Below are 121,896 nucleotides of genomic sequence, written 5' to 3' on the forward strand. Positions count from 1 at the left end.
CACCTGTTTCCGCAAATCTGGTCTCGCTCAAGGCAGCGATGTAGATGTTATATCGCGACAGTTCGTGGCCAACAATTGCTGTCATGCGTTCTGGTCTCTTGCTGTTCTTGGTGTCCATCAAAGTTCTTACATTCCATGCTGCAAACTGCATAGTTTTTCATGCTTTTCTGCCGGAGTTTTGTTTGTTGTTTTGGTTTCGACCACGTGATTGGATGCCCAGCCAGCTGCGGTATGCTGGCAAGGAGTGAGGAGGCAAGCTTTGTTTGGGTCACCTTTTCTAGACCCCTCTCCCAAGGGGGGAGCAGTGATATCCCTAAATTGGGCTGCTCCGTCACCAAGGTTGCTACCGGACTCCGCCCTTGCCTCAGTGGGAGAAGGACGACCGAATATACGCCTTGGCCACCTGAGTGCAGGTTTGTGGCTATCAGCTCCCAGCACCATCCTGTGCCTGCCACCGTCACCACTTGCCCATCGCCCCAGGGCTTCGTTTCAGTGTATGGGGTGTGGCGTACTGATTCCTGAGCATGTAGTATGGAAGTCCTGCGCTGCCCAAACTCCAAGACTCCCCTCTCAGCCTAGACGATGTAGTCCAAAGGAACACATAGATTTCCGTCATCAATGTAGTCCGGATTTCTGTCAGGTTTACTCCTTAGGCTTTTCTTCTCCCGAAGATGCCCTCAAGGCAGTGGGAACATTTATTCATGGGTGGAGCATGGCTGCTGGATGCTCGGGCGTCCGTTGACCCAGGGTCTTCACGCTCCAAAGAATCCAGCACGCCTGGACACTTCATGGGTTTGAAGCAGGTTTCCTTCTGCTACACTTGGTCGTTGTGTCTCTCCTGTGGATCCTCCTCCCTGGCCGTTGGCTGCCTGTCGCTGCTCGTCCGCCCAGTGGTGCAGTGTAAACACCGCCCCCTCATATGGTGTAGCCCGCCTACTGAGACGGTGTACCGGGGCATGGCGCTTATAGCCACATGTGAGAGATTTAGGGATGAGTGGGGACCAGTGATGCCCGTCCCCCCTACCAGGTAGAGTGCAGCAGCCAGACACCAAAGGTACTACCCCTTGTCAGAGCCCCTATAATGAACAATAAGATTTTTGTTTCTTTTGCTTTGGAGGCTTACTGGAACAAGTACATCGGAATTAATATTTAAATCTTCTTCTGTTATTGTTTTGTTCTTCTTCAAGCTTATGCTCAACTCTTTTTCTTTTGTTTGCGCTTATGTCGATGCTCATGATCTTTGTTAAATCCATTATCTTTGCTTTTGCTTGTGCTTATTTGAGCTATTTTAGTCGTGTGAACGGCAGGCTTTAAGAGCATAAATATTAGCTTGCAGTCAAGTTCGGGCTGGCCTAAGTGCTATGACACATGTACCTTCGAAATCAAAATTTGCCACTTATTACACGAACCTAATATGTAGCAAAAAATAGGATTAAAATCATGGAAATTATTTACTTGACCTTAACTTGTTTATGAAATTTTTTTTACAAATTGTTGTTTATGGTTATGTATATAGGTGCAAAATGCAATTAAACTGAAATTTAACAGAGAAATCAGTAACTTACACCAAAACAACATCATTGAAAAATCTAGTCATTTGTAACTGCGGCCATTGACGTTCCATGCAGCGCACCTGGTTGATGATTTTTTTTGCTCCGGGACATATTATTTACGATGTTTTTTAACCGGATTTAATTTGTATGTTTCTCAGTTAGCTTTCATGAACACAGTCGGGTTTTTTTGTTATCTTCTGACATCTTGAACTCGAGCTCACGATATCTATTCTCGACTTGCAACCATTCTCTTGAGATTTGCCTAACAATGTTGCTCTCGCCCACACCGGCCGGTGCCAACAATAACTCTGATGAAATATTCTTTTTATCAGACAACCAACATGGCTGAATTGCAAGTCAAGAATAGGACTATAAGTTTCTACGTCTGTGGCTCTGCACGAACGCTTCGCACTAGCTGGCAATTTATTTAGTTCGTTTTTGATAAATTAGCACCTTAAACACCAATGAGACTCTATATCTTTGTTTTTCAATTGTAAAAGAGAAGGTATTTACTTGTAAAGTCTCACCAATCATTACAAAGCAATAAAGAGAAATAATCAAAGAAAAAAAAGTTCATGGTTTTTTTTGTTTGATTTATATTTCGATAACAAGCAGAATAATGGTACATAGAATAATGGTCCTGAAAAGTCACAAATTAATCGTTGTTGGCGTTTTTATATCAACAAAAAACATATTTCCTTTACACACACTAGAGATACATACAGATATTATTTGTACTATCAGAATGATTTAAAACTTAAAAATTACATATAATTGAAAGCTATTAGAATTATATAATTAGTGCTGTAATTTGACGCCTAGTTTTCACTTGCGACATAAGCACATACAAGCAAAAAAACAAAGCAAAGCATATATCATATAGGTTATTGTTCGTGCTTGGTAGCTAATGAGTTAGCCTGCGCACCAGCTTATAACGCGCAGACTGCATGGAACTGGACGGGTTCAGTCCAGCGTTTAATTTTTTCGCGCAACTCCCACTTTGGCATAAAATTTAGCTTGCGTAAAACGTCAAAGATCTTCTTTTGGTCGCTCTCAGATACATCTTCCCAAACTACGCCCGCCTAAATAACAAAGCCGAAAAAACCTTAATCGATATTCACGATGACTTCTCTGAAATCTCGCGCGAACGATTGACAATTGGAAAAAATTCCATTGGTTGCATATAAATAAACACCTGATCCTCCCAAGGTTTGTCAATTATTTGACATGATTTTAGAAGAAGCTTCATCTCCTTTCAGCCGAATCGATCCTGTCTTAACTATAACTGAGGTTTTTTCAAGCATGATGCTAACGAAATTTTGTTCTCAAAAATCAAATTTTGTTTTAAGAGTTTTCCACAATCTATATCGGCTCACATTTTCATGCAGTATAACTCTACAATAAATGCTTTGCAAGATTTTAGCTCAATGTTTCATTAGAGATTGTGAATATCTTGTTGAAGTTTATGGTGTAAAATCTTTTACATGTACATACCATGCCATTTAGATCCTTAACTCTTTGCTCATTCAATTTCCATTGCTCTATGAGAATGGCCAAGAGTCGCTCCATTTCGACTTCTTTTTTTCGAAATGCTACGTTATATTTCTTTTCCATTGTCCACATTACGGCCTGCGCACAAAAATCAACTGAAGGTCATTACTTGCGCACATGCTATTTTATTATGCGTGTGTCGTATAAATTTTTTGCTGTCCTTTGATGTAAAAAGTTAAACATCGTGTTCTCCCTCTCCCATTTCACCCAATATAATTATGTAACCAAGAGTACCTTGCAACAATTCTTTTCTTTATACGAACGCCCAAACTTGGAAAGCTACATGTAAATTTAATAGAGGAACATTACACAATAGGATTAGCTAGCTGATATAATGAATAAATAGTACGAGCCTATTAAAAAATATCAAACTAATGACTACAACAATTTCAATAACTTTTGGAAACTAGACTTTGTGTTCCTCGAAGAAGTCCGTGAAATTTTGACATGTTATGTGCTGTCTACTTTACTATACCTGTGCCACATTGTTTGAATCTTCTTCCACTTTTACTTTATTCCACTTTTGGCGTTTCATTTTTTGGCGTTTCATTTCATTCAGATTGCTTGACATCTCCTGTGCATAAATAGAAAAGCACATATAGTTACCTTGAACGCACAAGTCATACACAGCACTCTCGGTTTTCACTGCCTGTGAGTCCTGTCTTAAAACTTTAAAGCTTTCTTTTTCATTCAGAGTGCTTGACATCTTCTGTGCATATAGATAAATAAGCACATACGACTACGATGAATTTGAAAATCACACACAACACTGTCAGTTTATAGCTTTACCATACAAATAATTACACCACCTTTGAGTCCTGCCATGAAACTCTAAAGCTTTCCCCTGTACTGAGATCTTCTGCATCTGTTTTTTCAAAATCTTTTGTAGCCTTTTGAATTATGTAAGAACGATTAATGTATTGCTCATTTTATCCCCGTAGCAATAGAAGAAGGTGGCGAATGACAGCCTTTTTTGGAGTGAAAATATAGAGCATTGACGTTCTTGTACCCCCCTCTCCCCCTAATCCCATTTGCTTGAAATCCTCAGAGAGGTTTTACACTAACTGTGATCTTTTCTGTCGTCATTGCTCTGGCATATACAAGCACACGTCTATCAAATGGGAAAAAGTTTAAGTTGTCTGATTTATCTCTAACTACCTTAACTTTTTCAGTTGAAAGGCTTAAACTTAAATTCAAAGTCTGGAAAAACATTTCTTAGCAATAATTTAAAAAATGGAGTAAACAGGATAACATGAGACAAGAATGTTTTGAATTCACTCATTATTTATGATCCATTACCTTCGACTTGACAGAAAGATTTATGTTTTGAACAGTTGGAAGTTCATCAAAGTCTTTCAACCTCTTTTTGAAAAAAAAGCCATATTTTTAAGACTGCATATTTCTTGTTGGACTCTATATTTTATGTTTTATCATGGATATTTTAAGTGTTACCTTCATGATTGAGTAATTAAGGTCTCTGGATTCACAAGCTCCTAGGGTTTGCATGTTAAAACCATCAACGCACATTTTTTTATCCTTTTCAAATTTAAAAATATTAAGAATAAAAATAGGATAATTATTATAGCTGATTGTTAAACTGGTCTTAAAAGAAACACTGATCATGCAAATAGCTATTTCAAAAATAATAGCTTTATTCAAACTAACGTTTTGTCTTTCTACAAAGCATCATCAGACACGGTAAATAAATCCAGTCTGTATTTATATCAGGGGTGGATGCAAGGGGGGAGGGAGATTAGACAAACGTTTCCGAGGAGATTGGACAAACGTTATATGCCAATGCAAACAAGAAAAACATCTTTTATTTCTTTTATAACATAACATTTGACTAATATCTTATACATGATTGGTTGAGCTTGATTTGTTCGCACAGGCTAATGCAAACACAGCAATGGAGCAATCAATGCAAACGCTTTATTGTGTTTATTTTACAAATATACACAAATATAGATTTCCATCATTTGAGCATAAGTTGCATGTGTAAAATAGTAATGAGTTAAGTGTGATGAAGTGGGCAGCGATTAAATTGTGAGTGAAGATCTAGAGAATGCAGATACACAATGTAGCAGTTATGAACTTAAAAATACTCGAGTGAAATAACATGCATTAAAAAATCAGTGTGGGTGTGGGCTTGGTGTAAGGAGACTTTCATGGATAAATAAATCATGCCACACAATAGGGTCATGAAAAGAGTAACGATGTGTTAACGTTGGACAAGATACTGAATATATGGCAGGACATGATGACTGTTTTCCTCTCAAACTTTGTCGGACATAATTAAAGAAACAGGGTAGCTACTTTCGTTCTATTTAGACTAAAATACTCTGAAGATATGTTTGGACGAATATAGTTTATTCTGAATTCATCGATTAATTACGATCCGTTATCTTTATTTTTACGCAAATTTATACAGTCGAAATTTTGCCAAAGACATTGGTTATATTTTCTTGGAGAAAGCTACATTAAGGTTGGGCCATGGATATTTTTGGTTAAGTGTTACCTTTTCAGTGGGAAAATTAACTTTTCCAGGTCCAATAATGTGTGGTTTTAGCATCTTGGAGCCATCAACAGGCTTTATGTCGTCCTTCTCAAACTAGTAAAAGTAGTCAAAAAGGTGGCAAATTTTAAAAAGCAAAACGTTTATAATGGGGCTTAATTTGCATCATTTTTCAAAAAATATAACTGATACAATATGAAAAACTTTAGCCTATAATCTGGAAGCCGCAAACAATGCCCTACATAGCACAAAAATATACCATAAATTCTTGACCACATAGCAGCCACCTAACTCAGGAAAGCTAAGCGTATGTTGCTCATTCTGTTGGGTTGTCTTACCTGTATAGAATAATAAAAGGAACTTGAGTTAATGACCTACTACATTAAATTATGTGAGCTCGCAAATAAAAATATGATTAAAAGCATTGTACTTATGGTATTAAGTTCCAAAAAAGTCATTGAGCAGTGTAAATTACTATTTTGAATTAGAAACCCATGATTATTGAGAATTTATGTACACATAAAACCAGCAGTTACCTCTTCTGCAGCATCATTTGCACATGCACCAAGCTCCTGTGTTTTGACATCATTCGAATTCCGGCAAGTACGAGAGTCTTGCAAGGAAAGCTACGATAAAAAAGCAATGTATTGAAGCAAATTAGCATGGTTCCCTACGAAGAAAATGCAAAGTGGAATCCGTTCATTTTGCTTTGTTTCATAAAGTGCTACATGACATTAGAGGGTTGGATTAAGAACGCCATGAATGATACAATGAATACTGTAAAATTCCTAATTTGCGAAGTTAAATGATGTAAAATGATTTGGGGTGAACTTAAATTTCATACGACACAAGTCATCGAATAGACGGCTTCTTCTTGGCTGCGTGAAGTCGGGAGTTTATTTTCGTGCATCTCTATAATTTTCTCAAGACAATTTCATCAAACTGACTTAATATCGAACTCTGAGACATCTTTGACAAAGTAATGAATAAATATAATGATGCTTTAATGTATTCTTATATATTCGCATCAGATCTTACTTTTGGTAAGTTATCACATTCTCCGACATCTTGATTAAGATTTTGAGTTGAATTCTGGAAAATGATGAATGTTAAGAAAAACCAATGAAACTAAGTAAAGTGCAGTAGCGTATTTTCAAAGTCAAATTTCTCTTCGACCACTAAATGAAGCATAAACATATCAGATTTGAAAAAAATTTAGGACATTACAACTATTCAACCTTATAGCTAAAAACGTTTCTTAAGAGCAATAGTGTCTGTTCATATTTAGCATACAGGCGAATGTATTGTAAAGTATGAATGGTATTCCATACAGTGTGCCAATTAAATTTCCTACAAGCTGTACAAAAATCACACCTACATACATGCATTTAAGTTAAGATGTCGCTTTCAATTTTACGCAAGCGTGCGTTCAACATATTAATCAACGTGCTCAAATTCCAGCGAAAGCTTGATTTTAATTTGGATTAGAGTTTTTTAAAAAAACCCTATGTATAACTTGTGTAAGTATGGTAGAACTATATTATTCATGCATAGCTTTCTTCGCAAATTGTTCTACTATAATATGTTGGCATTGCTATTATCATAAAATTGAAAATAAGAAATTAAACATTCTTAGTGTTCACTGTTATAGGTATAAAACTTACCGAACTATTAGTCTACCTTAACTAGCAATCACATGGTTGCAAGGAATAAAAATATCTCTCATTCACAACAATATAACAAACGTTTTTGCGGCAATTGTGATAGTATTTATAAAGGCTAGTTTATATTGATCAGTTTTTGCAGTTTTTGCTATGTTTGTACTGATCAGTTTTTGCAGTAAAGATTTTTAATATGCAGCTATATAGTCAATAGTAACAGACGAATTTAAAGGATTCTTGGTGCGAGCTGTGATGTAAACATGCATTTACATATCCTGTGAAGCGTGTTGGGAATAGAAAGAATACATACCGGACAACTCAGATCGAGTTGTATTTCTTCATCCTTGTCGGGATCACAACATTTGTTAAAAATGTTGAGAATGTCAACTGAATTGATGCTTTCGCGCTTATGACAGGCTTTTATAAGCGAGAAAAAAAATACGTCCCGATCAGATCTTTCAACTCTACTTTCTGAAATGAGAACAGTAAAGAAGTGTAGTATTGAAGTAGCAAACGATATAATACAGAATTACAGACTGAATTACAGATAATTTATAGAACGTTTATAGCTAATATCCACTCTTCAAAAAAAATTTGAAAGCTTCATTTCAATTTTCTATTTCATTGTTTTTCTGGACTTTCGTGCATAATCAACTGATGCAAGGCCAAGGCAACACTTTTTAATGATATTGATATTCACAGATTAGACATAGCAAAACGAAGCCAACAAAACTTATCAAAGCAGGACATATGCAAAAGGTCTGAGATTTGAAAACAAGCATTTTTTGTGGCAAAATCAGTGAGATCACCTGATCATAAGATTTTATACTCATTGTCGCATATCTATTGAACAACCGAAAGCGATAGTATTTCTATAATAAACCCTTACAAGACGCGCATATTTCTTGGAAGATGGTTGACCACCTGGGGATTTGAACAAAAATTACAGTGGAAAATTGTTTTATAGGTACAAAAGAAGTCGAATATTTGTAATTTTCCCTGGAAAACGTTTGGGGTTCCTTAAAGAACACGAACGGGGAAAGAAAGCGATTTTGTTTGTGCTACAATACAGCCAATTTTCTTCACGAATTATTGAAGATGAAGGTATTTTACACTCGACCACAAAATAAAGCATGTCAGCAAAATGAAATTTGAGTACAAAGTGAAACCTAACAGCCAGGAATGGTGTTATTGAAAGAGGATCAAAGAAGTTTGAAGTGCTGGGATTTTATTTAATTACAATCATTTATAAAATCGTAATGCGCATTGAATAAATACGACATTTTTTTAAAAAAATAAATATGTTTCAATATCTCACGATGCCGTCTTCAGTATAATAAAAAGTGTTATGTATGTGATAAATGTATATGATACAGTGATTGTTTATACAATTATGAGTACATATAAATAAACTGAATATAGTGTTGAAACGAAAAACTTGAACGTTGAGATTAGGGTTATAGTTTTGTTAATGGGAAGGGCTTCTTTGATTTTTAGTGATTTTAAAGCAAGACAGCGAATAGTTTTCCATTAAGGTGATTTTAAATGGTGTCGATAGATATGCGAGTACTTGTCAGTTGTGGTGTGTTCATGGATTCTTGTGTGTTCCCTGATTCTGGTGACATAATGCCATTCATCTATACAATGAACGCAGCACAGAATGATTGGACTTTAAAACTTACTGCGGTAGTTTCTTATTTTACAAAACCAAAATTGGCAAATATTCTGCGTGTTTTTTGTAAACGGCCTGTCCACAAACAAATAGCGAACAAATACTTTCGGACAAAAAGTGAAACTACAAACTACAAATGTTACTTACTGACATTATATTACGACATAATTATTCACTTCTCATATTTACCGAAAAATGCTGAATGCGATCAATACTTGTAACCCAACTGTCACGTAAGCATTTGTAAAAAGACGCTTCATTTTTCTTGCTATTATATTCTGATTTTTCATCATCCGAATAGTTTACATCGTTTCTCTGTGGAGTTGAACTCATCTTTCATTAATTTTCTTTATACCTGGGATCCTATGATAATTCTTTCTTGAACTTTTGGGACTGTAGTTATCCTTCAGGGATGACTTTAGAGAAGTAACACTTTTAGCACACCGAACGAAATAAAAATAGCTTACTTGACGACTGTCTTAAAAATTAAATTATTGCTGCGTTTTCCCTTTGTACTCTGATATTTACATACGCCCATTTGCGGGTTTACGTACGCCCCCTTTAGATTACCTAAGGGCGTTATGTGGCTAGTTAATGCAACTATTAACCATCATTGGATGAATATAGACAGAACTCACAGATAAACTATGATGTTCGAGAATAACATATAGTCACATTTTATGAGATTAGGATGTAAGAAGAATGTATTCTAGAGGCGGGAAGTTATGCCCTACGAAGGGGAGAATGAATTTCTGCCAAAAGACAGAAAACATGCATGTGTAAATGAGAGCAAGTGTGTAGTTGGGAGGGCACAAGGAGTAGAGATAAAAATCGTGTGGATTTTAATTACTCTCAATTAATAGTTCTGAGCAATGGAGAATGTGAAAAAGGGAGAGGAAGAGTGGATGAGATGAAAAGAAATTTCAATGTCAAAAAAAATTATTAGCAAGAATGAAAGGTAATATTTACGAGACATCAGCAGCACTATCGATGTTGAATGTTTACAGACGGTGTCACTGTGGAAAAGACATTGGAAGTAGAACTTGAGGTTACAATAATGAAGATGACGAATTTATGTTTAAGAGTGACACAATTACACAGAATCAATATCGATAACGAGCAAGAACGCGATGAGTTTATAAGCAACATGCTTATACTGCTTTTCTAAAAAATTAAGGCATCTGCTTTGTGTAATGTATATCTTATGTCATTGAATGAAGGAGGTTTTGTCACTATGTAGCTAATGCATTGCACTCGTGAAATTTTCAAAATGTCCCTCGTTCTCAGTGAAAAAAACCATAACTTTTCAGTTTAGGTGGTTTAACAAGCTTACATGAACCCTTTGTAGGATATCACAAACAAATTTTTCGTATCTATGTATATATATTTATACTATATATTTAAAACTTTCCAAAACAAATCTCCATATAACTGAAACAGCCCGAAACATTTTAAAATTATTTCAAATTGTCACGAAACAACTCAGCATGATAAAGTCTTTGTTTCAGTTGAATCGAATATTGCTCATCTATTCATCTCAAAGTTAAATCTTTCATGTATAAGAGCATGCAGCTTGTAAATAAAAAATAGACATGCGTTCCAGTCTCTTTACTTGACCTCTAATTTCTCTTAATGTCCTGATCGCAACCATGCTGTTTGATCAACAGTTACTGCTGTGATCCTTTACTTGCATGGAAAGCAAAAAATGCAAATTTTCCTGGCGATTATACAGTATGTAAGCTATATCTATTTCGCAATGATCACGACTTATGATCGATTTCATCTTTATGCCAGATCATAAAACGCACTTGCGTCTTAAGCGGCTTTTACTTGGTTGGAAAACAACCTTGTAAAACTATAAAATGCCTTTCCAAGATATTCAAACCTAGATAAATTTTCCCTCTTAATTTATGTCTCTTCCCTTGTCGCCATATAATTTCGCATATTACGATAGCAACTCACCGAATTGCCTCCATGCTTCTTATTCTTGCCGTCTGCGAAATTAATTTCTTTCGACAATAGCTGAGATTGAATGCCCCCGAGTTAATTGCATGGAAAACGAATGAATCGTTTAATTTTTGATGCTCCAGGAAATGGCAACGAAAATCTTTATCAGGTATTCCAAATTGAATAATAATTAGACCATTGATGAGCTGTTTTAGTTTATTTTACTGACCTTCAATAGATCTGCCACTTTATGTAGCTAGCTATGTACTCTCGGGAAACTGGTTCTATACTTAGAAGTTCAGTTGTTGCTTTTTTAATCTCAATTGGCCCTGGTCTATTATCTTGGAAAAATGGAGGCGAATGTTTTCGTGACGTGATTTACAAGCAGTGCATGTTTACTCTAGTTACTACACATCGAATTTTTTAATTTTTGATTCCAAGTACATAATTATGAATTTCTGAAGTATATCTTCGATTTTACAAGAACCTGTTAGATCATAAATTTATCACTCTAATTTCACTTATAACCTATATCTGACGTTATTGAAGCCTTTAAAGGAGTTATAGTCGTTTCTCAATTGCAGAAAAATGAGCTAGTGAGCTAAGAGAATTAGCTTATATGTTTAATCTTTTGAAATATATAGCTAGCTTACATAAAAAAAACATAAAAGTTAGTTTTGCTGTAGATTGGTTAAATTATCATTTTACCAATATTTCATGACCGAGTGTATTTCGTTAATGATTTGCCAGGTTGTGTGAACATTTTTACTTTATAAAAGTATATGTAAAATATATTCACTCGAATTTTATCTCCTTATTATTTATTCATTCTATAGGTGTTCCAGCCCATCCACGAGACAGCTGGGAGATAGTGCCAAGCCCAACTGGTGCATGGGATGTTAGCAAATACTAATTGCGATCATTATCGAGATGAGAAAAATCATGTTTTCACAGCAAATTGTTGAATGTCTTCCTGAACCAACAACGCTACCTTCTTCTGTTGCATTTCCTAATACTTAAAAAAATCGAAAAAAATACTAAAAAAGATTGAGCTCATAAAATTTCTACAATTTTATTTAAACAGGTAGTATTAAAAACTGGAACTCTTTGAAATCACCAATGTTCAGAGCTTACATGATTCGGCAATAATTGATCCCCTATAGGAAGCGTAATTTCATATATGGAATCAATTTGTATGTTCTGTAAAATGAAAGGTTTCTCACTTTGGTAGCTAATACCCTACTTTGCTATTGTACGTAATTTAGCACAATAAATACTCATTGTTCTGTGTTTTGTTGAGCCATTTACAATCAAACTGCATGGTTATTACCATACGGTATAACAAGATTTGCACCGAATTATTCTAAATTACTCAGCGCACGAAATTACAATGATTTTAAAATTCCAAACTGTAAAAATGTCACATGTTTGCAGTGGTATGCTACTGGCGGTGCATGGTTGTTATGCAAATTATTAGCAAGATTGCAGTTTCTTGATACACATGCACTGTCACTTTTCATGGGGACATCATTTGCAAAAATAAGATACCATACAATGTATTAAATCTCGGTAAATGGCATGGTGATTTTTCTCGAACACACACGAGTGATTAATAAATTGCTTGATCGCGTCTAGTTACCTAAAGACTTAACTTACAATATCTTTCGGAGCAAGATTTGTGAAGAACATTGACGTCGCTTCTGGCACACACTTTGACATAATGTACCTTCGATGGTAACTTAAGTACAGCGGTTTGCTCGAGTGTGAACATTGTCTTTATTGTGGCACCTGCTTCGTTCTGCACTTCAACAATGTACAGCAAGTTTCCTTACCAAGCTTTCGAGGTTGTGTCCAGGATACTTTTATGTCTTCAGTTTTATTATGGAACTCGATTTTGATTTCCATTGGCTGTGTCGGAAGAACTGCGCGGAGAATAAAAATGCTTTGTTACAAGGTTGATCGACGCACTATGCAAGTGTTAAATTTTTTAGCCACATTCATGTAATTTTATTAAATCATTCAAAATTAAATTTTTTGCTATAGCGCATCACATAGAGACATTCATTCACGCTAAATCCTATTCTATGTCGAAGCCAGAAGATATCAATATTGTAAGAACAAAGAAAAATATTTTGTACGAATGGACAGACATGCATACAAGTTTTTTTAACAGCTTTATAAAGATAATAAACAGCACAACATCAGGCCTAGATTTTTTACAAAAAGGCCAAATAGCACAGTTACCTAAAGAAAGGCTAACTTTCTCGGAGCATGATTCTTCAAAGAGGCAAAGGGAACGACGAATGCACACCCTAAAGATGGCATTTTCCATGTCTTTCACATTCGTAATGACATATTCGTTCTTTCTGGCTTCTCGTACAGATATTTTAATGTCATACTTTTGCTGCTGTAATCTGAGCCGTGGAAAATTTGCACTACATAGCCAAGTATGTCTTTCTTGTTATAATCACTCCGAGACCATGTTAGTATCGCTTCGTTACCATGGTACGTCAAATGTATTGCTGACGGAGGTGATACATCTATTAGAATTACGAGCAGAATTACATGAATTCATCCTTCGGCAATAAAATACAGTAACTGTGCTGTGTCTTTATGCTAGCTAAATACGTGTGAAAGGTTGCTCTTGGTATTCAAAATAAAACTCGGATTGCATGAAGATAGCAGTTTGTGATCATAGACAGTACATGATAATATGTCAGAAGATTGTTAAATTTCAAGGGGAGGGGTATCCTCCAATAAATTTCATGTTTACATAAAAATCTGAATGCAGGCATATACGCAAAGAGACTGAAAACGGATTTACTTTAGTCGGCGAATAGAAAATTTTATTGCTAAAATAATAAAATCATCTGTCTCTGTGATAGTTGGAGTTCTCTCGAAAACCAGATGGTACTTTATAATATTGGTCGTTACAAAGCTGTTAGGAAATCTAAAGGAAAGTCGACAAAGAGCTAAAAAACTTTGTCGTCAACTGCATTTTGAGCCAAGGTATAAAAGATCCGTACACGAAAACAGTTGCATTTTATTGCAAAATACACGGCACTTACTTCAGCCCATGAAAACAATAACATGACGTCAAAAAAACCCCATTTCTTAAATTTCCTTTTTCTTTTAATCGTCAAAGTTATAGTTGACGATTTTAACATTTTGTCGCGTATATTCTTCGACAGTAAGACTTTGTTTTATTAAGGTTTCTCTAAGAATGACGAGCTATACTATAATACGAACCTATGACAATTATTTTATTTGGGGAAATACTTTTAGTCCACCCACCCCCTGTATGAACAAGAGGTATGTTTATTATTCATTGTATTTTAAATTTTAAGAAAAGTTCTACCCAGTTCTACCCTGGCCATGAAGCTACATGATGTTGACAAAGATTTTTACAGCCAAAGCTTTATATAATAGTGTGGAGACCTTTTTTCAGCAATCTGGCTTCACCTAAAGTGCCCGTATCATTCGAAGGGAAATTATCTATTCAGATGGAGTTGACTATTTTAAGAACATTTGAAATATATTTTATAAGACGTAGATTATTTCCTCTGAGGGTGACATAGGCACTGTCATGTAAGAAATGAAAGATATTTGCTGCATTTGTTTGCCCAGGCTTATTAAGAAACCGAGTGGAGATATGTGAGAGGACTCAAGAGCAGATCAGTACACAAATTCGAGACCTAAGATTGATAGCTTGCACATACTCGGGAGTTTTTCACAAACACCTCCGACGTCAAATATATTTTCGTCATCGTTTGAGGTGCACAAACCTGGAGAGTCTTCAACCATTTTGCCCGGAGAACAAATCTTGTTTTGCAACGTTGTTGTGACGTTGATGCATATGCGCACGCAACAGAAGTGGACGCCGTGTGGTAGAAACTTTGACAGAGATTTCGAGTGAACAGTCTTTTCCAAAGTCCGACCAACTTCCATCCAATTTTTCTTTTGTTTGTTTATTAGATACTGCACGGAAAACACCGACTTCCATCGCATTGGTGCAAGCCACGATAGTTTTTTGCGGGAGAAGACGATTTCGGTCGGATACCCGGGGTATTCTCATAAAACAGAAATATTCCAGTTTAAATACCGCACGTTCTCCATTAACGATAAGCAATGTCACGTGTTTACATACACAAACAAATGATAGGTGTACAAAAGTTAAATGATACCTGTGGCATATGCAGTTATGAAAAAAGTATATCGAACTTTACCCAGTTATCGTGCATTTGATATTTTGTTTTACGCATATATTTACATATCGATGAAAAAGAAGCTCTTCAGGCTTTAGCTTTCCAATGATGTGTTTTTCATTGTATAACAATAACAAATGATCAAGTACTCCTCAAATAGCAATTTCAATTCAGAATTCCACATTTTGGAATTGAATACAAGTGTTGTAGGTAATCAAGGACAGATACGAGACACAGAATCGACAGTAAAACTTGTTGTTTCATAGCTTTTGTTTAAAATGGTATAGGAAAACCCTCATCGACTGCACTCAATTCTATTAGCTATTTCAGATTGTTATGAATTGAAAAAATATATTATTTGAAAGGTGAAGAGCTAATCTCTTTTTCTATACAAAAATACAAGCGTAAAATACCACTTTAAAAATGCAAGATCACACTGTATCCTGCAGTCACTTAATCATCGGGGGCTTGGGATATCATTGGTGTCCGAGTATACGTATCAAGACATTCATAATTTTTCGTTTGTGTGTCCCTTTTGGAAAAAACACCTTCAAATTCATCTTCTTACTTGAACGTTTATCTTATGAATGCCAGACTTTTTAAAGTCAAAACAAATTCTCAAATTGATGGTTAGGTAAGTCATGCACCAAGACATCACGCGGTCATAAGAAGAAAAGTGGTTAGAAATAATTAATATCAGGCAGTTTCATTGTTATATAAGTTTGTTAGTTGATCATAAAGTAACCAATAAACCCTTACAACGGTTAGCCAGTTTAAAGCTTGGGTCTAAAAACCAAGAACTTTGGAGGAAAAATTTTACTGGTTTTGTTGTTTGGTTAGTCTAAAGACGGTTTCGTAAATTCAGGGCATGGGTTGTATCTTCCTTATTTAGCCACTTGGGACGCGAATTGTATCCTTATTTTGTATTTCATTTCTCGTTACAAACTTGAAAGCATAATTAAAGGCTCATAAAAGCAGGTTTTATTGTGAAATGATCAGATCGTGCTGCCTTTGTTGTAAACTTACCGATTCTTTTCAGAGTCATATTGTGTTTTATCTTTGTGTGTACCGTCTTAATCTGGCATTTGTAACTTCCAAAATCATTTACATCTCGAGCATTCACCTTTAGCACACTTCTATCTCTTTCCTTGAAAACGTTTTTTGTCACAGTTCCATTTTTACTGTGTTTCCATTTGAACGTTGGAGCATCTGCATTATCTTTGAGATTCACGGCGCAAACCAGCTCGGCCGGTTCATTTATCCACGTCTTTTCGACAAATGATGATTTTTCCTCGTCAAGTAGCATGTCTATACGGAAAGATGGTCAATTTTAAGTTTTTGAGCACAAAACACAAAGATTTACGCTCGTACATGATATGAGATGCGCAAAAAGATACTACCAGATACAGTCAGTGTAGATTGCTCATACTCGCACTCAGTGGATGCGAGTGTGAGTAATCTACACTGATACAGAATGCATTCTTCCAAACATAATATATAGTTTTATCTTGATGAAATACAGTCTACTTCCAACCGAATGCAACGAAAACTGTATAGGAGCGTGCCTACAGTCTGTTCTTCAAGTTAATCCTATAAGGGATGATTATTAAAAAATTTCTGCAAAGCCTTTCTTAAAAGCTATAGTAACTTAACACAGACGCAACTTGTAAAATGAGGAAAATTTTTACTTTCAATTTCTAAAATAGTAATCTTAATTCTTAAAGAGATCAGGCTTGCATACAATTGCGTCTTTTGTAATTAGATGCTGTAGTTCGTTGAATATCAAAATGGGTGAAAGGTTAGTTTTCAGTTTTCATATAATAAAGCTGTGTTGAAACAATTAACCACTCGATTCATTTTCAAGTTCTTCCTTATGCAAGTAATTTCCACGAAACATGTTGCTCGCGGAAAACAATTTATCATCAAAAACAATTTATCTAATTCATAATTGGGTGCCTGAAATCAGGCTTTTACATCTGATTCGTATTTTTATCTGCATTTTTGCCCATTAAATATCATAGTAAATCACGACTTAGATTATTAATGTAACTAGCTAAGTGCTAAGTAATGGAAACGCTTAGCAAACAAACGCTTGCATATATACGTGCAGTATAAATATATACTGCACGTGTATATAAGTGTTTAACTGTATATATATATGACATTGAAATACAGGTAAAGCAGAAATTTTAAGGGTGAATGGAATCAAATCACGTACAATTGTTCACTTTTTAATTGTTTGTGACATTTGCAAAGGATCGTGATGATATTCATTTTGTTAATGAAAAATCTCACGCTGGCAAACGGATGAGTTAACTCTCGAAACTGTCAAAAAACGTAATTATCAATAAATAAATAATGACGTATTCATTGCTTGGAGAAAAATTGAGACTCCTTCACACGATACGCCATCATAAAATAAACTGTTTTGATGTTTTCTATATACTGAATGCCTTATCAATGCCGCAGTTGCTAATTTCTTTGATTTTCTCATTTGAAGTCAAAATTTTGCGAAACTGTGTTAAAGATATACCTCTTTCGAACTATTACGCTCAGTAGCTGTTACCGAACTATTACGGTTTCAAACTCTTTGTAAAAAAACAGGATCCCAAACCCTAATAGCAACTGTTTTCCATTGTGTCTGAAACTTGACTCAGTTCACAACGATTGATCAAACTGCCATCAAATAACCTAAAACTTTGAAAGTTCTTCTTTTCAAAATTATAGATCAAAATCATCAAGCGAAATTCAGATTTCCATCCGAAGTATTCAAAAAGAAACAAGCAATTGAAAATCTAACACAACCTTATTCAGCTGCGTACAAATATGTATTTGTGTTCTGTTCGTTCACTTGAACAACTATGAAGGAAAATAACTGCAGAATGAAGCGAACTTAGCAAGAGTAATTTTGCTACAAAGCTTACGCAACTGTAAAAATTTGAGCTCACTTCTTCTGTTGCAAAAGGCTTTTTAAGAATTATCCATTGAAGATTGACGTGTAGGCGCTTCTTCGACAATATATAGCTAATTATGACCATGCAAGTGTTAAACAAGAGCTCTGGACGTGCGTTTTTGCAAAGCTGATTGCGATTAATCAATAATTAAAAACGTAATGAAGTCTTAATTTAAAGTTACAAAGAGTCAGTTGAAACTAAACTTTGCGTAGATAAAAAAATATCCATTTTATTAAAAATACACAACAAAATTCTTCTGCTAAATAATTCCGCATTCCTTTAAAAAATTAATTCCGTTTGTCGTTTTCCCAGTGAATAAATACAAAAACATTCGAAAAGTAAAAAAATTTTCTTCGTATTAAACGGGATGGCTTCTATACCGAGAACGTGTAATAAATTATTGAAAACGTAATAAGACCTTCTTTTTTGTTTATTTTCAAATTTATAAAATTTTAATAAGTTTAATCGTATGTTTAACTTAATGACGTAATTCAGTCTTTGTTGCTTTTTAATTATTCTACAGGGTGCCCAAAACTGTCCCCTCTCATATAAAAATCATTCTCGAGCATTATTGTACCTATGGAAATTGATTTGAATTATACATAAACGGTGTGAGTAATTTATTCGACAAATTAATTATAATCAAACAATTTGATAGAAGCAAGCAAAACGGTTTTTCTAATGAAAGCTTTTCTGTCCAAGAAGTATAATAACAAGCATTCAACAAAAGATGAATATTTGTGTAGGGGGAAGGGACATTGTTTGAGACATCTTAAACAATGTAGAGAAAAATATGCGTCTACCAACTCGGGCAAATAAATAATTTTAGTTGTCATTAATTCTTGATTTTTCAACTAGTTCTCGTTTGCTCGTTCGTACTTTTCATATATGTTAGTCCCATATCTTTAGCTATGGACAAGCCTTGCACTCACGCTTCAAGAGCAACCTCTGCATGTAGTTCACGACCATGCTCACGACACTGACTGATCTTGACTATATTTGATCAATGAACATCGCCAAAAACCAATGCTGAGCTATAGCATACCATTCAAAGGCGTATAGTTTTGCCGTACTTACCAACAATGGTCACTACCGTGTACTTCGTTAAAATGTCAGTCTTGCTTTTATTCAACGGGACGAACATAATTCCGTAGTCTCCCGTATGGTTAAACGTCGTTTTTAAAACGGTGATCTTTGCACTAGTGTACGACAAATCCATCTTATCTGCCCAACTATTGCTGCCTGGTCTTAATTCTGTATGACCACGATGTAATTCTATTAACTTCCTTCTCTTGCTGTCGCTTTTGTGGACGTACAAATTTATTTTCCAAGAATCTCGAAAGGAAACGTTCATCTCGTAGTGCCATTTCAACTCTAACTTGCTACCGACCATGAGCCGAAGAATGTCCGGTGGGCAATCGAGATTCTTAACGTATTGGGCCGCGTTCAAAAGAACGATTCCTACAATTATGAAAAACGTCGAAATGTTTGCCATTCTGAATTCATTATCAAAATACGAGATCAAACCGAAACAAACAGACGGCTTTGCTTTCGTTGCGATAATTACCTGCGAAAAGAACAAAGCTGCGTAGAACCGCTTTAGCGATCTTACAATCTCCCATTTCAAAATATGCGTGTCATCAAGATAGACTATCGATAAATTGCAGTACACGAGATAACTCATGAAAATATTCATCGCTTTTCCATTTTATGTTGAGAATCGAAAGATCAACTGATAAAAAGCAACATGATGTCCTTCGAGTAAAATAAACGGCTGGCAGTTAATTTTTAGATTTCCGCACTGGGAAATCACTCAAGCAGCATTTCCCAATCTGTCGAAATCGAGTGCTCGAAAACATCACAAGCTCTAGTCAAAACGCATTATATTCCATTTCAAGTGGAACAATTTAAGAAATCGGTACAGGTGTCGATGAAAGTTAATTGAAGTTTGAGGTTGAGCTTCGCGGGAATCGTCGTATAAGTGGTTTGGTTGAGTTAATAACTTCATCTAACTATAAAACGTAAGATTAAAATTCCAAAGGACCTGGAAAACTCGAAAGGGAAAATCACTCAAGATCATTAAACGGCGAAGAAATCCGACAAATAGATTCAAATCACTGAACAAAATCAGCTGTATGTTTGTTAAAATATGCTATGTGTATTATTTATGCAACACAGCAGCCGACTATTTTCAGTTAGAATTTTATCGTGCAAGACATGCATCTTGTTTCATTCTATATCTGCGATCTGCTTCACATTCGCATTTTATTTCGATAACCTTTTATAGAGTATTTGTTTCTCCTATGATTAATCATTGAATCATTTACACCTTCTTGATTCAACAATTTATTTTTTATTTCATAAATGTCATGCATATATAAGTGCCCGATGGCGTGAATGATAAAATTCCATTCAGTAGCAAAACCAGCCCGTTTTCTACTCCTAAAATGCAAATATTGTTGTGTTCAATCAGTGGAAGTACATGAAATGAATGGAATACATTTTCTAGAGAAATGAATAAAAATTTTTGCTGTAAAATTCGCACTGTAGGACTAAAAGATCGTGGTGATTCGCTACAAAAAATTTCTTTTGCCGATTTAGTTAATATAATATGACACACACCCCTCCCCCCCACACACAAAAAGGCGAGGTTTTTATACATGGATTTGTAGCATTTGTCTGGATTTCCTTTGGACGGAAAGGAATGAAGCAACTGTAAATGAAAGACACGTAGCCAGAACGATGATTGGGGGGCCCATATTCATATAACCATTTTATAATCAGTAAAAAACAATGGATTTCAAAAGAAACTAATACGGCATGTCATTTATATATCCTTGAATATGCCTCCCCTCCCCCCAATCATTGTTCTGGCTACATGGTTGGAAAATGTGTGTTTCAGTCCTGCTATGTAAATTTCAAAGTTTTATCGTAACATTCTTATTTATTTCTCTAGTAATTCATTGTTCTCTCAGTAAGTGAACGGAGAAAATTTGAGCAGCAAGACTGAATAAGCGAGCCAGGTGAACTACTGATTACAATGAAACCTTCTTTTCTATGATTTACAAACTTGCACTCGAAACCATCGTAATGATACTCCCCGACACAAAATCTGTAGAACTTCTATTATTATAAACATATTGCCATACTTCCCCGACGATCTAATATTCCTATCAGTAAAAACAGTGTACATTCCTTTGTTTGAGTGCTTTTGTTTGAAAATCCTGCAAGAAAATTTTATTAACTATACATTTACAAAATGATGGACAGTGCAACTTTTCTACTTCTAAAGTGAAGAGATGGCTGAAGTTGAGGTGACATAGGGATTTTTACTTCCTTGATAATGTTATATAGGGGCTTCATAGAGATTGTTATCTCCTTGATGAGGTTCAATTGGCGTAACATAGGGAATGTTACCCTCTTGACGAGGTTCAATTGCATTGACATAGGGATTGTTACTTTCTTGAGGAGATTCAGTTGGGGTAACATAAGGATTGTTATCTTCTTGATGAGGTTCAATTGGCGTAACATAGGGATTGTTACCCTCTGGATGAGGTTCAACTGGGTTAACATAGGGATCATTGCCTTCTTGATGAGATTGCATTGTGCTTGGAAACTTATCCTTCTTCAAACTTTCATACTTCGGATCATTTTCTCTGAAAGTACTTAAACTGGCGTACTCAGAATTTTCAGGAGCATTAACACTATTGTTGCTTTCAATGGAAGAAACTGGATTGTCGAAACTTTTAGATAATCCAAACTCCTCTGTTCCGGCAGCGTGGTCAGCTGACATTCTCGTTTTTTTCATCTTTGTCCAGACCACTAAGGCAATCGACAAGAGAAGCAACACGACAAATAAAACTAACATGATTACAAACGGAATGAGGTACTTGTCGTCGTCTGAGCTTCTAGTGATCTTTCTCATCTGCATCCTTAACCCTTTACCGGGGTCATTTCGAATTTCGCACAAATATTCTCCGAAGTCGTTTTCTTCAAGAGACGTAATGACAAGAGCATTTCCCATGATTTTTATTCTTTCGTTGTTGGTGATGATTTTCCCGCCTCTTTTCCACTGTGTTGTAGTGTTCAAAGCACAAAAAAGAGCCGCTGTATCGCCCAGCATAGTAAACACATTTATGGTAGAAAATTTTGGTAGAATCTCTGCAGTAAAGATAGATAAAGTCGTTAAGTTGAGAGACGACTCACAACAATTTAACATGTGATCGTGTTAAGAGGCGTAAGAAGCAAGTGAAAGTTAGGAAGGCACAAGATTTTTGAGGCAGTTATTCATTGAAAAAGAACACTTTTTTGTAAAAAAAGAGTGCTTTTCTTCTTAGAAAGGGCGTCTATGTATTGGTGATGTAAACATGAAACAGTATTCAGAGCCTTGGGCCAGAGGTCTTTCCACCTGCCCTTTGGACGGGGATACTGAAACGGGCAAAAATATTCTAAAACAGTCAATTTGCAAATATTATTCGTTTTCAGCTTTTCATATTTTTGAAAAATGCAAATTGAAAAAAGGAAAAGGCATTCAAACAATATTTCGAACATGCTGCGAACAAAACCTATATCCTTGCAATACATGCAGCATTACAGAGATTTGAGTGGCTACTTATTAGTTATTACATACTTGCAAATTGTTACATGCAAAATAAAAAAGAATTGCATCAAAATTAAATAATTTTCTCATCAAGTCTGAAAATTCAAAGTTTGTAGATAAATGCTAGTTCAAGGCAACAAGCGACAATTGACTGAATTTCTGAGCTTTTAGAGGAATACGTTTAAAAATATACTTCAACATTCGTTCCTTAGTGAATGGGAAAAGTTCGAATCCTGGCTAACGCCCTGAATGTATTTACGATACTGAAAACTGAAGTACTAAAAATAATGACACAATTAACACGTTTAGCAAGTCAAAAAGAACTGTTCGCGAGCACAGACAAAAATGGTTTTATGGGGGTAACATTGAACAAGCTCCGTCCTCCGCGGAGGCCTCGAATTTCATGTGTAATATAAATGCACTAGATGTACAACAATAAGCGCTGCATGATGGCAGTGATAACACCACAATCTCATAGTCTTCAACATCATTTCCCCTGCGTTCCTATGTATCAGCGGCAGCAACATCAAGTGGTCATGCACGAAACTCGAAGTCTCTGTGGAGGAAAGAGTTGGGAAGAGTGCCATAACATTGCACATAGGTTACAAAACATAAATAAATAGAATTTCTATGAACAAGTGGATCTTTCTCTAGCTTTGCTTACAGCTTTGCATTAGTTAAACGAAATTACACTAAGTAAATCAATCTTTGTCGTGGATGAGAATCATACTGTCCAACATTTACAGTGTATAATGCTGAATGCTACTTGATGAGTGTGAACATTCCAAAAATATAAATCGAGTTATTGTTACTGTGAAACTTCTATTTGCAAAGTCCTTATCGAGCAAACTTCATCTTTTGTATATTGCATTTGTTCATGCCTTTTTACATTAAAGTTATAATGCACAAATCCACAGAAAATTTACTTGGATAGCAAGACAAGTCGTTACAGATGGGCAGATGAAGATTGCAAACGGTAAACTAGCCAGTTTTCAAACAAATTCATTCTCTCATTCATCTTTGCTGCGTCACAAGCAAACAAAATAGTCATTTTGGTGTGACGTTTGCACTTGTTGTGAGAATACAGTTACATGGGAATAAATTTGATGTTTTATTTCATGGTTCTTTCAAAAACTTGAAAAATATTTCAATAATTTGTTTCCTTCGTTTTTAAAAGTATCAACGAATTTTACTATTCAGTGTGTTAAATCAAAATTCAACACCTATACATTGTTTCTTTCTTGTAAAGTGAACTTACCCACGCACGTCTTTCCGTCCCCAAAAAAAGTTTGATCACAGGGTACGCATGTGAAACTGCCAATCGTATTATTGCATGAAGCATTAGCTGGACAAGCAGATTGCTGGCATTCATTGATATCTGAAACGTACATAACATGGATTCGTTACGTTCTGTGTTTAAGCATATATTTCGACAATCAACTGACCCACAGAGCTTGTTCCAGTGGCGCAACCAGACATGAACTACTAGGTGGCCTACTGTCGAACGCCGAAAGCGTGAGCCTTTCTTGGGGCGAGGTCAAGGGAAATGCTCCCCCTGCGAAATTTCTAAATTCAAAGTACCTCGATAGCGATTTTCCGTGTTTCTGGGGAGTGATTTTGCAAAATTCTGCAAGTTATTTGCCATAGAAAACAATGGCGTGATGGTAGTGGTGCCAATGGGCCGTGACCCCCCACCCAGCTTGGGGGTGCTGAATTGACTAAAAGGCATTAAATTTTGAAGTTACGTTGGATAAATGCATTTGAAAAAAATGGCATTTTAGACCTTCTTGATTTAAAGTGCATATGAAACGAAAATTTTGCAAGTTAAAATATGTTTGAAATGCTTAGAACTTTTGAACTGACAGTTCACTTTGTAAAACAATTAATGCATATCTCTTTATATTCTCGTGACTTTAACGTTTCTTTTATTGCTAACATTGTTAAGAACATAAATAGGTATTTCATAAGCACGTATCGCCATCCCCCCTCCTCAATCAATGAATTTCGTTCCTGATCACCAATACTTCGACTTGTGAGAACAAAAACAGCTTTGAGAGAGAGTGCAAGTTAATTCGACTGAAACACTAACCTACGCAGGTTTTTCCGTCTCCTGTAAATCCATCTTTACAACCTCCAGAGCCACTGAAACTTCCTTCGGTCATGTTCATTTGCTCGCTAGTTGTTTCACGACGTTCACGAAGGGCAACAAACTCCTCTTGACGGGATTCCCCTTCAATGACTTTCCGATCTACATGAATATGAAACCGTTAGTTTTAAGGTCCTAATTTTTTGTGTTTAGTCAATTTTTTTGTTTTCATCGGACAACTAAGCTCTCCTTCCATACATCTTTTGAGACTCAAGTTCCGCCCGCGACACTTTGGTACATGTTTTGAACGCATTGCTTCCAAAAATCTATAATGCGCTTGTCCTTGAACTTGGAAGAGATGGTGGGCAAGTTCGCCGACAGTCATAAAAACGTCAATGTTGTGCATGATTACTTTTCAAAAAGTTCAAGCTGCAGAGCGATCTATCACTAGAGTTTTTTATTTTCCACCGATGAAAGAAAATTTTTGGTGTGAACATCGCAAAAATTATCTTATAGCTTGTGCCTCTCTACCCGAAAACGGCAAACGCTACCTCTGTCTAGATTCTGTAAATATATTCTTTTTTATTTATGATAACCCAGTTGCTAGATTCGGTTACTCTTAGGTGGCACTGTCCACGAGCAGGGCGATAAATCATTAACGCCATACCGCTTAAATTCGGAAAAGACCACTTGTTAAACAGATTAACAGCAGAAGAGAGCAACGTTCAGAGGTGGCGTAACTAGAACGTTAATTGGGGAGTGCATATTCATATGTTCAGTTTTGAAATTCAATTCACTTTCAAAAGAAATCAGTAGGGTACAACGGAATACATTAATAATGCACCACCACACACTCCCCCTAACTAACGTTCTAGTTACGCCTCTGGCCACGTTACATTAACACTAGGCACGACTACGACGGGTTAAGAGATTTTTTAAAGCGATGGAGCAACGGTACCACCCTTTTCCGGAAACCGCTGTCCTTACACATGATAATCTATAGCTATATATATACTTGTGAAACTTTGAACAACCCACGACTGATCCATTGATGCTGTATCTATGACTTCATTGTTCTCTCGTACTTCTTCCTGCATGCTGTTCATTCCTTGAATGAAATTAAAATCGATCAAAGTCGATAACTTATAATAACTGTTCAGTTAAGAAACAGTTAATGGAAAATTCATTGAAGCTAAAGTGCGCATTAACAGTTGTGAACTACTCATTTTGCAGTCAAACAGAATTACTTCTCTAAGTTCTCTTACCGAAATACTTTTTTTGTTCGCAAATAAACTAGATATATGGGCTTTCCCACAAGGCACGAGGCATATTCTTTCGCCGTAAAGAAATTTATTCGCTTTTGTTGGAACTGGACTTCATGTTAAGGGAACAAAGCAAATTACCGCCAAAGGTAATATAGCGTTCATCCATGTCAGTTATGCTTTAGGGTATATTTATTATAAATTGAACAGTTCTATACCATATATATATATAGCAGTCCCAGCAGCTATACCACGCAGGCAGTCCAGAAGTCCAACAACTTACCCGATACAAGGAAGACAAGATGAACGAATGACACCACTTTCAAATTCATCATTTTCCTTCCGAGAACTACCAAAGCCAAATCTGTCGATTACAATGAATGAAATTTTACGATACAATATACGATAGAATTTAGTATAAAACTGACTGTAAAATAACGTATACGATTCTACGCACATACGAGTCCACAGAGGGTGGAAAGTTTTTCGTATAAAAATCAGGAACTGACAGCGAACGTTGCTATGTCCATCTGAAGAAACAAATTGATTCCTTGTTCGCATCGAGGCGTCGTCTAGAACAAAAGACGCAGCGGGCGAACATTCCACTTCACATGCCTGCATTCAAATAAAGGTACACACAATCACGCTTCAAGCATAAACATCATCAGACATAACATACTTTGGATTTCGCCTCTGTTCGTTGACTACCCTGCCCACAAAGGCAGGAATTTATGTCAGTGTGAATTTATGTCATTGTATATGAAATCGTCATAAAAGCTTGGGCACCTCCTGAATTTAGAGATGACAAATTTCAGAATAAGATGTACACTATTTGTCTCCGCGAGCAAGCCCAAGATATACTATTTGTCTAAATTTCAACGAGTAATAATTTTCGAGCTCATCGAGGAAAATTCTGTTGAAGTATTGCCGTTCGCTCTACATTATCGTATGAATGTTAACAGGATAATTTAAACATTCCAGAATGAAATTCGGTATTGCAATCAATGACACATTTTGTAAAGTCAATTAAATAGCGAAAGCAAGCCTCAAAGTTTAGGTTCTGTCACGTAAATTTCGGATTATATATTACCATTATTCCTTAATTGAGAAATCACAATAAGAAACGAATAGCAAGACAAACTAATTAGGCTGGCTCCGCCACTTTTACAATATAGTACAATAACTTTAATTAGAGAATATTTCAACAGCAACAAGCGTTTTACTACCTTTATTAACACTAAATCTTAGTATCTATTATCTTATTATCTATACACTACCTATTGCTAAAAGTTCACAACAAGATTTTTTTATGAACATACAATTTGCACACGTACGCTAAACCCAATGGTTGACACATTGTCACTCGTCGTGCATACACCCGAACCAAGAGAAAGCCATTTGTGTGATTGAAAGATATCTTTATCATTTTGTCTTATTGCCTCGCAATCTTTGACTGATGACTTTCGGTTTTTATCTTTACGATGGCCGATAAATTGATTTTTTTACTTTTGAAGCTATCTTCAACAATAATGCAAAAGTGATTTGACGAATATCACCGCGATAGAATTGAGTGAAGGGATCTCGAGATTGGAAGTAATTATGAAATCCCCTGCGACGAAACCATGCAACTATCCACATGCTAGACCCGAACACGAACCATTTTTCGAATCATAATCTAGCCCGATAGTTGTTGGCAGTCCTTGTGGCAGTGTATTCTATATTCGCACAAGAAATTTATGCACTGAAATAATTGGATCAGATTATTTCGATCTTGCAGCCGAATTAAAATCGTGGCTTTGTGGAAGCTCCGCCAGGTTGTGTGCATTGATGATTCTGAAATATCTCGACGAGATCTTTTCTCGAGATGGCTTTAAGAGCATCGATCAACAATGATTTGGTAGCATCACTTCCTAGCTTCGACCTCCACCTGTGCAAAAACTTGAAACCGTGTTCCTCTTGACCACGATTATCGTGAACGATATTTTCAATCTCCGCTTCGCTGATTTTCAATTCTCGTGCCAACTTTTTCGAATCATCACCCAAATCTCTTGCAATCGAGATTATGCAACATTCGTTAACCCGATCTAGAAAACACATAAAGTCACATTCATGTCTTTCACACAACGATTTAGAGCCCAATCCCCTAGATGTCTGAAAACCGTGTCAAGATGAAGCAAGCACCTATCACGTAGGGAGGCGAAAAGCAAAATTCTCAATGAAAAATAAGCTAAGAGAAAGTATGTTTTTTTTATTTTCGGCGGGGTCAGGCATCTGTTAGATTGGGTTTTATAGGTCATTGCTTCCACAGCCTATAGTAACAACCTAATGGACAAGAAAGTCCATTGCTCATTTGCGTGTAACATATTTGCAAAGTTTATAAACAGAGGCATTTGACGTAACAGCCTATCTGTTAATATTATTCCTACTATGAAAAATTTTTTTATTTTCACTACTCGCTACGAAATCATCTAACTTTGAAAAAAAATCAGGCTAATGCTACTGTTCTGAAGGTTACATAGCAAAACCTAAAATTTGCGGGCAACTGGTTAATTGCAAAAACAAACGATGGGATGCAAGAATGACCATTGCAGAACGTTGGTTCGCATAATTACTAAAAGGAAACGAAGAAAAACGTCACCTTTCCATATGCGCCGACTATCTACGACATCTTCATCCTAAATATACAAAGTTTTGAGTTAATCCTCAAACTTTACGCGTGATGTAATAATTATGATACTAATCAAAAGAATAATTCGTCATGTAATTATGCGGAGCAAAAAATGAAATTTAGAAAACACTAGAGCAGTAGAAGCGTCGACATTGTGTCATGATCACGTGAATATTGAGCAATTCAATATTCATCGACGTTATAAAAAATAATTTTAGTGTTCACACAAGACAAACCTGGATACCAAACGATGGCTGCCAGTCTATAAGAAGGGAAGTAACCTCTTTAGCTTTACACCAATATGGCGGATCGAATGTCGCAGGATCCATGGCTATAACATGGGTTCGCAGATTAGGTTGGCACACTGCATGGTTCTTGGGCGCACGCACATCTTGTGCACAGGCGTCACAATTGGATAATTCATTCACATCATCATCGTCAGAGTCGGAGTCTTTCTCGCCTTCTGACGAACTCGCGTCATACGGACGTTGAATTTCTTCTTCGTTAAATTCGGCACCAGGGCAGGCCTCGTGTGGGCACGGCGGACCGCAGGAAAATCGTAAAAACTTGAAATATTGTCGACAAATGTCGCTAACTTTTTCATTCAGAGTTCTAGCCAGATGACGAAACTTTTCCCCTTTGTTGCATCTAATGGAAGATGAGAAATAGTTATTTTGGAACACCAATCAACAAGTTGTTCTTGCGCGATAAGCTTTGTAAAATGATACACAATGACTTGGAAAAAAATCCCGACAATTAAAACCACAATCCTTTCCTAGCTCTACACTTTTATATCTTCTTCTGGCAAAAATCTAATACGCCTTCAACGAGTTCAATCAAACGCAATTCAAATTAAGAAGTCTACAAAGTGACCTTTACTTAATATAATACATGTCTTCTAAGTGGTCTTGGTTCGCATGCTCGCTAACGCGAAGCAAATGACCAACAACTTTACCTGGCGAGGACCCAAATTTGACAATCTTTCAGTACAAGTTTCAGACAAAAGAGAAACCGATTGGAGAAGGAGAATATTCCAGCGCGTCTCCGCAAGATAGGCGACATTCCTTTGGTCCTATGGCTTTCTTGGTAAACATGCAACAGTAGAAAGTCGAAAAGCGGAGGCGGCAAGAATCGGCCGAAATCAAATACAAAACGATGCTCCTTTTCCTCGGCATTTGTCCAATCCGCGCAGGCCTTAGACCAAGTATTTTGGAAACTTTCTTCGGTCTTTTTTTTAAGCATGCAGGGAATGACAAACTCGTTGGATGAATGAATACCAGAAGCGCTCGCTTCCGACGATTCTTGAAGTTGAGAATCACTGATGGGATTTTTATGAAAAGGATAAATCAGCTTAAAACAAATGAGAAGCTCTATGAGGACTTCCATATCCTCTGACTTGTCTTTCCAGACTTGTTCCAGCAGCCCACGATCGACGCGCGCCTCCTTTTTCAACTTGTGAAACTCGTTGGAAAATCGTCGTTTCAGTTCGTTATCCTCCGGAACCTCGTGAATATTACACATTATGTCGACCAAATACTGAGGGGACATAATCACAAGATCTTTGGCGATCGATTCTTCTTGTTCTTCATACATGACACCTGAATTTGAAGAGAAGACAAGGTCTGTTTTAAGATTGCTTTCTCAAATCACCATTGGAGATGACCTGCTTATTGTTTGGATACGAGCTACTGCAATGGGCTAGTTTTCCAACTTACGACTTTGCCTTCGCTAACAAAAGAGCACCGCAAAACACACAGGAGTGAAAATACTTTATTACAAACAAGGCGGAAAATACGTTTGCTTGCTGAAGGCTGGTCATGCAACTGATAACATATAAGTATCTTCGCACAATCTACGAAAGATTAATCATGTTGAATGAACTTAAGTCAATCAATTGTTTTGGTAGAGATTTTTGTCTCAATAACAGGCAGCGCCGAGCAGAAAATCTGAGAGCAATAGGCCCCAGCCCAATAATTTTGCAGCAAATTTAAATTGGTCCCCAAATTACTTTCATACACCCAGCTTTGGCGTTCGACACCACCACCCCTCCCCACACACACACACACACAACCAACAAACAACACACACAATATTAAATCAAAATCATAATTAAGTTAATGCAAACACGGCAAGTCGTATTTCGCATTGTTTAAAACAAACGCACTTGATTTTACAAAATTATCCAGAACTTGACGTTTTAGACAACAGCACGTGACAAGGATAGCAACTCTGAGTGGTAGAGTGAGAGCAAGTCAAAATAAATTGCAATAGTCCGTTCTAGGACACACTCACATTTTTTAAAATGTTGTACCGACAAATCGATTCGATAGTCAAGACATTATTCTTCGGAAAATTAGGATCGATAGTCATTTTAATCAAAGTATTTTGAAATTGAACATGACCTGCACCAATCAATTTTGGCTAAATATTTACCATGTACTTTTTAATAAGGGATCATTTGCCAAACTTCCTAATAAGTAATCACGCGTTATTTTCTACCCACCTGGATAAAGAATGAGGCCGCCATCGTGAAAAAACGTGAGCATGGACTTGAATTCCGACTCTTTGAAGCTCGTTTTACATTTTTCTTCGAGAAAATTCCTCACTTCGTCGATATGCATACATTTCTTGCTACTTGCCTCGTTCTGGTGTTGCACGATTTCCTCTTCGCATTGTAGCCATTTCAATGGCAGCTCCTGTTTAACAAAATGAAAATTTTTGGCATCGCGACCGATGGTTTCCCTCAGTTCAATAATGCCGTCATCCTCGGAACCTTTCGGGTTTTCCACGGCAAACATGATGTGGTTTCGACTGCTGCGTACGAGCCGTTCACAGAACATCTTATCGAACTTTCGTTCGCAGTGCGCTCTAGTCTCCTCGATGAAATCAATATCGACCTAATTGAAAAACAATATAATCATGTCAGAGCACGATTAGTATCCCCAACACTTAGCATTTTTGAGAAGCACATATTATTAATTAAACAGCAATCGCACGTTCGTGAATGTAGATCGTCCAGATTAGTGCAATCCTGAAGACTGTCGGTGTTGCATTGACTCTGAAGGTAATTAACTCATAAGGATGTGGAAACATCAGTCAACACCAACCGTCCTTTTCAGGATTCACACAAACCTGGACGACTATAACATCCACAAACATTTGACGATATTCCTGCGTTTAAACAATATATCTTACAAACTATAACACCAAAAACAATAATTTGCCATTGTCTGTTCAGTCGTAGATAACCAGCATTAAGAGGCCATTTTCCTACAATGTGTAGGTTGTTATAACTTCAGGTTACTAGCAAAGTGATATCGCTTTGTTTGTACTTGAATAATAACTACTTTAAACTACCTGTATATTCATCTATTCATTTGGGACCGACTGATTATTTTTTGAAAGTCAATTGACTTTAAGAAGAAATTAGTCGGGCACAGGTGAATATATGAACACCAACCCGTGCAAATAACGTTCTAACGCCACGCCTGAGTACCAAAAAAGATCCATTGTTTAGTACAGTTAGCCTAAACAATGGATCTTTAACAAGTGAAATTCGAAATGCCTTAAAACTATTAAAAATAACACAGACGTTGTATCAGGGAATAGCAGAAATGGAAATCCCTCTCAAAAAATTTCTGACCCTAAATAATAAAACACGAGCGAAAACAATTTCACGTATAACAATTTCCCAAACAATTTGTAATGTCAAAAGCAAACCACCTTCTCCATTACTTTTCTCCACTCTCTCCCTCCCTTTAAGAGGAGCCCAAGCAGGATCTACACTGTGCACTAAAAATCGCGAATCATCACAAGCGTGCGGGAGCAATCAATTCTTGGGGGCAGTAAATATATTCCCCAACTCACAATGAAGGTTCCACAGTATTTTCGCCCGACTAATCTTGAAAATTTTCCTAACTTTTCACTTTATCTTGGAAGGGAAGATGCCTCCCATCCCATCCGCCCATGCGAATTATGCAACTAGCACTCTAACAGTACCTGGTCTTTGTGTGTCCCAACTAAGATAACAGGAGTCGATGACGATGTGTGAGTGGCGATGGAGTTTAGCCAATAATGTATCTCGGCGAGGCCCTTGTCCAGCGATTTGCGCATCTTCGCCAAATTAAATACGACAAGGTACAGACTTGTGTTGTTCATGAAAATATGATGCATCGGCTCGTATAAATCATGTCCGGCAAAATCCCAAATAACTTTCTTGATACTCGTCTTCTCCTGGGATTTGAGTGATAACTGCCTCGCAACCAAAGTGGCAGGATAACGACGTGGACTATCTTTCACCTCGATGGAATAGTCAGCAACAAACACATCCTTGTCATCTGGAGATACGCCTTCTGGAGACTGAAAGCCTGGAAGATCTCCAACGACTTCGTCGACCACCACTTTCAGTTCTCGATGGTCGGAGGACAAATTTGTCAAGCCGAGGACATTTCCTTTGGAGTGTTTCTCCTTCAACCTCGAGCAAATATCTCTCGCCAGTAATTCATCGTAATGCGACGAACACGGGTCTGCATGCATCCACGTCTCGTCCAGTTTTGTGCTTGTCACAATTGGCTCGACAGATGACGCCATTTGGATGCCACGCGTTTTCACGCGTGTTCCTGTAAAGGGTTCTCCGCAAAGAGAGCGTATGAGGCTAGTCTTTCCGGCCTTCACGCTGCCAACGACAATGATCTTCAAACGAGACGCCTGAGCTTTCCCTTCGGCAACAGCTGTTTTAAACGCTTTGACGCCCTCCTCCCCCCTGGCCAAAATTTCATAAGGCAACATCTTCGAGGGCACTGAAAGAGTTCAAAATACGTTAATTCCGAATAAACAGGACATGGTGAGATGACAAAATACGTATCAAAACAGGACGCAATAAACTGTGAAAAATACGAAATACTTCGCACAACCAAATCTAACAGCTACCACATCCTTGCTTTTCTAGAAGCACTTCTCATTAAACATAACAAACCATCTCTTAACAAAGGACTAAAAACTAGTAAAGAATTACATTTTTCACTTAAAACAACACACGCTCACTCCATTAGTTCGGTCTACATTTTTACACCAGTTTTTGAAAATATCACACTTCTTCATATTCTGTATTTGTACAGATCAGACTGTACAGTACAATTTCATTTGTTCGACCTCCGTACTTCCGCTTCTTAATACACAATTGGTGTAATATCATTTTGTCTTAGGATGGCTTTGAAATAAAGTCGAAAAGTCACAGCTATATTTGCGTTAAGCGAGGATTGTATTATATTTTTCGATCGAGCTTTCAGCAAAACGTTTTACAACGTGCAAAAGTGAACAATGCAATACTTCCAGTTTCTGAACAACTTCCTGATTCGAAAACACCAGCGATGTATTTCACTTATATATTTCTTTATTTATAGCGTCGTTGAATAATATATTATTAATATTATTAATATATATACCAACAGAATAATTTCCAACTCCTCGACGCTCAACAATGGCATTTTCCAAGTTAGCATCGCGCCTACTGATGACACTGCTTGACTTGGGCAATATTTCAGTTCCTATTTTAAATTGATAAAAAAATTTCACAAAACTCGACTGGAGTTGAAGGATATATTTGTGAACAATCTATCACGCGGGGTTTATAGCCGCGTACATTGATTGGGGGATAAAAAATGCACCAATAAAGACTGTTGAACATAAAAAGACATAAATAGATGGACTTATAGGAAAAAACAACGAAAAGGTTGATTGCCTATGCAGTATATGTACGTAGGGTTGGGAGTGGTGTGGACAAAAATGGTAGCCTATAAGTACCCGATAAAGGATTCGTGTTTGCTCGAAAACGTCAACAAATGATTGGAATCGCAAATAAAATTATTCGCAGACTAAGCTAAATGAAACAGGTTCTTCATCGTCGGCAGCCCAGATCATGCGACATTTGTTTATGATGGCGACTGGGATGTCAAGAGTTCAACGTGCGAGGAGACAAATTTCAAAAAAGTTGAACAGAGCCAATCTTTAGAACATCTCACCAGCAACATGCAAAAGTGCCAAGGGCGCAAATATGTGTTGAAAAGTGGGGTAAGGTGGGCTGGATTGGATACCTGACTGAATAGAAGTTTTCTAATATGAAATTATTGATTTTTGGAAAAGTGGGGGGACATGTTCCTTCCGTAAACTCACCAGGATTTACGCCTTAAAAGGGTGCATGCCTGGAACAGTTGCCAGTTTTAAAGACATCCGAAGAAATTCACTTTCATCTTTCTATTTATGGCGTACGTAATATGCTATTGCATACCTATAGAATAATTTCCAACTACTGGACGCTCAACAATGGCATTCTCAACAACGGCATTTTGGTTAGTATCGCGCCAACAGATGACACTGCTTGACTCGTGCAAGATTCCAGTTCCTATTTTAAAAAATAAAAAAATAAAACGCGTGTGCTGATTATTCTATAGCCGTGTTTCCATCAACCATAGAGAATTAGCAAATCGATCATGAATACATGTTAGAGGAAAGATTAAAACGTTTGCTATAAATTTGACTGTTTCGCATCATTGTTATTTTATAAAAGACATAAAAGATGTTTTTCGTGTTTGCACTGGCTTATGCAAACCTCGGAGACGTTTGTGAGAACTCTAGACTCTAGAGTGGGTGCAATGCAACCCTCTTTTTTGGTTTCGGGCTTGTTGTTTCAAAATATTTCACAAACAAAAGGTTCGTGCCAATGCTAAATCGAATACCAGATTTTAACTCTTAGAAAAACATAGGCAGAACATAAGCGAAAATGTCTTGCCGAAAAAATTCGAAAACAACAAATGATGATGAAGATTTTACAATGCTGAGAAATACATGATGCGAAGAATAGTCATTGAAACTATTTGAAAACAAAATTAGTCTTGCAGAAGAATGACCTCCTCATTATTCCTGATGTTTTTAATATTTATTCTTCGTTCAATTGCTCGATTAAAGTTACTGTTGTCGATCGTTAACGGTACATTTTGTTTCATTTATTCTTCAACGGTAATTTTTTTTTAAATTTTATACATTTCTACAAATCAGACGGGCTACTGACCAATAACGAAAATTTTCTATGGGGGCTACTTTTTTGTTCACCACCTAGCTGCAACGTATAAAAACATCGTGCATAAATCGAAAAAGAAAAAGTAAAAAAAAAGGCAAGAGATGGTGATCCCCAGATCAAACCTTTTTGACTAATAGTTGTGCTTTGCGTTCCAGAAACAATGTTTTTGGCTTCATGGAAATCACCTACATCCTCTCGTCGTGTTTCACCATGAGCACACAGTTCATCTACTGTTTGACTATCTAACAATTTAAATAATATGGCTGCATAGATCGAACTATAATAAATGTAGCTATACAAGTGTACTGCCGTAAGAAGAATGTTAATTTGCGAAGGGGGTTATTCACATATTCAGTTGGTCCTGGATGGTTTTGTTTAAAAAGAAAGTCGCTTTCGAAAAAAATTGGTCGAGCATAACAGAATAAATGAACAACCCCCCTCTCAAATGAACGTTCTACTAACAGCCCCGGATGAAGCGCGCGACATTTGTATTTGACTGTTAGTGTGATGTCGACTTTCAAAATTTGAATTTTGCTTTTGGCTAACGTGGACACAGGCACGGGCGAAATTTCAGAGAGCCTGGAAAAGATCTCAGGACAAATTGTGGACACAGAGTACAAACCTGGTAGATGTTCATGTTGATCGTCACTCAGTTCAATTATGTTTTTGTTACCAGTTTGTTCGGCTCTCTCTTCAACGCAGTTCTCGGCAAGTACGGACAACAGCAGGTCTGAAAGGCGTTTCGATAAACTAACATAAAGCAGCATACATTAATATCGCAGGCATTCACCACTACTCTGTAAATTTGGACGTTGCAATCTTATCAAATTATTATACTTTCGAAGCGAGTTCCCCCTCCTTTATAACTGAAAGTGAGCAGCGCAGTTAAATCGCAAAAATGAAAATAAACAACAACGTTGGAACAGAGAGTGTTTATCAAAAAACTTAACTATTTGCGCCAAATCAATGATATGCACGTGGATGATTTGACATCCGGGAAAACTAAATCAAAAAGCAGAAATTGTAGTTCGATTCTGAACCAACAAAATAAGGACGTACCACGTAAAAAGATCTTCTTGCATTGGCTGTTGTCATCAGCACAATCGATTTCGATCCTTTTTTCAACAGAGTGATCGACAGTAGCCATCGGTTCTTCGCCAAAACTTAAACGTTTTCTTCCTACAATGGTAAAATATCACAAATTACACAAAGACGCAAAAAGACGCTGGTAGTGATAGTTCTCCAAAAACGGCAGGATCGCGAAATGAAACTCGCTTTTCTCAAACGTGCGCACAGGTTACAATGAAATCCAGCGACCTGATTCGTCGCAGCAGTAGACCACCTCGATTAATATATCATCTCATTCAAATGAAAATGTGAAAGATTTTTGTGAACAGAATAAAACACCATATACAATCTAGTCAAATCAACATGTTTTGAACACGAATAAGTGTTTGTGGCATTTTACCACCAATGCAGTACGATGCAAAAGTTTGTTATAAATCATGATAAAATTAACTGTAAAGAAATATTTCGATCTAGACTACGCGTGATAGTGTTATTTGGATGAAAACTTAAAGAAGAATGACCGCCACAAATTTTCCAAAGAACAAGGAGCAAGGCTAGTTCCTTTGGAGTCATTTACCTGTCGTTGAACAAAACTAAAATCTCGTTGGCACGATGGCGCAGAATATAGAAAATACAGAAGGGTCACTCGTGTCGGAACCTTCGATGTTTTTGTCCTCGCCAATGTCAGCTGTTATTACCTCGACTACGACAAAGAAGTCGCGCATCGTCAGCCAAAGTTACATAGCTTTGCTCTCGTTGTTCAAATGTTATAACAAACCCATTCTTCATTGTCTTCTTGAGAAATTATATTTTTCTTACATTCGGCCATTTTTGAGTACTGACAATGGCATACTTACCACAACACATGCAGGAAGAAAATCAGCTTCTTGAACATGGTTTCAACGCTTATTGTTTTGCCCGTAATGCCTCATTCAATTGATGTTTCAATTAAAGTGCATCATTGTTCTAACGAAGTTCAAATTTTGTTAAAGGAAAGAGAAATAATTACTTTTTTCTGATAGTAATCTTCTCGTCAAAAACCCTTTCGATAGTACAAAACGTACTGGGATAAAGTACGTACCTCTTGCCAATTTCATTCGATGTCTGCTAAGAGCAATCGATAACTGATGCTCGAGGATGACATTCATGCACTCTGAATCTTTCATGGCTAATTTTATAGGCGTCATTCCATTTGTGTCCTTCATGTTCAGGTCACCACCTTTGTCGAGCAACAGTCGCAGGCAGTTTGCTCGACCAAACCTAGCTGCAATGTGGACAGGGGTCTGATTAAGATCATCACAGACGTTCGGAAATCGCTCGGCATTAGGCCAGGAAAGCATGACCCTCAGACATCTACATGGGGAAAAAATGACACTAAACAAACACATGATTCCACTGACTAAATGAAAGAAAAATTGTTTCAGCAACTTGGACTAATCGTATCATGTGCAATACAATGTGCCATAAACATTGGGTATATATTCAGATGTGTCCGACTGCTTCCTATCTAAAGTAATTTTCTCGAATATGGAAATCAGTTTGCACAATATATGGATTAGTTAGCAGAATATGGTGTGTTAGTCAACACACTGGGCGATATTTAACACAACATGCTGGTCAGTTATCACAATATTGTGTGCTAGTTTGCACGCCTAGGAGTGGTAGAAAACACAACTTAAGACTTGCTGCTTGCTTTTTTGACAAAGCGATGTGCCAAAAGGCACACCACTGGAACGGCTAAATGAGCAAACCACTCTTAACCACCCTTCAACTACCCATTAACTACCCATTAACTACCCGTAAATCACCGTTAAACCACCTTTAAATCACTTTTTTAAACCACCCTAAAACCACCCTTAAGCCATCTATAAACTAGGCTGATGCGGTGTATCAAAATATCGATAAATATCGGGGGGGGGGGTTTAATATCGCAAAAAATATCGATATTTCGATATCGGTTTAATACCGCAACAGCCTACCTTAAATCACCCTCAAACCACCTTTAAACAACGATTAAACCACAATGAAACACCGTTAAACAGCCGTTAAGCCACATTTAAACCACCCTTCAATCATTCTTTAAACAACTCTTAAATCACTTATTAACCACTCTTAAACCACGCATAAGCCACCCCAAAACAACCCTTTAACCAATTTTAACCACGATTAAACCAGCCATAAACCATTATAAAACTACTCTTATGCCACTCTTAAAAAACCCTTAAGCCACCCTTAAACTAATCTTAAATCACCCTCAAACCAGCTTAAAACAACCATTTAACAACCTTTAAACCACCCTAAAACCACCTTAAAACCATTCTTAAACTACCCTTAAAACAACTTTAGGCCACTTATAAACTACTTAAGCCCTTAAACCACTTTTAATGCTCTTTTTCATAACAAGTACCTGGTATAACCCATAAACGTAGCACAATGCATAGGTGTCTTGCCAAGATGATTAAGAAACCGTTCATTTCGTTTGATTTTATGAGATATACCAGTTGCATCAGCGTCATAGCTATTAACCATCTTGCTAACATCCTGAAATCGGCCGCAGCACGCCGCCTGATGAAGGTCGTATCTGTGAATGCGTTTGCGCTTGAGGTGGTTTATATACTCATGAAGACGTAAATAAGTGACTTGACATTTAGCGCAAGATAGAACAGCATTAGATGTGTCCTTGACGTGCAGTCCTTTTTCTAAATGTTCAATAAGGTCACGAGCACAGTGGAAAATAGTTCCCGGACAAAACGGACATTCATACGACTCGACACGACAATTGCATTCTTTCGTAGTTTCCGAGAAAAACATCTGTTACACATCCCAATCTAAACAAAAAATACAAAACAAAACATTTTTAAAAACTAAATATTTCGTTTGCACACCATTACTGTGGTTCGCAGATGTGATGTTGGACAAGTTGTTTTTATGCACTGATTTTTTTAGCGATTTCAAGCGTAACAAAAGTCGTGCTTTAGATAATTTGCAAGATTGTAGCTATAGTAATCGCAGAAAGATACGTGAAGGAGGTTGTTTTCTGGAAGAATATCTATGCCCGATTGATTTTCTACACAATATCCCATGAAGAAACAGTTCGATTAAAGCTTTTCGACGAAAATGATCACAATCCTTAGATGCATTCGCTGTTCCAAATTGATATTTTTAAAAGCAAAAACAAAAAGGAGCAAACAACTCAACTAAATTGTATTTGAACCACTACGTTTTAAAGATTAAGCAAGTATCATGGCATGCAGTTAGAGTTTAAAACTATATAAACATTACCTTTATAGGACATTCATATCAATAATAAGCATTCGACTGGTTTTTTTGGCACTGTCATATGATTTCGCAAGACATCGTGGTCAACTTGCGTGAAAAGGAAGTTCCAATCTACAGGAGAAAAAGTTTTGGAAAGTTCACCGTTGATAAATTTCGAAATTGGAATGGAAAGTCGGAAACAAGAGCAATGTTAAATGCGGACTTCAGTTAATTTCTACTTACACCGTAAGAGACTTTGATAGATACTATGACAAAATGAAGAAAAATACAGTAATGAAATGAGCGATACGTGGGTGCATAGGGGAGTAGCGGCTGAGTCGTCTAAATGTTGAGTACTCTAAAAATGCCCAAGAATTCACGTGTGCCTATGACAATGAAACCCGTCTGGACATGAAATGACATTGACATCACGCATTTCCCCGTACACAATATGAAAATAGAATAGAGAAAGAAATTTTTTAAAATCTACCGATTTAGCAGACGTCGAGATCCGACGAGTAGTTTGTCGAAATACATACTTACTTTTAGCTTTACAACAATTCATTCAGATCTAGTGAGCTCTCCGGTTGTAAACAGTTCTTTTCAGAGCTATCGGGTTAATTTGGCCATTAACCATGGTATTTTCGATCTTTAAACAATTTTTAGCATACAAATAATTTACTATAAAGTAAAGCTATGATCTCACAAAATTTAATGCTAATCACCATGACCGTCGAGTCCTAATAAGCAGTCGACTCCACTTGAAAACTAGAGCAACAGTGGCAAAGATACAAACTGTAATATGTACGTTATAAGAAACGTATAGTAAAGTGGGTTACAGTTTGAAAATCAAACTCTGAGCATTCCCTGAAGTTAACTCAGCCAATTTTCGGAACCACAACGTGCATTCAATCTAACAGCAACATAACAGAAACCTTTCACCGTTTACACCTGTCACACAAAACCTCCATTGAGTCCTTTAATCCATGGGCTTGCTTCTTGCATCTTTCACAAACCCAATCTCTCCCAACATCGGAGTCAACCTCTTAAACTTTATCACATTTTCCATGGATCTACTTCGTGCGTTTCACAAAAAAAAACAGAATTTACTCTCTTCCTAAAAGTAGAAAATGCCATACGTATATAACTTACTCACGGGCACCTCAGCTTCTATGCCATTCACTAGCATCATTGTTTTTTCGACTGCTCATTGCTTAAAAATGCTTTCCTCTACTTCCTGAACATCCCCCGCTATTTCCACAGCGTCCTCAAGTCCCCCCAACGTCTCGCAGACAAAGACAAAGTTATGCGCACATAGCATTTCACGTGTAGTCGAACATCAAACAATTTTTCCTTCACTTAAAAACACTTCAACCGCGATCGCAAAAAACATTGGTGACAACAAAGACACTGCAAATTCCTAAGAAAACATCTATCCCAACTCTGACTAAGACTTTTCCTCTTCACATTAACTTACTACGAATCTCACCATTGCCTCAGGTAAAGAGAGCTTCCTTATCGCCAACTAGAGGACTTTTCTTTGGAGGCTGTGAAATGGCTTCCCCGGTTCAATAATGTGAACATGGCTACAATTTCTTCTCCTTGCCCAGATCCTTTTCTTATAACTTCATTATCACAAACTTTTGACAGACTTAAAAGCAAGTTGTAGTTTGTCTTATTTCCCAATAGACCGCATTCTCCTCTCTAGCACCCCATTTGTCTTTATATATTCAAGCGACATCACTCCCTTATAAGACCCATAATTCACTTCTTTTCTTTCCTTTCCTTTCAAATTTCGGTGCCAAAAACTCATCGCTCACGCATCAGGTTTTCTTCTTCCATCCCACAAAGTCAGACGAAACCCGACCATTAACTTTTCAAAACATACTTGCAAACTTTTGTCAGCCTTTTCCTCTTTCATTTTCCTCGTTTTCTTCATCGATTCTTCCCGACTGACCATCCACCAAGTTGGCTTCAACATTTTGATCCCAACTATTGCCTTCGTTCATTACTCTATTCACGACCCCGTTCTTTTTCACAAACTCAAGACCCTTGTTTGGACGTTCTTTTTAACAAACACCAGGATTTTGATCGCATAACTATCGCGACATCTTTCTTTCGTCATTTCTTTCGCAGTAGTTTAGCCAACCCCGGGGGCGAATTTTCTAGGGGAGACAGTGTGGTGGGCACCCCGAAAAAATTCTTTAGCACCCTCTCCCCCCTCTGACAAAAAGTTCTAAAATGGTATTACGTGCTGTAGACGATTAGTATAACAGTATTAGAGGCTATGAAATTGTACAGTGAAACTCATTTCAAACGCATTTGCACATTTCATACCACCACCATTTGCAATAATTAAAGTACTAAAAATCCACAATTGCACAAGGCCTTTGGAATGCACCTCCCCTTGGAAAATCTGCACCACTCCTGTTAAATGAACATTGAACTGCCCAGCATGGCTAACCGGCAAGTTGCGACCCCCAATCCTGCTATGCAAATTTCAGAGCATTTTCATAAGCCATTTCTTTGGAAAATTGTTTTTGGCTTTTTCATTCATTGTTTTTTCAGTGGGTGAGCACAAGTGAATTTACAAATCAGGACTAAAAGAGATGCTGGCTAAGCTACTGCTCTTTTACTCAATGCATGCACAAACAATATTTGATCTGTTTTATAACATATCCACCAACATGCCCTACACTAAATACGAGCTCAGACATGATGCCCAGATCCTACCCACTTTGTAAATAAAAAATACCTAAGTCTGACCACTTTCTTTAGCATGACCACTACCATAAACAGTCAAACAACATCCAAACCATCACTGACTTTTTGTCTGCTCTCCCCCTTCTCCACATTTTGCAGACAGTACGCATTCATTCTCCTTTTTGACCATTTCTCACATATCTGTACATCTTACTTATAATTCCTACATTTTAAGAGCCGACCTTCACCTTGATGCTTGCACTGCCTGGACAAGAGATTGAACCTTGCTACTTGTGGTGGGCAAGTGTGATCAATCCTGGCCTTTACAAAGGCTGGTGTTCATGATTTCCAGTTATCATAATAAGAACTAGGGTGTAGGGACGCAAGAGAGGACTGTTTTTACTTATTGGGTCACCCTGTTTTAATAAAGTTTATTAATCAATGAATCATTGAATCATTGAATCATCTTTGTTGAAGCAAGTAGATTCTATGGAACCTACCATTTCTTTTGTGCAAACTCAGTTTTTCTCCAAGACTAATGCTACTTCATGATCCACACATGAAGACTACATATAGAGACTCTTAAGGGGGTTGGAAAGATGTCAAATATTTGTCTTGTTACTAACATTTCCTCCCCTATTTTTCGCACTGTTCATGTTAACTTAAGTGAGTTGTCCTTGACACAGTTTTTGGTGCAAAATAGCTGTAAGGTGGCAGCGCGCAACTTCAATTTGCACGCAAATTCAAAGTCTTGGGACAAAACTTCCTTTTATTTTGCCAAATCGCATGTTCATTTTGTTTTCTCGCGAAAATTTAACTAAACTATATCGAAAATTACTAGATTAATTTTAATATTCTTCCGTATGTACGAGGAAATGTATCAATTAAACACGCATATTCATTAACAGAAACAGTTTAAAAACACATAGTGTACCTGGAACCTGGCAGAGTAAAATCTACGCAAGAAATCGTGAGTAAAACGTCCAATATCGAGCAAGTTTGACAGCCGATTGTAGCTACATATTTACCAATTTACTGTTTATTTACTTACAGACATTTATGCCCTCACAGAAAGTTCGATCGCCTACTGACCAAATGTGTTGATTTTGTACAAATATCTTTTATATATATACCTTATATATACCTTTTTATTGTACGTGATGAGTAGAGTTCATGTTCACGCTGAAAGCCAATAATTTGATGAAAATACGACTGAAATAGAATAACACCATGTTCATGTATGACTTCACATTCCTCCAGCTTTGACAGAGTTCTCAGTAAAAAATCACTTAAAAGTTCGGGGTTATCATTGTTAAAAAGGCAGATATCCCAAAACTTGTCAACAAGACTTGTCAATGTCTTATATCTTTCCGACTCAGCCACATCTTCCTGATTATGCAAAAACTTCTTAGCTTTTGCTTTCCTAGCCACATATTCAATATGTAGGACGATAATGGAGACGAGTAGCTCGAAAATTCACACGATGTTCAGGTCAATTTCATGGGCGAACCACCCGGGTGGAAGGTGTGACGGGGGTGGTGATTACCATCTAGTTAAATAAGTTATCATCTTAATTCAATCATTCAATAGAGTTATCATCTCTATTCTTAATTCAATGATCATTTCACTTATTTTGCCGCTCATCCACCTCCTAATGTTTCATCAAGTGACCACGCCTTGTAAATGTCGAGAAACTCCAGTTAATAAAGACTGCGGTTGAAATAAATATCCTATGTAGAATAATTCAATTCAAAGGAAAGTAATCCAGAGTTCTACAGAAAGATCTTGTAGTTTCAAGATATCGGTTCCCTTGTTGCGATTGAGGTTTAGGGAAAGGCGTTACAGCTTACGGAGGACAATGCCTTCCACTAATAGAGAGTTTTAGTTTAGCGTTGACGGCAAACGGCAAACCGTCACGTGAGCAGCATGGCTTTTCGGATAACGTTGCGGTTTGCGGTTCAGAATTTAACAGAAAGAGACCCTTTTAGCGGTAGGAGATATACGGCAAGCTTTATAGCACTTTTCATACAACTAAGTGATGTTTATGGCTGAATTGTATATATTCGTGTGGGACTGTGGGTATACAACATGAATATGCCTTTTTCATCGACAATTTTTTAACAAAGCATACAATTTAGCTCAACTAAATTCCATTTTTTCCCAAACGACAAACCTCAACAGCAAGCGGGTAGTCGAGGTTTGCTGTTTGACGTAACCGCCAAACTAAAACTTTCTATTAATAGCATTCGATCTGGAGGACGAAAACAGCCGCTTTACCACCACTGATCTTGCAAAGGACTATATGCTCCTATCAGTGGCGTAGCTAGCGGTCCCGCTACTCCCGCCCGGCGGGAGTAGAAATTTCCCAAAAAAATATTAAATATTCTATTTGGACATAAGATATACATTATTTCACGAACAATTTGTAATATTATGTTTTATTCGTTCATATTTGCGCTTTTACTAGGTGGTTCGTAATCGTAATACAGCAAAATCTCAAGATTTGTTATGTAACCTAGCAACATTTCTCGCACATTGCATACTCGCGCGATTCTCCACGTATTCCGCCCATCTTCAGAGGGCGGAACATACAATATAATTCTATATAAGAAGTTTTGAATTCTGGTTGGCTAAGGGACTTGACGCATGCTCAAATCTGCTGTTTTTATAGTCGAACTCCCGCTATTTTAAATTGGCGGAGGTTGTAATTATTCGACCTTTTAATACGAGTACAGCGAATTACCTGTCATTGTCGGTATTAATTTTCCATTGTGTTTACTCTCAAATTGCTATTTTGTATTTGTGTATGACACAATGGATTCAAGTGCGACTGCGATTTGCTCAACTGATGTTGATTTAGTAAATAGCTTATTAGCTAAACCGTTCTCTGCTCGATCGTCGGTCGAACAGAATGTTATCGTTCATGAACGGCCTACTCCTGATTTAACTATCCAAAATAAGGGAAGAGCATTTCAGAGAGATTGGTATGAGGCGAAGGACTGGCTGTGTGGCAGTACAACCTTGCAGAAAGTGTTTTGTTGGCCATGTCTAATGTTTTCCCAAAACATCGCCATCGTGGACTAAGAATGGCTACAACGATATGCGGAGTATTATGTCTGATGCTAAGAAGCATGAAAAATCTAAATCGCATTTGACTGCATTTAAGACATGGAAAACTAGTGAAGTGAAATGATTGTCTTATGTCCCTCGCTAGAAGAAATGAGATTCAGCGTCACAATGAGGAGGTAAGACAAAATCGAGAAATTTTAAAACTGTTACTGAGGCCGTGCTGTATTTGTCAAAGCAAGAGTTGCCATTTAGAGGTCACAATGAGTCCGAAGGTAGCTTGAACAAAGGTAATTATAGAGAGTTGCTCGAATGTTTTGCTAAGTTTGATTCTGTATTTGAGCGTCGACTGCACAGTAGACTAGCAGAATCTGATATAGTTGGTGACAGAAGATTTACTGAGTCTCCCCAGAAATTCAAAATGGTCTTATCAGCTGTCTTGATTCAATTATTGAAGATGAAATCAGAAAGGAAATAAATGATTGCACATTTATGAGTATTCAGGTTGATGAAGCATCTGATGTCTCCACCAAAGAGCAGCTAAGTGTTATTGCTCGGTTTGACAAAGCAAGTGAAATTATGGAGAGGCAATTAGGATTTGTGGATGTAAGTATGAACAGAAATGCCACAGCAATATCACAAGTTGTCAAAGATAAACTTGGTGAGTATTCTAATATAAAAGAAAACTGGTTTTACAAACATATGATGGTGCTTTTGTCATGTCTGGCCATATCAATGGTGTTCAAGCATTGGTTCGACAAGAGTATCCTTTGCTCATTTTGTTCATTGTGCAGCTCATAGATTGAACCTGGTCCTATGCCAGTCAGCCTCATCAATTTCTCCTGTTAAAATCTTTTTATTAATATAGCTACATTCAGCACATTTACAAGCAATGCCCCAAAAGAAAAGCTTTTCTCACATCTAACAACCTTGAGTTTCCTGCCCTGGTGAAACAAGATGGTATTATCGCTCTAGATTAATCAATGTATTGCACAAAACTATGAAAAACTTTTAGATATTTTGAGGGGGTACTTGAACAACCAGCTGGGTTGGATGATGAGTCATTAAGTAAAATAAGTGGCTTACTGCATTATCTTGATAGCTTCTCTTTGTTTTCTAGTGTGTGTTTTTACAGGATTTTAGAACAGTCCACAATTTTGTATTCCATTCTTCAAAATAGGGAAACCCATTTTAACTATGGCATAAGCAAGATTGACAATTTCAAGCAGTTTATTGTGTCACTTCACAGATCAAGCTTTCACGAGAATTTACCAAACTGCACTAGAAAAAGTAGGCCCACCAGCAACCAGAGCAGATAGTAGATACAATTACAAACAGCTTTATTTTGAGATTATTGATTCCATTAAAGGCATGTTAAGTGAACGATTTCAAGATATTAATCAGTTCGAGTTTTAGACCTTGTAAATCCTAAACTATTTACTACATGGAAGGGCATAGTTCCACAGGAGAAGATCAATCTTCTCAAAGATAAGTATAGTCCTCTTTTGACATCCAAACTTTGGAGAGTCAACTTTCCTTCATTTACAACGACAAGGACTTTCACAAAGAGTGCAGTAATGAGGTTCTTAAATACATCTTCAAATTTAATCTCCAGTCGAGTTTAGGTCAAGTGGTAAATTTGTTAAAATTGAATGGTGTGTTGGCAGTGGCAAGTGCTTCAGTAGAGAGGTCGTTTTCTTGCTTAAAAGGGTAAAAGCTATTTAAGAAATAGAATGGGTCAAGGTCGGCTTAGCTCTTTGTGTAGAATATCTATTCACAAAGATATCATTGAAAAGAAAGAGGAATCAGAGGTGTTGCATAACGAGGTGGTTGAAAAATTTGTAGAAAACCCAGGAGGCTGGCCTTTCTTTATAAATGATGAGTATAGTATGTGTTTTGATATTTGTTCGTATAATACATGGTACTTCATTGAGAAAATTAAGCATAACTTTAAAGAATAAAGCCATCCCTGTCTACTTGCCCCAATCTAAACAAGTTTAAACTAACAAGTAGAATGCTAAGAAAAATCTCTCTCTATGCACTTTAGAAGTGTCGTATACTATATTATTTTTGTGCTAATACAAATTTCTTCTGTTTATGCAGGGGCAGTGATGAGTAAATTATGTTTTAGGGGACAATTGTCTCTTGCGTAACGTTTCTCTGAGCCACCTTTAGTTTTTAACTAGTTGCAGTTTCAACGATTGCCACAATAAGAATGCAGCTAACAAAATGGGTTTTATAAATTATTGTACAACAAATAATTCGCCTCGAAATCGCAGGAAATGCTGTTTCCAAGGCTCTGGATTTCAAATTTTACGGGGAGCATGCCCCGGACCCCTATAATAGCCTCCGGCGCGAGATGGATTGGCGGGAGTGACTATTTTTCCTAGTTACGCCACTGGCTCCTATGATAATTAGAGCCGTACGCAGTTTGTGTTTTTTGCCAGTAATCTTTCGAAGTTCCTCAATTTTGCAGCAACCATGCTGTCACGTTATTGAAAGTAATCGCCGTCCAAATGGTTTGACGTGAAGATGTATACATAAATCAATGATTTGACCCAATCCCTACATGTCTAACTACGATGCCAATTAAGGTGAGGCTTTGACGCCATTGTAAAAGCTGGTAAAAAGCACATCCAAAATAAGCAAAAACTTTTGAAAAACCAAACCCAAAATATCCTCTTTACATTAGCACTGAAGCAAATTTTAGTAGTAAATATCGTCAGTTTTGCCACCTTCGCACAAAAATTCGGCAGTGTCAGGTATCTTGTAGATTGAGTTTTAGGCATTGGGTTCTATAAGACCTGGAGGGGGAACGTCAACAAAATTAGTATAAATTATTAGCGCGCGGCCGCGTGGTCAAAAACATGGCGGATTTTGGTTGTCAAAGTCAGCGGAAAGACGCGGGCTCATAAAATGAAATTTTTTTCGCCCACCCGGATTTGACAACCACAATTGCGATTATAGAAAATATCAATGCCAAGCACAAAACTTTTAGAAATTTTATCTTTAAAACATGCTGCAAACTTGTTTGGTATACGGATGCTGAAGTAATGCCAGAAAAGGAAACATTTCATGACACCGGTAAGCAACGTAAGATTGTTTACTATTTAAAGTGTTCAGTATTTTGTTTTAAGTCAATACTTGAAGTGTGATGGCATATATTTTGTGAATGTTTTTACTCCTAAGTTGTAATTTAAGTTATGTTTATCCAGTCTTATTTGTTCTTTACTTAATTGATTGCTAGACGAGGCATTGCAACCAGTTCTTATCGAGATATGCATATCTTAAAACTCCTTGTTTCAACTGAGTTGAAATGGAGGATTTTTTCATGATATTTTTCTGAAAATATGAAGCAAATATTAAGGACAGAGCTGTATTGAAATCAAATGCAGTGCAGGATTAATTAATGAGCTCTTTGGTACATGTCGTACAATAAAAATTACCTGTATTAAACAGCTAGCCTGGACAATTTGACAGATTTGGACAAGCATGATGATGGTGTGTAAAGGTTTGCTTTATGCTAAAAGTTTTATAAATGCCATATGGTGTTTCTGTAAATGAATTGTTTGTTACACAGTGTACTAAACAGGTTAGTACATCAAAATCAAGATAAAAACTACTTTGTTCAATAATGTGCCAAATTTTGCTCCTACCTTGAAATATTTGCTCAAGAAAAGCTTATCATGACATGCATGAAACATTAAATACATTACTACATCATCTGACAAAATCCATACATTTTTCAATTCCAGGTGATTAAAAATTCACATAAGATGCATTGGTTGCAATGAAGTTGAATGTGGAAGAAGCAAAAATTGATGGCAAAGAACTTTTTATGTCTTTTGAAGAATTACGATATCATTTAAAAGAATAAGAGTAGCAATCTAGTAAAAGAAGCCACATCTGCCTTCAACATGAGACTTTTCCAATTATGTATAGTTACTTTGTACAAAATACTATTTTAGATAAACTTGATTTTTAAGTCATTCACTGATATTTTTACCAAAAGACAAAAAGAAAAATTCAAAGGCATAATGTAAAATTCAAAAATTTGTCAAGTTGTTTGAACCTAGAAAAAATTAGTATAGGTAACTGTAATTTGTAAGGACACAAAAGAAAAGTAGTGCAAGGTTAGCATTTTTGAGAATTAATAAGTTCTTGACATACATTACACAAGGCCATAATATTATAAATAATGTCTGTATAATAACAATTATACAACATGCTAAATATCTTCACCTACATTATAATTATTTAAACAGGTTTGCCTTCATGCAGCAATAAGAAAAGTGTTATGTCAGAGAAACCAATGCACTTGATTTAAGAAATAGTATTTTCAATGGGAAATTAATGTAGTTCTGTTCAGTAGTAGATCCATGGTTGTCAATAACAATCCAGTTTCTAATATCTTGGCTTAAAACAGAATCAGCAACATGATTATAGAATTTCTGAATTTCGTTCTTTTGCTCTCCTAGTTCAAGATATTTTCCTCATAAGTTCTCAGTAGATTTATCAGAATATCATAATACTTTATAAGACACCCAGAATCAATCCTACCAAAAAAAAAACTCAAAAAAATTACATACCTACTTATAATATATTTCCAGTCGACTTAAGTCGTAGGGGTAAGCTAACTTTTTCTAACTCCTTTTTCGACATTTTAACTAAGATTTACCCATCTATTCAAGAAAGACAGTTGCACCAAGCTGTTCACAAACAGTCAAAAACACAAGTAATGCGCATGGGATTATGCATTAAAGCTTAACAACACATTAACAGTGTAAAGATTGCCGTTTGATATTTATTTCTAATATAGCTAAAGCATTACTTGACAAAATATACGTTATTTTACAGTAGATTTACCTCATTTAAATGTGTGTGTCTATTTCACAAAAACCTTAAGCATTATTTTCAATATTTTATGCTTACGGTATCGTGGTTGTTTTCGCTGGTTGTCATTACTATGAGCAGTAATAGAGATCCGTTTCGGGAGGGAGCGAATGTTAAAAATTTTTCTCAAAGTGGAAGTTTTGACAACCAAAATCCGCCATTACCGCCATGTTTTTGACCACGAGGCCCAGGCCCCTTTGCCCCTCCAGGTCTTTTAGAGCTCAATGGTTTTAGGTCATTGGGATGTCCTGGACGGCAAGAATAGAAACATAAAGAACGCAATTCATTGAAAAGAAATGTGTCATTAAGTTCTGCAATTCTAATTCTATAGTAAAATATTCAAAACAAGCAACACGCGTGCTTAACTTAAGCAAAAGTGGACAACAAAACAAGCCCGCTTTCATCGGTTGGATTGCCAACAATGTCAACCATCCAGAGATCTTCACTGATGTACACTATAAAAGATGAAAAATTGACTAAAAAATTGTTATAACATCAATAGATTGTAAAAATCATAGCAATTTGTTGAACGAGTTTAATTCAAGCAATGTTCCATTGAATATAGGTACAGCCGAGACGTAACCACGATGGTTATATCACTCAGATCAATCCTATTCGCTTATTTTTGTGGCTAGGGTGTTTTGTCCCAAATGCATGTGATTGATCGAGTAACAACACTCGTATATTCTGTAAATGGGGCTTACAGGATTCCCAGGAGTCAGTGTGCAGAGGCAGACTGGCCCATGGACTCCATGACCTCTTTACGAAACACCGGAAAAACTCAGGAAGGGGCACCAGTTGTAAACAGCAGCTAGTTGTAGAAGCGCGGGGGCGGAGGTAAAGTTCGCGTGCTTCAATAAATTATTTATGTGCTTAATATAAATTATCGACGGCTACCAAAGTGAGAAAACAAAATAAACTAGATAACAAAACGACAAATAAGATTCTGCACATTCCGTTTTTTGAGAACTGCATCGTGTTCCAGGCACATAGGCTAGTCGAAATCACTTGCTCGCAAGGAATGCTTTAGGGTAAGATACTATACTAGAAATAGCAAAAACGTCCATTAGCTTCTAAATTGTAAACAATTTTCAAAGGCGCAAGACGCCTCAAAAGCTGCCTATAAATTGAAACCGGGAGACTTAAAAATACTCGTTGACAAGCAGCATGAACATTGTTTCGTTTTTATTTTTATGTGGACAAACTTTTTTCACTTCAGTTGTGTATGGAAATTTTCTGGTGTCCTTATTAGCTAGTCCGCCTCTGAGTTTGTGCGTAGAAATTAAGAAAAAAATGTTTATCAGGTTTGCACATGCTTATACTAACCGAGGACACTTTAGGAAGAACTCGATAGCAGATCAATGCAAGCCCGAAACCGAAGGTTGCACCTGCTCGAGAGTTCTCATAAACGTCTCCGAGGTTTGCATAAGCCAGTGCAAATACGAAAAACATCTTTTATTTCGTTTATAAAATAACATTAATATAAAACAGGTAAATTTAAAACAAACGTTTTAATATTTCCTCAAACGTGTATTCATGATTGATTTGCAAATTCTCTTTGATTGATTGATTGATTGATTGGTTAATTGATTGATTGATTAATTTAATCGGTTGAGCTAGTATCGGTTGAGCTAGTATCGGTTTGCACAGCATAATGCAAACACGGCTGTAGATGGATCAGCACACGCATTTTATTTTATAATGATCTGTACTTACTGACTTCTCCTTTGTTCAACGTCACGTTGAAACTTAAACACGTTGTGTTGCAATCAGCGATGGGATATATTTCCATGTCGGACGCACCGGTCACTTGTGCGATCCACGAATTACCGTATTGTCCAACAGGCTACACGAAAATGAAAAACAACATTAATCTACGGTAAAGACAGTTATATTGTAATGCACATGCAACATTTATACGACGATCCTTTGAGCCATGAGAAATGTTTGGCGCCGCAAAATTCCCTCAACTTCGCTAAGAACTTCCCGTTATCATTTCACGTCACGCAAACAACTCTACAATTTTACACAACCAAGTAAGGGACGATAATCCTGAATGACTTCTCTAAATTGCACTTGAAATCAGAAATTTCATTACTCTTATATGCATGTTGCAGTTTCCGATTTCAAGTCAAAAAACCAATCAGAGCGATCGCGATATCGTTCATACCAATGACCTAGAACCCAATGTATTAGATATCTGACTCAGCCAAAATTCTATAGTTACGAGTGAGGTAGGCACCATATTGAAAGATGGCAAAACAAAAGATATTCACCATTAATATCTGCTTTTTTTGAGTTGATATTCAGTTGGAAAGTTGATAGTCTAGGTTTAATTTTTTAAAAGTTTATAGGATTGGGTTCTTAAAACTTCTTTTAGCTTATTTTTCATTGTGAGTTTTGTTTTTTTCTACCTTTTAAGATGGCGTCCTTGCCTTACCTTGACACGGTAGTGAGATACCTAGAGGAATGGTTTCTAAATCATTGGTTCATATAAAATTCAGTATATCGCCTTGTAGCTCAATTGATTGAGAGCACGTTTTATATACATTTTAATTTGATACGATAAAAAGCCGCGAGACAGGAGCCTGACAGAAGTTATTCGAGTGCAAGCTCTTGGATAAGATATAATTAGAAGGCTTTCTTACAAATAAACAACACCTAACTTTGTAAGCATTGCGCATAGCTAAATTGTCATAAATACGGAAGGGCAGCCCAAATTTTTAGTAGGAGAAAGGCATACGTGAGCAATGGCATTCGAGAGGGCAATTTACAATTCGGCTTTCGATACAAAAACGAATTTTGACAAATTAGAACACAGATTGCACAAATACTATTTTATAAGTTTATTTACCAGAGCAAACGGTTCCTCATCTTGGTTGATGACCATGAGAAATTTTTCCAGAGCTCCTTCCGTCTGAACAAAATACGGTCGGGGCAAAAATTTGCGGAGAGCTCGCAAACCTTCACCATAGCACACTTTCCTAAAGAAATTGATCAAAAGAAGTTTATACAGATGGATCAAATAAACAAAGAAACAAAGACTTGAAAACAAAGAAATGAAGAGACAAACCAACCAATCAACCAACCAGCAAGCAAAAAAACAAGCAAGTGCAGTACGTCAACACAATTTTCAATTTTCGTAAAAAAAAAGCATCACTATTGTCAAATTAACTTCACTATTGTCTTTCGTATGTCAAGTACATGAATCATAATATTTTATTTTTTACGTAAATATTTCATTCATTCTGAATTGAACATGGCGACATATTTACACGATTTAATGATCTTTTCAATGTTTTTTAGAAATATTGAGAACTCTGCGACAATTGTGTTGCAATAAAACAATCAATAGTAACAATTGTACTCGGCTCTCTATACTTTCAGATAGTTGGGCCGCGTTTATTTTGAGCAAAATTAAGTCAAGTGATATAAAATACGGAAAAATGTACATAAATAAATAAAATAAATAAATAAATAAATCTGGGAAATACAATTGATGCATTTTTAACGAATGGTTTTCACCGTGAAAAACGTCACTGACCATCTTATGTTTGGCGTTTCCAATCCACTTTTTTCCAGCAAATTAAAATAGTTCTCGATGGTGTCGACGGTTTCGTCGACGTAAGAAACTTCGCAAAGATCCTTGTTCAAGTCCTCTTTGTGAGCCAAATAATAGTCGTAGAAACTTTCGATGGTAATGTTTTTGTGCATGTAAGGCTTCACATCGGTGACGATAACGGGGTTGCCCATCGAGACATAGTCATCGACAAAATTGATGACATTTTTAACTATCGGCACGTCTTCCGCTTCTTGGCACGGACTGCAATCGGCCTCTTCTACAATAAATTTCACGCGTAACTTTCAGATCAACTCGATACAATATATCGTGATAACCAATGAGCAGGGCTCAAAAAAACATACATTGGAGTCGGGAAAATAACTCATTCGGATAATTAAATCGATCTGAAGACCATCAATCATGTATATATAATAGTCGAAAATTTCATCTTTATGTGATTTTAGGGCCTGGAACTAGGTGACTCTGCGCCGGAAACGGAAGAAATACAGGACAACATTTCGTTTAAATGGACAAATGGGATAAAAAGGGAGGCATGGGATGTAGGCTACAGAGAATTATTTCTAACCTGGAACGTAAAAGCGATTATCAACGAGACACTCAGCTCGAGCATATGGTTCCAAATCGAAAAACCTATGCAGCGGTAGCGTTATAAGACGCCACATTCTCAACGTCGGGTAAGTGAGGTCACTAACGACGCCATTGACATACATCTCGAACGGCTGGTAGTTATTCATGAGGATCAAACCTCCAGTAGACGCGGCCAGAAGTATTAAAGTCACTGTGCTACAGATTCCCATACAGGTAACTCGCCTTCTAGCTGCGACTTTCTTGTCCTTTTGCAGAGAAGGTACATTGCCATTTTTGTCTATTTGAAATAGAACATAATAATCAAATCCCGCTAATTTGGTCGTGCTGTGTGAATTTCAGGTCATTAGCATAATTCGTTTCTTTAGAAATCCATTTTTTACAATGTGCGAAGACATCAATATTTACATAATATGAACAAACTTAGTGACGCCGACAGGAAAGGAATTTCGAGACTTTGAAAAATATGAAAAGAAATGAAAGGGAGCGTGCAATGAATCCAATGTCAAATAGTAATAAAAATAGTTGCTTATTGTTAACGGTCACATGGCAAAGTCAGCAACCTTCGAGCATCGTTGTCTACATGATTGCCTTGAATACACATGTTGACATATCTAATAGAAATCTGCCCTTATAAAAACGTGTGCCTTTAAGATTATTGTAAAACCTGCCTGAAAGAAATAGCGTCTCGGAGAGCATACGTAAAATCGACCATTTTCTTTAAGGGGGCATGCCTTCAAACCCTCATTTAAGTCTCACACCTTTGACTACAGTCTGACTGTCTGAAGAACCAAGCAAAGCACTGACCATACTTGCGGGCAGGCTACATGGCCACCTAACTGAAATAAGATTGCCTTGACAAGTGCAATTGCCACGGTGAACGGCTAAAAACTCTAGAGTGACCAAGAGTGCAGAAAACCAATAGAAATCCGAGAAACCAAAGAAACCTTTGAGAATTCTGAAAAGAACTGTTTTAGAATCACAAAACTAATCTAAGAGTTCTGAAAAGAACTGTTTTAAAACTTTGCAGAACTTTTGGGACAGTGTTCTAATTTTAAAACAGTTTGGAGACACTTGCGATTCCACTGATCACCTCTCCAGTTCTCTCAGGAATCACCTTGGTTTGCATAAAATTGTATTTTTTGTGGTGCTAAGTTTGAATTCCTGCTTCTTCTGGCCATACTTACTTCTTAAAATACAGCACAGAGTACATAAGATGCACTACCTGTCTCAATCTACTAATAGATGATCAGAAAGCATTTTCTATATACTAAACATACTGGTACACCACCGAATCACAATCTGTCGCATCGTGTAAAGGAGCATTTTCAGTAAAAAACAAAGATATTTAACATTTGAAAAATACTTGATGACCAGATGACACAATCCACTTGATTATTGACTGATGTTATATGTTTTATAAACTCGACTAGCATTAAAGCAAGGATGTTCATTTCATAGAGGTGTATTGGGAGGGAGAGTACTACACACCATCAAAAATTTAGTCAAATACAAACTGATGAAAGATATAAAAAGTTGATTTGGGCTGAATTGAGGGTTTTTGCTATCAAATATTGACACTCAGAAGTCGTCCCAAATAACAAAGTATAGAACAGCCTCCCAATTTCTTTGAATGCGTGTGCCGCTACATGCAAGAGAAGTATTACTTTTTAATAGAAGAGTTGATACAAGTATGTGATGTTGAGACTGTCTTCAAAATTCCAAATTTTCATCCAAAATCAGAAAGAATAAAAGAAAACAATACCCGTCCATTTTGAAGGCACCCTACAAATTCGAGAATACCGGATGCATATTTAAACATATTAGTAAAGTTAAACTAAACTATCATTTAGTCCTCATTTATTATTTATATAGTATCATTTAGTATCATTTAGTGGTCAATATAAACAACGAATTATAAAGAACGAGGCATATTATAGGAGTGGATAGTAAGTGGACGGGTATTCTATAATCTATCCAGATATTCTGATAAAGCATATTTTCTTGTATTATAAAAGAAGATAAAAGAAAAAAATAATGAAAAATACTGCCAACTCTGTCACGTAGTGACGTAGACCGTGGTAAATACACAAAATGTTTGACAACCTGAAATAGCCTTCATAATAGCTTCTTCGATTTGATATTTCTCCATCTCCCAGCTTGAAGCTAGATTCTTCAATTGTTCGAATTCTTCTCGCAGATATTCCATGTCGAATTTACTTTGTATTCGTACAAATCGATCACTGTAAACGATTAACAATCACTGTTAACAATAAACACTCATGGATGAGTCATCATTTAATACAAGCGCGCCCACGTGCTGTATACCCACGAGGCGAAAACGTCATGTAGCAGCAAACATTAAAATACTATCATATTTCATACTTGGTTCTGAACTTCTTATTGACTGGAGTTAAAAAGTATTGTCTAGTCACTATTCATTCCTTTCCAGTTTCAACTTGAGATTTATGATAGATATGTGCAATAAGACAAAACATGTAAGACGGAATGCTTTTGAAAGCAGTGTTTTTGCGTTAGGAGGCATAAATCAATGAGCCACAGGGGCCAGAAAAAAGTAGCCCCTTATGAAAATTACATGTTTACACAAAGTCATGATGTACTTTAACGGATTAAAAAAATTATTTATTTAAGTCTGCGCATAGTCTTTAGTAGAGAGAGCTCACACAAAACATTCTATGGCTTAAATCATAGAAAATCAATCATTTGACAATCGGAGTTCGCTGGAAAACCAGGGGAATTATGTATGCAACTGTATGCAATCATTCTTGAAACTAAATTTTTCCATCTTCTTAAACACAACTCCACAAAAACGCTTTTGTAGACTCCCGTTAGCGAAAGTCCGAAAGACATTTACGGAGAAGATACTCAAAATTTCACTGTTTACACAGCAAAAGATTCCAGTGAAAAGAAACAAATTACCCTTTCATAGATTAAACATTGTCTCATAAACTCGTGTTCAGACTGAAAAAAAGTTGGTATGTATCTATTTATTTACAAACGACGACGCCATTGAACTTATTTATACTGGTTTTTTTTTACAAAAGTTGCCTTGTTGTACAAAAATTAATTTACAGTTTATTTCGAACCCCCCCCCCTCTTATTTTCTTCATTATCGATTTATACTACCAGTGTCATATCCTTTCAGAAAAGTTCCATCGTCTGACAATAGTCAATGATTGTTTGATAATAAAGCACGTCCTTAATAACCGTTTGAGAATGTTCATAATGGTTTCAAAAGACCACGAACTTGATTTCCCGGCAATTCATTTGCATGTTAAGGGGGGTAAGTAAATTATACAAAAATAACTCACCTCAAACTTTCCTATGCATATGTAATACGACTTTACGGTCACCCTACAGTACGAAGATCCCGGATAACTTGAAATTATTCGGGGTTTTTTCAATGTATGTGGCAAATCTCGGGTACTGGACCTGTTCCAAGAAACATGGTTAAGTTAATCATGCGGGTGCTAAAATGAAGACTCGAAATTCGACAATCGGTAAAGATGATTTAAGAGGAAACTTTGGTAAACAAAGCGACGAACCCTACAGATTATTAATTTATCAAACTCCTTTGCCATTGGGAAGACCACGCATGAAAACATTTAAAAATCGCTAACTACTCTAAATTCCTTTACTATACGGTGACCGCGTACAATCTGGAAGCAGGTCCTAACATTGCACTGGACGAACACCTAATTTATATGTGGTTCCTTTTCCAACAAAATGGCGGACAGTTGTGATCTCGTCCCCATTCTTTTTCTTAAGAACTTCATGCACTTCTCCTTTTCGTCGCTGTCCTCTATCTCTCGGCATGATCGTTTTTCGAAAATCCTCCGCAGTTCCGGTTCGGTCGAACGAAAAATACGAAGATCACTAGACTGGAAAATTTTCAAAACTTCCTTCTCATCGGTGATGCTTTCTTGAAGAAACGTGTCGCGATGGGCTCGAAGGTCTTTGTAGTCCTGATTTCGAAAACACACCAAGTCGTACGCGTCCGTATCCCACAGGCCTGTATCCTTGTTTACTTCGACGTTGTCTGGCTTCGGCTTGTTACGGAAGACGACTTCGGGATTGAAGTAAGCAAAAGGAATGGGGAAGAACACCTGAAATGTAAAACCACCACCGTCATTACTTTTTGAGTACGAAACAATTGCGAATTTGAGCACGAATCTTATGTACTACACTCGTAATCACCGGGAAAAGACTGCACGAAACATCCTTAACTTTCAAACCACGGTCAATCATCGAAATTCAACAAAGTATCATATCCCCGAAGTTGACAAAAAAATACGCAGTGCACGATCCCTGCACCTTTCGAGCGAACAGCCAGAAGAGCAAAGAGCATTCCCGTGCTAGAAATTCTTACATAAAGACATCTCAAAGTGTTCTCGTGTTTCTATTTCCAAGCGTGCATGCAGTAGGCCTATATAGCACTCAACAATATATTTGACATATAGCTACCTGATCACCATCTACGGCGTTCATACGGCAACGGGCAAGAAAGTTAACCGTGAACTCAACATCAAGACTTGCAAGAAATATCAACGCACTAGTCGGCAGTTTCATCGTCACGATGTCCAATAACAATCGAATGGAATGATGTTTGGTACCGACTTGAATCCAAGGAACCTGAGCCCACTTGTATTTCTCTTTAAAACTATTGAATTGAAGACGATAATCAAATACAACATACGTAAGCCGTCTCTCTAAGAAATCATTGCACTGGAGGCCACTTTTAAAACGTTGTGGGGGTGGACAGAGGGCTCACCCAAGCCACGTGACATCTAGTCTAGAGGTCCAGGGAAAGCCAACCGGAACACTTTATTTATTATGACATTTATGCAGTAATTGCGGTGTTATCGTGACGTATTATCATGCGCATTATCTAGGAATCTAAAGCAGAATTTACAGAAAAAATGATCGAACTTACTTGATTAAGACGGACTTTGATTCAGCAAAAGCTGTGTCTTCAGCTTGTGCCGAAGAGTCTCGTATGTTGACGAAGACTGTTAGAAGTAAAACATTTTCGCCGGTCTGAAGACATTTCGTATGATACATTTGAAGAAAACGCTCGAGACGATGCGCATCATTTCTGAAAGAAAATCGCAAATTGATCGCTCGTAAATTCACTTAAAATGTTTTAGTCACAAATTAGTATGCCAGGAAATTCCAGTGGCTCCTTGAGACACAAACTGTGATAATAATAACTGGCATAGCAAGACCAAAATGTATGCTATTGGTTTCTACAGTGGAATATGTCGCTTGTGATGGGAATAAAAGTATTGGCATCTAGCAATTTGGTGTAAGGGGAATATTACAAACTATAAGATTATGATATCTCTTGCTAGTTTTAACTATGTAGCTAGGCACTACAGTCTAAAACTCAGAGAACTGGCATTTGAACACATACGTAGGAACTACATGAAGTCAATTCAAATTATATCATGCGAACGGAAAGCAGGGGCGTAGCAAGCCCGCAAGTTTGTTCATAACTTCATGTTACGTAAATATTTTGGTGTTTACTCGCTGTAAAAACAATAGATTTCTAAAGAAATGCATAAAGCTGAAATGTATGAAAAATTTACACAACACGAACAAATTTGCATGCTGGATACACAACTGACGGAATGCGAACATGCCGTTGCAATTAAAATGCAAAACAATTACCAATGTGACTCACTTCATCACGGGCAGCACTAAATACACACCGCGCTGCGTTGTCGGATGAGGCATGTGCACGTTCTCCAGCATGGTTAACGGTCTAAGAAGCTGTACACGCTTTCGAATCTCTTGCTTCGATTCCTTAGAGCTCTTCACACCAATATCGAGCAAGTAGTCCGTACCTCTGAGCATGTCGAACCTGCGATAGCCGTTGATGAGGCGAAACACTTTGTACTGACTTCCCATTTCCTCTTGTATCATCTTTACCGAGGTGTCGTAGACCTCGTCGATGTCTTCTTTGTACTCATCTTCCAGTTTAACCTCCGGGTTGTCATCGCTGAAGCCGTACATATGGGTGCGCGTGAAGTATTGCCAACCGATGACGCCGAAGCGTGTCTTTGGGACGTAAGGATGTGGAAATGCGATTGGCCAAGAGGGTCGCTTCTCGATAACACCTTAAATATGGACAAGTGAACAGAAAGAGATTAAGGTAGAGGTTCGGTTAAAGCAGCCTGTAGTTGAATCGTGGATGTCAATCAATAAAACTTGCATTGTTTTGAAAAATACAAATGTTAGATACAACTCTTTGTTTCCAATCCGTAGATAGGAGAAGCAAACGCAAGCAATAATTGGATACGATAGTGGGTTCAATAGCGTTATTTCTGAGCGATTGCACTTTCAAAAAAGAAATAAGTTGGGCAGGGCTGAGTATATGAATATGCCTCCCCCCTCCCCAAAATTGCGCTCACTGAGTGATTTATTCAGCTGAAATTATTCAGGGTTCCATTGGGGTTAGGACACTAAAGAACAAACATACAGATTGCACAACAAAAAACACAAAAATGCATACCATCGGGAAGGAATGGCAAAAGGTTTTTGACTTTTTTCCTGAATATCCTTGGTCTCCTGAATGGTCCATGCCAGCTCTGTTTCAGCATAGTATTGATGAATGTAGTACATTAATTTGGCTGATGATACAGGAAACAAGGAAACTTCCTTTCTCATTGGAGGATTTCCCAACCAGTTCTTCACATGAGATGACAAGGGATTCTCCAGTGACTTGGGAATTTCGACGAAGAATTGCTCCATCTACAATTAATTTGTAAGACAGTAATATCAGTTTGTAAGAATGTAAAGCACCTTGCCTCTTCATATTTGGCTCAATGAACATTTCAGATGACCTTCATTTTAAACAAGTTCCAGGAGTTTCATGGTTTCAATAAAATACTTAACACAAACATAACCCATTAATGGGGAGTATCGTTACATGTTTGTAAATGTAGATCGTACAGGTTGGTATAGTCCTGAGAAGGACTGTTTTTGTTGTTGTTGACTGACGTCTCGACAACCTTAGCGGTAGTCATCTTCATTGACTCTGAAGATATAAAAATGGATGACAACCTTAACTGAATAACTACACTTGAAAAAATGAATGAGAATTGATTTTTAAAGGCTGCTAAAGCTTTTCATAACTAAACTTAAGCTAGTAAATCAAAACACTCATACATAAGTGCCTGAAACAGTTGATCTAGTTCTTAAATTGGACTTTAAAACTTTGCACGCCCTCATTTCCAGTAAACTCAAGTCTAATTTGGGTGAATTTGGTGAATAATACTACAGCTATGAATACAAACTAGTTGTTATTTAGATATATCATTTGCATAGATATCATTTATAAATGTATCATAGTTCATTGTACTTTTAACCAATATTCATACACAGAAACCACATCAACAACAGTCAATAATGTGGCTATTGTTATGCCCTGCGCCCATTTGAATTTTGAGAAGTTTAAGCTAAAAACCTTAAGATGCAGAATTGACAAGAAGGGAGCAGGTGGCAATGACAGTACTATCACAGAGTTCGCACATCTCCACTAATGTACAGGGAAGTGTTGTATAAGCTCTGCAAAATAGTTTACATTACATTTACACTTTAAGTGATGTCAGCCTGGTGTAAAAGTTTTTCTGTCTTAAAAATACAAAAATACAGTACTTCTCGAGAACATCAAGTGGGAAAGAAAGAAAAATTAATACAGTTGTGCTTTTCAAAACCACAACATACCATGTCACTAAACCGAATGAGATTTTCACAAGTTCACTCATAGTCATAAACACAAAAAGGGACAAATATGTTAACTAAGATTCATGAAAGTACTGCAATTTGGCAAGTATTATAACATGCAAATATTTGATTTGAATCAATAATCAATATCATGTTCTAATGTGTTGTATGCACTAATTTACTCTGATATATATGGGAAATGAAAAATTCAAAAGTTATCAGTAATCATGTTGCAATTGGCGTTTCTAAAAGTTTACACATCAGTCAGATGTAATTTTAGTACAATTTTGTTTTTCACTGAAACATGGCAAATTTTGATGTCCCCCCCACAAAATAAGTTTGTGCTCCCCCTAAAGCAAAATTCTGGCATTGTCACTGGCAACAGTGAAACACAAAGGTTTAAAACTTAGTGTAAGAAAAAGGAGGACATATGCCAATGATGCAACATAAAACTTGTGAAAATTTTTCCATAAATTGTCATTATACCTCATTGTTCCATGTGCATTGAAGTTTTAAGTTATTGAAGAGGCATCTACCCAGCTCAATGTCATCATTCTCTGTCAACGTATTCTCAAGACATTTGTCCAACTTAGGCACAATTGCATCAAAAGTGACCCTAGAGATAACAACTCCGGGCTGACCCTGACAATATCGTTCGCTGTGGTAGATATCTGTTGGTGTTGAATCTCCTTTGGCACTGTATGCACCAGGTAAACCCAAATACACGTTCATAGAACTATTTAGCATGTTCACTAACTTTACCAATCTCTTTGGTTCAAGATAAGTTGCTTCTTCAACGCGCATATACCAATCAAATTTATCACCATAGTTCTTATGCATATGCTCTAGCATTTTGAAAGTAACCCTTGTTGTCGAAGATTGGTCTTCTTCTGTACCGTCTAGCTGAACAATAGGAAGCCCTAACACTCTGTTATACTTTTCGTGAAAGTCAGGATCCTTCGAATTTGGTACGTAAAATACGACTCTATCTAAGTCCGGTAGCCAAGTGTTATTTATCGCTGTGCCTATTGTCTCTAAGTTGAATTCGGACGCCAAAACGCCGACAAAAATTCTATCTCTTTGTGTTATCTCGCTTGCCACGTAATACGGGCGAAAGGAAGGACCGTATTTCGAAAGTTTAGGCTTTACCGTAGCACCAATCTTCACGTTGTCTTTGGGCTTTTGATTTTTTACAGTTCGGCCTTCAGTGCTGCGAACATCGGCCATTTGAACATCTAAGATACACGTTTCTTCCACCACCGTGCCAGGAATATAAAACATCGAAAACGCAAAACCTAAACTGATGCCAATGATAGCGGGATATATTTGTTTTATGCGAAGCGGCAGCCAACGTCCTTGGTGATTAGCTCTTAGTCTTGTGATGGCCATCTTTCATTAGGTTTCATCTACTCCACATTGATCGCTTCTTTACGATTAATACAAATACTCCAAAGTATAGAGTTCTTTTGATGTTCATTATATGATGGACATTGATCGAGAACAAAGGTTGCAAAGACGTTAGACTAAATACTTACGTGGGAGATGAATAATAGACATTTAAAAAGAAATATGCATGTAATTAATCATTAATTTGTTAATTTCAGTTTGTTTTCAAGTGTTGCTCATTTTTTTACTCGACTTTCATTAAAGTGGAAGCTTAATTATCAATTACTAGAAAAGAAGAAAAAATTCTCTTCACTCTGACGACGGTCGATTCACGATCAAGCATCGACTCTCGAGTCACTCTGTACGTGTTATACGATTCCAAATTATTTATTATTGTAATTTGGGTGAATGTTTAGTGGGGGCGTACGTATTAATAGCATTTGTTTGGCCTTTGTACATGCCAGCGCCGACTAAAATCTTTATAAGGTAGAGTTTGTCATGTCTTTTATGACAAGTTTTTTTGGTTTACAAGTTTGGCTTAAAAAAAACTTCTAAAAAGTACATATGTGCAAGTTTTGTTGTAGAGATTATGTTGGACATGACTGATTTCGGCTGGCGTTTTTGGTACGAGAGATAATAAACATTTAGAACAAGTTTAGAATGTTCATGAAGCTTTTACACTCAGATTCAATCCGGGGTTCTTTGCAGGGCGAGGAGTAGCTTCCCATGCCTTTTTAAAATTGTGTGTCTGGTTTTTGAATGGTAATATATATTAGAGAGAGGTAACATATAACAGTAAATTTTCAGCAATACACCTCTGTGTTTTAATTGAGTTATTTGCTACTGGTAGTCTGGTACCAGTGGCAGAACCAACGTAGGTCAAATAAAGTATAATAATATTCAATTATAAATACAAAATGCATTGATAATATCGGTTTGATAATTAGAGTTTGGAAAGAAATTGAGACTGCATAAGCAGTTAGACATTGATATAAATTGTTCCATTATGGATGTATTTTTGAAGTAAAAGTTGATGAAGCGTTTAAAAAAGAACAATGTACAAAAACATTTGCAAACACATAAAAACCATGGCAAAACTTACCTGCGAAGAAACGAATACACGAACAATTGCTCTTGCGCTTGCGCAGATATGTGCTACATAGTGCATAAAACGGCGCGAAGGAGAGAGGAAATTTAAATGGCGTCATAATGAGACATCGAATTCAAAACATCATTCAAACGGCAAACAACGACCATTTGCCAAAACTATTCGTGCAATAAGAAAGTATAGGTGGAACATGTATTAGGTTGTACGGGACAGTAAGACAGAAAATGAAATCTAGGTCGGTTGGAAAATGGAAAATATCCACGCCGAACACGGACAACAACAAAAAACAGGTTTGGCGTGTGGAGAAAATGATTTGTAGATTGAAATTGCAGCCTTGCAATAAACTCCATCATTTTGCTATACTGATGCTACTGTTTAGACTTAATGCCAGTTATAAATTTTCAATAACACACTCAATCCACCTGCAAAATATGTATGAACAGTAAAATGATACATTTTATAGTATTCAGTATTGATGTGCAGAGGAATCCTTATCAAAATGCGATATGATAGGAATTTGACTTTCATGTTTTAATTCCCTTTACTTTTGAAAATAAAATGCCAACTTCTTGTGTACACTGTACATCTGTTGCTGGCATACTTCACAGTTACTAGCACTACAAAGATACAAATTATACAATTCATGCAACATTATTTTCATATGTTGTGAGTCACACACATGTGTAAGTTGATTAAAATACATATGTCTATTTACTTTTTTGTTTATCCATCCTATTGCGCTTCCTCCTGCAAATCTATTAAAAAGTACTTGAGGACATAACCTTACATCTCATTCAGTGTCATTTTGCAAGGATTTTAGCTTGGTGAAATATATTAGCTTGTCACCAAGCTGAAATGATTTTTTGTTTAAATTACTGTGTGTTATTTCCATGGTAATGTTAAAGAACTCTTTTCATAAGCTCTTTATTGTTTTGAACTTATAAACTTCAGTGGTTTCATGTCATTGAAAGGTGCATAAAGAATATCTCAACTGACTTATTTTTTTGAGTAGCAGTTCTGCCAGCCAGTAGCGTAGCCCTGGAACCAGCTCGCAAGTTAGGTCATATTTTGTAAATTTCAGATCATTACAAAGATTGAAGAATGGAATATTTACATAGCACAAACCTGCTGGCTGGCTATACCACTGCTGCCAGCCACATTACTTTGTGTAGTTCAACATAACTGTGTTAATTAGTCTTTAAATTAACCTTGTAGAAAATTGCCATATGTCCAAGGACTAATGCATTCAGTCATGGAAGAAATTCAAAAAATTACACTTAGAAAAGCAAAAAGGACGAGTACATCACAAGTGTTCTTGGGAGGTTTGTCAGGGCAATTTTATTCTGTCTCTAATCATAATTGTACAACATTGGAAGTCCATGTCCATTGTTTGTTTTAGGACAGAGGCATACTTTCTGTGGGGCGGGGGGAGTGCAAAAGGGCACCCTCATAAATATCAGACTTTGCCCCCCTGAATAAATTGCTCATCCCTTTTTAGAAATATTTTAACCCCCTCACAAAAAATTGCATCATACAATTTAGCTTAACTTGACATAGCAATAGTCTGAGGACGTTTTGCATTTTGAGTATGCCTTCGAACACAGTATTAAAGGTAGAAATGAAAAAATCAACTTTCCTCCAATCAAGCTTTTGCGTGGTCAGCCCGCATAATTGGTCCGCTATGCAGTGGCGTAAATTTGCACCAAGCTGCCTATGATCCTTCTATGATGGCGGTGCCCCCCTCCTCCACCAAAATCTGATAACATAAACTTTTTCCTAATAATCGTTATTAGAACACAATATCAACTTGTTTTTTTATTTATGTACATAAAAATACCAAAAGGTACTTTTAATTTACTATTAGGAACACGAATTCGCGAATGACTGCGAATGATATCCACTGTTTCCAGTTCCTCAAATGTAAACCTATTTTTTTCTGTATTTTTATAAATCACACCGTTCACTGTGCCCCTTGTAAGCTGATTGCATTGCCCACATCAGTTACGCCACTGCCAGTAGGATAGTTTTTCTCCGTTTGCTTCACGTGGAAACAACAGATCTTCGCAAGGATTTCAAGAAATGAAAAATGATTACGTATGAGCGTAAGGAAATTTGCATAGCAGGACTAAAATTTGCGTGCTGGCTACGCCACCTGCAAAATTTTCATAAAGTTATCTTTTGGTATTTTTGTATATTTTTCCTTGTATTCTTTGACCATTCAATTTTTCAAAAATCATCTCCAGGTGTGGAAGCTTCGTCTTGCAGTCCGACGATGGTCCAGAATAATCGCGAGCTTGCTCTCGAACTAAGTAAGTACACCTTGTATGATTCGTTAGTCACAATCCTATTCTTTTATCATCGAAAGCCATCTTCTATGGTATCATTTAGAGCTTACGTAACTGTGCTTGTACAAAGGTTATTGTTATTTTAAGTTGCGAAGTTGCTGTTAAACGTCAGTTTTGAATGTTAAAATTGTCGTCAAGTGTGAGGCACATTTAGTTTTAATGACAAGAAAATCATGAGTTAGAGTCACTTAGAGTTCGCTTTTGACAAATGTGCTCCTCCCCCCTCCCTTTAACTTTCTAGTTGCGGCTTCGCTATGTTGACTGAAATACGAATAAAAATTTTCAACTAAAGCCTTCGCAAGAAAATTGAGCATTACAACCCGTTATACAAGATATAAAACATACTCCAAAAAACTTCATCTTGTAAACTCGATATTCGCGCTAACTGTATTAGCAAGAGACATGATTTGAAAGCAACATTTACCATTTGTAAGTAGGAACACTTGCGATCTTTCTTTTTCATATTAATTGATTTTTTTAAAGATCTTTCGTAGTGTTGTTATATATAATTATTTAAAGTCGTTTGACGTTTTGGTTTCCTTTACGGAATTCATTTTCAAAGACTTTGAAGACGATTTTGAATAATTTTATAAGCATAACAACAATCTGGAAGATCTTTAAATAAATCAAATTAACATGAATGACAAACCCAGATTCAAACCATTCGAAGAACTTTCTTTTTGTTGCTTACGTACGTCATTTCCTTGAACAACTATTTAAGACCACGCTTGCTTGTAAATAATCACTTGGCTTGATTATTATACTTACTTTGAAATAAAGTCGTGGTCTCAATATTTCTTGAATCTTGAGTTAAGAGAATGATGTTTTTGGACTATGTTTTTTCTTATATTTCTTTATATTGTCGGCTGGAAAAGGTTTTGACGCGTTATACATTCGCCCAAGTAAACCCTATCAGCTACAAATTGCGTTCTATTACTAAAAAATATATCTACATAAAGATTTACATCTGCATCTTTTATGAACCTACAAGTTGCGCGGCATGCATAGAATTACCAAAATTATTTTCTCATTCATTCAGATTGGCTACAATTTTTTTTGTTTTCACAAAAACACTATCGTAACTATCGTGAAAACCTCACCATTCTTGTAGGCACGATGAATGCGATTCGTCATAGCCGATTGAATCTGATTCTCCACGTCTGGTGGGGATGAGATAAAAAACTAATTCTCGATGTAAATGTATTTCTCTGCATTTTCAATTGCGTTAAGATTAGCGTTATAAATGGTTTCGTGGGGTTGCCCAGCTGACCAATTGTCAACAGAACGAAGAACTTCAATGTTAACCTTTGTAAATAAGTTGTCATCGATATTGAGCACTTTACTCTCCGATACATCAAGCTCTATTGGCAAATCTTGAAGACCCCACGTGCACCAACTGGGTTTCAAAGCATAGTATCGTTGACGAAAATGCTTTACTGCATCCTTGACCGCATCGCCGGTAAACGCACACGCTACATCATGCCATGGCATTCTAGGAATTTGACTTCTATTAATATATTCATAATCATCACTGGGCTTTTCCCAATTAATTTTACTTCCGTCTAAAAAAAATTCGTTTTTATAATCTTTGCCAACCCATCAACGATATCATTCATATGTGTTACCTGCTTCCAAATTTTCACAATGTTCCTCAGTACATGGATGAAGCGGATAGTCGTCCATCAGTTCATGAGATGGAGTATCCCAACGACCATAGCAAAGATCAATACCACCTACAAAAGCTATCCGCCTGTCAATAATAATAAGTTTTTCATGATGGCTCCACAGTATTTTCGTAAAAAAGTGTTTTAATACGTTGAAAGGGTTTGGATGACGATAAACCACTATATTTGGGTGTTTGTCTAAAGTTGAAATTGTACGATCACTGCCGAGATCGAGTGCTCGCGTCGTTTTTCAGTGCAGTAGAACATACACTTTAACGTCTTCGCTAGATTTCCTTATCAGCATCTTATCCAGTCGCCATTTCAGAATTTCGACGCCATTATCATTTTTCTGCTGAGTTGGTGACTAACCTTTACTTGATTATGTTTGTAACTATTTGAAACTAACAGGCATGAATAGCTTAAATTAGCATTTGCATGAATATCGCTTTTGGTGGGCTGCATTCTTTTCATCTAATTGCCAGGTGTAATAATAATAATCTCATAATTCAGCTGACATATATTTCTATATATTAGGTTTAGAAATTGGAAGTTTCTAGCTCTAGTGAATCTCATAAAATGAGCCTTAAGTTTGTAATCGCTTCTACATGTTCGGCATGTTCGTAATGTTTCTTTTTTCAATAGACAAAGCTAAATCTCGAATCAAAGAACTTGAAGAGAAAGGTTTTTCGTCCAAAGCTGAACATTTCCTGTTAATGGAAAAGTACAGTTTGCTGGATGCGCAACTCCAGCGCATGAGAGATGAGCAGCAGACAATTAATATTGACGCGGGAGAACTCAAAGTATGGTCATTAAGTCTAAATCCTGTCATTAATTCGCTTTCGTTTTCATCATACATGTTCAACTAATTTTTCGTTGCAGAAATTCTGCAGGCATTTGCGTCCGACATTGGACAAGGCGCTTGAAAAGTTACTGCAATCTTCTGAATTTCTCGACGAAGCCTACAAATCGGTGTCTCAATTCTTGCAAACAATTGATTGGAGAGATGGAGATAACCATCGAGACTTCTCTCCGAAATACGGGTACGTTAAATTTTATTACCTTTAGGCAAATCGCATTTTTGTGTGTGTAGTATATGGGTACCGAGTTATAAGCAAGCTTTTAATAGTGGACGGGACTATATTGAAACCAGGGATAGATCCTACGAGGTTTTGAATGAAGAAGGGTGTTCTAGTTTGGATTAGCTTTAGGGGGCTACTGGTTTCTGCACCATGTCAGACTTCTTTCTCCTTCAATTCTGTTCCTTTTTTAGTACGGTAAGGAGATTTTTGGAAGCGTGCTCCATCATATACTAAACACGACTGCTTTAATTTTACTTTTGCTAAATTTTTCGGTCAAACCAAATTCAAACTGTCTGCAAAATCAAACTGTCTGATACTGTATACTTCTCCAGGTTTGGTTCAATCTCTAGGTTTTGATCCGATTTAAAATTGAATTTGTAGAGATTACAATGATCATATGTACTTCTTCCCTGTTTGTATACGTGCATGTGCTTGAAGTTTAGGCATGTGTGTAGATGAGGACAAACTCCTTGCTGTTTATTTGGCAGCTGAAGACTATGCTAGATAATTTTATTGTGCTCGAAGTGTATAAGACAATAAATTTTGACCTTTAGTTGTTCATGTGCATGCATTGACCTTGAAGTAACTATCTTTAAAGTTCATTTTCGACTTATCTGTTTTCGCGATGAACGCCCATACCTCAAAGTGACTATAGTTCAATATTCAAAAGTATCAAATCTTCTACTCCAAAATAAAGTTGTGTCTTATTAAGGAGCCACTTAAAACACCATGTGACAAAGACGAGTCCTCGCAGATGAGCAGGGAAGCAGCGCTATCTTTGACGCGACTAACGCCTTCACCTTCGTCTTCCTCATCATCAGACAATAGTGAAATGGCTTCGTCACACCATGATGATGTATCCACCTGTTGCACCTCTACCCCTCTTGAAGGCTCATACGACGATCGTCGTACAATTTCGGAGCCTCTCAATACTTCATTGGCGGACGTAAGTTTTCATTTAATTCTTGACTCTCCGCCGGACAAACGATCTGTCAATTCCATGGACTTTTCTGGCGATACAAAGCAGACGGATATGGATACAGATTGTTCTCTGCTTGATTCATACGACATAAACCCGATCACGACCTCGCCAGATTTCTCCGTCATCAAAGAAGAAAAATTCACCAAACATCGCTTGGAGTCAACACCAGAAGGTACGCCTGTGCAAAAGCATCAGGATTTAACATGCTGATGACACTTATAGCTGAGTTTAGTTTTATCCTCGTACTGCGTACGTTTGTTACTTCGGAACTTCACTCTGAAGATGACTACTTCTTAAGCTTTCGAAACCTCAGATACACCAATTAACACCAACAAACTCAGCAATACCAACATCAACACTAGCAGCCTTCTTGGGACCGAACTAAAACTGGACAATCAACGCTACTCCCTTCCGGTTCAAAGCATTCGGCTTGCTACTTTACGTTAATGAAAAAAATATCACAACTTACACTCAACATTAAAGTTGCAGCCGACTTCTACAGCACCTGAAAATATTATGATTGCCAAACTTCTCCCAGTGTTTTATCGTGCAAACCAACCTGTGTCGCGAAAGTGCGCTTAAATGTCGCATCGCAACCGTATCGAAATAAAAATCGTCGTATTGTCTTTTCTTTAGAGGGTGAAATCAAACGATTTGCGGCTGATTCTTCTGCCAGCAATACCAGTCCATCTGCCACTCTTCTGTGTGTTGGAAGACGTACATCAAAAAGGAGAAGTACGATTGATGAATTTACCAGTTATAAAGAACCGTCAATCCACAAGTATGTTTAAATTTCAGAAAAGATAGTCATTTTAAGCATGACATTGTAGGACTGCATTCATTTGAATATTTGAACTCGTGTTTCTACAATACAGCTTTGTTTTGCACCGGTCAGTGGTGTAGCCAGTTCGAAAATTTGGTCTTGCTATGTTAATTTTTCTGTGTTCACTCAATGTATAAACAACAGATTTCTAAAGAAATAAGAATAAAAATAATGTTAATGATGTAAAATTTACATAGCAGGTCCTAAACTTGCGGGCTAGCTGCGCCATTGGCACCGGTGACAAAACATTTCTCACTTTGAACGACATTCGAATAAATATTTTTTCCGCGTGACATATCCACATCGTGAGCCTGTGCTCCGTTCAATATTTCCGCCTATTTTTGCCACGGTTATTGCTTTAACGACGCTTTCAAGCCCTATCTATGCTACTTGAACAACTAATCCGAAATGGGATTTTTCTTTTCACTGCACGATTTGAGCAAGAATCGACTGTACCAAAAAAAATTTGGTGACCGCAGCATGTCAGCATACTTTTCAAGCAGAAGTTAAACATAAAAATTAAGCACTCTAGAGGAACACTTTTATTAGGGGGGAGCATACCCCAGAATTTTCTAGCACCATCCAGAAAGATTTGAAAATGACATGACACTCTGAAGAGTATAATTATGAAACAATTATAGGGTAGAAAATTTTACAGTAAGACTTTATACTACCTCATTTGCATCTACCATGTGCAAAGAAAACTGTTAGTTTGTCATGTCGACTAAGTTTGCCTTTTCTGGTTTGTCTCGTCTAAACTGTTGTATTTCTGCATAATTTATGCTTTTTTGGATTTTCCTGTTCTGATTGACTTCGTAATCGTTGCGTCGATGCCACAAAATTTGTCGTATTACAACACTGCCGAAAATTTTGCCGAAAAAAAGGCAGTGTGGGGAAACATTTGCAATTGGAGGGATGAAGTCCAGGTCTTAAAACGACAAACTGCGAAATGAGTTTAACTGTACACAATATATACAACGTACTTATTGCTAACTTTGTTATTATGAACCTTACAAAACTTTATTATTATTTATGTTTTATATAAAAGCTTTGTTCGTTAAAGTCCACCCCTGAAAATCCTCCTCAAATTTGTGATTTAAGATTTAGCATATGAATGACTTTGGCTTTGCGCAAAGAAGTATTTTACAGTTGTACAACTGACTGAACTGAGATTTATGGTTTATACATTAAATTTACTTGAGTTAAGCAGGCTTCCTACAGTTCATCTGAAATTCGTGTGTTTCAGGTAGCCTTCACTTGCAACATTACTTTGATCAAATACACTCAAACTTTAGAAATATGACTGTTCGAGAATATTCAAGAATGCCAGTAAAGTCTATAGATCCTTAAATTGGATAACTGTTTGTGTTGCTATGGCAACCATATCTCATTTTCTTTTACACTTTTATTGTCTAGTTTTAAAATAATTGACCGTAGTTATTTTTCGTTTGGTGACTTTTTCTCATTATTTGCGTGACGATTTTTATTCATTCAAGGAACATGTATAACATTGAAAGAATTGTATAAATATTTCTTTGTGATATTTGAGAATTTCGGTTACATGAAAACTTATTTGTAGATTTTGTTCTATGTTGCGTATGTTATAATATTTGTTGTAATGAACATCCACACGAACTTTTGACAAATTTTGCCGAAGGAGAAACGAAAAAATCTTCGATAAAGTCAGCGTGGCCAGGCGTTTACGTAAAAAAATCCACTCGACATGAGCACAATATGCGCATGCGAAGCGTCACCAGGCCCCTTGCTTGGTAACTGTAGTTAGCCTTCTTAAAACCGCTTTTCATCAATAAAAACAATATAACAGTTTCATTTCACAAGGTTAACTCATCTTTAAGCCAGGGCACCGATGCACCCCCCTTCGAAAATCTGCACCCATCCTGTCAAATGTGCATCAACCCGCCCCTGATACTTCTCTGATTAATGGCGCTGACACCAAATTTTATCGTCGCCTAAATATATGTCATTTAAAATTCTCTTTTATTATATAAGAAAACATATTTATCAATTTTGCCGTATTTAAGTATATGATTAGACAAAGAACTACTTTATTTCTGAGCAACAAGTCGCCAGAGGATTATAAATAAATTTATCGATATACCAAAGGGAATATTTTTGTTACCGTAGTTTTGCTGTGGATTCGAGTAATATTTCCACTGCCTTCATTAAAATCGATAAAATTCATTTTGTTTCGTCTTGTTCCTTTTGATGACCACGTTATTTAATATTTTTGTATTTCTTGTTTTAAAGAATAGTTTTATTTTTTTTAAGAAAATTGAGACAAGGCGATCCATTCACCGACTGCAGTTTGTTTCAACCGTCACAGCATAGTAAGTAATTATAGTTCTAATTATCGATATGTTTTATTGACCGAGTTTCTCAAACATTAGTGCGCAGTTAGCAATGGTTCCTTTTCTGTTATTTTATTTATACCGACGTCTGTTTCATCTGTGATTTTTTTATGGTGGGTGGACTTAATATAACTGCATGTAAAATCTGGGAAACTAAAATATTTGTGAAGGTGAGATCTAAGACTAAGACAGTAAATTTTACATAGACATCTAAGAAACATTGACGTTGTTTGTCTGCGTATTAAAGTTTGTACATTAAACTTCTTCCTTGCTTATTGAAAATCATGACATCATAGGGCGTGGCTCCTTTGACAATAGCGTGACCGAAAATTTTTTGATAGTTACTCCAGTGACTGTCCAACAGTCTACAATGCGTTTATCATTACGAAGAATATAAGGCAAATGGTTTTCGGAAATTTATCGTAATTTGATGCTCGTTTACGTTTTAGACTAAGCTTAGCAAACTACATTTCATTTGAAAAACATCCCCTTATTTTTCACTTAAGCAGGAACCTATGAAGTTGATGAAAAAAACCCATTTTTTAATTTTTAGCCAATCAGATGGAACGATGTCGAGAATTCTCTTGCAATTGCACGCAAACATGTATTGCTGCAGTCGCCAAACCTATAACATTACACTTGTTTTGATCACTTTATTTATTCATCTTTGCAGAATTAAACTTTGCGGGAAAACGAAAAAATTACGAAGAAAAATAATGGTTCATTAAAATAGGAAAATTTGACGCTGGAATTTCTTTCAAAGGTACATGTTATTTTTCTACTATAGACTTCGGAATATAGCTAATGGATTATCTAGTCCGGGTCTACTGTTGTGAGAGAGTTTTATGCCAGTGAACCCTTTCCGTGGATGTTTAGCAGATCTGCAACATTCACCTAATGAAATGGTAAACAACTTTTGAAAAAAATTCCTCGCCCAAAGCATTAGAAAACGAAGTAGTACCGAAAATAATTGTATAAGTAGTTCGTCCTGGTTAGTGCAGTTTTAACAAGGATTGTTGGTATTAAATGAAGATATTGATCTTCGCACTTTGCTGGACAATTTAAGCAATTGTCTCATCCCGTTAAGTCACCTGAATTTTTCAGGTTCATGAGACAATTGCTTAAACTGTCCAGCAAAGTGCAAAGATCATATCTTCATTTAATTTCAAACACCGCACTTTATAAAACATTCTTCATAAGGATTGTTGGTGTTAGTTTTGACTGATGTTTTGACAACCTTAGCGGTAGTCATCTTCGGAGTCTTCATGGTCCCAGTTTTAGAAGGCTACCGCTACGGAAACCTCACTCAACATCAATACCAACAGTTTTTCTGAGAGACTCTACTAACAAGGACGATCTACATCTACAAATGTGCAACGATAATCCCGGGCTCAAACCATTCGCTAATTTATCGCTGTTGCCAAGTATTTGCCTAAACCATTAGTGCTTCACTTCCCGTCAAGACAGATTCGTGACATGCACTATTGATTGCTGCCAATTTTACTTTTTTTCGAATTTTTTTTTGGTGCAATGTTATGTCGTAACTCTAGTGTTGTGCATGGTGAATGCTATAATTTACATTGGCTTTACATATTATGGACGCTGATAGTTATGAGCACATCATAATAATGCTGGCATGCTGTTGATGGGATTATATTTCACGAACTCCGGTTGATATATATGAGATTACTACTAGCATGACTTCGTTTTTCTGTGCTTCGACAACCTGCAGAAAAAAACCATACAAAAACGTGAAATATTTAGTCACAAAGACTTACCTGTTTACGTCCGAAGCACACGGTAAAAGAGTCACGTAATTATTATGGGAAGGACGTAGCTTTAGCAATGGTACAAGCTCCACACAGAGGATTTCCTGGTTTTAAAGCGTGGTCTGTAGCGCGGTAAAGCGAAGTCATACCACTGGTAATCTCACATATTTCTCCATTCGTTCACTCGTATGACCCCAGTTGTACCCGAGGTCATTAGCCCTTGTGTGATTGGAATATAAGAGCGCGATTTTAACTATGACGGCTTTACGGAACTTTTGTATGAATGAAAAGTGCATGTATTCATCTCCTGCGCCAGTGTTCTTGACCTATCGGAGTGGACCGAGGAAAAAAAGATCATTTGCCAAATCATCGTATGAACTTGCACTGTAACTTACGATGAAATCAGCCGTCCTTGTTTGTCACTAGGTTTTGTTCATAATACTAAGGAGGACCGCGTTTTGGAAAAAGAAGGTAAAAGTTTGTTTTTGATTTATTTAGGCAGGATGAATGTCGTTCGATAAGCCTGTTGAGATGGCCATGAAGCTACTGGTCGAGATACGATATATCACTGGCGAGGTCAGGCCGAGTTTTACTCCCGCTTTGAATGTGGCAATTTTTAAGCACGATTAAGAGAATCTAAGAGTATCTTTATATCTTTGTGCGGAGACAAGTTTCGGTAATTATTATTTTTGTTATTGATAAAAAAAGGTTGCATTGCACGATAAAATTGAAAAAATCGGATTGTCTTTGCCACTTCTATACGTGCAAAAGCGCGCTTGCGTTAAAACTCGATGTTGATCTTTCCAGTGCCGACCTTGATTTTCAATTTTCATAAAAAGCTATTTGGAACTGGAAGCGATCGTTTCCATTTGATGTATCTGGTTCGCCAGCATACCGTCAGAGTTTAAAATGGCATTTGTATCTTCTTCTTCAAAGAGAAGAGCGGAGTTTGGGCCAGACCGTAATATTTTAGGATGCAGTTTGAACTCTGCCTTACTTGGGAAGAATTAGTGAGTGAATACATCACGGTTGATCTCCGTATTCCGTATTTTATTTTGCGATGATAATTTACATTTTGAATTAAAAACCTTTCGACGTTTTGTCTTGTGTTGTTTTTAGATTTTGTTATCTTAAGAATGCTACAGCAGTAACCCCCTGTCCACTCCCCCTCCCTCCCCTCTCCCACTATACATTCGACCTCCCCACGACTTCAAGCTCTTTCAAACCGCGTTGGATCTATTCTTTGTTTCTATATGCTCCCGTCTATTATTGAGATTTGCCTAAAGGTAATAAAAATTACCCGTATTTCGGAGAAAAGTCTTGATGTTTATCTCCATCTCTCCAATCAATTGTTTGCAAGAATTTGGACAACGATTTGTAGGCTTCGTCGAGAAATTCGGAAGATTGCAGTAACTTTTCAAGCGCCTTGTCCAATGTCGGACGCAAATGAAGGAATTTCTGCAAACGAAAAGTTAGTTGAACATGTATGATAAAAACGAAGGCAAATTAATAACAGGATTTAGCCTTCATGACCATACTTTGAGGTTTATCACCATTAGGTTCTACCTCATCGCCGATAACTATTTGCCAGAGATCCTTCTCTTCAATTATCATCTGCATCTTAAACTTCCAAAGGTGAAAGTTCTTGCCGTTGATCTTTTCCATCCGTGTAAACGCTTCGTTATTTCCCAAAGTCCACATATTCAATATTTCGCACTTATGTATTCTTATAATATCGCGATATCTTATATACTTTCCTTATTTGCTATCATCAACAGAAACTCAAACGCTCCTGGGCCCATAACCTGTTAAATTATTCGTGATTCGGCAATAACATTCGGATTGTACGTGAAATTATTATGACTTTTTTGTGGAACAAACAACAAGTTAAATATCAGCGAACAACGATATTACAATAACAAGTACGAATATTATTTAATCTGACATATGTCATATCTCCTTAATTATGCACGCAATGCTATGTTGCTTATGTCTTTTCGTTTGATGTTCATATCTTAACAGCTAGTGAATGTGCCAAGCCGGAATTGATCTGTTGAATTTTCGCGCATTTCGCTAATTTTACATGCACGTTTACTCAGCCGTTCTATATACTCCAGTCTTGTCAACTATTGAAGAGCTAAGTACATCTATTAAGAAAAGACCTGGGAACGTAACGATGTGTCCATGAATTTTTTTCAGTTCTTCGTTAGCAAGCTTTTCATCATTGTGGACAAGACCTTTCTCCTGCATCCATTTTTTGAGGTCGTCCATATTCCTCACTTCATTTTGTGGCAATATTCTCCTGCCAAACACCTTCTCGTAAATTTCAGTGTTTTTATCAGCTTGTTGAGACATTTCTGTAATAAAAGATTGCAACAAAGGATCCTGTATTTTCTTCGAGCTATTTACTATATTTTCCGTGTTCAAAAGCCCCAAATGTTCCTTGTGAAGACGACATCTTAAGGAATGTGAAAACTTTCCAACTTTCCATTCTTTATCCTTCATCTTTCCCTCGACCATTTCTACATCCTCAACTATGACAGCCATCTCCGAATCTCGTCCACCAAGCATACTTCTGTCGTTGATGTTAGCTGAACCGATAATAGAAACTCGATCATCGACGATCATCAATTTGCTGTGCACATAAATAATTTCAGTTGCCATATTCTTGCCCAGCAAGCCGTGTGTACGTAATCCATAGATGCTAAAATAACTATTCACTGAAATGTCTGGGTTCAACTCTTTCAGTCTATATATTAATGAGTGCTTCCCCGTAAAAAGAGTGGCATAGTTCCAGTAACTTAGTCTTTTTAAACCATTTAATGGCCAGTTTGATTTCCAATCCTCGGGACCAAATTCTGGTTTCAAAGGCATAACTATCATCACGTGAAAATCCTCACCATTCTTGTAGGCACGATGAATGCGATTCGCCAAAGCCGATTGAATCTGATTCTCCACGTCTGGTTGGGATGAGATAAAAAACTGATTCTCGATGTAAATGTATTTCTCTGCATTTTCAATTGCGTTAAGATAAGCGTTATAAATGGAGGCTTCGTGGGGTTGCCCAGCTGACCAATTGTCAACAGAACGAAGAACTTGAATGTTAACCTTTGTGAATAAGCTGTCATCGATATCAAGCACTTTACTGTCCGATACATCAAGCTCTATTGGCAAATCTGGAAGACCCCATGTGCACCAACTGGGTTTAGCATAGTATCGTTGACGAAAATGCTTTACTGCATCCGAGACCGCATCGCCGGTAAACGCACACGCTACATCATGCCATGGCATTCTAGGAATTTGATTTCTATTAATATATTCATAATCATCACTGGGCTTTTCCCAATTAATTTTACTTCCGTCTGAAAAAAATTCGTTTTTATAATCTTTGCCAACCCATCGACGATATCGTTCATATGTGTTACCTGCTTTCATATTTTCACAATGTTCCTCAGTACATGGATGAAGCGGATAGTCGTCCATCAGCTCATGAGATGGAGTATCCCAACGACCATTACAAAGATCAATCCCACCAACAAAAGCTTTCCGCCTGTCAATAATAATAAGTTTTTCATGATGGCTCCATAGTATTTTCGTAAAAAAGTGTTTTAATATGTTGAAACGGTGTGGATGACGATAAACCACTATATTGTGGTGTTTGTTTAAAGTTGAAATTGTATGATCACTGCCGACATCGAGTGCTACCTTCGTTTCCCAGTACAGTAGAATATACACTTTAACGTCTTCGCTAGCTTTTCTCATCAACATCTTATCCAGTCGCCATTTCAGATTGTCTACGCCATTATCAGGCCTTTTCATAAAGATATAGGGATTCATTTGCCAATCAGTAATAAGTATTTCCTTGTGCGCAGCTTCAATGGCATCAGCAACGGCAGACATATAATCTTTGCCATCAACAAACCATTTTACTTTGCTGTCATTACGGAGTGGTGCGAATGAATCAAATCGATACCGATGAGGCTTTTGATATGTCCAAACAATCCGCATCGTGTGTACAAGAATGGCTGCCAGGAGCGGCAAGACTAATGTCGTCAAGAACGGCAAGAACTGCTTTAAACATGATTGTACCAACATGGTTATACAGGCAATTGTTATTTCGACCAGTATTTGACGTCAAGCAAATGCGGTGCATGTATCTAAAAGGTTATGGAATAAATCGTTCTGGTGACGTGGTGGCAAGTATTTATTTTGTTGTGTGTGCAAACATTTCAAACGACGAAAAGCTTTTATTAGCATGTTTTTGTCGCTCTTGGTGGGCTCCGGTCTTTTTCAACTGCTCTGCAGGAGCATGAGTAAAGACTAAAGAAGATGTGATTACTCAGCATATGAACAAAAGCTCTTTGCATTCGTTTATATTTTTGCTCTTTCGCCAGTCGGATTTCAAGGGAGTGATACAGGTGTCCTCTGAGTTGTGGTTTTATTTTTCATTTATAGTGTCTTTCAAATTGTCACTCAAATAAAATAAGTAAGAGATACAACTTGAATAACGTCCGTATTATAAAAGCTCACTTAAACTCACACTCACGTAGTGGTGCTTTAAAATCACCTCATAATTATTTAAAGGCGGCATTTTCATTCCATTGCTTGCTTAATTTGAAACATTTTAGAAAAACTCTAGCCATGATTGAAAAAAGGACTTTGCCAAAGTTTAGAGAGAGTGTGAGTTTTTTGTCGCACTCAGTGAGTGTGAGTGTGCTTTAATACAGGCATAGAAACCTTTGCAAGAAAACCAAATTACAAGACGTTACATAGGTTTGACCAAGCTAAGCCAATCAACCTCAAAATGTTAGCTTTTACTGAAAGTGTATGTGCATGAAGATTTATTGGTATTTTATAAAGCAAAGTATACGACATGCATATATTTATCAATGGTGATGATTTTTCTCCTGAGCTTCCGCCACTATATATATATGCTAGGGGGTAAGCTGTCTTGGAAAAAAAACTCAGCAAAATCCTGGTTAAACAACATGTATTTCTTCTTTTACTTCTGCTCACATGTTTGCTGTAATTTGGATTCATTATTCCATCAAACATTTATTTCTTGATTTTTATTCGGAATCTTCCTCTTATCTCCTTTGGCGGATACATACAGATTAAATATGTCAACAACTGCTGAGTTCAGTTCATCCTTTAAAAAAGACTTGGAAAAGTAACGATATTTCCACGAATAAATTGCAGCTCCTCCATGACACCCTTTTGATCAATATCAATAAGACCCAGCATGTTTTTTCAGTTGTCTAGATCCTCGTAATTCCATACTTGATTGTTCGGTAATATTCCTTTACGAAACACCCTCTCGTATGTTATCATATTAAAACTAGCTTGTTCGAATATTACTGTAATAAATGATTTCAACAAACGATCCTACACTTTGTTCGAGCTATTTACTATATTTTCCGTGTTCAAAAGCCCCAAATGTTCCTTGTGAAGACGACATCTTAAGGAATGTGAAAACTTTCCAACTTTCCATTCTTTATCAGTAATGGTTTGAACCGGAATATCGTTATAATGATGATCGTCCAGGTTAAGAAGTCCTGAGGATTGTTTTGTTGTTGTTGACTGACGTTTCGACAACAACAACAACAAAAACAGTCCTTCTCAGGACTTTATTAACCTGGACGATCATCATTTACAAACATATAACGATACTCCCGGGCTCAAACCATTTACTTTATTACGATCATTTGGACGACAGAGCGAACAACTTGCTAACGACTACATACGTTTTGCAAGCAACGTCAGACGCATACGCCAACAACTCTGGTTCAACCACCGCTGCAAGGATTTTGGTCTCGTTCCGGCAGGACTTAGAATTAAGTCTCCGTTGAACACACAAGAGGCTACTCAGATTGTCAAATCCGCCAGCAGACGACTGATACGAGCACGAATTAACGACTGTCACAGACGAATCAACTATTACATCAAACAACAAGAGCAAAGACTGAACAAACTGAAGGAACTCATACCAACGACAGTAAGTGATACTTTACTTTCTACCATACAAACTATTGCAGAGAAACGAGCAAACAAGACAGAGACACAACACCAAATCAAACAACAACAAAGACTTGAACGTTTAAAACAAACTAAAACACGTGCAAGACATAAACATGACGATAACTGGGTGAGGAATATTTCTTCCCGCCCATTAGACGAAACTGAAACGCGACTACTATCTTACGGACTAAAACATTCCATAACACCTAGACAAATCCCGACTGAGACGATAGTATCAAGTGTCGAGGCTGTCCTAGCGTATCAAAGAGACTTGTCAGAGACAACCAAAGACGAGATCAGAAGCAGGATAGCCTCCACTTTACAATCGTCCTCTATACGTGACAACAACTTGACAAAAGACGAACAACAAGCACTCAAACGACTAAAACACGACAACAACATCGTCATTTTACCAGCAGACAAAGGACGCGTGACTGTGGTCATGGACAGGAATGATTACTTTAACAAAATGGACGCACTTGTTAACGACAGACAAACGTACGAACAACTCAAACGAGACCCAACACCATCACTAGTACGCAAACTTAACAGCAAGATCTTCTCTATGAGAAAATCTAACATTATATCTGAACGTATTTACTATCGACTCAGATGTTCAGTACCACGACCACCCAGACTATACGGACTACCAAAACTTCACAAACCACAAATACCCATGCGACCAATTGTATCATTCTGTGGTTCGCCTACTTACGAACTTTCAAAGTACTTGACTAACATACTGCAACCACTTACAAACAAATCAAAACACAAGCTACAATCCACTGAAACTTTCATTAAAAAACTGTGCACTATACAAATACCGGACAACTATATACTAGTGTCTTTTGATGTGAAATCACTGTTCACCAGTATTCCACTTAATCTGGCACTTACTTGTACAAAAACCCTCATTACAAACACCACGGACGTACTGCCATTACCGACAGAAGACATTATGGAGTTACTAGAGCTCTGCCTCACCTCGACTTACTTCCAATACAAAGGAACACACTACAAACAATTACATGGGACAGCAATGGGCTCGCCCGTTTCTGTTGTAGTTGCTGAAATTGTAATGCAATCTATAGAGGAACGGGCACTCATGACTTACAAACATGCACTACCTTTTTGGTTTCGCTACGTAGATGACACAATCACAGCACTACATGCAGACGAGATTGATGACTTCCATACTCACATCAACAAACAGAACAGCCACATACAATTTACCAAAGATGTCGAAGAAAACGGAACTCTTCCTTTTCTCGACTGTTTGGTAAAACATGACAATCAAAAACTAGGAACAACAGTTTATCGCAAGCCAACACATACTGACCGACTACTAGACCAATCATCTTACAACCCTACATCACACAAAGCCACCACAATCAGAACATTAACAAGACGTGCACAAATCATATGTGATTCACCGGACGCTCTACAAAACGAAAACAACTATCTCAAACGTGTTTTTGACAAAAAACAACTATAACTCTGACTTTATCAAACGCAACACTTACAAACCCAACGAACCCAACGAAACGAACAACACAGTGACAACAGCAACGATACCTTACATCAAAGGTACGTCTGAGACTATCTCGCGTATCTTACGACCATACAACATACGTGTCGCACATAAACCAATCACAACGTTACGACAAGTATTAACGAACATAAAGGACAAAGAACAACCCAACGAACGACAAGGTGCAGTTTACAAAATAAACTGCTCCGACTGCCACGCCTCCTATATCGGAGAAACTGGCAGGAACTTAAACATAAGACTTACTGAACACAAACGAGCTACTAAGAAACAAGACAAAACTAATCACATTGCCGAACATCACCGAATCACAAAGCACAACATTGACTGGGACTCGGCAAAATGCATCACTTACAGTACTGACTATAGACAACGGCTTACATTAGAAAGTTGGTATACCAACTTGGAACAAACCCCCCCTGAACAGATCACAGCAATTACCGGCACCTTACAAACGACTTATTCACAATACAAACAAACGATCAACTAAAAACATTACACTTCAAACTAATTCACAATGACAATACACAATTGACATCCACACATTACAACTAAAAACGTCATACCTAAATCACACATCACAACTAAAAATAAAATATTTCACTTCACACTAATCCACAAAGACAATACACATTTCCTGCACATTTCCTGTACACACAATACAATGACGTAAGAACCAGAAAACAAATACGGCTAACCTGACGTTTACTCCTCATTTGACTCTGAAGATGACTACCGCTAAGGTTGTCGAAACGTCAGTCAACAACAACAAAAACAGTCCTTCTCAGGACTTTATTAACCTGGACGATCATCATTTACAAACATATTTCCATTCTTTATCCTTCATCTTTCCATCGACCATTTCTACATCCTCAACTATGACAGCCACCTCCGAATCTCGTCCACCAAGCATACTTCTGTCGTTGATGTTAGCTGAACCGATAATAGAAACTCTATCATCGACGATCATCAATTTGCTGTGCACATAAATAATTTCAGTTACCATATTCTTGCCCAGCAAGCCGTGTGTTCGTAATCCATAGATGCTAAAATAACTATTCACTGAAATGTCTGGGTTCAACTCTTTCAGTCTATATATTAATGAGTGCTTCCCCGTAAAAAGAGTGGCATAGTTCAAGTAACTTAGTCTTTTTAAACCATTTAATGGCCCATTTGATTTCCAATCCTCGGGACCAAACTCATCACGTCAAAGGCATAACTATCATCACGTGAAAATCCTCATCATTCATGTAGGCACGATAAATGCGATCCGCCAAAGCCGATTAAATCTGCTTCTCCACGTTTGGTTGGGATGACTTAAAAAACTGATTCTTGATGTAAATGTATTTCTCTGCATTTTCAATTGCGTTAAGATAAGCGTTATAAATGGAGGCTTCGTGGGGTTGTCCAGGTGACCAATTGTCAACAGAACGAAGAACTTGAATATTAACCTTTGTGAATAAGCTGTCATCGATATCAAGCACTTTACTGTCCGATACATCAAGCTCTATTGGCAAATCTGGAAGACCCCATGTGCACCAACTGGGTTTAGCATAGTATCGTTGACGAAAATGCTTTACTGCATCCGAGACCGCATCGCCGGTAAACGCACACGCTACATCATGCCATGGCATTCTAGGAATTTGACTTCTATTAATATATTCATAATCATCACTGGGCTTTTCCCAATTAATTTTACTTCCGTCTAAAAAAAATTCGTTTTTATAATCTTTGCCAACCCATCAACGATATCATTCATATGTGTTACCTGCTTCCAAATTTTCACAATGTTCCTCAGTACATGGATGAAGCGGATAGTCGTCCATCAGTTCATGAGATGGAGTATCCCAACGACCATAGCAAAGATCAATACCACCTACAAAAGCTATCCGCCTGTCAATAATAATAAGTTTTTCATGATGGCTCCACAGTATTTTCATAAAAAAGTGTTTTATTATGTTGAAAGGGTTTGGATGACGATAAACCACTATATTGGGGTACTTGTTTAAAGTTGAAATTGTATGATCATTGCCGAGATCGAGTGCTTGCTTCGTTTCCCATTAAAGTAGAATATACACTTTAACGTCTTCGCTAGCTTTCCTTATCAACATCCTATCCAGTCGCCATTTCAAACTGTCGACGCCATTATCAGGCCTTTTCATAAAGATATATGGATTCATTTGCCAATCAGTAATCAGTATTTCCTTATGTGCAGCTTCAATGGCATGAGCAACGGCAGACATATAATCTTTGCCATCAACAAACCATTTTACTTTGCTGTCATTACGGAGTGGTGCGAATGAATTGAATCGATAACGATCAGACTCTTGATTTGTCCAATAATTCCAGATCTGGTTGCAAGTACGGCCATGAGCGGAATGATCAAACAGCTGAAGAATTGCTTATAAATAGATTTTGCTGGCATGGTTTTTCGGACAATTGTTGGTTTGACAAGTAGTTATAATGTGGTTTATCTGTTATAACAAACAAGCTAAATTTGTATATTTTTCTGCTGAGTTGGTGACTAACCTTTACTTGATTAAGTTTGCAACTATTTGAAACTAACAGGCATGAATAGCTTAAATTAGCATTTGCATGAATGTCGCTTTTGGTGGGCTGCATTCTTTTCATCTAATTGCCAGGTGTAATAATAATAATCTCATAATTCAGCTGACATATATTTCTATATATTAGGTTTAGAAATTGAAGTTTCTCGCTCTAGTGAATCTCATAAAATGAGCCTTAAGTTTGTAATCGTTTCTACATGTTCGGCATGTTCGTAATGTTTCTTTTTTCAATAGACAAAGCTAAATCTCGAATCAAAGAACTTGAAGAGAAAGGTTTTTCGTCCAAAGCTGACCATTTCCTGTCAATGGAAAAGTGCAGTTTGCTGGATGCGCAACTCCAGCGCATGAAAGATAGGCAGCAGACAACAAATGTTGACGCGGGAAAACTCAAAGTATGGTCATTAGGGCTAAATCCTGTCATTAATTCGCCTTCGTTTTTATCATACATGTTCAACTAACTTTTCGTTGCAGAAATTCTGCAGGCATTTGCGTCCGACATTGGACAGGGCGCTTGAAAAGTTACTGCAATCTTCTGAATTTCTCGACGAAACGTACAAATCGGTGTCTCAATTCTTGCAAACAATTGATTGGAGAGATGGAGATAACCATCGAGACTTCTCTCCGAAATACGGGTATTTTAAGTTTTTATTACCTTTAGGCAAATTGCATTTTTTTATGTGTGTAGTATATGGTTACCGAGTTATAAGCAAGCTCATTAATAGTGGAGGGACTATATTGAAACCGGGGAATAGATCCTACGCGGTTTTGAATGAAGAAGGGTATTCTAGTTTGGATTAGCTTTAGGGGGCTACTGGTTTCTGCACCATGTCAGACTTCTTTCTTGTTTAATTCTGTTCCTTTTTTAGTACGGTAAGGAGATTTTTGGAAGCGTGCTCCATCAAATACTAAACACGACTGCTTTAATTTCACTTTTGCTAAATTTTTCGGTCGAAACCAAAATCAAACTGTCTGATACTGTATACTTCTCCAGGTTTGGGTTCAATCTCTAGGTTTTGATCCGATTTAAAATTGAATTTGTAGAGATTACAATGCTCATATGTACTTCTTTCCTGTTTGTATACGTGCATGTGCTTGAAGTTTAAGCACGTGTGTAGATGAGAACAAACTCCGTGTTGTTTATTTGGCAGCTGAAGACTATGCTCGAAGATTTTAGTGTGCTCAAAGTGTACAAGACAATAAATTATGACCTTTAGTTGTTCATGTGCATGCATTGACCTTGAAGTAATTATCTTTAGATTCACTTTCGACAAATCCGAACGCCATACCTCAAAAAGTCTATAGCTCAATATTCAAAAGTATCAAATCTTCTACTCCAAAATAAAGTTTTTGTCGTATTAAGGGAGGCACTTAAAACACCATGTGACAATGATGAGTCCATGCAGATGAGCAGGAAGCAGCGCTATCTTTGACGCGACTAACGCCTTCACCTTCTTCGTCCTCATCATCCGACAATAGTGAAATGGCTTCGTCACATCATGATGAAGTATCCACCTGTTGCACCTCTACCCCTCTTGAAGGCTCATACGACGATCGTCGTACGATTTCGGAGCCTCTCAATACTTCATTGGCGGACGTAAGTTTTCATTTAGTTTTTGACTCTCCGCCGGACATACGGTCTGTCAGTTCCATGGACTTTTCTGACGATACAAAGGAGACGGACATGGATGAAGATTGTTCTCTGCTCGATTCATACCACGTAAACCCGATTACAACATTGCCAGATTTCTCCGCCATCAAAGAAGAATTCACTAAACATCACTTGGAGTCAATACCAGAAGGTACGCATGTGCAAAAGCATCGGGATTTAACATGCTGATGACACTTATAGCTGAGTTTAGTTTTATCCTCGTACTGCATACGTTTGTTACTTTGGAACTTCACTCTGAAGATGACTACTGCTTAAGCTGTCGAAACGTCAGATACACCAGTTAACACCAACAACTCAGCAATACCAACATCAACACTAGCAGCCTTCTTGGGACCGAACTAAAACTGAATAATCAACGCTACTCCCACCGGGCTCAAAGCATTTGGCGTTAATCAAAAAAATAGCCGACTTTTACAGCACCTGAAAGTATTGTGTTTGCCAAACTTGTCCCAGTGTTTTCTCGTGCAAACCAACCTGTGTCGCGAAAGTGCGCTTAAATGTCGCATCGCAATCGTGTCTGAATAAAAATCGTCGTATTGTCTTCTTATTAGAGGGTGAAATCAAACGATTTGCGGCTGATTCTGCTGCCAGCAATACCAGTCCATCTGCCACTCTTCTGTGTGTTGGAAGACGTACATCAAAAAGGAGAAGTACGATTGATGAATTTACCAGTTATAAAGAACCGTCAATCCACAAGTATGTTATAAATTTCAGAAAAGGTGGTCATTTTAAGCATATCATTGTTTGACTGCATCTATTTGCATATTTGAACTCGTGTTTCTACAATAAAGGCTTGTTTTGCACCTGTCTTACTTTTAACGATATTCAAACAAATATTTTTCTCCGCGTGACATCTCCACATCGTGAGCCTGAGTTCAGTTCAATATGTCCGCCTATTTTGCCATGGTTATTGCTTTAACGACGCTTTCAAGCCCAATCTATGCTACTTGAACAACTAAACCGAAATGGAATTTTTATTTTCGTGCATGTTCACTGCACGATTCGAGCAAGAATCGACTGTACCAAAAAAGAATTTGGTGACCCTAGCATGTCAGCATACTTTCCAAGCAGAAGTTAGACATAAAATTAAATACTCTAGAGGAATGCTTTTATTAGGGGGGTGCATCCCCCAGACTTTTCTAAGACCATCCAGAAAGATTTGAAAATGACAGGGCACTCTGAAGCTCTGAAGAGTATCATTATAAAACAATTATAGGCAAGAAAATTGTACAGTAAGACGTTATACTTACCTCATTTGCATCTACCATGTGCAAAGAAAACTGTTAGTTTGTCGTGTCAACTAAGTTTGCCATTTCTGGTTTGTTTTGTGTGAACTGTTGTATTTCTCCATAATTTATGCTTTTTGGATTTTCCTGTTCTGATTGACTTCGTTATCGTTGCGTCGACGCTACCAAATTTGTCGTCTTACAACACTGCCGAAAATTTTGTCGAAAAAACGGCAGTGGGGAAACATATATAATTGGAGGGGTGAAGTCTAGGTCTTAAAACGACAAACTGCGAAGGAGTTTAACTGTACACAACATATATAACGTACTTATTGCTAACTTCGTTATTATGAACCTTACAAAACTTTATTATTATTTATGTTTTATAAAAGCTTTGTTCGTTAAAGTCCTCGTTCGTTAAAATCCGAAAATCCTCCTCTGATTTGTAATTTAAGATTTAGCATATGAATGACTTTGACTTTGCGCAAAGAAGTATTTTACAGCTGTACAACTGACTGAACTGAGATTTATGATTTATACATAAAATTTCCTTGAGTTAAGCAGGCTTCCTACAGTTCATATGAAATTCGGGTGTTTCAGGTAGCCTTCACTTGCAACATTATTTTGATCAAATACACTCAAACTTTAGAAATATGACTGTGCAGGCATATTCAAGAATGCCAGTAAAGTCTATAGATGCTTGAATTGGATAACTGTTTGTGTTGCTATGGCAACCATATCTCATTTTCTTTTACACTTTTATTGTCTAGTTTTAAAAGAATTGAGCGTAGTTTTTTTCGTTTGGTGACTTTTGCGTGACAATTGGTATTCATTCAAGGAACATTATGTTTAACATTGAAAGAATTCTATAAATAATTTTTTGAGATATTTAAGAATTTACATGAAAACTTATAAGTAGATTTTGTTCTATTTTGCGTATTTTATAATTTTTGTAGTAATGAACATACATACAAACTTTTAACAAAATTTACCAAAGGAAAAACGAAAAATCTTCAATAAAGTCAGCGCGGCCAGGCGTTTACGTAAAAAAATCCACAATGTGCGCATACGAAGCGTCACCAGTCCCCTTGCTTGGTAACTGTAGTTAGCCTCCTGAAAACCGCTTTTCATCAAAAAAACAATATAATTTTATTTTAAAAAATTAATAACAGTTTCAATACACAAGGTTAACTCATCTTTTAGCCTAAAAACATACAATAGCTGGAGGTGCTATGCAACTTTAACCAGGACACCAATGCACCAACCCCATCCCCAGTTTTAAAATCTGCACCCATCTTGTCAAATGTGCATCAACCCGCCACTGATACTTCTCTGATTAATGGCGCTGACATCAAATTTTATTGTCTCCTAAATATATGTCATTTAAAAGTTGTCGTACTTTATAAGAAAACATATTTATCAATTTTGTCGTATTTAAGTATATCATTAGATAAAGAAGTACTTTATTTCTGAGCAACAAGTCGCCAGAGGATTATAAATAAATTTATCCATATACCAAAGGGAATATTTTTTGTTACCGTAGTGCTGCTGTGGATTCGGAGCAATATTTCCACCTTCTACATTAAAATCGATAAAATTCATTTTGTTTCGTCTTGTTCCTTTTGATGACCACGTTATTTGATATTTTTGTATCTCTAGTTTTAAAGAATAATTTTATTTTTTTAAGAAAATTGAGACAAGGCGATCCATTCACCGACTGCAGTTTGTTTCAACCGTCACAGCATAGTAAGTAATTATAGTTCTAATTATTGATATGTTTTATTGACCGAGTTTCTCAAACATTAGTGCGCAGTTAGCAATGGTTCCTTTTCTGTTATTTTATTTATCCCGACGTCTGTTTCATCTGTGATTTTTTTTATGGTGGGTGGACTTAATATTGCTGCATGTAAAATCTGGGAAACTAAACTATTTGTGAAGGTGAGATCTTAGACTAAGACAGTAAATTTTACATCGACATCTAAGAAACATTGACATTGTTTGTTTGCGCATTAAAGTTTGTACATTAAACTTCTTCCTTGCATATTGAAAGTCATGACATCATAGGGCGTGGCTCCTTTGACAATAGCGTGACCGAAAATTTTTTGATAGTTACTCCACTGGCTGTCCAACAGTCTACAATGCGTTTATCATTACGAAAGAATTTAAGGCAAATGGTTTTCGGAAATTTATTGTAATTTGATGCTCGTCTACGTTTTAGACTAAGTTTAAACTACGTTTTAAACTACGTTTTAAGCTTAGCAAACTACATTTCATTTGAAAAACATCCCCTTATTTTTTCTTAAGCAGGAACCTATGAAGTTGATGTAAAAAACCCATTTTTTGATTTTTAGCCAATGAGATCGAACGATGTCGAGATTTTTGTTGCAATTTCACGGAGACATGTATTGCTTTAGTCGCCAAATCTATAACATTACACTTGTTTTGATCACTTTATTCATTCATTTTTTGCAGAATTAAACTTTGCGGGAAAACGAAAAAAAATTACGAAGAAAAATAATGGTTCATTAAAATAGGAAAATTTGACGCTGGAATTTCTTTCAAAGGTAAATGTTATTTTTCTACTATAGACTTCGGAATATAGCTAATGGATTATCTAGTCCGGGTCTACTGTTGTGAGAAAACTTTATGTCAGTCAATTCTTTCCGTGGATGTTTAGCAGATCTGCAACATTCACCTAATGAAATGGTAAACAACTTTTGAAAAAAATTCCTCGCCCAAAGCATTAGAAAAACGAAGTAGTACCGAAAATATTTGTATAAGTAGTTCGTCCTGGTTAGTGCAGTTTTAACGACGACTGTTGGTGTTAGTGCTGACTGATGTTTCGACAACCTCAGGGGTAGTCATGTTTGGAGTCTTCATGGTCCCAGTTTTAGAAGGCTACCGCTACGGAAACCTCACTCAATATCAATACCAACAGTTTTTCTCGAGACTCTACTAACAAGGACGATCTACATCTACAAACATGCAACGATAATCCCGGGCTCAAACCATTCGCTAATTTATCGCTAGTGCCAAGTATTTCCCTAAACCAATAGTGCTTCACTTCCCGTCAAGACAGGTTCGTGACTTGCACTATTGATTGCTGCCAATTTTACTTTTTTGTGAATTCGTTTTTGTGCAATGTTATGTCGTAACTCTAGTGTTGTGCATGGTGAATGCTATAATTTACATTGACTTTACATGTTATGGACGCTGATAGTAATGAGCACATCATAATAATGCTGGCATGCTGTTGATCGGATTATATTTCACGAACTCCGGTTGAAATATATGAGATTACTACTAGCATGACTTCGTTTTTCTGTGCTTCGACAACCTGCAGAAAAAAACCAGTAGTATAAGACATGGGGGTATCGGCGCAAAATAAGACCATGGTTCAAAGGCGTCCCCCCGCAAAAGGCCATGTTAACAAAGCCGTGCAAAAAAAGTCATTGTTTTAAAGTAGTGGGAAAAAGGCCGTGTTTTCAAAGGCGTCCCCTCGCAAAGGCCATGTAAACAAACTGCGCAAAAAGTCATTGTTTTAAAGGGTAAAATCTAGAGTTTACAATCTATGGTTTAAAAAATATGGAATCTATATGTTTTTGAAATATATAGGTGCGTTTTAATTTTACAAACAGTCTTTACAAACATTTGTTAATAAAGCATCGGTTCGGAGGGGGCTCGGCATCAGGGGCGGATTGAAACTACGTCACATTCAGCACGCGACGTAGTTAAATTCTTCACAGCAGCGGAAAAAGTTAATCAAATTTTAAATGCCCCTAGTTCAAAATAAAAACAATTTGCCGCGTGTGGATCGAAGTTCGTTTTGTCGAAAGGAACAAGAGCATTTTTCTATTCGTCTTTTGCAGGCTCGAATCTCATCTCGGTACGGTGTAGTTTGTTTCGTTGTGTGAATAATGATCATGAATTCTTTATCCGAAAATTAATTAAATTTTTTGTGTCCTCACAACGAAAGCATTAGAAAAATAAACATATTGTCAGGGTTAGGGATAGTATTATGAGAAAATTGTGCAACAAAGTGCATTCACTGAGCAATGTTATTGTTTCCAAGACCTGGATTTTAAGCATGGGATTAAGGGATCAACCGATCAAGTGGCTAAAAATACTTATATTTCACTTGCGGGAGAAATACCCATAGCTAACCCGCACAGAGTCAGCACGCCTTAAATTGTGCTGAATTTGGTATCCATATGTACTTGTAGTACGTATTCCATATATGGATATATATTGCACAATCCATAAGAGCAAATACACGACGCTAAAGCGCAAATTCATGACGATAAAGAGCAAATACACGACGTGGTTGGTGGTCAACAGTGGGTTTTACTTTCTATGAATACAGCCTCACTAAAGGCGGCAAGTGAGACAGGCTTTGGTCTTTAATGGAAAAAAGATTGTACTCTATTGATAAAAGCAGTCCCATCTCGATGTAATGAAGAAGGTACTATAACTATTAATGCTTTGTATTTTATCTTATCAACTCACGAAATTTACTCAAACTAGTTGCTGCAGCAGTAGATGGACAAACTTTGTTTATGTTTTGGCTCCAAAGTGATTAAATCTTTTGTTTCTTAAATTACATTTCTAGTCGCCTTGTTTTTTATGGTATTTCTAATCAGATAACTTTCTAGTTTGTATGTTTGTGTCTCTATTAGATTTGTGGTCTAATAACTGTCTGTGTTCTCTGAAGTATGGGTTGTCTCTTGATTATGTTGTTTGTTAACTGTGATGTTCGATGACCTCATTGTCTTATGATTATTATGTTTCATTACATTATTGTCTGATTACTATATTTTCTGATGATTGTATTGTTTTATGATTTTATTGTCTGATGACATTTTCTGATGATTTTTTTATGACTTTATTGTTTGATGATCGTATTGTCTAATGATTACATAGTCTAATGACTGCATTTTTAAATGACTGTATTGTCTAATGACTGTATTATTTAATGACCCTATTGGCTGATGATTATATTGTTTGATGACATTATTATCTAATGACTGTATTGTTTCATGACTGTATTGTTTAATGACTGTATTGTTTAATGACTGTATTGTTCAATGACTTTATTGTTTAATAACTTTATTGTTCAATGACTGTATTGTTTAATGACTGTATTGTTTAATGACTGTATTGTTCAATGACTTTATTGTTTAATAACTTTATTGTTCAATGACTGTATTGTTTAATGACTGTATTGTTCAATGACTGTATTGTTTAATGACTGTAATGTTTCATGACTGTATTGTTTAATGACTGTATTGTTCAATAACTGTATTGTTTAATGACTGTATTGTTTCATGACTGTATTGTTTAATAACTATATTGTTCAATGACTGTATTGTTTCATGACTATATTGTTCAATGAATGTATTGTTTGATGACTGTATTGTTCAATGACTGTATTGTTTCATGACTATATTGTTCAATGACTGTATTGTTTCATGACAGTATTGTTTAATGACTGTGTTGTTTAATGACTTTATTGTTCAATGACTTTCTTGTTTCATGACAGTATTGTTTAATGACTGTATTGTTTAATGACTGTATTGTTTAATGACTGTATTGTTTAATGAATGTATTGTTTAATGACTTTATTGTTCAATGACTTTCTTGTTTCATGACAGTATTGTTTAATGACTGTATTGTTTAATGACTGTATTGTTTAATGAATGTATTGTTTAATGACTGTATTGTTTAATGACTGTATTGTTTCATGACTATATTGTTCAATGAATGTATTGTTTAATGACTGTATTGTTTAATGACTGTATTGTTCAATGACTGTATTGTTTAATGACTGTATTGTTTAATGACTGTATTGTTCAATGAATGTATTGTTTAATGACTGTATTGTTTAATGACTGTATTGTTTAATGACTGTATTGTTTAATGACTGTATTGTTCAATGACTGTATTGTTTAATGACTGTATTGTTTAATGACTGTATTGTTTAATGACTATATTGTTTAATGACTGTATTGTTTAATGACTATATTGTTCAATGAATGTATTGTTTAATGACTGTATTGTTCAATGACTGTATTGTTTAATGACTGTATTGTTTAATGACTGTATTGTTTAATGACTGTATTGTTTAATGACTGTATTGTTCAATGAATGTATTGTTCAATGAATGTATTGTTTAATGACTGTATTGTTTAATGAATGTATTGTTTAATGACTGTATTATTCAATGAATGTATTGTTCAATGAATGTATTGTTTAATGACTGTATTGTTTAATGACTGTATTGTTTAATGACTGTATTGTTCAATGACTGTATTGTTTAATGACTGTATTGTTTAATGACTGTATTGTTTAATAACTATATTGTTTAATGACTGTATTGTTTAATGACTATATTGTTCAATGAATGTATTGTTTAATGACTGTATTGTTTAATGACTGTATTGTTTCATGACTGTATTGTTTAATGACTGTATTGTTCAATGACTGTATTGTTTAATGACTGTATTGTTTCATGACTGTATTGTTTAATGACTGTATTGTTCAATGACTGTATTGTTCAATGACTGTATTGTTTAATGACTGTATTGTTCAATGACTGTATTGTTCAATGACTGTATTGTTTAATGACTGTATTGTTTAATGACTGTATTGTTTAATGACTGTATTGTTCAATGACTGTATTGTTTAATTACTGTATTGTTTAATGACTGTATTGTTTAATGACTATATTGTTCAATGAATGTATTGTTTAATGACTTTATTGTTTCATGACTGTATTTTACATCGTCAAATGCATTAAAGATAAAAGAAAATGAGATGAAATTCCTCATTATCTTTTGTTTTGAATGCATTTGACTCATGTAAATGTGAAGTATAAGACAGGCCTTATTGTCTCATGTCTGTGTTGTCGGAGAGGGTGCATAACCTCTATAACTCATAAACTCTGGTGCATAACCTTTTAGTGTCCTCTAAAAACTGTTGAAGTTGTTGGCTGCATGTGCATGCCTGTTTCTGTAGATATTATCTTATAATTTCAATGATATAACAACTCAAAGATACAATTTTCTAATCTAATCGTCCTACACGTTTGAAACTTCTTGGGAAGGGGGAGGGGGTATGGCAGGGGAGTGACATCCGTCGTTCGTCTAGCCGGGCAACTTTTTGAAATTGAGATAAAAATACAATGTGATGTACTGCAAGTTAGAAAACATAAGGCAATATTATAAAGATAATTGTTCCATAACTTTAAAAAGTACATTACATAGGGTTTCGTACTACTACATATTGAATCTTATTTAAAACAAATTTTGAGATAAAGTAATAAAAAATATTTGGCACTTCCATGACGTGTCAACGTGATATGTGGAAAGAAGTGAGAGAAACTGTTCTTTTCAACGAAAGCAGCTAATAGATCCATTTTATCGTTAAACCGCAACGTTAAGTTCATTTATCCAATATATCTTAGAGGCAAATTCATTGGCAAAATTATATTCTTTAGAAATTCAAAACCAATAGTTTTTCTGAATGTAATTTGAATATCAAATTGAGGAGCTATAATTTATTTTGAGGTACACTGGATCCGCCACTGTTTCCAGTTATTTGTCCAAGCCAAGTGTGAAGATTTGCTTGCAAAACTGACGTTGATTTAGTGACATTTGTGGTAGATAAAATTTCTGATTACTACATTGAATGCAGCACTAACTAATTTAATGATTCTTTTAACGGTAAAATCCTGTGTGCTCTTACGTTTTCGCCTCAAAACCATTGGCTGTTGTTGCCTTAGCTTTTTTCCTGAGCAATATGCATCAGCGTTTCTCAACCACAAAACACACTGTTTCCTTAGAGTGCCGTAAATAAGTTACAAGTATGTTCAATACGGTTCAGAAAGAATTTACTGCATTTAGTTGACTCAATTTTGTATTTTTTGTTCATTAACGCGTACATACACGTTTTATTGCGATTAGTCCAGGAATCGTAATAAGCCGTTAGAAAATGAGCATCGCAAAAACGCAGAAAACTGAAAAGTAAGTTGAATTAGCACTTTTTCAGCAGTTTTTAAAAATTGTAGAATGTCACGACTCATTAATTGTCCAAAGGAAACAATTGATCCAAACATGATATAAGATTGCACCAGAAATTTCAATGTTTTGTAAAAAAACGTTACTATGTCCATAAAGTATGACACCAATCTCCCAACATATTCACCAGAAAGTAACATAGATTACTACCAATTGGCTAGGAACTTTCTCCAATTACAGCAGTCCTTTAAACGTAATATGAAAACATTAAAACAACAAGATTTTCAATGGACAGTTCTATAGAGATTTCCTATTAGACATAAGACATACATGTAGATTTCCATGTTCTTCTATCATTAACGTCATAAACTATTTTCTAATTATATTGGATAATAATATTGCCTCTTAAGTAGTTCGGCAAAGCATTCAAGAGTCTATTGAATCCATTTAATTATCATATGTTTGATTTGCTTATTTTACAACGAGTTGTAACAAACAACAAATGGTCTGGACGAACCAGAGCCAAACGTGCAACGAATTGTGCTATTCTTTGTGTCGAACGTTTATCGTCTAATGCATCTGAATGTTTTAGATGTTCTACTAATATCGTTGAGTGTTTGATGGAGCACTCTTCCAGTATTCTCCCAATCACCATGAAAAGGTAACAGAATTCAACAGAAAAACTTGAGATTCTACAGCAACAAGTGCTCACTGACATCTCACCCAAACTAGAGCAACGTATCCTTTCAAAACAAGTGTGGATAAATCCATAATTTCTTTGGGACCTATCATTCGGGGTGAAACAGTTCTGGGAAAAGTTGTCATTTAAAATAAGTTTTACTGCATGGCCTGAATGAAGAAGTGAATGTGCCCAGGTTGCGTTAAAATTGGGATAATATTCTTATATGCCTCGAACATTAATATCAGCTATTTGTATTTTGCAGTAGTTTGCGTTTGTGATCAATCAAGGAGACTAAGAACAATCAATAACGTGATAAAATTTGATGGAAAAACAGAAAAAGTTTGTTGTTGTCCTTTAAACGAGCATAATGGTTTGCTAGCTGTTTCTAGTATATGGGTTCGATTCCTGTAGTGCTCATTTTAAAGGTTACAGCAATGCGCAAAAATTGTTTATGTATACACTATATATATAGTATAACGTATAGTATAAAGATATCAGTTCACATCGAAGGACGTCTTTACTTTACATAAAATTTTCACATTAGGTATAATTAGAAGTTTAATGAATTATATAAGAATTTGAGAAAATTTGATGAAATGCTTCAAAGAACTTAAGATTCTATTTAGGCATTGGCTATCTATCTATATGTATATATACTATATATAGTATATAATATAGTATAAGGATATCAGTTCACATCGAAGGACGTCTTTATTTTACATAAAATTTTCACATTAGGTATGATTAGAAGTTTTATGAATTATATAAGAATTTGAGAAAATTTGATGAAATGCTTCAAAGAACTTAAGATTCTATTTAGGCATTGGCTATCTATACGATATATATACTATATATAGTATATAATATAGTATAAGGATATCAGTTCACATCGAAGGACGTCTTTATTTTACATAAAATTTTCACTTTAGGCATAATTAAAAGTTTTATGAATTATATAAGAATTTGAGAAAATTTGATGAAATGCTTCAAAGAACTTAAGATTCTATTTAGGCATTGGCTATCTATACGTATGTATATATACTATATATAGTATATAATATAGTATAAGGATATCAGTTCACATCGAAGGACGTCTTTATTTTACATAAAATTTTCACATTAGGTATGATTAGAAGTTTTATGAATTATATAAGAATTTGAGAAAATTTGATGAAATGCTTCAAAGAACTTAAGATTCTATTTAGGCATTGGCTATCTATACGTATGTATATATACTATATATAGTATATAATATAGTATAAGGATATCAGTTCACATCGAAGGACGTCTTTATTTTACATAAAATTTTCACATTAGGTATGATTAGAAGTTTTATGAATTATATAAGAATTTGAGAAAATTTGATGAAATGCTTGTTGAGTCAACACATATTCCATTCAAGTACCTCATTGAAGATATTTTCTTTCTTTTATCAGCAGCATGTTTGGTCTTTATGTGGCTTGAAAGGGAATTTGGATGAAATTCTTTACAGTCCGGGAAAGGACATTTAACTCTGGGTGGTTGTTGTCGCATTGAAGACTGAGCGGCATGTAAGAAAACTCCTGATATTGTTGAACCTCAGACATTTCTATGTTTGTGCTGCTTTGTTGGTGTGTTTCCTCAGATAGCCATATGTAGAAATTGCTCTTGTTGTTGCTGTGTTTGCAGCTGTGTGAGATGCTGAGTGGTCACTTGGTGCTCCAGCTGATGCTGCTGAACTTGAGGGAACTGAGTTTGATGCATTTGCTGCTCAAATGGTAGGTTTTGAGGTACTTGCTGTTGGGCTACTTTATGTGGAGAAAGTTGACTTTGAGAACATTGTTGTTTCCCAACCAAACTCTACAACAGAAAGCTGTAAATCATGTGCACTTCTTATATGTCGAATTGCTTCATTCACGCTTGAATCCAGAATTACATCCAAAACAGTGATAGTGCGAAACATCTTTGAAATGCTTGACATCTGAGCCATGTCGTTTGGATGCAAAAGTACATGACAGCTTACACCTCAGAATGTCAAAACCTTAAAAAAACAAGAAATAGTAAAGAAAGAATATGGAAATGATAGGATATTATGGATATATAGTGAGACGAATACAATATTAACTAGATGAGCATACAATCAAATGATATTCAATAAATATAAGATAGGTTAATAATGCTTTTCTATTTTAGGGAAATAGCACAGCACAAAGTTAGTTTCTGTTAAAAGCATGTGGTTTTCATTTATAATTGAGAGTACCCATCTTCAGCTGTGATGATGCAGTTTAGAAAACTAAATATTTTATAAGTTTAAACCCAATTTCTCAAATTATTTATTAAAATTACCTAAATTCTTCATGATTTAATCAATACTTGTGATTTAATCCAAAGTTCTTTGTGCGTTTCGCTCATTGACGTGGGTTATGTATTAAACCTACGCAGAAATAAGCACATTTTACCTTCAAATTCATGAATCCTGTTTTCCCAGTGGACGCTTTTAAAGTGTTCTTTTACTCTTGATGGAATTTCTTTTGAAAATTTTTCAGGAGGACACAAAGGACAATGATACATCTCTCCATTGCATTTTTCAGCGCCACAGTCATTTCGACCACAACGTACAATAAGAGGACTACAAGTTTCATTATCACAGTACACAGATGGATGTCGCTCAGAAATCGAATGACTCCCTCGAGCAGCCATTTTGACTTTTTGTTGTTGCTAACGTCGTGTATTTGCTCTTTATCGTCATGTATTTGCGCTTTAGCGTCGTGTATTTGCTCTTATGGATTGTGCAATATTATCCATATATGGAATACGTACTACAAGTCCTTATCGAATTTGGAGACTAAAATCTGTCTCTTGATTGGTTTATTGCCGTTGTGCTGAGTAACGAGCCGCCGTTTTTGCTGAAATGTTCAAGCGGGGTGTTGTGCGAAATTCAGCACAGATTGAGATTGTTGATAGCTGAGGTTTTATCTTTGAGCTTCAAAACCAACGATTTTAATGAGAAGCATGGCATCTTTCACTGATCGAGTCGAAGATGCTTTTACGAGGAAAGATGGGACTTTTATGGCTCAACTCTACGCAGAGATGTTGGATTGCCTGAAAGTCAACAGCATTGTTACCAACGATAATTTGTTGGATCGTCTCGGTGTTGATATTTTCCAAAATATCAATGCCGAATTTTACTTACCGCAGAGTGCCAAGACAAAGAACACAAATTTGGTTGCCTTAAGGTTAGAAAACGTATGACATGTTATGCATGCATGCTTACACAAGAATATATAAGCAAATATAAATTGACTTGATGTGATGCCCGATGGATTTGTCATTTGTGTTTTATTTATGTGATTCAAAACAAAACAAATTTTCAAATTTCGATCATATTTAAAACGTTTCTATTGATTTATTTCTTGATGTGTTCAATAGTATACTTAAGATAAGATATACAAAAATGCACTGAAGCATAATATTTGAAATTTACATAACATTATTTCAGATCTGCTACAAATGGCAACTGCCTCTATAGTTCATTTTCAATTCTGCTTGTTGGTGACAACTCTGTGGTGACTATTTTGAGGCTGATGACCTCTATAGAATTATTTTTATATGCTGATTATGTGAAACATACATGTTTTTCAAATCTTTTTGAAACTCAGCATAACAAACACTTTGATTCCATCTCAAGCATGGTGGCCATGTCAGTCTCTTTTGAAGCTATTGATAGTGCTGGAAATGGTTGTTCTGTTGCCGAACTGGTCAGGGCAGAAGCTGTGTTATATGCAAAAGATATGTCATGGACTGTGTTTGTTTGTTTGTTGACACTCTCTTCAGTTACATCCTGTAGCATTTTTTCTTATTATCCTGACATATACTCTAGTGCTTATAGGTGGAATTTATTATTTAACCAAAGAATTGAACCTCAAATTCAATCTAGAGCTTGTGCTTCCACTAGTAATTATTTGCGAGTTTTGTTTTGCTTTGAAGGTTCAGCTCCTTAAGCAACTGCATTCAAACACAATCACTATGTGCCTTTGATACTTGGTGGGAAGGGAACTAAAAGAAAGGGAAGTAGTCACTTGTCACAAGCTATAAAGCCCAGTATACAAACAAAGTTGAGGTTTACACCTACTGGTCCTACTGAGACAACCATGACAACTAAGGCTCATCCATGTGGTATATCTCACAGTAGCGCTTTGGGTTCTTGTGATGCTTCTTCTTTTATTTCATCTTCTACCTTGCAATTACCAGATAATAAAACTGCAAATGCTGATTTGCCTAGAAATCCATATGATGTTAGTTTTTATACAGAAAAGGTGAGAGATATGGAAATTCATGAAATTGAAAAACTTGTGAAGAATGTATTCGTACCTGATGAATGCTATGAATTTCCTAAAACTGTTGATGCAAATGGTCAGTAGGTCCTTTCGACATGATTGGCTGAAGGATTATCTTTGGCTTTGTATTCTCCAAGTCTTAATGGTGCTTTTGCTTACCATGTGTTTTGTTTGGTGATAGGTTTCCTCCAAAACAGTGAATTAAAATATTTTTCAGAGCCATTAACACATTGGCCTGATGCTAAAAGTGCAATAAAAGGTATAAGTACATCATCAGGTCTTCATGTTCACACTTGCTCTTCTTAAGGATATCTTGGATCAGAGTTCGGTAAAAGCCAGCCAATAAATGTCATGATTGACAGTAACTTAAAGAAAAAGATTTCAGAGAATAGGAAAAATTAGTTCCAGTAGTTGATACCATCATTCTTGCAGGTCGCCTTCAATTACCACTTAGAGGTCATCGGGATGATTCTCAGTATCATCCTGAAGTTGGTGAATATTCTGAAAAGCATGTTGGTATTTTTATTGAATTATTAAACTTCCGTGTTCGTGCAGGGGACACCATTTTGGAATCCCATCTTAAGCATCATGATAAAAATGCCTCTTGCATCTGTGATTTTGAAATGTTTAAACGAAGAGTTGAATTTGAACATTCAGGACTGTCGTTGGCAGGGGTATGATGGCGCAGGTGCTGTTGCTGGATGCATTAATGGTCTTGCTGCAAGGATTAAGAATTTGAATGAGAAAGCCATTTACACACATTGTTTCAGTCACAGATTAAATCTTAGTATTTGTGGGACTTGTGCTGTTCAGTATGTAACATATATTTTGGAACATGTGATGGAAGTTGCTAACTTTTTCAACTCTTCCCAATGCAGACAACTAATTTTGGAGAAATGCATTGGAGAACGCTGTCCAGATTCTGCAAAAAAGAGATTGAAAAGTGCTTGTAAGACAAGATGGGTCAAGCGTATTACTAGCTTAGATACTTTTGAAGAACTGTATGTTGCTATTGTTTTTTTCTTGGAAGAAATGAGTTTTAACGTCGAAGGCAAGTGTAATCGTGAGACCTCTAGTAAAGCTTCCCTCTGTTACATCTTTTGACATCTTTTGATTTTATTGCAGCACTCGTAATAACTAGATGTATTTTGATCTTACTCTTCCAGTTACTCAGTTACTTCAGTCTTCTAGTAATGATATTGCTGACGGTTTGAACTTGATTGAGGCATTAAAAATTGTCGAGAAATGTAAGAAATGAAGTCGATGTTTATCGTGCTAACTGGTACAGTATTGCATTGACGATGGCAGAAAAGGTGGGTGTTGAAGAGAAAAAACCTAGGACTTGTGGTCGTCAGGCAATTAGAAGTAATGTTCGGTCTGAATCTGTATCTGATTACTTTAAGAAAACAATAACCATTCCTTTAGCTGATCACTTGTGTTCTGAGTTAGAAAAACGGTTTGATTCATCAGCAACTAGCATATATTATGGCTTGTTTTAATTCCATCCAAGTTACTTTTGTGTCTTTCTTGTGGCGTTTCTTGGAAGGAAAAATTTTATTCATTTTCTTCTTTGTTCTTGGATGATCTTCCAAATCCAAAGGCTTTAGATGGTGAATTTGATCTCTGGCAGAAATACTGGGAATCGTCTTCTACAACTTGTCTTACTGAAAATGTCTCTTCTACTTTAAAGTCGGTAAATTTTCCAGGTTTTGAGAACATAAAAGTATTGTTAAAGATCTTAGGTACCATTCCAGTCACTTCTTGTGAGTGTGAGAGGTCGTTCTCTGCTTTGCGAAGATACAAGAAGTACAATGGCTGCTGACGGGCGGGTGGCTGAATGGTTAATTGCGTGAGCTATAAGCCAGACGGCGCGGGTTCAATAACGGCTCGTGGCACATCTGGCAATGTGTCTGTAAACCTAGCCCGGGTTGACCAAAGCCATGTGAGGGAAATTTGGTAGAGGAAACTATGTCCTCGGGTGGACTGTATCTGCATCTGCGTCACACTGTGTCACGCTGATATCAGCGTTGTAGTTGCGTGAAAGGTACGAGTGATTGTAGTCTAGTCAGCTGCCTTCACTATAATTTTAGTAACCAGGATGTTGCACTTTGTGTGGAACCCTCATACTTCGAAATCGACGGAGTCCATTATGGCTGCTGACAGGTTAAATGGTCTTGCTTTATTGTATACTCATCAGGACATTAATCTAGATATAGAAAAAATTATAGATCTTTTGCAAAGACAAAAAGAATTGAACTAGCTTTCTAGTTGGAGTGAAAGTTCTTCATGCCTTTTTTAAACTCTTGACTGTAAAGATGACTGCCGCTAACCTCAGTCAATATAAACACAAACAATCGTTCTCAGGACTTTACTTACCTGGACGATCGACATCTGCAAACATTTTTTTGCTTTTTTTTATTGACAACTTCATTTGATAAGTTGACATAAAATCGTTTACATAATAATCAGCATATAGGTATGACTAGACCATTATAAAATAAAATTCCATATTGATGAAGCGTAAAGAATTTTTTTAGGCTAAGTTTGTAATGAACCAGGCCGTCCATGTCGGAAGCCCTCAAAGCATACTTTTCTGCAAGTTTCCTAGGCATGCTGATGAGCTCTGATATTGAGCGAAACGGTCAAAAATCGATAATTTATGAGCAAGAATGTTAGCTCATTCCAGTAATAAATATTTTAGAAGACCAACTGCAAAAACGCAGGAAATAGCGTTTTTCGCGATCCAATTTTAAAATTTTACCGGGGGGGACATGTTCCTGGACACCCCCAAGAAAAGTCGCGCTAACGGTGCGACATTGTGCCTAAGTTCATTTACGAAGCTGGATCCGCCCCTGCTCGAGCAGGGGAATGGAATTTCCGAGAATCCTAAGACCCCGGTGGGGAAAATTTTCACGAAGTGAAAATTCGGGGTCTAAAGTGGCATTCGATGAATTCGAAGAATTCGAGAATAACAGAGGCTTAATATATGCTCTTTAAAATCAATTGTTAATAAAGCATAGTTTTAAATTAATTTTCCGTCAAGCGCGTGTCTTAGTACATGTTTAACAATGGTTGCTTAATGGAGCTAGTACATTTCATCAGCGCATGTATAATAATACAATGTTTTACAAAACTATGGAATCTATATGTTTTTTAATTTGTCTGTCAAGCGCGTGTCTTAGTACATGTTTAACAATGGTTGCTTAATGGAGCTAGTACATTTCATCAGCGCATGTATAATAATACAATGTTTTACAAAACTATGGAATCTATATGTTTTTAATTTGTCTGTCAAGCGCGTGTCTTAGTACATGTTTAACAATGGTTGCTTAATGGACTAGTACATTTCATCAGCGCATGTAATAATACAATGTTTTACAAAACTATGGAATCTATATGTTTTTAATTTGTCTGTCAAGCGCGTGTCTTAGTACATGTTTAACAATGGTTGCTTAATGGAGCTAGTACATTTCATCAGCGCATGTATAATAATACAATGTTTTACAAAACTATGGAATCTATATGTTTTTTAATTTGTCTGTCAAGCGCGTGTCTTAGTACATGTTTAACAATGGTTGCTTAATGGAGCTAGTAGATTTCATCAGCGCATTTTAATAATATAATGTTTTATGTAATTTTTGTTAAAAGTGTTTTTTACTAATTGTTTCAGGATTTTGAATTTTTTTGTATATCGCTTTTGTATTAATTACTTATTACAAACAGTTATGTGATATGTAGTCAAACATGAGGAGCAGGTATGTATGATTTAACTCTAACAGAGACCTACGCTACATGCTTACTACACATTATAACTGTTTGTTAATATTTAGTTATTTGAACCGATATTATAATGGCCATAAGCTAATGTTGTTACACCATCATCTAATATATATCGTTTATCATCAAAACAGCTGAGTGATACTTTATTAATTTCATAACTACTAAGTTGATGGTTTACACTTCTAATAGTTTTCATTGTATGATGCATTTGTTTGTTTTCAAATAGTGTTTTTTTATAGTCTTCATGTTTTATTTCGTTTTTAATAATATTTTTCTTAATTCCTTTAGCTTTTTTATCTCCTTTATTATTATCTTTAATATAACTGTACATTTTACTTCGTAACCCAACAAATTCTTTAACTACTATTCCAGCAGCTTCATCTTTCATTTTACCAATAACTTTTTTATTAGTTTTATCATGATATTTATGGTATTCTGGGTAATCACTGAAATCAAATTTATCTTTATCATTCCAAAAATCTTTATATGCATCTTCGCATTGTATGGTGTAACAAAGAGAATCAGTATCTGTAAATAAAAGTTTTGCTTTATCATCATATTTCTTCTTGATATAGTTGTAATGAAAATCATACATCAACGTTTTACTTAAATCTAAGATACACATGCCAACATATGCCGGCCTATTAAGGGTTAGTGTTTCTTTGATCTTATGCACAGCTACAAGGTTCTCATTGAAGATTTTACTACTTACATAAGTAGGTTTCGAAGTCAATTTTAATAATTTATTTTTATTAGTTACTAGTCTAACATCTACTCTTTTTCGTAAGTTTTCCATGGTCTTACCGAACACCGAATTATTCATTAATTTGAAGAAGTCTTTTTCAAAAGAATTTTTTGCATTAGTTCTTTTTTGAGTATTAAAGTCTATGTATTTTTTCAACCATGGAGATTGATTAAATTTCAATACTCGGTGGACTTTAGTTAACTTTAACCCAAGATCTAGGTATAATTGAAGATTTCTATAATGCAGTACATACTTGTATTTATTTTGTAATGTAGGTATTAATTTTGAAACTAAACCTGTTGATATATTGTGAGTAGATGAAATTTTTTCACAATATGGCGATAACATTTTATTATTTACCTTAACTTTTTCTGGTGCAACAGGATAATCGTTATGTAAATCATGGAGTTTTTCAGGGTATTCTAAATCAACTTCTAAAATTAAACCTTTTTTACTATCTGCTTGATATTCAGCAAGGTTTAAGTTGTTAATCTGTTTATCAGTTAACCATTTAAAACCACCAGTAGGTAAGTTTTGTGACATAGCCCATCCATATAAATTGTTTGCATCAAGATACATTATATATTTTGAGGGTTTATTCTTATTAAATGTTTCCATATACTTATTATTAGCCTTACCATATCGATTACAAATATAACTAGTGCCTCCACGCATAGCCTTTTCGATGAATTGAAACATGTCAATATCAGTCATTAGTTCTAATTTAATATCTGTCATTTTAAGCATAGCATCCCACGACAACCCTGGTGATGTAAAATAATGACATGGATCTAATTTATAGTATTGTAAGCACGTTTTTCGAAAATTTTCGAAGGTATCAGCTAATAACAAAACGTCTGATTTTAAATACAAATCGTGGTAATCACCCATGTTTTTGAGATTGAATGTATTCCACACTTTTTGAGCATGTTTATAAGAATCATCTGATATATTCTCATCAGTAAGAATACTATAAAAGTCTTCTTTTAAAGGTAACTTCTCATTAAATTTTTTAAATGAATTCATATAATCATATGGATATATACCTTTTTTTCTCATTAAATTAAGTTTTTCACCTTCAAACTGCTTAGAGGTGTATTTAAACGATTCTTTAGGTAAGTTACTAACAAGCTTATCAAGACTAGAACTCATAAATTGAAAACTATCAATAAATGTGAGATGGTTACCTAACATAAAAGCCATATATTTTTCCATATTATTTGGTATACAATTTATATTCATCTGAATATCTTCTCCTTTTTTGTTTTTGTATGTATGCTTCTTAACAATAGCTCCGATCTCTTGCATTATGAAGTGACTGTCGTAACCACGTAGATTATGAAATATTACTGGGATCTTTAATTTATCAGAGTCTATTCTAAGTTTTAAATTACAATCTTGATGTGCCGAGCCTCTGTATTTGCCAGTGATATGACAATGATCTCTAACTCGAATGTCTTTGTTAGTATATTTTTTGTTACATATATGACATTCATCAGCTTTTTTAAATTCTTCTTCACCATCAGAGGTCATTTTTAATGGTTTATTAAAGTGGGTTTTCATAATATTTTTACAATATTTAACTTCTTTTAACATAGATTCCATAAATTTGTAAACAGCCTTTTCACCTCTATATAGTTGTATTGGTTTAGTGAATTTATCATCATAACAACAAACAATTTTGTATCCATAACCACAGTCAGTATGTTTCTGATAGGCTTCTGTATACGATTTTTTATTATTTTGGTTACAACCAGAAATCTTTTCTGTAATAGCCTCAAAGTCAGCATATATGACAAATGGTACTGGTTGTTGCTTATGATAGTTGTTGAATTTCAGTATGTTATTATTTTTATCAGGCATTCTTATTGATTGTATACCATTTATTAATATACAGTTTTCTATATGGTTATTTAATATTTTTTCAGAACTAAAACATTGAAGGCAGCGCATACAAAAATGTTTTCTTTCTTTATGTTTAGTTTGATTGTACATAAATTTATTAAAATCTTTTATTAATACAAAATGTTTGTTATTATTATCAGTTATTAATAATAGTTCCATATGGTCTTCAAATTTTTCTTTTGAAATGAATAATGGATATGGTTGTTTATCTTCATAACCGAAAATGTTAATGTTAATTTTGTTTTGCTTTTCGATTTTATTATATTGTTGAACAGACACTGGAAATTCAATCCCAGAGTAGTCTAATTTGTTAATATATTCCTTATCAGATTTTTTAATTCTCTGTGGGTCTTTATTTTGTGGGTTGATATGTCTAATATGACACCATCTAAAACATTCATTATCTCTATTTTTGATATTTATCAAACCTTTTTTAGGGTTTTTAAGTTCTTGTGGTAAATTAATGTATGAAGATCCTTGTAATGGCTTGTATTTAACAACATTAAGATAATGATTATTTACTGATTGAATAGACCATCCAGAACCTTCTTGAGTGAATCTATCAATCTTGTTTAATATATTTTGTTCTGAAATTTGTAGTGATTCAGTAATATTTTCATTATTTGTAATTGTTAAAGCTGGATTGTTGAAATAAGCAGTCTTTTGTATAAAGTTGGTTGTACCACCATCCTTTGTTTCTTTTTTACTAAATGTTACCTTAAGTGTTTCAACAAATTTTAATCCTTTCATTGTTGTTAATAATTCTTTAATATAATATGTAAGATACTTTCTTGTGCTTCGCATTTGTATTAATGGTACTTTATTGTTAATAATACTTATTTCATATGATTTAGTGTATCCTTTTATAGCATTATTTGTTTCTCTTATTTTAACTCTAGGAGTTGGTATTGGTTTTTTATTTTTATCTGATAGCATCTTTGTTTTATTCTCATATTCTTTAACAATCTCTTTCACACTCTTTCTTGGTTTTGGGACTGGTGTTAATAATGTGATTAATTTGTTTTTTCTAAGTTTATAATAACCTTTAACCTTTTTTTCTTTAGCAATAACTTTTAACTGAGGTACAGTCATTTGTTTGATATTGGATTGTGATAGTACGTTTTGTACTGGTTTGGAAATTGAAGTATTATTAACTTCAACCTTAGGCTTTGATTTAATATTATATTAATTAAATCATTTCTAGTCATCTTTTGAGCGCATCTCTATTCATCTTATGCATATTATATAATATAGGTTTGTCTTTAAGTACCTTTCGATTTAAATAATCTCTATTCATATATATACTATATATTTTTTTTTTTTTTTTAAACGCACTAATTTTAATTATAGAAATAAATCTATATTTAAAACTTTTTATAAAAACTATATTATTTTTAATTTTTTGAATTTCTTAAATGTTTTCTAGTTCTAAGATGTAAAGTTTTATATGCTAAACTATATGTTTTATTACATGAATCACAATGCCATGGTTTTGACAACATATGTGAAGTTCTATGTTGTTTAATTTGTTCTTTAGTATAAATTCTTGGCCTCCCTCTTATTAGGTTATCTGAACACATATATACTAATACTATATATTTTATTTTTTAAATAGTTATTTAATGCGTTTAAGATAGACTCTAATAATACAAATAAATTGTACTATTTAAATTGCATAAAAATAATATAATAAACATTTGGCTATTTAACATTTTTTAGTTTTATTTTTTTTTAAATATTCTTTTAATTCAGATTTTTTATGTAATAAATTTGGTAACATATTTGGCATTAAACCATATTCATAATAAGGATTGAACCTTTCATATGTAACCATATACACTGATTTAATTGTGCACGAATAACAGGATCATCTAAACTTTCTTGTACAGTAGTATCATAATAATACAATAGTTCTTTTTATGATTATCAGTTTTAAATCTTAATAACCTTAAATTTTATTATGTTCAACTAATTTTAGACCATATTCAATTGCTTCAGATATTAAAAGTATGTTTAAATGTTTCAAAATCTTTACATTTTTCATATCCTGTAGAATCAGGTGGATAATGTAATAATTTTGTCGGTAAAGCATCAACTAGTATATATAAATCAAATTTTCATAATAAATAATGGTCTAAAAAGTCAAAAACCCAACCAGGCCCGAAATGACATAATGATATTTTATTATTACTCATTTCAATGTTATTAATATCATCTTTTGTCTTTAAGTCTTTAAGTTTTTCTATTTTCTATCATATATATAATTTATATATATTTCTTTAAGTATATTTAAACGCACCATAAATTTTTTGTAAATGTTTTATTTCTTCAACTGGACCCAATTTTTATAATAAGTACAATCAATATCTTTATCCCACTCAAGGATTTTATATACTTCACCAAATAATCTATCATCAAATATCTTTTTTGTCTTACTATTTTTCATATCTCTAACAGGGTGTTTTAATGGTATACCTCTCCTACTAGCTAAACGTATTATATAATAGTTATACATACTAACATTTTTTTTATTAATTAATTTATGTTTAATCATAGTACTGACAACCTTTATAAAATCATTTGTCAATTTCTCAACATATTCAAAAGTTACACACAATCTAATTTTATTAAAAAACCATTTTCTTCTCGAATGAATTGATCGTTGATTTTTCCAAATCTCTGGTATCCATTCATTAACTATCTTATATCCAATAACAATACCGCAGTGTATACAAACATTCATTTTATTGTTATCTGAAATAATTTCTTGATTTTCACAACATAAGTATGTCTTAACAGAACTATTAATATAATTATCACATATCTTTTTATCACAAAAGCAACAATTTACGTAACCAAAAAACTCTTCTAACTCTTTATAATCAATTTATTACAATACATATAATATAATATAATATTATATCTTTAAGTAGTTTTATATAATAAATATCCAGATATAATACCAAGCCCTACCATTGTAATAGATTGATATTTTTTCATATTCTTAGATTCTTTGTAAAAGTCATTTAATTGTGGTTCTCTATGAAATGTTAACCCGTTGTAATGTATCGTTTTTACTTTTCTAAGCGCATCTAAAGCTTTGTTTGTAAGTTCTATATCATTATCAGCATATTGAAGTTCTTGTCTTAGCTGTTGAATTTTATTTCTTTGCTTGACTTCATTTTCATAGAACGCCTCTTTAGCCTTAGATAAGTCCTCTAGAGCCTTGTTGTGGCGTTTCATTTACTCAGCGTAACCGTTTTTATCAAGTTTATGAAATAGCCAGCCTGCTAGGGAAAAACCTAACCCATTGACAACAGCTCCAAAAGCTGTTCCAAATACACTAGTAATAACACTTGTCATATATATTTATACAGATTTAACTGGATTTTCAGGAATCCATTTTTTGTCTTGAGCATATTTAACTAGCATTGTTGATGCTGTAACAGCAACAACCAGTTTAGCAAAATCTTTGATACTGTTTGTGTCTGTTAATTTTTGACCTAGTAGTTTTTTAGACGCCATAGAAAGACCTACAGCAGTTGTTGTCACAAGCACTGCATCAAAAGCTTCATTCATAAATTGTTTCTTAGTATTACTCATATATAATAGGAAATATTTTATTCAAATGAGTCTAAATTATATTGTTTATTTTTTTGTATCAAAACATGTTTTTCACTAGTTGTTTCTTCTCTAGCTTTATCGTTTGTTAATTTTTCCTGCCTTTTATCATTTTTCCTTGTATAATAGAGACTAGCAATAGCAGTTAATACTCCAATAGTTCCAAATAAATATCCGTAATTAATGTTCCAGCTATCATCCTCAATTTTCTTTTTATTTTCTAATTCAATCCTATCTCGCATCTTTTTTTCTTTAGCAGCTTTCGATATAGCAGCCAAGCGTTTCCCAGCTTCAACTCTAAGAGGGTCTTTCTCTTTCTTAACTGTAGTTATCTTTACGTTTTCTTCAGACATGTTATATAATACTGTAGATTTTGTTCACAGATAACTCACAGATAATCTTATAGATAACTTACAGATAACTCACAGATCTTTATATTTTTTGTTATATTTACTCACCATACTATCTATAGGAGGACAATTGTCTATTATAATATCATCAATAACTTTTATGTCTGATATAAATATCACTTCATCATAAGGTAATCCTCTTAAATATGATCTTATATCCATAAGTATTTTTTCATATGATGTATATGCAAATTTACACATTTCTAAGTTATTATTAATCTTACTCTTAACCATATAACCTTGAACTAAAGCACCTAGACCACTCAAGGTGGCTATAACTATCGGGTTTACGGTTACACTACCTACAATACCAGCAGTCGAGACTAGAAAAATACTTCCCATGTTTAATGATAGTTTAATTTTCTTTAATTTACTATACTTCCATTTAAAACAAGTATATAACTGGTGATAGTACAAATACAACTTTTTCAGCTTTTCAAATTCCTCTTGACTCAACTTACCCGAAATATGATTAAAATTTATAATTTTTTTCATATTATATTATAAAGCATATTTAACTAATATGAATGATGATAACGTTGATATACCGAGTAAAGTAATCATATCTGTTTGATGGGGATTATTTACTACCATTTTTGTATGTTTATGTACTACTGGTTTTTTATACACTTCATCTAGAGTATCTAGGTGTTGTGAGGGTGCATTATCTTGATGTACTTTTTTTAGTTCTTCCTTTTTAACTCCATAATAATTTATTTTAGAATTAATACCGAATTTCATAGTTTTATTCGCTAATGTTAAAATATTATTATACCCATCAATCTTTTTATCTAATATGATCATACGGCTGGGTATTAAAATCATACCAGGACTGATTGCCATATTTAAAATAACGTTCGTGTCTTTTATACTCTTTCTCATGTTAGATATCAATACAGTCGTATCATTCTGTACTATAGTATCCTCTACTAATTTCCTAAAAACGTTTTGAGTTTGCATGCTCCTAGCTCCCTGATTAACTATTGACCATCTTGTATTCGCCTGGGCACCAAGAATTGTATAAACAAAACTTTCAATGCTCTCTTGAAAAAGAACTTTTCCTATTTTTGTAATCCCTTCAGAATTATATGCAATGAAGCTCTTATAATCAGTAGTTGAATATTGAAAATTAACATAATACCCATCACCGTCTTGATTGAATTTTAAAATACCTTTATAAGGTATATGCTTTTTCAATTCCGTAAAGTCATATTTGTCTAATAACGATGGATGCTTCATAAATTTTCGGATCTGATAATACAAATGGTATTTCACTAGGCTTTGTATAATTCTACTTTTATTAAAATTTAAATGATTAAGCGCAATACCACATAAAAAACTGGCAACATATGCCCCACAAATCATAGCATAGTACGCTTCTTTTTTATAATTTAAATGACTTTTAATATTGTACCTTATACCAGTCGGCTGTTCTTTTTTACTTTTAATTTCATTTGTCCATGTAGCTGTTATAGGCGGTAAACTACTCATAAAATAATCATTCTCTGTCACATACAATCGGAAGTTACAGATATCAACTATAAGCTTCAACAATTCCAGGCTTATGTGACCAGCAAGATACTCGTACATAAACTACTATTAAAACGACGACCGGTATACAGATAAATCTTTATTTCAATGCAATGCGTCAAACGTACGGTTCTAAACGACAGAGTATAGATATTAACATAACCGACAAGGAGGCCTAAAGCCGTAATCATCGTTACCTCGTAATTTGGCCACTAAATATAAACATCCATGTACAAAAATACACCACTATACATGAATTGTGCTCAATCTCAAAAGACCCCAAGAACCATGCTTTTATACGGGTCCCTTTTGTTTTCATAATAATTAGCATAATAATTAGCATAACCTAAGCTCTATGCATCTCGATCCTACATACCAGCCCCGAACGACCTACTATACGTCGTTCAATAATTCAAAAAGGATCGAGAGCTACAATACAAATGTTTTCAATGTTAACTTGCGCAAGTTTTAAACAATGTGTCCACCAATCTTGTCGAATAACCAAACATAAACCAATAGATACCGTCGTTTAACGTAAACAAAATAATAATAACAGTTAAGTGACAACAACAATAACGTTCGTTTTCTGAAGAATTTCTCGCTTTACTTCGCAGTCTCCAATAGGCACAACTTCCTGACATCTCGACGATAACGACTTTGATTCGCCGTGCGGATCTCTACTTGCCGAACATGTCCGTTGCTATCGGGAAATGTTTCTTCAACTATCGCTAGAGGCCATTCACCTCTGGGAGTATCTTCCATCACCATCAAAACGACATCACCTTTGATTAAGTTTCGTTTTGGGTGTAGCCATTTCTGTCGTTCTTGCAAACTTGGCAGGTATTCTTTTAACCACCTTGCCCAAAATTGGTCAGCTAACTTCTGCGCTCGTTTCCATATTTCTCGGGGGTTATTTGCCGTAGGTGAAGAACTTGCACTTGTGCTTATGTTTCGATAACGCAGGAGTAGAGTGTTTGGTGTAAGAGTTGATAAATCTCGAGGGTCATCACACTGCCGTACAAGAGGCCGATCATTCACTATTTTCTCGACTTCGCACATTACTGTAAGGAGTGTTTCATCATCAACAACTCGGTCTCCTATTATAACACGCATTTGCTTCCTGATTGTTCTGATCATGCGCTCCCAAACTCCCCCGCTATGGCTTGCTTTCGGAGCAGAGAAATGCCATTGAATTCCCTTTTCTCTTAGACGATCTAATATTCTAGCTTGATTCCAATTTTGCAACATTTGCTTAACTTCAGATTCCGCTCCTCTAAAATTCGTCCCGTTGTCACTGAACAACTCATTCGGCGGTCCGCGTCGACTGACGAACCTACATACGGCTTGAATGAAGGAATCTGTCGATAGGTCATGTGCAATCTCATGTGTATGGCCCTTATGGCTAAGCAAGTGAATACACAGCCATATCGTTTTTCAGTTCCTCTTTATATTTGACTTTAAGAGGTCCAAAATAATCGACTCCACAGATGAAAACGGGTACTCACCAGATTTCACACGAGCTTTGGCAGTGGGGCCATTATCTGCTTCCCTGGAGACTGGTTTCGGCGACGACACGGAACACAATTATTGACTATACTCTTCACAGTGCTAGGTCCCTTTATTATCCAGAAGCGTTGCCGTATTGCTGCTAGAGTTTGACTGGTTCCAGCGTGACCTTCCTTTGCATGGTAATACCGGACAATGAGCTTTGTAACGTGATGACTGGAATCAAGAATTGCGGGATGTTTAGATTCTTCCGGCAGCGATGATTTATCCAAACGTCCACCAACTCTCACAATTCCTCCGGCGATGACTGGACATAGTTTAGCGTATCTCTCTCTCATAGTTTTCTCGTTGATAGATGAACTTCGTTGGGTAAGTTTAATTATTTCCTGGGTTGCCGATTCAATCTCTTTTACCTTTAGAGGACCACGTTGTACTTCTAATCCTGGACCGTTTGGATAACGGCTTAAGATGTACTGTTTGAATCTTAGCAGCCATGCAACCGACTTCTGCAATCTGTACCATTCGGATGTTCGATGGATAAGTTGTATTAGCGAATCAGGGTGCATCCTTTGAGTTGATGACGGCACCAACTCTTGCTTTAGGTTTCTTTACTTCCACATCTGTGTCTTCTACGTCTGGTATGTCATCTAGCTGCGTTGGCCATAATTTGGGATCTTTCCAAAGGAAATCGGGTCCGTTCAACCAAAACTGCAAGTCCCGTTGGTCTTGGCCTGTTGCGCGACCAAGACTTATACCTCTTGATGCAAGGTCGGCTGGGTTGAGCTTGGTTGGCACATGTCTCCATTGATTCGGAGTAGAAGCATCGTGAATAACTTGTAATCGATTCGCTACAAAGGTTTGAAACCTTTTGTTCTCGCTCTTAATGTAACGCAGCACTATCATTGAATCGCTCCAGAAAACAATTTGACTTATTGACAGATCCAACTCATCACAAATTTGTTTATTCAGCTTCACGGCCAATGTTGCAGCGGTTAGTTCCAATCTGGGTACCGTGACTGTTTTAAGAGGTGCAACTCTTGATTTGCCCATAACTAAGGTACAATGAATCCTTCCTTGGGTATCTTCCAGCCGAAGGTACGTTGCTACCCATATCCTTCAGTCGATGCGTCAGCAAAATAGTGGAGTTCCGCATTCCTTGTCTTGTTAAATTCGTGCGGTTTATAGCATCGAGGTATTTCTAATTTCACAAGGGAATGGAATTCGCTTTGCCAGTCATGCCATATTTCGCTTGTCTCGATTGGGAGATCTTCGTCCCAGCCGTGATTTACTCGACACAGGTTTTGCATTATGCGTTTGGCTGGTAAAACGACAGGAGCGACTAGACCAAGGGATCGTAGACCGAAGCTATGAACGATAGAATCCCTCTTCTTGACTCTGCTTTCAATTTGCTTCCCGGAATCCCAACGTGTCCCTTTCCGTATTCCACTGAACGCCCAATGCTTTCTCCATCGGCAACTTCTCCAACTGAAGGCTGACGCATGGCGCTCTTTCTTTGTTAGGTACGTGAGATAAGACTTCTCGATCATTTGACACCCACTTTGTGAGATGGAATCCACCGCGAGACAGCAAAACTGGTAGTTCGTCTACCAACTTCATTGCTTCTTTCCTTTCTGGTAAAGACTTGAGACAGTCATCTACATAAAAGTTACGATCAACTGTGTCGACAACTTGTTTGCTGAATTCTTCCCGATTATCTGAAGCTGTTCTTTTAACGCGTAAGAACAACAACTTGGGGAAGAGGTTGCTCCGAATAAATGAACAGTCATTTGATGCTCTACTGGTTCTTTGGATAGATCTCCCTCTGGCCACCATAGAAATCTCAGTGCATTACAGTCTTCTGGCTTAACCTTCACCTGATGGAACATCTTCTCAATATCTGCCATTACCGCTATCTTTTCCTGCCTGAACCGCAACAATACACCAACTAATGAATTGGTATAATCTGGTCCTTGAAGAAGCTGATTATTTAGGGATGCGTTGTGGAACTTCGCAGCACAGTCAAAAACGATTCTTGTCTTTTCTGGTTTTTGCGGGTGTGTCACAGGGTGATGAGGCAGATACCAAACCAGTTTTTTGAGTGACTCGTCCTGTGTATTTTGTTTATCCACTTGAACTACTTTAGCGTGCCCTTTTGAGATGTATTCCTTCATCGTTGCCTTATAATTTGCGTGAAGTATGGGGTCCCTCTCAAGTCGTTTCTTCAAATAAGCAAGTCTCCTTTCAGCCATAGACTTATTGTACGGGAGGAGTGGGTCATCGTATTTCCAAGGAAGACCAATTTCATATTGATGATTTTCTAGCTTGACAGTTCTATCCATTATTGCCTTTGCGCGACGATCCTCGACCGACAGACATTCTTTAACGTCAGCAGCCGACTCGCTAAACTCTGAATTGTAGAGATTTTGCAATTGCTGACGAATGGAACTCATACCATCTTCCCTTTCCATACACCCAAGAGCTTGATCAACATGAATGAAGTTCATCTGAGCTTCTTGATAAGGTTTTCCTTCAGAGGTCCCATCACCGTCCAACCGAGGATTGTCCGTATTGCGTAGGGTTGATTTCTTTTCCCAGAACGCACTTCAAGGGGGCAAAGAGCTTCGGGAACGTCACTTCCAATAAGGATAGTGACTTTCTTATCCACTAAATCGGTTAGATTAACGCCTTTAAGGTGAGACCACCCTTTACATCAGTGTTCGTGGGAATACTTTCTAGAGCAACAGGAAGAGTGTTGGTCGTCCAAACTTTATCTAGTCTGACACCTTTGCCCGTGGATACTCCAACCACATCGAGAGATAACTGTTGACCCTTACTTTTGTGGCTGCCTGAAACAGTCGCTAACGTGAATTCGATGGGTGAGCAATCGGCTCCAAGATCTTCAGCTAAACTGGTTAAGCACATGGTTGTGTTGGAGCCACTGTCTAAGAACGCATAAGTTTCTATCACACGACTACCATAGGGTGCGCTGACCTTAACTGGAATAACTTGCAAACCTATACGACAACTGCTATATGATGAATTTGTCGCGCCAACTCCAGACGTTGGGAGTGCTTTGGATTGGCTGTCGCTTTCAGATGGTTCAGGATTTGGATTACTCCTTTCACTTGATTTAGAATCCTTAGCCTTTATTTCGGATGAGTGTAACAAAGGATGGTGCCTTCTCTGACAACCTTCAACACCGCATATGCGGGCACCTCTGCAGTCTTTCACGAAATGTCCTGGGCTCAAGCAAGCATGACAAACTTTGTGCGTCTTTACTAGGTCTTGTCGTTGCTGAAGATTTTGAGCCCTGAACTTGTGACAGCGTTCAAGATGGTGTGTGCCTTTGCATAGTACGCAGGATAAATTTCTTCCCTTTGATTCACTACTGTCAAATATTCTCTGGCTGTGAGTTGCTAAGTTTGTGCTATTCCCACTAAACAAGAAGGATTTCTTCTTCAATCTGTCAGTTCCATCCTTTCGGGTTTCATTTTTCGAGGTAATCATTTGACCAAAGTACGTACTAGCCACGGCTGCGCGGGATTGTATGAATTCAGTTAAATGAGAGAAATCTGGTGTGATGTGATTGTCGTACATATGGCTTGCTTTATCAGCCCATTTTGACTTGAGATGCATTGGAAGGCGGCTAACTACCCTTCCCAGAGTGTCCATCGAATTGATACTTGCCCGATTTCCTAACTGAATAGAACCAAGGAGACACGTTTCCATATCTCTTGCTAGCTGCGACAATTTCTCGGCTTCGTTTACTCTAATTGGCGGTCCATTCAAGACTTTCTCAAGGAATGCTTGGGTTACGATGTGATTTCGACCAAAGTTTTTTCTCAGGATTTCCTTAGCACGCTTGTATCCTTGATCCGGAGGCATAATGATGCAATGCTCTATCGCTTGTCTTGCTGTTCCTTTACAATACTGAATAAGGTAATTCAGTCGATCTGCATCATTACTTTCTTTACTCTCGACATTCACTTCAAAATTCTTCATGAACAACGGAAAGTTGCGAGGTTCGCCATCAAAACTCATGTATTCCCTTTGAGGCATTCTTAATCCCTTCACTACTTCGTCCATCGTAATCTGCTGCTTCTCTAATAGATATTGTAACTGCGACGAATTGTCTCGTTGCAAGCTTTGCTGAGTTTGACATCCAGTTCCACTGGTTATTATACTTTCTTGGGGTACACAATTTCCGGTAGGAGGTATCGCCAAGCGCTGACTTAAACTGCTTCTGTCGATTGGGGTTGAAGGTTGCTGGACTGGGTTTTTATCTGGTTCACGAGCGTTACTACTACTTTCCCTGTCCGACAGTTGATGTTCAATATCATTACCAAAAACTTCTTCTTCAAGCTTCCGAAGCTCATCTCGACGTCGTTGTATTTCCCGTTTCTTCATAGCCATCTCATGCTCAATTCTCGCCTGATGCATTTCTTTCTCTAGTTTAAGCCTTGCCTCCCTCATCTGCTTGTTCAGCTCTTCTCTTCTATTAATTTCCAATTCTTCAAGTTCACGAAACCGTTCTGCCCATTTTGAATCAAGCGCGCTCGTTACTCCAGCCCCGTTGTCTTCAAAATTTGTTGTTTGCGTCGGCTTTTCCCACGCACGAGCAGTCCGCGTGACGTTCACGTGAGAAGCTGCTTGTTTACCGATATTAGAATTGACTGGAATACAGGAGCAAGAGGCGATAAAACCGAATTATCCTTCAAAATGAAGCGACCTGACTTAGACCAAGTTCAAGCTCCTGTTCCTGTTCGTCTGCTACTCGCTCCGGCGAACCCAAACTCGTCGAAGCCTCGTCAGAAACGACAACTTGCTTGTTTTGTACGACGACGTTCGGTCCGCTTTCAGCTCGCTCGCTACCGTCATCTTCAGCGGATTCAATCATGTCTTGATTCGTATTGTTAAGCGAATTCTCTCCAGATTTAGCTCGACTCACTTGACCTGGAGGACTTAACTGTTCGCCAGACGGCTGAAGTACGCGTTTTGATAAGCCTTTAATTTTCGACTTTTACCTTGACCCTTTCGTTTCTGAGTCATTGCTGATCGATTAAACAACAATTACGAGAACTATATAAGCTTCAACAATTCCAGGCTTATGTGACCAGCAAGATACTCGTACATAAACTACTATTAAAACGACGACCGGTATACAGATAAATCTTTATTTCAATGCAATGCGTCAAACGTACGGTTCTAAACGACAGAGTATAGATATTAACATAACCGACAAGGAGGCCTAAAGCCGTAATCATCGTTACCTCGTAATTTGGCCACTAAATATAAACATCCATGTACAAAAAATACACCACTATACATGAATTGTGCTCAATCTCAAAAGACCCCAAGAACCATGCTTTTATACGGGTCCCTTTTTGTTTTTCATAATAATTAGCATAACCTAAGCTCTATGCATCTCGATCCTACATCAACATTTACCGGCCTTTGAAATGTAGGTTTTACAATAAACTTTGAGGTCCACCTATGTAACATATGATCGAAATAATCCTCAGTATGACCTTCATCCCCATTAGCAGCTGCTATGAGATTTGAAAACAAAGGTGTTTTAGTTGTTTCTAAATATATTTTTGGCCATGTTGTATATGATACATGTTTTAAATCATCATCGCCTAATTTTATAGCATTTTCTTCTATTTGCTTGTTTGACATATAATATAAGCTATGTTATATATGAGAAAGTTCACTGTTTTTATAGACGGAGATAGTAAAAAAATTGACTTACAAGAAAGTATAGTAACATCTAACTATTCATATTTATATATCAAGAAAGCTTATGTGTATTGGGAATATAAAAATGTTAAATTAAATAATACTTTAGCTTTTACAATAGGCACTATAAAATATAATATAGATGCTGGTTACTGGACTTTTAAAATGCTTAAAACGTTTCTTGAGTCTTTTAACGTAAAGCTTGAAATGGTAGAAAACAACGGAACTTGTAAAATAACTAATAATAATGACGAGGTATTAGTATTGTCTGATACTCTTATTAAAATGTTAGGTTTTAATGATACCATAAAAACTATGAAAAAGGTATCGTAAAATGGTGTTTCTAAAGTGGATATAAACAGAGGATTAAAGTGTTTGCAAATTTCTTCTAATATTGTAAATTCAAGTTATAATTATAACCTTGAAGGAAAAAAAAGTA

General features: G+C 36.2%; 12 protein-coding genes, 1 long non-coding RNA gene and 1 pseudogene across 15 annotated transcripts in view; 4 read left to right on the forward strand and 10 right to left on the reverse strand.

Annotated features, from left to right (window-relative positions):
• LOC124438738 overlaps window positions 1–151 on the reverse strand; it is a 456-nt gene extending 305 nt beyond the window's left edge. Inside the window, exon 1 of the mRNA XM_046988941.1 lies at window positions 1–151. This exon is cut by the window's left edge and continues 305 nt beyond it. Within this exon, the coding sequence (XP_046844897.1) occupies window positions 1–151 (151 nt within the window).
• Window positions 152–11,303: 11,152 nt separating this feature from the next.
• Window positions 11,304–19,734, reverse strand: LOC124442049. The gene is made up of 7 exons (XM_046992568.1): window positions 19,626–19,734; window positions 19,136–19,519; window positions 16,131–16,412; window positions 14,685–14,969; window positions 13,144–13,439; window positions 12,556–12,821; window positions 11,304–11,914 (listed from the first exon to the last, which is right to left on the reverse strand). The coding sequence occupies exons 1-5, from the start codon at window positions 19,678–19,680 to the stop codon at window positions 13,237–13,239; spliced, it is 1,209 nt and encodes a 402-aa protein (XP_046848524.1). The 5' UTR covers window positions 19,681–19,734; the 3' UTR covers window positions 11,304–11,914; window positions 12,556–12,821; window positions 13,144–13,236.
• Window positions 19,735–20,017: 283 nt separating this feature from the next.
• LOC124441777 lies at window positions 20,018–21,321 on the forward strand. Its single transcript, XR_006946997.1, has 2 exons — window positions 20,018–20,191; window positions 21,015–21,321. It is a non-coding gene; the product is annotated as an uncharacterized LOC124441777 (long non-coding RNA).
• LOC124441766 lies at window positions 20,392–26,601 on the reverse strand. Its single transcript, XM_046992236.1, has 6 exons — window positions 26,464–26,601; window positions 26,290–26,370; window positions 25,760–25,852; window positions 24,748–24,906; window positions 23,917–24,036; window positions 20,392–22,219 (listed from the first exon to the last, which is right to left on the reverse strand). The coding sequence occupies exons 2-6, from the start codon at window positions 26,339–26,341 to the stop codon at window positions 21,405–21,407; spliced, it is 1,239 nt and encodes a 412-aa protein (XP_046848192.1). The 5' UTR covers window positions 26,342–26,370; window positions 26,464–26,601; the 3' UTR covers window positions 20,392–21,404.
• A 604-nt stretch (window positions 26,602–27,205) lies between these two features.
• Window positions 27,206–44,074, reverse strand: LOC124439066. 2 transcript variants are annotated; one of them, XM_046989280.1, is made up of 15 exons: window positions 43,923–44,074; window positions 40,100–40,207; window positions 39,225–39,645; window positions 37,899–38,170; window positions 36,809–36,928; window positions 36,372–36,479; window positions 35,872–35,991; window positions 34,961–35,074; window positions 34,119–34,220; window positions 32,674–33,473; window positions 31,178–31,571; window positions 29,630–30,272; window positions 28,911–29,322; window positions 28,645–28,681; window positions 27,206–28,090 (listed from the first exon to the last, which is right to left on the reverse strand). In XM_046989280.1, exons 3-15 carry the CDS (start codon window positions 39,626–39,628, stop codon window positions 27,789–27,791), a joined length of 3,828 nt encoding a protein of 1,275 aa, XP_046845236.1. In that variant the 5' UTR covers window positions 39,629–39,645; window positions 40,100–40,207; window positions 43,923–44,074; the 3' UTR covers window positions 27,206–27,788. The 2 variants fall into 2 exon arrangements, with proteins under 2 accessions (XP_046845236.1, XP_046845244.1); XM_046989288.1 differs by having other exon boundaries at window positions 43,912–44,074.
• Window positions 44,075–50,999: 6,925 nt separating this feature from the next.
• Window positions 51,000–57,217, reverse strand: LOC124439565. 2 transcript variants are annotated; one of them, XM_046989825.1, is made up of 6 exons: window positions 57,012–57,217; window positions 54,886–55,185; window positions 54,282–54,576; window positions 53,592–53,721; window positions 52,454–52,583; window positions 51,000–51,192 (listed from the first exon to the last, which is right to left on the reverse strand). In XM_046989825.1, the coding sequence occupies exons 1-6, from the start codon at window positions 57,112–57,114 to the stop codon at window positions 51,104–51,106; spliced, it is 1,047 nt and encodes a 348-aa protein (XP_046845781.1). In that variant the 5' UTR covers window positions 57,115–57,217; the 3' UTR covers window positions 51,000–51,103. The 2 variants fall into 2 exon arrangements, with proteins under 2 accessions (XP_046845781.1, XP_046845790.1); XM_046989834.1 differs by lacking the exon at window positions 54,886–55,185 and having other exon boundaries at window positions 57,012–57,199.
• Window positions 57,218–57,852: 635 nt separating this feature from the next.
• Window positions 57,853–64,257, reverse strand: LOC124438111 (chondroitin sulfate synthase 2-like). The gene is given in 7 exon segments (XM_046988104.1): window positions 57,853–59,032; window positions 59,391–59,586; window positions 59,860–60,021; window positions 60,610–60,944; window positions 60,946–61,045; window positions 61,441–61,679; window positions 63,141–64,257. Coding segments are annotated over 7 exon segments (2,346 nt in total). The 5' UTR covers window positions 64,044–64,257; the 3' UTR covers window positions 57,853–58,621.
• Window positions 64,258–66,368: 2,111 nt separating this feature from the next.
• On the forward strand, window positions 66,369–75,127 carry LOC124438749. Its single transcript, XM_046988952.1, has 8 exons — window positions 66,369–66,470; window positions 67,392–67,457; window positions 69,800–69,957; window positions 70,037–70,197; window positions 70,948–71,390; window positions 71,855–71,999; window positions 74,331–74,389; window positions 75,084–75,127. Exons 1-8 carry the CDS (start codon window positions 66,389–66,391, stop codon window positions 75,125–75,127), a joined length of 1,158 nt encoding a protein of 385 aa, XP_046844908.1. The 5' UTR covers window positions 66,369–66,388.
• Window positions 75,128–77,215: 2,088 nt separating this feature from the next.
• LOC124438760 (phospholipase D1-like) lies at window positions 77,216–80,187 on the reverse strand. Its single transcript, XM_046988961.1, has one exon. It carries the CDS (start codon window positions 80,185–80,187, stop codon window positions 78,271–78,273), a length of 1,917 nt encoding a protein of 638 aa, XP_046844917.1. The 3' UTR covers window positions 77,216–78,270.
• A 1,339-nt stretch (window positions 80,188–81,526) lies between these two features.
• Window positions 81,527–86,318, reverse strand: LOC124438769 (annotated as a pseudogene).
• A 210-nt stretch (window positions 86,319–86,528) lies between these two features.
• On the forward strand, window positions 86,529–88,035 carry LOC124438780. Its single transcript, XM_046988979.1, has 3 exons — window positions 86,529–86,705; window positions 86,785–86,945; window positions 87,674–88,035. The coding sequence occupies exons 1-3, from the start codon at window positions 86,529–86,531 to the stop codon at window positions 87,741–87,743; spliced, it is 408 nt and encodes a 135-aa protein (XP_046844935.1). The 3' UTR covers window positions 87,744–88,035.
• Window positions 88,036–99,794: 11,759 nt separating this feature from the next.
• On the reverse strand, window positions 99,795–100,676 carry LOC124438790 (TRMT1-like protein). The gene is made up of 2 exons (XM_046988990.1): window positions 100,344–100,676; window positions 99,795–99,925 (listed from the first exon to the last, which is right to left on the reverse strand). The coding sequence occupies exons 1-2, from the start codon at window positions 100,582–100,584 to the stop codon at window positions 99,795–99,797; spliced, it is 372 nt and encodes a 123-aa protein (XP_046844946.1). The 5' UTR covers window positions 100,585–100,676.
• Window positions 100,677–100,816: 140 nt separating this feature from the next.
• On the forward strand, window positions 100,817–102,166 carry LOC124442969. Its single transcript, XM_046993492.1, has 2 exons — window positions 100,817–101,120; window positions 101,384–102,166. Exons 1-2 carry the CDS (start codon window positions 100,888–100,890, stop codon window positions 101,883–101,885), a joined length of 735 nt encoding a protein of 244 aa, XP_046849448.1. The 5' UTR covers window positions 100,817–100,887; the 3' UTR covers window positions 101,886–102,166.
• A 14,107-nt stretch (window positions 102,167–116,273) lies between these two features.
• LOC124438795 lies at window positions 116,274–116,768 on the reverse strand. Its single transcript, XM_046989002.1, has one exon. The coding sequence runs from the start codon at window positions 116,766–116,768 to the stop codon at window positions 116,274–116,276; it is 495 nt and encodes a 164-aa protein (XP_046844958.1).
• Between the last annotated feature and the right edge of the window lie 5,128 nt (window positions 116,769–121,896).

The sequence above is a fragment of the Xenia sp. Carnegie-2017 genome, unplaced genomic scaffold, assembly GCF_021976095.1.
Source record: "Xenia sp. Carnegie-2017 unplaced genomic scaffold, XeniaSp_v1 HiC_scaffold_1, whole genome shotgun sequence".
NCBI classification, from domain to species: Eukaryota; Metazoa; Cnidaria; class Anthozoa; order Malacalcyonacea; family Xeniidae; genus Xenia; species Xenia sp. Carnegie-2017.

Bases quoted from the DNA above. Each gene is read 5' to 3' on its own strand.
- LOC124442049 (XM_046992568.1), bottom strand. From the start codon at position 19,680: ATGGGAGATTGTAAGATCGCTAAAGCGGTTCTACGCAGCTTTGTTCTT. The intron at 14,970-16,130 runs GTAAGTTTACAA...CTGTTTTATGAG, and splicing joins TATGACTCTGAAAAGAATCG to AATACCCCGGGTATCCGACC. The intron at 13,440-14,684 runs GTTTGTGCACCT...TAATTCTAATAG, and splicing joins AATGGTTGAAGACTCTCCAG to ATGTATCACCTCCGTCAGCA.
- LOC124441766 (XM_046992236.1), bottom strand. From the start codon at position 26,341: ATGATGAATTTGAAAGTGGTGTCATTCGTTCATCTTGTCTTCCTTGTA. The intron at 25,853-26,289 runs GTAAGTTGTTGG...ATTTCATTCAAG, and splicing joins TCTTGTCTTCCTTGTATCGG to GAATGAACAGCATGCAGGAA. The intron at 24,907-25,759 runs GTATATATATAG...ATATTCATGTAG, and splicing joins GGTTGTTCAAAGTTTCACAA to ATCGGAAAGTCATTGAAGGG.
- LOC124439066 (XM_046989280.1), bottom strand. From the start codon at position 39,628: ATGTTTTTCTCGGAAACTACGAAAGAATGCAATTGTCGTGTCGAGTCG. The intron at 35,075-35,871 runs GTTTGATCTGGG...TTTTTAAAATAG, and splicing joins CACAACTATTAGTCAAAAAG to GAACTGGAATCTTGCACGAG. The intron at 34,221-34,960 runs GTATGCAATAGC...AATTTAAAATAG, and splicing joins AGTTGGAAATTATTCTATAG to GAACTGAAATATTGCCCAAG.
- LOC124439565 (XM_046989825.1), bottom strand. From the start codon at position 57,114: ATGGAATATCTGCGAGAAGAATTCGAACAATTGAAGAATCTAGCTTCA. The intron at 54,577-54,885 runs GTTAGAAATAAT...AATTTATTGTAG, and splicing joins TAATCGCTTTTACGTTCCAG to AAGAGGCCGATTGCAGTCCG. The intron at 52,584-53,591 runs GTAAATAAACTT...ATTTTCGTGTAG, and splicing joins ATGAGGAACCGTTTGCTCTG to CCTGTTGGACAATACGGTAA.
- LOC124438749 (XM_046988952.1), top strand. From the start codon at position 66,389: ATGCATTCAGTCATGGAAGAAATTCAAAAAATTACACTTAGAAAAGCA. The intron at 66,471-67,391 runs GTTTGTCAGGGC...AATCATCTCCAG, and splicing joins ATCACAAGTGTTCTTGGGAG to GTGTGGAAGCTTCGTCTTGC. The intron at 69,958-70,036 runs GTATGGTCATTA...TTTTCGTTGCAG, and splicing joins TTGACGCGGGAGAACTCAAA to AAATTCTGCAGGCATTTGCG.
- LOC124438760 (XM_046988961.1), bottom strand. From the start codon at position 80,187: ATGCGGATTGTTTGGACATATCAAAAGCCTCATCGGTATCGATTTGAT.
- LOC124438780 (XM_046988979.1), top strand. From the start codon at position 86,529: ATGTTTCTTTTTTCAATAGACAAAGCTAAATCTCGAATCAAAGAACTT. The intron at 86,706-86,784 runs GTATGGTCATTA...TTTTCGTTGCAG, and splicing joins TTGACGCGGGAAAACTCAAA to AAATTCTGCAGGCATTTGCG. The intron at 86,946-87,673 runs GTATTTTAAGTT...TGTCGTATTAAG, and splicing joins GACTTCTCTCCGAAATACGG to GGAGGCACTTAAAACACCAT.
- LOC124438790 (XM_046988990.1), bottom strand. From the start codon at position 100,584: ATGGCTGCTCGAGGGAGTCATTCGATTTCTGAGCGACATCCATCTGTG. The intron at 99,926-100,343 runs GTAAAATGTGCT...TGTTTTTTTAAG, and splicing joins CAGGATTCATGAATTTGAAG to GTTTTGACATTCTGAGGTGT.
- LOC124442969 (XM_046993492.1), top strand. From the start codon at position 100,888: ATGAGAAGCATGGCATCTTTCACTGATCGAGTCGAAGATGCTTTTACG. The intron at 101,121-101,383 runs GTTAGAAAACGT...ACATTATTTCAG, and splicing joins ACAAATTTGGTTGCCTTAAG to ATCTGCTACAAATGGCAACT.
- LOC124438795 (XM_046989002.1), bottom strand. From the start codon at position 116,768: ATGGGCAAATCAAGAGTTGCACCTCTTAAAACAGTCACGGTACCCAGA.